Below are 142,018 nucleotides of genomic sequence, written 5' to 3' on the forward strand. Positions count from 1 at the left end.
ACACAGAAGCAAATCAAGATGCACCTTGACCTTAGACCAATGTCTGTGTCAGGGAACCTTTCCTTCACCCTAGATAATGCTTTTGATCACAAAAAATGTACACCATCAGGGATCTATACCTGGAAGGGACTTTGACTCTCGGTCAACCTCCCTAAAAATAACTCAAATGATTTGGGTTTGAATCTGACCTGCTACTTTTTCAGCAACACTCTCCTCTTTCACCACTTGGCTGTCTAATACATCATAAAATGCCAGAAAAAAACATTAACTATACAACTAATTTGGATATATGCGAATTCAGAACAATACCTGAAAATCTCTCCCTGAGTTTGAAAATTACTAGGAAAATGCCCTCTATGTTTGATGAGTATTGTCAAATCTCTGACATTTACTTTAACAACCAAGGTTACAGTTCAAGGCAGGGTCTTTGGCCACCAGAGAAAATGGTTTAAATCTGTTTAACTGGATGGCAAGTGTTTAATTGCTTGTTAAGACCCTATATAACAATGCAATGAATACAAATAGATTAATACAGTAAAATGTACTTAATGCAATTAAAACAATAAGAATCTCTTACGTGGTTCAAAAGGGAATAGATATCTACTCAGATCTCAACAACAAATGTCATGAGGAAATTGTAAATTTGGAAGACCCAAAATACTTTCTGCATCTGTTGAAAAGTACATGCCACTTGAGGGATAGAAGGAAATCAAGACATCTAGACCTCAACCTAATTTTTTCACTTGGATGGGAGAAAGAACAAAAGCAGCTTGCAAGTCAAAACAAGAGTTACCCGGACCGCCTTTAGGATTTTGTGATATATTATTTTTTTATAATTGAGGGGGCATATCTAATTCATTTACCATTTCCAGTGTTCATGGGGGGGGAAACCCGTTGGGATGGTTATGACAAATCCTGCAAAAGCCTTGGATAATTTACCACAGGATTACTTAAAAGAAAATGACTGCTGTTAAATAATGTTCACCTTTGGTTGAATGACGAGAGAAAGAGTGTTATCATCGATAGGGCTATTGATTCGTAAAATCTCGAGTGGATACAATCAGATGACGCAAGAAACGAGAGCCCGCGAGATCTCTTGGAAGGGGGGTTCCACACCACATGACCATACTTTCATTCCCTTCTGCGTAGCGACGCTAGAGTGTGTTCCGGAGCTAGCCTCGGCACACATTTTATTATCAAAAAAACAAAAAACTAAAAAAATAAACACAGGGAAGAATATTTTTGTAAGAAAAAAACTCGGTGAGGCAGGATTAACAAGTAACCCGTCGAAATTAGGACGAGAAACCGAAAAGAAGGCAATTTTAGTTCCCTTGATAGCATCATTGTTGAAGGCGTGGGTGATTTTCAGCTAGCTGGCTAGCAACCTTGATAGCTAACTGCTAATACGTTTTTGAGGACTTTTATATTTCGTCGTTTTTGTCTATCGCATCTGTTATTGTAACGTTAACAAAACTACTCCTACCTTAAGATATTGTAAGTAGTTGTTACCAACGTTTTCCGACATTTTTCCACCCAGAAGGTAAGGGTAGCTTGGTAGTCGCTAGGTAGCCGAATTAATTAGCCAGCCGCATTGCTTTTTTGGCCTTCTTGCGAGGTAACGTTTACCGAAAACCCTTTTCCCCCTCAAATAACGAGTACACGCTGCGAGTGGGGTATTTGACAATTTCGCACGCATTTGTCTTACAGCGTAAGGTTTTCATCCGGAATATATTTTAAATCGTCTGTGATCACGCGCCAGCAAACATGAATCCGAGCGCGCCCAGTTACCCGATGGCTTCCCTGTATGTCGGCGACCTGCACCAGGATATCACCGAGGCCATGCTTTACGAGAAGTTCAGCCCCGCCGGGCCCATCCTTTCGATTCGAGTCTGCAGGGATATGATCACTCGCCGATCCCTCGGATATGCCTACGTTAACTTCCAACAGCCAGCCGATGGTAAGTATTGATGAAGAGTGGTTATTATGGATGCACCAATGTAAACGTCATGTGGGTCGCACGTTGCACCAAAAATTGCATTACGTGGTGTGAATAACTTCAGGCCTATAGAATAGTAAATTATGAATTTGGATACTGTGCAGCTATGTAGGATTAGTTACTATTATGTATATTTATGTGGTGTGGGTATAATCAATAATTTATTTGTTTATCAGCGCATCGACACTGCCATATGGTTTCTCGCCAAAGATATTGTTAAGGCTGTTTCCTAATACGGAAGTAAAACTCTTGTTATTTATCTTCCTAGCTGAACGTGCACTGGACACCATGAACTTCGACGTCATCAAAGGGAGACCTCTTCGCATCATGTGGTCTCAGCGTGACCCATCCCTGAGGAAGAGTGGGGTGGGCAACATCTTTATCAAGAACTTGGACAAGTCCATCGACAACAAGGCCCTCTATGACACCTTTTCAGCCTTTGGAAACATTCTGTCCTGCAAGGTAGGCAGAGACTGTTTTGGATGTGTGGTTTTGGCTGCGTAATACTGTGTGGTTCTTTAGCATGTTAAGATCATGCAGCTGTGTTGGACTTATTTTTTTAAACGCATGATGTTTTCAAAAACATTGCCTGTGCTCTCTAATTTTCTTCTCCAAGGTGGTTTGTGATGAGAATGGGTCTAAGGGCTATGGCTTTGTACACTTTGAGACCCAGGAGGCTGCTGAAAGAGCCATTGAGAAAATGAACGGCATGTTACTCAATGACAGAAAAGTGTAAGTGTGATCCATCTACACTATGAACTTGACATTGTAAATAATAGATTGGCACATGTTTACCTGAAACTGTAAATCAAACTTACATTTGTTGGGAATGGATTTCGCAGTAAACTCCTGGTTTGAGACAAATGGAGATTGTTTTTTGTTTGAGTTCAAATTTTACCTGACTAACTCAGTTTGAACTAATATTTGACTCATTCTCTCTTGAAGCTTAGCTAAACCCGCTGCTCTATTAATTGCTTCACTGCGATTGTAACACTCCTAATGGCTGTCGCAGTGAAATAGTGGTTCATGTAGTACCTCATGTGGATTTAACCAACATTACAAGGTTTATTCCCTACTGTTGGATGTGTCTGGTTTTTCCTTACTCTTTTTCCCGTCAGAGAGAAAGTCTTTCTACATAATCAACGATACTGTGTTGTTCTCCCACCATAGATTTGTCGGCCGCTTCAAATCCCGCAAAGAGCGCGAGGCTGAGCTCGGCGCACGGGCAAGAGAGTTCACCAACGTGTACATCAAGAACTTTGGAGAGGACATGGACGACGAGAAGCTGCGTGAGCTGTTTGGGAAATATGGTAAGTGTCTGCCGCATGTTAGGTACATACCCCCCGGGGGTGGAGAAAAGCAGAAGCACACAATGAAACACCCAGGTGCCTGTCGGTATTTGGCTGATAGGAAACAACCTTTTTATTGCACAAGGGTTTTGCCGCTGTGTACCAGTGAATACATGCCAGCTGTGGGTTCTGCGTCTCTCCCGAACTTCGCCGTTGTTTTGTAGTTATGTGGAATCCAGAATTTAATGCCGTTTTTGGTTGGACTCTATGGTTCCAGGACCGGCTCTGAGCATCCGGGTGATGACCGACGACAGCGGCAAGTCCAGGGGATTTGGCTTTGTCAGTTTTGAGAGGCACGAGGACGCCCAAAGAGTGAGTCAAGCCATATGTTCTTACATTGACCCTCCAGGTAGAATAAGCGGGCCCTGTCCCTCTGGTATGCCCCCCCCGGTAAGGCAGATGAAGCCCGGTGTCTGATTTGTGTCCTCTTCGCAGGCGGTGGACGAGATGAATGGAAAGGAGTTTAACGGTCGCCAGGTGTACGTGGGCCGCGCCCAGAAGAAGGGCGAGCGCCAGACGGAGCTGAAACGCAAGTTTGAGCAGATGAAACAGGACCGTATGACACGCTACCAGGGTGTCAACCTGTACGTCAAGAACCTGGACGACGGCCTGGACGACGAGCGTCTGCGTAAGGAGTTCTCGCCCTTCGGAACCATCACCAGCGCCAAGGTACTTAAACGATCTCACAGCCCGCTGAAGCCGTTACCCAACCACGAGATTAGAGCCCAGAACCACATGGTTAACACACGGTTGTTTTGGCACAGTCTGAAAATGACCCCTGGTATTTGTTGTCAGGGGTAAGATAACTGTGCCTATAGTGATGCGGCGCATTAAGCTTATTGCCTGCTCCGTGTAGCAGTGTGATTAAACCCATGCGCCCACAGACAGACCACGCATTTAGCATCTGGACACCGTGACTGACCGGTTGAACGTGTTTCCCTGTACAGGTCATGATGGAGGGCGGCCGCAGCAAGGGCTTCGGCTTTGTGTGCTTCTCCTCCCCCGAGGAGGCCACAAAGGCCGTGACGGAGATGAACGGCCGCATCGTGGCCACCAAGCCGCTGTACGTGGCGCTGGCCCAGAGAAAGGAGGAGCGCCAGGCCCACCTCACCAACCAGTACATGCAGAGGATGGCCACCGTCAGGGCCGTGCCCAACCCAGTCCTCAACCCCTACCAGCCTGCCCCTCCCTCCGGGTACTTCATGGCCGCCATTCCCCAGGCTCAGAACCGCGCCGCCTACTACTCCACCAACCAGCTGGCTCAGCTGAGGCCCGGCCCCCGTTGGGCCACCCAGGGCGTCAGGCCACAACGTGAGTGTAGTTATCAGTGGATCCCAGATGTTTTCTGTTGGGGGGGGTCATAGGTCAGCAACACCGTTCACCAAAACTTAATTGCACCATCTGTTTTGTGTTTATTCCCACTGTCCAGACTTCCAGAACATGCCCAACGCCATGCGTCCGTCCGCCCCCAGACCCCAGACTTTCGGGCCCATGAGGCCCTCGTCCTCCCAGGTGCCGCGCATGATGACTGGCCAGAGAATGGGTGAGTTTGATGTTGATTGTCAGTATCATTTTAATAACATGTAGTTATGTCTTTTCCGTGTGTGAGACCTATAGAGCCCTTAGCCTACTTTAATTTTTTAATTCTCAATTTCCCTGAAAAAAATCCAGCGGTTTGTTCTTGGGTATACGTGAAGCATTGGTTTTTCGGTTCTTACCCTACGAGGTCCGAAGGCATGCTTCTTCTCTGTTTTAATTCAACCTTAATTCGACCGTCGGGGGTCCCAGGGTCTAAGTGCCCGATTAGAGGGTTGCAATGAAGAATTTGTGGAACTGGCCTTGGGGAGTCCATGGTATGTGCTCCCAGACTCCTGTGTGTTAAGGATTCTCCTCTGTTCCCAGCCACCCAGGCCTTGAGCCAACGTCCCGCCGGCGCCACTGCCGCCGCCTCCCCGGTGAGGATGCCCCAGTACAAGTACGCTGCTGGCGTGAGGAACCCCCAGCAACACATGGCCAGCCAGCCCCAGGTGCCCATGCAGCAGCCGGCCGTCCATGTCCAGGGACAGGAGCCGCTGACCGCCTCCATGCTGGCTGCGGCTCCTCCTCAGGAGCAGAAGCAGATGCTGGGTGAGTTAAAGCTTGGTCGGAGGTGTTTGAGCCGAAAGGCAGTCGATCTGCCCAGACCACAATATATTTCTGTCTGTGATGTTTTTAATACAAATGTCTGAACATATGAGTTCCTGTGATTCTCACTGTTTGACTGAGACAAGACGCCAATCTATGCTTTCGCCCTGGGTTTTGATCCTTGTCCGTGGTCCTCTTGGCTCTCTGCATCCATATTCACGGTGCTTTGTGTTCTCCCTCCGCGTCTAGGTGAGCGCTTGTTCCCCCTCATCCAGAACATGCACCCCAGCCTGGCCGGGAAGATCACCGGCATGCTCCTGGAGATCGACAACTCGGAGCTTCTCCACATGCTGGAGTCCCCGGAGTCTCTCCGCTCCAAGGTGGACGAGGCTGTGGCTGTGTTGCAGGCGCACCAGGCTAAGGAGGCCGCCCAAAAGCCCACCAATACAGCTGGTGTCCCCAGCTGAGAACCGGTGAGAAACCAAGATTTATTTATCAGTCATGTGACGTTTTGTTTACCGGTGGTTGTACTCTTGTCTGTACACAATGCTTTGAGTAATAAAAAAAAAATCATTTTCTTTTTTCCAGAGACGGGGAATCTTGAAACTTGCTTCACCGAAGAAAAATCTACAAAAAATTAAACATTGAAAAACAGAAAAATCTGAAAACATCGCAAAATTAATAAAGTATTTCTTTACAAAAATGAATACACGATCTGCCAGGTCTGGCAAAGATGAATCTAGACCTTGATGATAAAAGTTTAAAAAGCACCAAAAAAATAGCAAAACTTTACAATAATTGAAAATGTTTGAAAAATGTGAACATTCCATTGTTTTATTTCCTGTTACAGTGTCAGTGCTCAGAATATCAGCTGTTGTGTTCAGAGAAGAGATAGCTGAGTATTTTGAAAAGTAATTTGGATTGAAAACTGCTTGCTGTAATAAAGATATCAAACACCTAAAATGGCTTTTTCCTTCCGCTAGTGCAAGTTTTGATTTAGTATGTATGTAGTACACTAAGTGTTATTTGAAGTAGACAAGTAAATTTAGTGAAATGCAGAACAACTTGCAGTTATGAACGGCTGGTGTCAGAGTACTAATTTGGAACACATCGCTGTATGAGTATATTGTTGTGGACAAATGCATTGCCGCCAACTTGTAGTTTGTCAAGTCAAAACTATGACTCAGAAATGCGTGGTGAAGGTCTACTAACAGGGCGGGATATCTTGATCTTCCTTTAATGTGGCTTGGTCGTATAAGAGTGCATGTATTTTTTGGGGGTGGTGGGTCTTACTGAAGGCAGCGGATTAGGGAGGGTCTCTCAGAGACCTTCCCTAATGCCCGACAGCTCTGAGTGCTGGAGAGCAAGTCATGTGGTCACTGATAGGAGTCATCGGGCGTTAGTAGAAACTGAAACGGCTCAGCCTAATAAACTGCCATTTTACTCCCAATGTTATGTGTCATTGCTGGACACGGTAAATGTAATTCAGTGAAGCCTAGGAAATATTCTGTGTGGTGCCAATAATTACGGTGTAGCCGTTTGAGACCAGTATACATCTAATGAGTAGCGTTGGGCAGAGTCTGGTTGCTTTCAGAACCGGCAGTGAGCGACTGAGGAATGCAAGTGTTTTATTGATTTTTCCTCAGCCTGCTGAGGCTGTCCTGTTGAAGCATGGCAATGTTTTAGTATGATGGTCTATGTTCTGTAGTGTCCTTTGCCTCCCAGTGCGTGACTCCGGCAGAATAACTATGTCAGTTGAAGCACAGTGATTCTCATAACTCTCCTGGGGACCTCCAGCCATTCCATATATTCATAGTAGTCTATAACTAGCATGTGAATTGTCAACTAATTATCAAGCCTTTTACTGTGTGAATCCGGTTTAGGGGTACAACAACTTTGTGAGATGACTCTGGGTACCCTGGAGAGGTTTGAGCATTACTGTCACATGCCATGTTCCTATTATAAACCTGGTTGGAATCTGCTTCCTCATTTCATTGACTTGAGTGGCTGACAGCTGGGCTTGGCATTGTTTAGTTTACTGTAACCAACTGTTATTCCAACAGCCCTACCACGCATTGTTGTTTCAGCAGTTATACCAACAGCCCTACCACGCATTGTTGTTTCAGCAGTTATACCAACAGCCCTACCACGCATTGTTGTTTCAGCAGTTATACAAACAGCCCTACCACGCATTGTTGTTTCAGCAGTTATACCAACAGCCCTACCACGCATTGTTGTTTCAGCAGTTATACCAACAGCCCTACCACGCATTGTTGTTTCAGCAGTTATACCAACAGCCCTACCACGCATTGTTGTTTCAGCAGTTATTCCAACAGCCCTACCACGCATTGTTGTTTCAGCAGTTATTCCAACAGCCCTACCACGCATTGTTGTTTCAGCAGTTATTCCAACAGCCCTACCACGCATTGTTGTTTCAGCAGTTATTCCAACAGCCCTATCACGCATTGTTGTTTCAGCAGTTATTCCAACAGCCCTATCACGCATTGTTGTTTCAGCAGTTATTTCAACAGATATTCCAACAGCCCTACAATGTGTTTCAACAGCTATTCCAACAACCTTACCACGCTTCACTATTTCAAAGGTGATTCTAATTGCCCTGCCAAGCTTCACCGTTTCAACAGTTATTCCAACTGCCCTATCACATTTAACTACAGTTTACTCTTCCCAGCGTCAGTATCATGTTTCTTTTCAATTGTAGGAGTAAACCTTTTAAAGGAGTATAAAATGTTTACCATCTAACTCACAAAGTACTATATGTCCCATAGGAAACTAGTCCAGGGTTACATTTTATTTAAATAACCAATACGAACTTCAGGTAAAGTCAAGCATCACTTAAAATGCTGCCTGTTGCAAATGCTGTGTTCAAAATAACACAGTTGACTGGAATTTCTGCCCTTATACTGCAGTTTCAAAATGACTATTTTTTTGGTCAGTGATACTGACAAGCTTCTACACACCAGAGTGAATAGAACTATGGCTGTACAGGTATGTATACTTTTGCCCATATTTATCGTATATGCCAAAAAGTTGGTGGTGACTGGCTATGCTATGTTGCTACATGAATTCATGATATCACTGACCAACCACTTCGAACTTTACAGCAACTGTGTGTGTGGGAGATGCAAAGATTGAAACGTTTCCTCCGAAGCACATCTCACCAAGCTGCTTGTTAACACAGTGTACACCCATGAGATGATTGCTTTGCCTGGCCAACAGCCACTTTTGAGCTTGCAGTCTCCCCGCTTACCACAAGGAGTCACTAGAGGCCTGATACAACCAGACAGCTCCACCCCAGGCCGTGCCATTTGCTGGAACACCGGGTGAGGCCAGTATGTTTCAAATCAGGATTCAATGATGCAGCTATACAGCGAGGCAGTGATTGTTTATTTCATGCACTGACGGAACGTAGGCTGTCATCAAATAGAAGGGAGTTTCATGATTAGTGTTTCTGGGGGGTAGGTTGCCTTGTGAAGAGTTTTGTTTATATGGCTTGTGAGACTTCCATTCAACTGATTTCAGATGAAGAGGATCTCTGAAGTCCCTCTGCTTACGGTTTTAATTTATCAAACTGTTTCCAGCCTCAGTCCTTGATCGTGCTCCATGTCCATCCTCCTGCAACTTCTCCCGTGTTCTGCTTCCCCTCTCACCGGTCTGTGCCAGGACCATAAAGGCCAGAACCAATCCCCAGCCAGGCCTTTCACTAAAGCCAGAAATTCTCTATCTGGACCTGCTGTTTATTGGAACGATAATCTTTTCCAATGACTAGGCCGTTAACATAAATGAGACCTCAGTTTTCAGGAGAACCAGTGAAGCTTTAGGAAATATTTTCACCACTGGTCTTCGCTGCATTCCACTGACGGAGAGGGGGATATTTTATTAATCTACTGTATCTCACAAAGGTGAGTATACACCCCTCACATTTGTGCAAATATTTGATTATATCAGTTCATGTGTCAACACTGAAGAAATTACACTTTGCTACAATTGAAAGTAGTGAGAGTACAGCTTGTATAACAGTGTAAATTTGCTGTCCCCTCAAAATAACTCAACACGCATCCATTAATGTCTAAACCGCTGGCAACAAGAGTGAGTACACCCCTAAGTGAAAATGTCCAAATTGGACCCAAAGTGTCAATATTATTTTCCAGCACTACCTTAACCCTCTTGGGCATGGAGTTCACTAGAGCTTCACAGGTTGCCACTCGAGTCCTCTTCCACTCCTCCATGAAGACATCACAGAACTGGTGGATGTTAGAGACCTTGCGCTCCTCCACCTTCCGTTTGAGGATGCCCCACAGATGCTCAATAAGGTTTAGGTCTGGAGACATGCTTGGCTAGTCCATCACCTTTCCCCCTCAGCTTCTTTAGCAAGGCAGTGGTCGTCTTGGAGGTGTGTTTGGGGTCGTTATCATGTTGGAATACTGCCCTGCGGCCCAGTCTCCGAAGGGAGGGGATCATGCTCTGCTTCAGTATGTCACAGTACATGTTGGCATTCATGGTTCCCTCAATAAACTGTAGCTCCACAGTGCCGGCAGCACTCATGCAGCCCCAGACAATGACCCTCCCACCACCATGCTTGACTGTAGGCAAGACACACTTGTCTTTGTACTCCTCACCTGGTTGCCGCCACACACACTTGACACCATCTGAACCTAATATGTTAATCTTCGTCTCATCAGACCACAGGAAATGGTTCCAGTAATCCTTGTCCTTCAGCAAACTGTTTGCAGGCTTTCTTGTGCATCATCTTTAGAAGAGGCTTCCTTCTGGGACGACAGCCATGCAGACCAATTTGATGCAGTATGCGGCGTATGGTCTGAGCACTGACAGGCTGACCCCCCCACCCCTTCAACCTCTGCAGCAATGCTGGCAGCACTCATACGTCTATTTCCCGAAGACAACCTCTGGATATGACGCTGAGCATGTGCACTCAACGTCTTTGGTCGACCATGGCGAGGCTTGTTGTGAGTGGAACCTGTCCTGTTAAACCGCTGTATGGTCTTGGCTACCGTGCTGCAGCTCAGTTTCAGGGTCTTGGCAGTCTTCTTATAGCCTAGGCCATCTTTATGTAGATGGTTTGTTTTCAGATCCTCAGAGAGTTCTTTGCCATGAGGTGCCATGTTGAACTTCCAGTGACCAGTATGAGGGCGTGTGAGAGCGATGACACCAAATTTAACACACCTGCTCCCCATTCACACCTGAGACCTTGTAACACTAACGAGTCACATGACAGCGGGGAGGGAAAATGGCTAATTGGGTACAATTTGGATATTTTCACTTAGGGGTGTACTCACTCTTGTTGCCAGCGGTTTAGACATTAATGGCTGCGTGTTGAGTTATTTTGAGGGGACAGCAAATGTACACTGTTATATAAGCTGTACACTCACTACTTTCAATTGTAGCAAAGTGTCATTTCTTCAGTGTTGTCACATGAACTGATATAATCAAATATTTGCAAAAATGTGAGGGGTGTACTCACTTATGTGAGATACTGTATCTTGGTCCATAATTACCTTTTTTTTACCTGAGAATATTAAGCAAACATCTGTGAAATATAGTTCAGCGCTGGTAGAATAAAAAAGTGACCATCACACAAACAAGAATCTCTCTTGTTAAGTTATATTCTGTGATTTTACAACAAATATCCAATATATTCTAAATGTAGTCTCAGTTACATAAGGTCCCCTGCTTACAGGAAGGCAGAGGGAGATCAAAATATCCATAAGAAGCTTAGGACCGAGCTTGTCCTATCCTAGCTTGAACTTGTTTTAGATTTTTTAACCCCCTTTTTTAGCAGAGGTATTCAACCCTCCTCAGGGACCCTGCCTTTCGTGTGTCCAATCTATTTCATAGTTAGCTCACCTGATTAGACACGTCAGCTTATTATCAAGCTCTTGGTCAGGTGAATTTGATGCAGGAGAATCAGGTGTCTGTTCAACTATTTTTCCACACTATTCATTAAACCAGGACGTCACCTGAGAGGCAGTGTGAGGGCACAATCTCTCTCTTCATCTGATAACCTTAGTCAGCTTTGGAGGTGCATTGATTTCCCCCTGATCATTGTCTACAGCCGGCTATGATCTTAGCAGAGCAGGAAAAGTAGGACTTCAGTAGGACTATTGGGAGAGGATACATTTTTGTTTCATTATTGTTCTATCCAGTAAGCCTGTTCCTCTATAGTGGAATATCTAATGCAACTCTGGAACTGTATTTACTGTTTGCCATTTCTCTGAACGGATGGGTGATCAATCTTTCACCCGGAGACATGCAACGCTTGTTCGTTTAAAAGGGTGTGAGGTCTAAAAAGACTGATCTCCATCGCAGAGGAAAAATAAATGTGGAGTTGTAAAATCAGGCTGCTGCATGTCAATGTGTTATGCTCACTGTATAATGTTGCTGTTACTTATTCCCATGATAATTTTTCCCACTTTGTACCATATAAGTTAGCTTCAATACGCTCTGTATGATTGGTTTAAAGGTATTTTCATATGGAAGTAAAGAGCTTCTTGGAATGCCAGACTTTACTGTAACTGTTATCAAAGCTAAAGTTAGGTATGAGTCATTAAAATTTACAACTTGTGAAAATGTTTGCATAGTCGAGATCTCGCGAGAGGATTCGAACATTCTGTTTGGAGGAGAATGGAGAAGGCGACGTGATAATGGGAAGCTCGAAACAACGAAACGTTGACGAACGGATGAAGGTGGGACTGACGAACGAGCTAGGACCTGGAAAAGTAAATCAAGGCAAGAAGAACTTCTCGGCACCTTGTTAAGAAAAAAAAGAGATTACGTTGTTTTAAGGATACTGAAAACCTTCGCTACAGTTGGGGAACGGTAGGTTAAAAACACTTGTCTTTAAGTCGTTTTAAAGCAAGTTATCGCTTTTGAACATCTGAATCCAGTTGCTAGTGTCTCGCTTGATGCTACACGACTTACCAGTCACCGAACCAGCGTACTGTAGTTGCTAAGTAAACACTACTCAGGAAGGCAGTTTTGGCCCTAGGCTAGCTATTTATCGTACTCGCAGCTCCAATATTGACATTTTACTACTTTTTCAAAAAATTAAATCAATACCCATATTGGCATATTCTTTGGGTTTGCAGTCGCCAGAGAACAGTTGTTTGAAATTGTTGACAATGTCTTGTTTTGGTAACTTGGCTACCTACTGTCTTGCTAACGGCGCGTGAGCTAGCCGACCAACTATAATGTCTGGAGTCTTGCCTCTTCCCTCGAATATCAATACAGGTTCATTTTAGTTATATTTTCTGATAATAGGACTAGTTACCTGTATGAATACACGTAACCATTTGCTCAGTTGTGTTGTTAGGTATTCACAGTCAGTATGGCAGCAGTTGAAAAACTATCTTAGTAACTACCTAGCTAGTTGGCTAGAGGAATCTCGCTGGCGAAAGTTGGCATCTGTAACCGTTGTCACTGGAAGTGGGTTTGTAAAAATTTTGGCTAACTGAATCTGTTTCATATATTTTCTAAAGCATTTTCCTAACCCCTGTGGCGTTCAAGGTGTTCACAAAGTCTTTTAGGCTATGGGTTGAATGACGATCCTGTAATGTATCCAAAACCTCTGAAGATCAAGCAATACACAAATGGGAACCGAGGGGCGAGGGAAAAAAACTAAGGCCGGAACCTCGGAAGAAACCCTAGAGAAATGTTCGCTAGTTTTTTTCAAGGGGATCTACAGAAATTGCATAACTTTGTTCAATGGTTGGATGTCTTTGTCATGTAATTACAGTCAGTGATGTTAGTGTTTATAGAAGTCTTTGCTACATAATATAAAACGTATTTCTGCAACACTGAATCTAAACCCCGTGCCTTGATTTCTGATTAAAGGTGTCTGTAGACAATGCTAGCAGTTAAAATAAATCAGTGTAATTTCTGGATTTCAGCAATGGATGTCAGTCACACGGAAAAGGTACTTTTTCCAAAATGGCCAGAGTAGGTTGTGTTCAAAGAATGTGTATTAGGCAGGTGGGCAGGAGGATATAGCCTTGGGTCATTTATCACAGGGACTGTTATCTGGTCCTTGTGTGTGACAACCTTTATCTCTTCACTGTTTTTTTTCTTTCTCCAGGGCATGAGAGCGGGGGGATCGTATCTCACATTAGGAAATCCTTTCCTTGGTGCAAAGTACACAGGGTTTATATAAGAGCTTGTTAGCAGTACAGTTCAGCCTCATTGGCTGGTGTAGGTTTGCAACATAAAAATCTCTTATCAATGTGTTTGCTAGACAGGAGCCTATAATCAGGTTGACCGAGATTCTGTCATCCAGAAAGTTTTGTGGGACAGAAGTGACTCAGGAGGCAGATACAAAAGAACAACTCGCTTAAGGGGTAATGCTGTCTTAATGGAACTCCTTGTGTTTAATTTGGCTTATGAACTGCATTCCTGGTTATCAGTTTCTTTTCCGAAAGAGTATTTTATTACGCCTGACATTCGTTACAGAGGAAATGCAACTGTATGTGGCTTTTTGGACAAAATGTCCTGCTTTCCTACAAGTGAGCTTGTCCATCGGGTGACATCTGTGTAGAAGATGGTAGGGCAGCACCAAAATACTTTGAGAATGTCCTCTCCATGACGTGTTGTTACTCGTTATAGATTAAAAGGGGAGCATTACTCATGGCTTTTGAACCTGTGAAGCTCCTGCAGGTTTGCAAGCAGCTGTAAATGTGTGCAGAGCTGCGCTGCTGGCCTGGCTAGATGGCTGGTCCAGATGAACCATAGGAAGTGTCTCGGTCAGCTCTGCACAATGAGTCCTAATCCACGACTGAGCCCTGCACCATACAACAATGAGGCGGTATTCACTAGCAAGGCCCTGTCAGTTTTAAATGAACCGCAGTGCTTATTCTCTCTCTCTCCTGTTCATATGTACATGGAGTGCAGCACAGCGTTGCTAGTGTAGCCCACTTCTATAACCCGTCTTCCTGCCTGTTGTGTCGTTCAGTCCGTCTTCCCTGCCTGCTTCCCCTTGGCTACGGATGAAAACGCATCCACCGTTTGTTAGTTTGGCCGCTAAAAGGTTGTCTTGTTACTTTGAATGGGCCGCAACATGACTTGTGGCACTGCAGCTAAAATCGCAATCGAGCATTGTCTGGTGTTGCCAAAGGCAACCGTCGTTCACTCTTCTCTTGGGTTTCCTAGCTTTTAAAGAAGCAGAGCAATGTATCCTGTCAGAAGAACAAATGGAGTGGAGAAAATCTACCCAAATGGCGCTCTAAGTAAAGAGTGGGCTTGGCTACATTGGTTCTAGATGGGAGTGCCCAGGCTTTCACATAATTACCTTCATCATGTAAGAGTAGAGTAAGTAAAAGGCCACTCTCAATATGGCGGCGTCATGGCCTGGCTGAAAGATGTCCCCTCCCCCCCGGGCCTTGTCTTAGGGGGTGAGCTTCTCCTTGTCCTCCACCATGGTAAACACAGCTGTAGACCTGTGGTCCAGGGTGGGGGCCTGTTGATGCTCCGGCCCCCTTCTCCCCCAGCCATTTTTCAGAGGCTGATGCTTTGTTCCTCAAGTGGACAGAACAATAGATATATCCCTAATGTTGGCTTAAAATTGAACTTGCGAGTGGACCAACTTGGGAAAACATGCAATGTTGTTTTTTTCCCCTCTTCTCTTTTCTGGGGTAAAGTAAGCTAGGCTTGAGTATACTTACATGTTATAAATAGCTGTCATTCTTTCCAGGTTTTCATGAAATTTGTCCTTTTAATTTCTTTTGGTATGAGTGATTTTCTTTCCACGAAACTGTATTGAAATGAATGAGATGTCTTCAGTGCAGCTTGAAAGTTATAGAGTGAGTCTCAAATGTCGTATGGGTATATTTCCACTCTCTTACTTCATGTTGTTGGCCTGCTGTGCGCCATGGTGGTCCAAAGAAGAAATTCTACAACTACATTTAGGGCTGCATCAGGTTTTTTAAGCAACATCTTAATGTCACTAAAATATGGAGTTTTCCAAATTCTGTTTCAACTTGTGATCCACCAATATGTACGATATCGGCAGATTATAGTGCAAAATAATGGCAGTTTTAAAATGGCAGTTTTATTTTTGACTCATTTTGTTTTACTGACTCTGTGTCATTGTTTTACTATTGCTATTCTTGGTTTATTTTTTTCCCTCAATCTCTTTTTCTATTCACTGTGCTTATTTTTGTGGTAGCCTTTTTTTTAAATACAATTTTTGAGAGAACTTTAATGCTTGGATTTGCATTCAATCATACAGAAATTACAAAACATTAGTAACAGTATTGCCTGATTGTGTTGTATGAATATATGGATATGAGTATTGAACAAAAATTTGCGGTGCATCCCTAGAATCTACTCCATTGCTTACTATTTAGCTGCCTGCCCCACAGAACACAATGTCACGGGCTTCATCCATCTACTCTGTCCTCAATCCAGCTGAAATCCATTATATTTTAATCGAATAAAGGAAGCAATTTCAAATTGTATTGCCAGAACTTTTATTTACTGAAATATGAATGTCAGCCCTTGGCTTGCCTAACCTAACCCAGGCTGTAGACCTCACAGTGCTGTCTTTCCCAGTGCAATGGATCACCGATGGCAGATTCAGTGTTTGTGGAATTCAAGGTGGGTGTTCCACTAAACTGAGAGCACTAGCTGCTATCTGGGTGGTGGGTACAGCTGTGGCTGAGAGCAGAATGAGTGTTGTCTGTGTGGGGTAGTACTACTAAATAAAACTTGCCGTGTAGGCTGAACTGATTGAAAATTGTGTCACACTGGACCTCCTTGAAAATGTGATGGCTTTTTGTGTTGCCAGAGACTGGCACAGTGTTCTGAATAAGCTCAGTAATGGTGTGGGGAGACACTTGGTCATTGAGGACTGTAGTTGTTCTTGTGAACGACTGGTTACAATATGGAGGCATATGAACTGTGGCAGGTTAGCCTAGTGGTCGAGGGCGTTAGGGCAGTAAAGGAAAGGTCGCTGGTTTTAATCCCCCAGCTTTCAACATGAAAAATCCCTGTTCCTGAACAAGGCAGTTCATCAGAAATTGCTCATAAGTTGGTCCTCTAAATACCTGGTATTTTGGACTTCACTGTCAAAATAAGAAATAAACTAAATATTGTGCACTCAGCTGCTGCCTCCAGGGTACTTCTATAGCAAGGCTTGGAATACCATTTCATTATGAACTCTTTCCTTTTTTTTTTGTCCTTCCTCAGTCTCTATCAAATAAAAGCATACAATGGGATAAATATAACCCATTTAAAAACATCCAATACTTATCACCCAATAGCTTGTAAATGTTCCATTTCCCTGTGCAAAATGTTTTATATGGCCATAAACAGGTTTGAAGGTGTGGTTGGAGATTGAACCAGTGGCTGTGCCCCCTACCAAGCCCCACTACATTGCGATTCTAGGGGAAACACTGTTTGGCTGTTCATCAACAGGCATGGAAGAAACTGTGACTTAAGATGTTTCTAGCATGGTTTCGTTTCCCTTTTTCATGGAATTAGGCATACAGGCAAACAAAACCACATTACGGGAGATACTTTACTCTAGACCGATTTGTTTCCAAATGATAGTGCTGTTAAATTTGGAGAACTAATAGAGCCTGTTTTTTTTTCTTCTTTTTTTTTTCTTTCCCAGTCTTGAACCGTTATACAGCGTTTGCAGCTGCCTGACCTGAAGGGCCACTTCGTCAAGGTTGTGGTATTGAATTGTTCAGAAGGTTCCTTGTCTCTCCCTCTGTCAGTGGTATCTTTTAACCAGCCAAGTCCGTTAAGAACACATTCTTATTTCCAACCGTGGCTTGTCAGCCTGTCCCTCAGCTCACACGGGAATGCAAACCCCCTACTTGTGACGTCGCTACTGTTTTGGTCTGTTAGGTCAGTATGAATTTTATGAACTGATCGGTGTTTTTGGTGCTAGTCTTGACCTCATTGACTGAGATGATCTGTGTTCTTGCTCAAGGACAGGCTTGTGTTCACAGCTAGGTCGGTGTTGAGATGGGGGATTCCGTTTGACCTAGAAAAATATACATGGTTGAATTTATAGGAGCTACATATTTCTCTTGCTGCTCCAGCTGTCTCTGAGTCATTGTAAGGAGTGTTCCATTAGGAAATAAGGCAAGTTCATGTCTTCCCCTCTTTCCTGGCTCTTTCTTGTCCTAAGTCCTCAATTCCTCCCTCTCTCAGCAGAGCAGGTCCATGGATGCCTGGGTTCTTACCTCATTTCCTGTCCTCTTCTGTGGGATAGGGGGATAGGGAGAGGGAGAGAGAGAGACTGTACTGGCTTTGTTGGGATTGGAAACATTCCTCTTTCTCCCTTTGTCTTCGACCATTTTCTCATTGTTTCTTTAACAACAGTGTGACTGTTGGGGTTTTCGTTTGTTCGCCAGCCTTTGCAGTCACTATATTGCTTTTGTACAAGCAGTGCCGTACTTCTCTTTCGTACAGTTTGTCTTTCTAGAAATGTAATTGGGCAGTGTTTTGTCCCCTTTTTAAATGTTGTCCGTTTTGCTGTTTATACACCCAGTGTAGTTCCCCAGGATACTGGGTATAAATGGTAAATCTTCCTTGCGTCTTAATTTGCTGTGGCTAGTGAGGAGCGAACCTTGTGATTAAGTAATGAAAGAAAAAAATATTGGCCCAGCAGTCACTTGGATTGTGGTGACTAAAAGAAGCTGATATTACACTAAAGTGAAAATGCTGTCTACAGCTGGGTTCTCTTGCATGTTCGGTGTTGATTTGATTTGGAACCCGGGGATGCAGCGAAACGCATCCGCTTCCCAAGTGGCACAGTGTTCATGTAGTCACTTTTGAATCACCAGGCTGACCAAGCCTGTGTTCAAGCCTGTGCTGTGTCGCTGGTTTGACACTTGGCTAGGAAGCCCCACTGGTGACGGAGAATTGCCAACGTTAACCACTCCGACTCTCCCTGCTAAGCTAACTAAGGTCGGCAGATTAGAAAGTGTGCCTTCTCCCATGTCACCTCCTGCTCCTGGTTAGAAGAGCCATGTGGAAAATGGACGATGTTCTGCAGTCCCTAATACGTTTGGGAATTGTTGCAATGACAGTGCCATAGCTACAATTGGATTTGATTAAATTAGGAAAGGAAGTAAAGGCTATAATGAATGTTTTGGGACCCACTCGTTTGGGACCTGCAACGATTTTTGTTTTCCTGGACAACTGAGCCACACTTCGTGTTTCAGAACTGTTGACTATCTAGGGTTCTTCAGAGTTCCTGCCTTTTTCAGAGTTTGTCCTAACCCACTGTGCTTCAGTGACGTTTTGCTTGTTTATTTGCGGATGTTTTGGCTGGGTGTCTGTACAAGCATATTGTGACGAGTGCTGATGTGAAACAAAAAACTGCTTAATGGATGTGCAATAGATCATGGTCAATGTACCTGTTGCCCACTTAATGAAACCAATACTGGATACTTCTTCCAGGACCTCTTTTAGCCTTGTTGTATTTGATGGCATGTTATGGTGGTTTCAAACGTATACACCTTGCTTTTGATCTGATCTCTGGTTTGGTTCACTAAATCCCCTAAAGGATTTAAGGTGTGGTGAACATTTTGGGATGCACCAATGAAAATTATTTTATGATGCTGTTATTCATTTACCACTATTGGCAGATTACCAATTTTTGGATGTTTCTGTGCCCGTGTACCTTAGCACGATTCAAAACGTGTGTGTGTGTGTGTGTGTGTGTGTGTGTGTGTGTTCGTTCCCATAACTAAACACTCAAAAGATCTTGTCTCCACACTCAGCCTGTAACATCTGGATGTGAGAGCTGGAAGGGGCTGATACCACTTGGATGTCCAGCGTCTTCTTCCACCCACATCACTGTTAGCCTAATGTTCTCCCCACAATAGCCCAGGAATATGTAGGATATGATGCATTTTAAATGTCGGACATAGTAGGAATGTGCACAGTAGAATTAACCAGCAGGACCTGGTGAGAATATGGACAAAGAGTGAAATTACGTGGTAGGAATGTGCACACAATGAATTTAACCGGGGGTACGTGGTAGGAATGTGCACACAATGAATTTAACCGGCGGTACATGGTAGGAGTGTGCACAGTGAAATTAACCGGCGGGACGTGGCAGGAATGTGCACGGAGTGAATTTAACCGGCGGAGCGTGGTAGGAATGTGGCCTCTGCTCTCTAGCGTTGTGCCTCTACATTCTCAGATCTCTCTTTGTTCAGAGTAGCACTGAGGCCATTGATCCCCGTGGCCTGGATTCTGTCTGAGCTTAGTGGCTCATTTCAAGGTGCCAGCGTCTGTGATGCCCCTGGTCTTTCGCGTTTTGGAGTAATGTTGTTTAAGTCGTCAGCCTGCTAGCCTGTGGGGTGATCCTGCTGGATCTACTGTCATGGTGCCAGAGAATTTAGAGGGAAACGTGTTGGGCACACCACCACTCTGACCGCCCAGTAAGGCGCGCCTCTTGGCATGGCGGCAGTAACCCATATTCGTTGAGTTGATGCCAGCAGCAGTAGAATGAAAAATGTTAGGCCCGCCTGTTTGGCTAATCACCGCCTAAGGCCTTACTGGGAATGAGTGTGACAGCAAGGCAGGTGGGGTTTAGAAGAGATTGGCACAGTCTCCATCAGAAGCAAATCCTAATATTCTAATATTACTTTTTGCGTTTGGATATTTGTTTTATGAATCTAATATGAATTTTACATTCTTAGTCAGGATCCAGTACCCTTTAAATGTACTTTTGGAGGCGGTCCACATTTTTATTTATTTCTTTAACTACAAAATAAGATCTATGGTCACCGAGCGGGATCCAATTGGTTCTTGGTTAAACAGATCTGTGTATCCGTGGAGCTGTCTGTACGTGACATCGGCCAGAGCAGACTCCCTCTCTGCTTTGTTGAATCTGAGGGCGTATCCGTGAATGAGTCAGTGGAATATTACACTAGTGTAAACAGGTGGGAAATGTGGCCGTTCTTAACCACCACTGATGGTTTGTTCTCAGTGGGTTTCGAATGTCTTCCAGTGAGTAAGTGTTGGTGTCAAGTCAACAAATCGACATCTGCATGTCGGCTGCCTTGCTGCTTGTTGTTAAGTGTTGCTGTCGAGGCTTTCTGCTCTTTTTCTTTTCAACCCTTTCCGCATGCAAGTCACTTTTACTCCCGATATCAGCCAGCGGCGTCGCTGCTAAACAGCCATGTGTTTGAGATGGTTATCATCATCTGAGGCAGACACGGCTTTATTATTAGTTACGGTTCCTGCGTCACACATTTTGTGTTTTGGGAAACACATTTTCCTGTGTTTACGCAAGCCGCAGATTAAGAGTGTGTTCCTGTAACAGTACACGGCAGCGGGCCCAGAGGGCCGGGTCAGGCTGTACGCCCACAGCGAGACGTAGCCACAAGGTTTGCAGCAGCAAAGGAAAACAAGTTCAGCTCTGGTCACTGCCTGTTTGGTGCTGGGGCAACACTCTCCACTCCTCCTCTCTCCAGGAGGAGGAAGACCGGCCCCATTCCCCTCGTAGTGGAGGTCCTGTGGCAGGGCTGTCGCTCCAGGCTGAGGGGCCTTGTGTTTATTTAATGAGAGCATTTTTTTCTCCTGTCATTTTTTTTTTTGTCTTCCCGTAGCTCCACACTTTCCCTTGAAGTGCATGGTAGAGCAGTGTGGTTTGGACCGGAGCCAGTCTTTGAGAGTTTGTACAGAGAGCGTAAAAGCCTCCTCTTCTCACTGGCTAAAACCCCCCCCCCCCCCCCCCCCCCCCCCGTAGCTCCACACTTTCCCTTGAAGTGCATGGTAGAGCAGTGTGGTTTGGACCGGAGCCAGTCTTTGAGAGTTTGTACAGAGAGCGTAAAAGCCTCCTCTTCTCACTGGCTAAACCCCCCCCCCCCCCCCCCCCCCCTTCATGTTTCTTACCTGGGCACGGCTGCTTCTATTTTAGCATCTCACTAATGCAGTGGGAAGAATTTCAGTGGCTCCTCTGCTGGCTTGGATGTTTCATTCTGCCTGGCTACCTAAACTGTAATCTGACTGGCCAGTTCGACTGTCAACCCCCATAACAATATCACGTTACCCAGCTACATCTGGTCCTGCTGATGTCCCCAAGCGATCTCCGTGGTATCTGACAGACGAGCAACGCTGCCCTCCCTCCCTTCAGAAAGCACCTCCGGCCTCCTCACATCTCATTTAGAAGAAATCTCTGTACTATTCCACTGTAACGGTCACCGTTCAGAGCGGCCCACAGTGATTGGCTGAGCGTTGTTCTGAAGTGGGTCCTGGAAGAAAAGCGGAGGGTTTTCCTGTTGGTGCTCTTGTGGTGTGGTGTACTGTGTTCATTGTGCCTTCAACTCAGGGCTTGTTTAGAGGGAGAAGCAAATTTTATAGACTTTAGGGCTTTTTTTAAATTACGCTGCATTTTCTGATAGGTATTGAAGACTTGCAACGCTAGATTGATCCATTGTGTTAACTTAAGGATATCGATAGCTTGGTAGCTTGTGTGTGATTATTTTTCGATGGAGCATAAAAATACAATCTAGAATTAGAGATTTCTCTGGAAATGTATCGTAGTGTGAATAAGCCTACAGTCAGGTCCCTCGCTGTGGAGACACAAATCCTCTGGGCCGCGCTTAAACGTCAGTCTGCCAGCCGAGCCCACATTTGTTCTTCCGTGTGGGTCTTTGTGTAGTACCATAAGCTGTTTGGTGAGACACGTGGGTCTGTGGTTGGTTTGCCGCCAAAGCCTGAGCAGTTCAGAGAGCAGAGATTTGGTGTGCTTGTCTGGTGTGAGGGATGTGGTTCTGAAGTGACCGGTTTGGGAGATGTGCTAATGATGAGATGTGCAAGTTATTCTGATCATTTATTAGATCTGCTGTGGTGCTTTTTTTGAGGGTTGAGCCATTTTCCTCATGTGAATCATGATTTCAGAGTGATAAATCTATTTTCATTTGTGCTGGATATGTGGCCCTGGTAAAAGGCTTTTCCTTGACGTAGACCGGGCGGGCCTCCTCACAAGGAGGCTGTCCGGGCGGGCCTCCTCACAAGGAGGCTGTCCGGGCGGGCCTCCTCACAAGGAGGCTGTCCGGGCGGGCCTCCTCACAAGGAGGCTGTCCGGGCGGGCCTCCTCACAAGGAGGCTGTCCGGGCGGGCCTCCTCACAAGGAGGCTGTCCGGGCGGGCCTCCTCACAAGGAGGCTGTCCGGGCGGGCCTCCTCACAAGGAGGCTGTCCGGGCGGGCCTCCTCACAAGGAGGCTGTCTGGGCAGACTCTCCGTGGGAAATGGTGGAAACAGCATGTGTAGCTATATTGTTTTCCCACAGCTGTGTTATGTCTGCCTGGCGCAGTGCTGTTGCAACTGAGTGCATGTGGGCTGAATTTACTCTCCTAAATTGTTTGATTGACAGGCAACAGAGAACAGTCGGTGTGCTGATGTGAAATTCTCTAGCGGTTACAACAGATTTTTCACTGTGGTTTGAAGCAGGATTTTGGATATTCTAAAAAACTGCCCCAGGGCTTGAAGCAGAAGAGCAGGTCTATATGGCCAAAGGCTATTGTGTGTGTGTGTGTGTGTGTGTGTGTGTGTGTGTGTGTGTGTGTGTGTGTGTGTGTGTGTGTGTGTGTGTGTGTGTGTGTGTGTGTGTGTGTGTGTGTGTGTGTGTGTGTGTGTGTGTGTGTGTGTGTGTGTGTGTGTGTGTGTGTGTGTGTGTGTGTGTGTGTGTGTGTGTGTGTGTGTGTGTGTGTGTGTGTGTGTGTGTGTGTGTGTGTGTGTGTGTGTGTGTGTGTGTGTGTGTGTGTGTGTGTGTGTGTGTGTGTGTGTGTGTGTGTGTGTGTGTGTGTGTGTGTGTGTGTGTGTGTGTGTGTGTGTGTGTGTGTGTGTGTGTGTGTGTGTGTGTGTGTGTGTGTGTGTGTGTGTGTGTCCTAAATGAGTACATGTATGAATTGGGCCAGTATGCACTATCGATGTGAGAAAGACATTATCAATAATTTTCATTGTTTAATCTTCTGGGTCAGTGCTGCATGCTTCTCAACCCGCTGTTCAGTTTTCATCTGACTGACATCTTCAAGGGTAACGCAGCTCAAAGAGAAACAGCTTCTAGGAAACCGTAATAGTTGATTGTGTTACTGTGGAAGACTGACAGCTTCTAGTACATAGCAATAGTTGCGTGTGTATTTTTCTGAAAGACTCGCTGCTCTGGTATTTTAGCAGCAGTCAGTGTCTGACCAGTAACCGTAAGGTTACTAGATTGAATCCCCGATCGGATGAGTCAGACCGAAGACCTCCTGAGTCAGACAGATGGGATATGCAAAAAACACATTTCAACACTTTTCTCCAACACCATGTACAAATCTGAAATAAGACAAATATAATCACCCACCCACCTAACTGCTTGTATTATTTTCTTGGATTTTGCATCTACAACCACTATGAGGGCATATATCTGAACCTCCTCTCCTGCTAAACACCAGGGAGGGTGAGGAGGTGATGAGCCTACAGCTGTTAGTGGGTGGAGGAGCTGAGGATTCCAGTGGTTGTCTCTAATGAGTGATCATCAGACTATCCTAGCTGAGATATAAAGAGGGATGAAGTGGTCTGGCTTGAGACAAGTGTTAGTGTATTGTCTTCTACACTCTAAATGATTCCGCCACCTTTCGTTCAGATGTGGAATCTCCCCTTTGAAGAAACTGCCCACTTTCTCTCACAATCTTTCTTGTTCTCTGCAGATCTTCCTAAACCAGGAGTTGTCCTCTGAGCCCCAGGGAGGAGCTAGCTACTAGAAGAACAACCATTATGATGTAAACCTGTGTCCCCTACCTCGGACCCCCCTCCCCTTCCCCTGTCCACACCCCCATCCCTCACCCTGTCTCTCTTCCCCCCCTCTTCCTCTTCCCGGCGTAGCCAACTCTGCGCCTCCCCGGCCCCCTCTGGAGACATGATGAGCCTCCATAAGCACCGTGCCATGGGCTCCGACCGGGACCTCCAATCCTCCACATCCTCTGTCAGCCTCCCCTCAGTCAAGAAGGCCCCCAAGAAGAGACGACTGTCGCTGAGAAACCTCTTCAGACGCCGCCGGGAGCCCCGGAGTTTGGCGGAGCTCCACAGAGGAGCTGGGGTGGACGGCATCGCCAGCGTGGAGGGCATTCACTCGGACATCATGCTGAACGATAAGAACTCTGCCCTCTCGGTTGTGGGAGGTGCTTGCACCTCCTCCCTAGGGGCCTCCGGATCGGTCTTCTCCTCCCGGACCGGGGAGCTGCTCGAGTGTCCGCTGTGTCTCCTGCACCACCCCAGGGAGAGTTTCCCCGACATCATGACCTGCCATCACCGGTCTTGCGGAGACTGCCTGCGCCAGTATCTGCGGATAGAGATCAGCGAGTCCCGGGTCAACATCAGCTGTCCAGAGTGCTCGGAGCGCTTCAACCCACACGACATCCGCATCATCCTGGGAGACCCGCCCCTCATGGAGAAGTACGAGGAGTTCATGCTGAGGCGCTGGCTGGTGGCCGACCCAGACTGTCGCTGGTGTCCCGCGCCTGACTGTGGGTAAGAAGCAGAGGTCTGAAAGGCCATGTGTAGGTCGAAATGACTGATATTTTGACTAGTGCTTACAGATTTTGACTTGCAAATCGCTCCCAATGTCATCAGTGTGACCCCCTTTCCATTCCACTTGGCTCGCTTTTGGCATTTTCTCAACCAGCGAATCTATTTTTGGAGCTTGCTATTAATCCATCAAAAAAGCAAAGCTTAAGCCCAGTTTTTAATGAGTATTTATTCCAGCATGTTGTGTTCCTAAAACAAGGACACATTTCTCATCTCAGTTTCTAACATGAAAAGGCCACATTGAGATTCACTGGCTTTAGATACGCTGGCTGAAACTGAGTGGAGCTTCAGTGGCTGCTGAACTCTGGCGGTCCTCCGTTCCCCTAGACACAATCCATCAATCAATCAAATTATAAAGCCCTTTTTACATCAGCAGATGTCACAGTGCTTTTTCAGAACACCTGGCCTTAAACTCCAAGGAGCAAACATCAGCAGTGTTGAATTTCAGTGGCTAGGAAAACTCCCCATGAATGCCAAAACTATGGAAGAAACCTAGAGAGGACCCAGGCTCAGAGGGGTGACCAGTCCTCTTCTGGCTCTGCCAGAGACGTGTGTTGTGTGCTCCAGCCTGTAACCTCCAGCTGTGTGTATGTGCCCTTCTGTGTGGCTGGGTTGGTGGGTGGGGGCACTGTTTCAGATGAGAGTTTGCTGACCACAGCGTTAGCATTGAACCTCGGTATTGTGCAGTTAGTCAGAGATGGACACGTTCCAGAACCGGCACGCTCATTTGGCCTGGCTAGCACTGCCCGGAGAGAGATGGCGGCTTTACCACTGACATCACTGTGACAGGATTGGACGGCACAGACGGGTTAGTGGGTGCCTGGTCCTGCCCTGCCTTGGTCTCCGGACGTTTCTCAGTAGTGGGCGTCGGACATCCGGTCACGTCCAGTACCACCACGGACCCTGGAGGAAGACTCCTGTTGGTGTCGGCCTTCTTTTCCTCCTCACTCCACTGGCCATTCCAACCTCTGAGCCTCCATTCATCCTGGCCGAGTTCAATTGATCTCCACTTTAACTGACCGGCCAGTCTGTCACTACGGTTATCAATGACCTGTGGGTCTATGTCCGGCTTCATGGGCCGCTGAAAGGCCTTCACGAAACCGCCCAAATGTCTCAGCCTTCGAGTTCTCTGACATGTTGTCCTGTTCAGCAGTAGGTCCTGTTAGCCTGCTGTATTCTCTCTACGTTTCCAGCTTTTGGTCTGTCTGGCACTACGTCCTCACTTTTTGGACCAGTTCAGCTTGCTATTCTTAACAACTGCTGGCAGCCATTTTCTTTTCTTCCAGAAATTGAATTTGAGCTTTGCTTTCTCTTAGCAGACTAGACATTACGTCTCCTCAGTGTTGAAGCTGACCTGCTGTTTGTACGCAGTTCACAAAGCCAGTCAGTCTATGTGGCCTTGCTTTTAGCACCAACTCTAGGAGGTTCAGGATATGTGAAGATTGAGATGTTTCCTTCAAGCACATCTTGCCAAGTCATTCTGATTATCACCCTCAACAAGGATGTTTTCGCTGAGGAGAGCGCATCCCTCCAACCACTTCTGTGATTATACCCGCAGGTGCTTGACTTGCCAAAGGAGTCACTAAAGTGCATTGTGGCAATTATCTCACTAAGCCAAATGGCCCCAACCTATGCTGGGGCCCCTGGAATTGTCCGTATGCTTTGACTGGGATTCAAACTCTTGGCCGCAGTAGCATATGAAATTTCAGGAGTTTTCATTGACCACCACGTTAATGATCCAGCTGGAGTCTTTCTGATTGGCTGTTATTGTTCTGAAAGGACTAGTGACAGGAGCAGAGGAAGGCCGGCTTTCTGTAGATAGATTTTAGCAGACAGACAAACACGGTGGCTGTTCCGTGCGTCGACGTCTAGTCCCCGACGTGGGTCCCCACGTTCTGACCTGCCCCCCCCCCGCCCCCCCCCCCAGGTATGCGGTGATCGCCTTTGGCTGTGCCAGCTGTCCGAAAATCACGTGCGGCCGTGAGGGCTGCGCCACGGAGTTCTGCTACCACTGCAAGCAGCTGTGGCATCCCAACCAGACGTGTGATGCCGCGCGCCAGCAGAGGGCTTACAGCTTGAGGATACGCACCTTCCGCTCCTCCTCCCTCAGCTACAGCCAGGAGAGTGGAGCAGCAGGTAACCACACACACACACACACACACAGACACACACACACAGACATACACACTCTGAGATGCACACAATTGTTTTTTTTCCCGTTTAACAACTATCAGTGTGTTTTTATTTTTTTTCCCCCCATTCCAGATATTTTCAATTTTTTGACTAGTCCAATTTTCCCCACCTCAGCTGACGACATCAAGCCGTGTCCGCGCTGCGCTGCTTACATCATCAAGATGAACGACGGCAGCTGTAATCACATGACCTGTGCCGTGTGCGGCTGTGAATTCTGCTGGCTCTGTATGAAGGAGATCTCTGACCTTCACTACCTGAGGTGAGGCTGACTGACGGTGACTACCTGGGGTGAGGCTGACTGGACTGTGACTACCTGGGGTGAGGCTGACTGGACTGTGACTACCTGGGGTGAGGCTGACTGACGGTGACTACCTGAGGTGAGGCTGACTGACGGTGACTACCTGAGGTGAGGCTGACTGACGGTGACTACCTGGGGTGAGGCTAACTGACTGTGACTACCTGGGGTGAGGCTGACTGACTGTGGTGAGGCATGAGAAGGCTACTGGCTGTCAGCTTGTTATACTGCTAACACCTGCCCCCCCCCCCCCCCAGTCCCTCAGGCTGCACCTTCTGGGGTAAGAAGCCATGGAGCAGGAAGAAGAAGATCCTATGGCAGCTGGGCACGCTGGTGGGCGCTCCTGTTGGCATTGCTCTTATTGCAGGCATTGCCATCCCTGCCATGATCATTGGCATCCCAGTCTACGTTGGGCGGAAGGTGAGATCTTACTGCCAACACATCAGTCACTGTGGTAGTAGTTCTGATGGGTGGATGAATGCCATTGGTTATCCATTCAGGGTGGGATGCTGCTGAACCTGTTATGAAGGTCTGAGAGTCCCTAGTCCGCTGCATTTTAAGTTATCATAAAGATATCAGTAGGAATGGAGAATAGTTATTTTTTCACCATCCTTTGACAAGGTAAGCCGATTGAGAACCCAATTTTAATTTAACAATGACGAATTGGCCAAAGGTGTAACTATTAAAACACTGACAACACTCTGTTACACCTGAATAGAGCCTGAAGACCTATGTACAATGGAATAACAATAACAGTTACGGTCAGTCAGAAATGATGGCATGGTGACCTATCACCTAACCTACCAATGCTGCCCCCTTCTTTGGATTCATTACCATTAACCACTGACCTGTCTGTCTCTCTGACCACTAATCCTGTCTGTCCTCTCACCCTGTCCGTCTCTCTGACCACTAATCCCATGTCTTTCCTCAACCAGATTCACAACCGCTACGAAGGGAAGGACATGTCTCCTCACAGGAGGAACCTGGTGATAGCAGGAGGAGTCACTCTGTCAGTCATCATGTCCCCCGTGGTGGCAGCCGTCACCGTCGGTCAGTAGACATCACTGTCTGTCATTATCTCACCGTCGGTCAGTAGACATCACTGTCTGTCATTATCTCACCGTCGGTCAGTAGACATCACTGTCTGTCATTATCTCACCGTCGGTCAGTAGACATCACTGTCTGTCATTATCTCACCGTCGGTCAGCACACTTCACTGTCATTGTTACGGTCTAAATATATACTGTTGTATTTACTGTATCTAAATTTACACATCTCTGAAGTTTCCCCTAGGCCTGGACTGAGGGATGCCATATTAATGATGTCTGTCTGTTGTGATTTCTACATGTGAAGGTGCTTTAACATAGAACCATTTGTTCCTTAGTTTCCAGTAATGAGGGAGCTGCTTTCTCAGTGACTGAATGCTGGTCCTGTTCTATGGAGACACAGTGGCCTCTGCTGGCTGCCAGAGACACATGGTTGCTAACGTCTGTGTGTGTTTCCAGGAATTGGTGTGCCCATCATGCTGGCGTATGTCTACGGCGTGGTGCCCATCTCTTTGTGCCGCAGTGGGGGCTGTGGCGTCTACGCTGGTAACGGGAAAGGGGTTCGCATCGAGTTTGATGACGAGAATGATATGAACATTGGCAGCGGGGTGCAGGCCACAGGTTGGTTTCTCCTTGGATGAGCTTGTTTTTACTGACCTGCCGTTTATTTCACTTTCCATCGACTTGATGATAATGGCACAATGACCTAAAATCAACTCTCTAGATTTTGTTAAAAATATAAACCCTTTTAGCTGACTTGATATCAGCTTTCGCTGGTTAAAAAGAAACCCTGCTAGCTGACCAGATGCTAGCTGACGTAGCCCACACGCTGCCACTGTACCCACACTTGGCTGGCAACTGCGACTCGTCTCTGCACCAGCAGGTTATTGAACGACAGCCTCAAGAAGCTCCCCTGTACCGAAGATCACAGGGCGATTCCTTTCTGTTCTTGAGATAATTTTGTCTGTAACATCAAAATACTTGATTTGAGTGCAGATTTGATTGGAAAACAGGGCTCCAACTTGCCTGAGTGCGTCAGCTTCTCGAGTTCTGCACGATAATTGGTCCCAAGGCACTTAGGTCAATTAGCGGTTTCTATGCTTCACCTGAGGCCAGGTCTGATGGTCTCCTCCCGTCTCCCCAGACACCACCTCCGTGGCCGACACCAGGAACAACCCAAGCATCGGGGAGAGCAGCGTGGGCGGGCTGACGGGCAGCCTGAGTGCCAGCGGGAGCCACATGGAGCGCCTGGGCACCATGAGGGACAGCCTGAGTGAGAATGCCTCCACCATGGCCCTGGCCGGGGCCAGCATCACCGGCTCTCTCTCCGGGAGCGCCACGGTCAGCTACCTGCACAGGTCAGCACTTTATCCAACCTCCTTTTGACCCGGTTGGTTTTCCCAGTGTGTAAGTACAGCGTGAGACCGATGCGGAGGTCCGTGTCATTCCGAAGTGACAGTCGGTTAATTCTAAGCGCTTGGTTGCAATTGACTGTGCCGCTGCCGAGTTGTCCCCTGTGAAGAACGGTGCAGTGAAATGTTAAGCCTCGTCGGGCCTGGATGAGAGCACAGCCTTTACCAATTTAGTCCCGGTAAACAACACACTGATCATTTGAATTGGGTGACATCTAGAAACAAATCTCTACAAGCTATTAATTTTGTGCTTTGAACACCTTTAGGGACACCAGGTCCTGGCGTTTTAGGTTTGCTTGGAGGGACATCCAAGACCAGGGCAACTACATGAACAGGTTAGTATTAGGGTTAGATAATGAACAGGTTAGTATTAGGGTTAGATAATGAACAGGTTAGTATTAGGGTTAGATAATGAACAGGTTAGTATTAGGGTTAGATAATGAACAGGTTAGTATTAGGGTTAGATAATGAACAGGTTAGTATTAGGGTTAGATAATGAACAGGTTAGTATTGGGGTTAAATAACGAGCAGGTTAGTATTGGGGTTAAATAACGAGCAGGTTAGTATTACATTTGAAATGCAAGCTCTGCCCTTTGCTTACCAATCGTCTTCATTTTGACTTTTAGTGCAGATCTTCCCCAAGACCCCTGGCATGCATCTTTTAAGGCTTTCCTCCCCTCTTTCCTGCTCCAGGCTGGAGGGCCAGACTGATGTCCAGAAGGAGAGGTGTAGTCTGAGTGGAGAGTCGGCCACGGTCAGCTTGGGGACGATCAGTGACAACGCCAGCACCAAAGCAATGGCTGGGTCCATTCTGAACTATATACCTTTGGACCGGTCAGTCCCATGTAAACATGACTGCTCTAATCGGTGTCCTGTTCCTTACCTTTACTGTAATCCATATCATCCAGCTGACTGATTGTGTTCGCTCCTCAGAGACGGCACCAGTATCGAGGTGCAGGTGGACATTGAGCCTGGTAAACCAGGCGGTAAACTACGGCACCGCAGTGGCAGCCTAGATGACGGGCGGTCCTGCACACCTGGCTGCCCCTCCGAGGGCAAGGGAGGCACCGCCAAGTCCTCTTCCTCAGGGAAGAAGAGTAAAGGCAAGCTGAGGAAGAGAGGAGGAGTAGGCACTAAGATCCAGGAGGCCAGGGAGGATATGGATGCCCAGCTCCTGGAGCAGCGGAGCACCACCTCCTCAGAGTTCGACTGCCCATCCCTCAGCGGCTCCCTGCCCTCCGTAGCGGATTCCCACTCCTCCCACTTCTCGGAGTTCAGCGGCGGCTCCGACCTGGAGAGCGTGAAGACGTCGTGCAGCTGCAGTCACGGGTCCTCGTCTGACTACCACACCCGCTTGGCCGCCGTCAGCCCCCTGCCGGAGGTGGAGGGGGACCGGCTGGAGAGATGCCCTTCTCCGCAGGCCGTCGTCTTCCAGCCTCACTCTCCCACTTCCCCCTGCTCCTCCCCCGGGCCCTGCTCCTGTCCGGAGGTGTCGGTGTCTTCTCTCTGCCTGATAGCAGAGGAGCACATCAGCCTGGTGGGTCCTGCTCAGGCAGAGTTGGACTATACTGCTGGAGGAGGGGCAGCCGTTGGACAGCTGCTGAAGGAGAACAATAACAACCTGCAGGCCCTGCCCCCCAGCCATTTAGCTCCTCCCACCAGCCTGCTCCAGAACTCCTGTATTCAGACGGAGATATGACCTAACACCACAAGTGCTGCAGACTAACCTGTGCACTTCATATAGCTAGCTAGGCTTACCATCAGTACACTTACTAACCACCAGATCCTAACAAGGTTACAAGGTTAACTTAATTGTTTATTTCCTTTTAAAGGGGAGACTGTATTTTTGGTTTTACAGTATATTTTTCCAGAAGACAATGCTTATAAATGGATGTCTTTCCTCAAGTGTTTAAAATTAAATAAAGCAGAGGGATTGAAAGAGCAGAGCTGACTATGCTAAGTTAGTCAGTTTTTAGACTGCCCTCTCCACTTTCCCTTGCTGGAATCCCCATTTTAAACTGGATGCAGTTTGCCAATTGCCCTTAAGTGCTGGTGTAATTCACGAAAGCTGGCCCTAGTATCAGCCTGACGGTTGAACAACTTTTCACTTGCAGAGTTGATGTAAACCATTATTTAATGCAAACTGCAGTCACGTGTTTAACTCTGGTGGCCACAAAGTGTTAAATTTTAATGAGTACCACTACATTGTTGTGGCATATTAACTTCATTGGACAGGATCCTTATGAGGTGCGTAGCTAATTGGCTCTCAGATCATCACTTCCTTGATCGGGCGAGTACTCTTTACAATCACTCTCGAGCGGGATGCTAAATCTCTTTCCATGATTGTGGGTGTAGGGCAGAGGGGCTTTCTACTTTGCGTTTCGTAGTTCAGCCCAAGGAGTGAGTTTCCCTGTGTCACGTGACCCTATTGTGGCATTCTGACTGGCTGCAGTCCCTCGCTACAGCATACCTCACGTCAAGTTGGTTTTCACACTTTGGCACGGTTCATGTCTAACGGCTATACCCACAGACCAGTTAGAAATCCGTGAGGTGTTGGGTGGAGGAATGCTGTCCGCGTGGCCGCACCTTAAAATATGTCACTCATTGTTTGAGCCACACCCGCCAAACAGGAGTAAACATACCTCGACGTCCGTTCAAGAACGTAGGGGAATGTTTTTGGGTACAAACCGCTCCGCAAAGGTGGACCGAATAGAACTTGGTTGTAAAGATCCCCAGCTTGTCGTTGATCTACGTTAACTAGCCAATTAGCAGCAGTTGTCTGTAGGTTAAACCACTGTGCCACTGACTGACAGGAAAACGGTAAACTGAGTATGATTCAAACACTGTGCAGGAACCTGTATGCTCTCAAAGTCATGCAGGGGGCCAGGCAATATCATAATCACCATTCTTTTTTTATTTCAAAATCAAATTTATAAATGGGCCATTTCAGTGTTCAGCGATGAGCATATTATTTAATTTATTATTCTGAACTAGAGAACCTGCTGAAAGACTACTACGTAGTAGTCTCCGGCACGCGAGGAGGGCCAAAGTACTGGCACAGAGTTCTGTTGCTGGGTAGAAGTATAGCCGGGTCTCTGGAAGGCCACGGTTTTAAAGACCTAAAGATGGACGAGTCACACTAGTTATAACCACAACCATTGATGTTCTTCATTTTTTATTTTTTTTATTCTGTTAATTGGTGATTTTATTCAGACAGGCTGAAGAAGCATTCACCTTTTCATAGAGCAGAACCTCTATGCATGTTATTATTCATTGTGCCTTTAACAAAAAATGCTGTTTTTCCTCTTTCATTTTGCTTTTCCATCCAGTCTTGTTGACTAAAAACAAAAGGAACACTTTCAGATGTCCTGCCCGACTATGTCAGGATGCATGATTGACAAGTCGGACATCATAAAACTGGCACACATGATGCACGTGAAGGACAGTTTCAGTTGCCTGCCAAAGACCGCACTCAGGCTCTTGATAACTCTTCCCCCCCCCCCCCCCCCCCCCCCCGGTAACCTTTGATGTCTGTTCGCCAACACCACACTGTAAAAACAAAACGGTGGAGCATTCACACCATAATGGTGTTCAAATAAATCCCGTCAAATCAAGACGCAGTAGTTCAGAAACCGCTGTTTGGTAGAGTACTATACCAGTGCTAAGCAAATAACGGCGGCCAGATTCTGCCTGGCCCCACACACGTTCACTTTTAACTTACGTTAATGTATGGCAATGCACGCCATCGGTTGGTTTACCTCCCTCTATTCCGGTCTGCCTTGCTTCTCAACTTGCCCCTAGTCCCTACACGGTGCACTACTTTTGACCAGAGCAGTATTGACCCTATTGATTTGAAAAGTAGTGCACAAGAGGGTTAGAGTGCCCGTTGGAACGAAGCCTGTGTGTGTCAGAAGCCATTTAGTGGTGCTGATTGATGATCGCTGTGGACTGATCGCTCTGACGCTCCAGCCCCAGGCCAACACGCGACTGTGGTATTTTGTTTTACGGTGGAGTCCGCGACCGGACGTAAATCAAGTAAACTGCAAAGCGGGTCTTGCATTTTGCCCGTCGCAATATTGGCGGTGCTGCTCGGGGCAACGTCGTTTCGCTGAGTTGACTGTTTTTTATTTGACCAGTCTTTGCTTTTCCTTTCTAGTGCCAACATATCCTTTTTCATCTGTGAAGAATGTCGCTAGGCTGGTCCCAGATATATGATTGGCACCTCACTGACTAAATAATTTGTCAAGACGGCACAAAAATGTCTGGGACCAGGCTGGAATTACATTTTTTAGGTATCTGTGTATTTGTTTGCTAATTTGCTCCATAATATGCGTGTAAAATGCATATAAAAAAATAAACATATGAACTAGTCATGTCGTGGTAGAGTATTGTTGTTGACACGGAATGAATGTTTGGACACAGGTGTAGTTTGAGTGTCTTACTGCTGGAAACTAAGCTCAGTAATAGTGAAATGGAACTTGGAATAGTGTAATGAGTCGCAGCCGGTCACCGCAGGCCCGAATCATGACAACAATTGAAAAAGGAAACTACAGCAACCACTGCATTTCTCTCATGCCTTGATGGCAGTTATTCAGATGTGAGTCTCAAGTCCACTTATAGTCATCTGTTTTATTCAACTGCAGTTTTCCACAACATATTTACAATCGTAATTTATATTGTATAGTATTATAGAGAAATAAGCCTTTATAAAGTATATTTATCCCTGTTTATTGTTAAATAACAACTTAAATCTTAACTTATTTAAAACACATTTGTACATCTCTTTGCAAAGCTACTGGAATAGAATAGTAAAATCAAGCGCCCACCCCCGAGCTGTTAGGCTGCTGACCACACAGCTATTGCTTTGGGCTGGAACAGATTCCTGTCCATTCCACTTGTCTCCCTGAATTCAACATGGTACATTCATTCTTATGTTAAGAGGTTGAAGAAGAACAAAGTACATTTTTGACCGTAACCAATTCAAATGTCTTAAATATACTCTTTCCTTACGAACTGAACATACGTCGGAAATAATGTGAACTCGCAAAACAAATAGTCTAGATCCAAATGCTGAACTCCAAAGGCACACCTCACCAATATACTGGTGTCTTTCTCACTGTGAGTCTGGCTGCATGTCAGATTACTCACTGACTGGGATGTATTTGGTATTCAAATGAAGGGGCATTTTCATAACTTCTGGTTAAGGACGTTTTTAAACGGTACAGTATTTAGGCAATACAATTAGCCAGTGTTTCTCTATATTGTTTTTGAAAGATACATTATAATTGGCAGAATACCATCTATATAAGACCAGAATTAAGTTATTTGAATTATTAACTTTAGCATTTTCATACTACATGGTTATTTATGAAAGACAACCGCCAAACTACTGCCATATGTAGTGTTTCTCAATAAAGAAAATCTACCCTGAACCCCAAATTAAATAGTCCTTATGGAATGTTTCACGTTTGGTTAATATCTTGAAATGCAGCATGCATACATTTCTTTTCAATTTCAGGATAAAAAGCAGTAGTAACATTTCACTGTAGTGGTACTGAAACTGAATAACCCCAGAACCAATGCTGACTGTGTCAATTCAAGTCCTCCAGCTAGAATTTCTTTACCATTTCTTTAGAGCCCAGTGCAAGTAATGTTTTTTGTGCCCCTCCAAGCAGCCTGTAAGTGGTTATACACTGATTGGTTTCCTGTGATTAGAATGGTTTTCCTGGTCATAGAACAGGAACCAACCAGATGGGAATGGTTGCTGACCTCTGGTACATTGGCCCATGTGTGCCGATGTACTGAAAGTTAAATAGTCCAGAACATTTCATACACACTGCCGATCAATCAAGTAATGCTAAAAACAGTTAAAGATACAAAAATATTCTCAGCAAAAAAAAGGTATTTGGAGAGAGAAAATACATACTGGTGGCAGATATAAACGTGAAATTATATCAAGAGAACACAAGATAAAGAAAATGTTCGCCAGGTTCCATAATATTGCTCTGGGCACATTCTGCAGCTTCCCGACTGTGTTCTTGCGCCACGTTGCATAGATCCGATGGTTCTGATGGAGCTACATGCAGGACAAGGAAGGGCAGCCAGGACGGACTCCCAAACGGCACCCCAAACCCTGCATAGTGCCCTACTGTTCACCGAAGCTCTGCGTGGACCCTGATCAACAGTGGTGAACTACAAAGTGGGCAGGGTGCCATTGGGGAAGTGCGCGGACAGGCCGGACCAGCTCCAGGTTAGATGTATTTGTTGGCCAGGTTCTGAACATCGTTCCGACTGAACGCGCCACTGTCCACCGTGGACAGGCGCTCAAACAGCCGGGTCATCTGGGCTCGCTGCTCCTCCCCAAGCAGCATCAGTACAACCTGCAACAGAGAGACACAGCTTCAGAAACGTCTTCGGCAGCACCAAACAGAACCACACAGCGTGGTCCAGCTTGGGAGACGTCACCGGTTATGAATGCAATTACTAGGGATCTCGACTAGCCACGTTTTGTCTTGAGTATCACCACAGTGGGAACGTGAATGGAAGCATCAGGTTTAAGACACACATAAAGGCCTTACTGAGAATCTGTCAGTGGTGTGGAGGTGGTTGAGGTGCTGGTAGACCAGATGGGGTTCTTCCTCCAGAAGCTGTGTGTCCAGAACCTGAATGATGAAGCTGAGCGTGTGTCCGTCCAGTTGGTTACCCACGTACACGGGCACGGTCTCTGGGGGCACGTGGCGCAGCAGCTGGGCGCCGGCCAGGAGGTCGGGTCGCAGCCGCGCCGCGCTCAGCGACTGGTTGAACTGACAGGCGTTGGTGGGCTGTAGATTGGTGGTCAGTGCGTCCTCTCCTCTGCAGTGGTTCTCCGCGGCGGCTAATGATGGTTCTGCCCCTCCTTTCTCAGCTTTGGACCTGGCGGCCTCTGCTCCATCATCAGGTCCCTCAACCTGATGGAGGAACACCGTTCGTTAAGATCATTCCCACTTTCCATTTCCATTTCTTTACAAAGCTCTATTTTGTTTATTTTTAACGCACGGTGTCCTATTGAAGTTCAGACGACATGCGAGTAAAAACGTCACCTCGTTTTGTCACAGTCATGAATATTTTCTCTGGGTTGCGATATAACTGTTGTTTTGAAATCTCAAGAAGACTCTGTGTGATGAAGTGGACTTAATAATGATTGACTGGGAGTGGGGTAAGGAGGCTGAGTGCATGGGGTACATGGCTTAAATACAGTCCATAATATTTAGTCATTAAACTCCTCCCGACTCATATAAATATTTTTCACGACAAAAAATAAGTATTTCTTGGTGTATGTAGTGTCATGATTTAATAAGTGAATTGTAAGATCCCCAGGCAGTTAACCAAAGTTTACCATAGTTACATGCCATCCTTTCCAAGGCTTCAGTATCCAATCCACTTTGCCAAATTCCCTATCATAGTTACGAGAGGCAAAGCTTTTGTTGTGTGTCTACCAAGGACATCCACTTCACCAACAGCACATTTGACATGAAGACCACATAGCGGTTTAAAGCTTTTTCCTTTTAATGATAATAATATAATATATAGTCCATGTTGTATAGTTCCCTTATCATAACTGGGTTTTAGTTCAGAGAGATTGGAAAAGTTGTCTCGATTTTCAGTGAAACAGCACTGTGATTCTATTTTTAGACTTGAGAAAATGTGAGTCATCTGCATACAGAGAGACCATTGTTTTCAGCCCCTGGATTTCCAGCTAAATCTCTGATTGCATTTGTCCTTATTTTAATAGCTTGAATTTCAATATGAAATATAATTGTGGACAATGGACATCCTTGTTTTACTGCTCTTGATAGTTTAAAACTGTCTGGGAAATGGTCTTATTTATAATTCTACATCTGGGATTAATATACCACACCTTCACCCACTGTATGACAGAGGCATTAACATTTAAAAGTTTCAGACATTTATATATAAAATCTATTTGAACTTGAAAGGCCTTTTTAAAAACCGCTATGAAGTTCAGGACAGATATATGTAGTGTATTCTACCTCAGTAATCGGTGCTATTGTAGTTTGCTGTGTATTCTACCTCAGTAATCGGTACTATTGTAGTTTGTGTATTCTACCTCAGTAATAGGAACAGTCCTCCTGTGTTTGTTGCTAGGTGATGCCTGGGCCAGGCTTTGTCTGAGCAACAGAGTGACCTCCTCCAGCTCCTTCTCAGCCTCTGCTACGTTGGGGTCCTGCTGGAGTACCTCCTGCAGGTCAGAGCTGCACGCCATGTAGTCCTAGGGACAGACAGATGTGCACAAACCAAAGGCCACATTTAGGCACTGTTTAAATACCTGTCCAAAAAGTGGTCAACAAAGATGGGCAGCAGGATTCACAAAACAATCCCTGAAGTCTCTCCCTTACCTTGAGCCCTTTATTGGCCAAGGCCCGTCTATAGAAGGCCTTTTTATTGGTTGGCTCCAGCTTCAGGGCAGAGTCACAGTCCTGCTTGGCTTCAGCAAACCGTTCCAGCTTTAGGAAGCACAGGGCTCTGGAAACAATGTAATAACATTATTATAGTCTCTATATATTAATAGAAAACTGAATAATAAAGTATTATGTATATATCTACTATATATAGACACCAGACTACTACAGTATTTTGTATATATTTAGACAGGAAACCGAATACTGCAGTGTAAAAATGTATCTACAATGTCTTCGGAAAGTATTCACATCCCTTTGCTTTCTCCACATTTTGTTGATAAAGATTTTATAATTGATTAAATTGATTGTATTTTGCCATCTAAACACAATAACCCTTAATGACAAATACGATAAAGGCCTGGAGTTCTTTGTTATTTTGGTTTCATGGCTTGGTGAAGGAACCTTCTATAGACAGGTGGGTGTGCCTTTGTAAATCAGGTCCAATCAATTTAATGTGCCACAGGTGGACTCATAGATCCTTCTTAAAGGAGACAATATAATATGTATATATGTATATAGGACACAATACTACAGTATTATATTGTATATATCTACAGCTCCAGAAAACATTAGGAGACCACTGCACATTCTTTTTTCCTTCCAAATAAGTGGAAAAGGAAGGTTTTGAGTGAGGAACAGAAGCATTCAATTTGCAGTGGTATCTTTTGTTCCTTTCTGTTCCTCACTCAAAAGGTGCAGTGGTCTCTTAATTTTCCCGGAGCTGTATATAAGAAACAGAATACTACAGTTTTATGGTGTGTGTGTGTCTATATATATAATATATGAGATGATACTACAGCATTAAATTGTATATATCTATATAAGAAACAGAATATGAGTGTATATAGGGAACAGAATACTACAGTATTATGATGTATATATCTATATAGGAGACAATACTAAAGTATTGCAATGGATTCACTTAGGCCACAGAATACTACAGAATGATAATGTGTGTGTGTATATATATATATATATATATATATATATATATATATATATATATACTTCTATATAGAGACATCAAACACCTCCTGTCCACCTACACACCACTGGCTTTCTCAACAGGGTTAATCAGTACCCTTCCGTCACCACAGAAATCCCCTCACAAAGAAAATTGCAGTTCGCCAACTGCTAAGCGTGTAATTTCATGTGATTATCAGCCCTCTGTGTGTCGTGTGATGAAGGCCTGGCCACTACGTGTCTACTGGCTGTGTGGTGAACGGGACGTGAAGACAGGCGGCGAGCAGCGAGTCAGGCTGGGTGGCCCCGGCTCCGATACTCTGTCAACACGGCCACAACAACTCAACCCGGAGTTGAGGGGAAGACTATAGAAGAGGAAACAGCAGAGTGTGTTACTGCTAGCCGGACAAAGTGCTAAAACAATGTTTTCTGACTGAACTATCTTTTCTAATCTCTTTCTCAGTCCTTTTCTTCCTTTCGGTGCCTAATGAACAGGACCCGGGCTTCCAGGGACCTGGCTAAATATATTCTAGGATATTAAATGCTGCCGTGTTAAACACAGGGGGTCTATAATTAGTGCTCTTGTGTTACAAGCGAAAACGGAGACCAAGCGACCGTAGCAGCTGTTTCCTGTGGGAGACAGAGCCCGCTGTTTCTGTTTCCACCACAGCGACAATACGGCTGATTAGTCCAACTGGGACGTCAGTTCTCTACAGCTGGAGCAGATAGGAGCAGTGCTTCTGAATCCTCTCATTAGCACCTTGTTGTAATCCTGAACCTGTTCACCTGATTCACCTTGTCAAGGGCTCTGGAGTTGGACTACTGGAATCATGAAACCAGAGGAGACTGGAGCAGTCAGTCTACAAGGCAGGCTGGGAGGAGAGCAGTCAGTCTACAAGGCAGGCTGGGAGGAGAGCAGTCAGTCTACAAGGCAGGCTGGGAGGAGAGCAGTCAGTCTACAAGGCAGGCTGGGAGGAGAGCAGTCAGTCTACAAGGCAGGCTGGGAGGAGAGCAGTCAGTCTACAAGGCAGGCTGGGAGGAGAGCAGTCAGTCTACAAGGCAGGCTGGGAGGAGAGCAGTCAGTCTACAAGGCAGGCTGGGAGGAGAGCAGTCAGTCCATGCTATGCATGTGGTGGTGGTGCACGACAGATTTGGTCCTGTCAGTGGCCCCATGTATTCCTGGTTCTAACCTGCAGCCGTTGTTTTGACATTCAGATTGTGAACACATTTTAGACGGGTGTATGCATTTCAAAACGGGTATAAACATTTGAAGATGGGTGTAAACATTTTAAAACGAGTGTAAACATTTAGACGGATGGAAACATTTCAAAACAGGTGTACTACATTTAAAATGGGTAAAACATTTCAAAACGGGTGTAAACAATGGCACCAAGGTGATTTCTTTTGATATGTGGACAGATGTTAAGGGTAAACAGACAAGATCAGGACAAGAACAGGCTGGCTTCTCACCTGTTTGTATAGATGGGACATTCCTCTGGTTTCAGCTTAAGGCATTCACTGTACTTCTCCAGTGCCTCCTGGAACTGGGCTTTCTTCACAAACTCATTTCCTTCTTGTTTCAGTGAATTGAAACGCATTTCAGCTTTTCTAGCTGTGGAGCAAGTAGAAGGGAGTGTTAGTAGTAGTGTTACACTGATAACTAGGAAGTGAAAATCAAGTCAGCAGTCACGCGATGACAGACAGCTAACCAATATGCAGACTGAGATGTTCAGTGGAGAAGTTGCCCGCTCTGTTCTTCCATTAATGACAGTTATAAATAACTGCTGTTTGATTGCAGCATGGCCCCGAGGCTGGGACTGGGTTAGGGTATAGAACTAAAAAGTGCTGGTACGGGGCTAGACGGGGCCCGGGGTACGGGGCTTAATATGGCTGATGTATGGAGCTTAACAGTACTGGGTTGTAGGGCTGAACTGGGCTCGCATACAGGGCTGGGTTTGATGACGGGGATATTGTGTAGAAGTGGAATACAGGGTTGATGATGCTGACAGCACTTAGTCAATAGAAGATCACACCCTCCTGCGTATTGCACAAGGTTTAAACCCGGGCTCCGCTGTTAAGTAGCTCTCTTGTTAGAAAATAATAAAGACCCCTGGATTATAGTAATAATGACAACACCTGCATCCTGCTTGGCCTTCTCTGCCCTGGCCTGTAGAGCCTCGGCGCTGGGCGGTTCCTCTCGGCGGTGTTGCTGAGCTGACAGAGGAACCAGGGGGATCTCAGGCAGCTTCTCTCTCCACTGCTCTCCATCCTGATCTATCAGCAACCGCGTTATCCTGGAGGAACAATACACTGTTAGATATAGACAAACTCACCTTGTTAACCTTCGATGTATCCTCTGTGTAGAAGTCCAGGTGTGTGTGTGTGTGTGTATATATATAAATACTGCATAGCTGAACACCTAGAGTTCATTCTGTCCTGGTTCTGATCAGACTTGGCTACATAGAGTCCATAGTACAATGGGCTGGGTCATGTCCTCAGATGGTCTGGATTAATTCTGACTGTATACTTCACATACAGAGGATGTGAGGGCCAGAGGGGCTGGTTGAGTGTAGAGGAGAGGCTGTGAGGGCCAGAGGGGCTGGTTGAGTGTAGAGGAGAGGCTGTGAGGCCCAGAGGGGCTGGTTGTGTGTAGAGGAGAGGCTGTGAGGGCCAGAGGGGCTGGTTGTGTGTAGAGGAGAGGCTGTGAGGGCCAGAGGGGCTGGTTGTGTGTAGAGGAGAGGCTGTGAGGGCCAGAGGGGCTGGTTGTGTGTAGAGGAGAGGCTGTGAGGGCCAGAGGGGCTGGTTGTGTGTAGAGGAGAGGCTGTGAGGGTCAGAGGGGCTGGTTGTGTGTAGAGGAGAGGCTGTGAGGGCCAGAGGGGCTGGTTGTGTGTAGAGGAGAGGCTGTGAGGGCCAGAACTGCTGTACCTGTTGACACTATCATGGGCTGCCTGCACCCCGATGTCAACCTGCAGCACGGTCTTGTAATCCACGTAGGCCTGCCGGTAGCGCTCCATGGTCTCATAAGCCATGGCCCTGCGGAGGAGGGGCTTCAGGGAGAAAGGATGCAGCTCCAAAGCTCTGAGAATATAAATAGATGGGGACTCAGGATGGGATCAAACCTGGTCCCGCCTACATACTGCATCCAGCCAACTACAGGAGCCAGACACCACAGGTCGAGACAGAAACATCTCAGCCACACCGTTCTCAATCCATCAACCGAGAGTGGAGTGGATCCTAGGAATGGTCCTTCAAAAACGTTTTGATAATAAGAAAGGGTTTATGATTGAGACATTGTGGCATGCACGTTTTCATGATGTCAATTGGTCCACAAGGCACCCTGGGTATGATATGATCCAAACAGGCTGGACGGTTCTGAGTTGTGGCAAAAGATCTTTCAAATCCATATTCAAGTTCTGTCATTACCTTTGACAATGTGAGTGTATCCCCATATTAGTTAAAATGTAAACATCATCCTAAAAAACTGCAGTTAATCTTAGTCATTAGTTAAAAAGTGGAGTTCAAACATTTTTAAATGTGGTCTTATGTTAGTTCTTGGTTGTTTTAGGTGACCCCCCCCCCAAAAAAATAGTTTTTTGATACTGTGAAATGTTTCAGATAAGCAATGTTCCTGCAATTGACAAATACAGTATATTATACAAATGTCTATGCATGTTATTTAACACGGTTAAATACTCCAAACTGTCATATTACGTTTGATAACGTGTATGCATTCAACATTTTATGGATTTTCTTTTCCCTGGGGCATTATAAATTCAACAACAAAAGATTCAAAATTGATTCATGAGACAATAGGATTTGTTTCTCCCAAATAGGGATTCTGACGCAGTAGGAGTTGCTTCAGAGTGTTTTACAACAGGTTTAGACACATTTCTATATTGCATTGGAGTCAATGGCATGTAATGACTCAGCAAAATGTTCCAAAACATTTTCTCTGTAGAAAAACAACACGACACAAAGATGTAAGAGATCAACTACCCATACCAAAGCAGTGGAAAAGCGTTGAAATTCTCCTTTCAATGACTCTAAAAAGCTCAGAACAAACCAGTCAAACACAAGCTAAGTCGTCCTGTGACAGAGTCATTCAAGTGTTAGCAAATCAAATGTAGGCTGAATTTCTGTCAAATGACGATCACTCTCTTCTGTACAACCTGGCTTCCACTAAGACAAAGATGTTCTCTGATGTCTAAGGTGTGCAGAGCCAAACACATTTGGCCTACTGAAACCAATACATCTAAATGTATTCATACCAGGAACAAACATATATGTGTGGTATTGGCATAGTGCATTACTACAACCACTCCCTGTTCCACTCAGTTCCAACAACTGTTTAAGCAGCAATGAGGAAGGTACACTTTGAGCCCATTTACACAACATTAATAGTTGTGAAAACAATTTTATTGAAGTTACATCTACATAATATGTTCCATTCACACTAGCACTGACAACCTCTCACCTGACCAGGATAACATAAAAACTCTCAGACTTCGGCTGTTTACAGCATAAAGAGTCTGACACAAATATGGCAACTAGTCTTATTAATCTAAATAAAACTATTGTATTGTAAAAACTCTACAAGCTATGGAGTTATATCTATGAGACAGAGCTGACGATTGGCTAGATCTACTGGATATAGATGGATACGAGTGCTGATGATTGACTGGTTTCACTGGATGCAGATTGAAATGACAGCTGATGATTGGCTAGATCTGCTGGATCCTCATGGAAATGACAGCTGATGATTGGCTAGGATCCAGATGGATCAGGGAGGGTATTTAGTGTCATGACTCTCTTTCACTGTTCTTTCCCACTACAGAGCCCGGATGACACCCACTTCTAACAGTAACCGGAGAAACTACCAAGGGAATAGGGCGTGATTTGTGACCAAGCATAAGAAGCTCTGTTGTGGAACCTGTTGGTTGTGCTTTACTTTGTTACTTTACACTGTAGCTTAGCACTAGTTTGGCTTAGGTAGAGTTAAGGGGAGGTTCTCACCTGGTGCAGTCCTGTATACAGTCAGAGCTGTTTCCATCCTTCAGGTAGCAGGCGGCTCTGTTAGAGTACAGGATACACAGGTCCTCAGGACTGTCCACCCCTACCGGACACAGAGAAATAACCATTACTACACAGCTCCTCAGTACAGATGACCCCTGTTCTGGTTCTGAGAGTGTGACTGGTGTTTTAGTGCGTTCTAGTTCTGAGAGTGTGACTGGTGTTTTAGTGCGTTCTGGTTCTGGGAGTGTGACTGGTGTTTTAGTGCGTTCTGGTTCTGGGAGTGTGACTGGTGTTTTAGTGCGTTCTGGTTCTGGGAGTGTGACTGGTGTTTTAGTGCGTTCTGGTTCTGGGAGTGTGACTGGTGTTTTAGTGCGTTCTGGTTCTGGGAGTGTGACTGGTGTTTTAGTGCGTTCTGGTTCTGGGAGTGTGACTGGTGTTTTAGTGTGTTCTGGTTCTGGGAGTGTGACTGGTGTTTTAGTGTGTTCTGGTTCTGAGAGTGTGATTGGTATTTTAATGTGTTCTGGTTCTGGGAGTGTGACTGGTGTTTCATTGTGTTCTGGGTCCGGCAGTGTGACCGACAGCCCAGGGATTGAATGTAATGTCACATCAAGGCTGGGTTACTATGGGGATCAGTACACTATGTTATTGTTCAGTTTGAATTTGAGGACTGATGTTCAGAGGCAGTACTGAATTAAAGGGAACAGTTAGCGTTAGCAATCTCTGTCTTGAAGTACGTCTACTCAGTTGAAACACAGCCTAAATAGCTACTCTGTTTAAACATTAGCTTCAGTTATTCTGTTGAAAAATAGTCTACATATTTATTCTGGAGTAACATTTTCTCCAAATTGGTTCTGTTCTAACACAGCCTTCATCTGTAAGAACAGGACAACAACAGAGGACTTACATGACTTGTTAGTAGTATACATTTCCTCTTGGGGATAATAAAGTTCTTAAAAAATGTACACACATACCCTTAAATAAATGCTCAGAATGTTTGATTGAAAATCCTATGTTTTATTTTTCTCTCATCTGGCATGACAGGAGAAATTAGGGTTAACCGTCTTGCTTAAAGACAGAACAACAGATTTTTCCCTTTTCCAGCTCGGGGATCCAATCTAACAACCTTTTGGTTCTCACTACGTCTTTTAAGCAGACTCTATTATCCAGAGCTGCTAACAGTAGTGACGGCCTACGTTTTCATACCTTTCCATAGTAGCATGGGAACTGACACCACCCTGTAAGAGCCACACTATACCAACTGAGCCACACTGACCTAGATGCTTTAACCACTATGTGTAGCCTTCTCACTGTTGAAGCATAGCATATATAGCTACTCTGTTGAAACACTCCCCAGATGGATGTTCTGTATTTCAACAATCTCTATGAACACAAATCTGACCCAACATCATTCTTCAACCTCACCTGGTTGGACCAGATGCTATAATGACAGGGGAATTTTATAGCTATTCAACTCAGTCACAATTATCCATCTCTCCAAGCATCCACATAAACCGTTGCTAACTCCCTGTGGTCTGTCACAAAACCTGATAATAGGAAGTGGAAAAGTCAGTCTTGCCAAATCTGAAACATTTCAGTTTCACTGTCTTTGAGCATTTCTCAACAACTACAGAGTATTTCACTGTGAGACACACATTCCCACAAAAGCATTTCAGACTACCCCCTAGAAGGAGGCTGTCTTAGTGTGTTGCTGGTTAAAAACGTGAAACTCCCAGACGACATCACTCTGATTCATGTAGTCAGCGTCACTAGAGTCGGCTGGATGCGACACAGGACATATCAGGACTTGGCAGGCATGGCGCCTCTTAATATGAAACAGGATTAATATCGTTGGAGAAGGTCTTGAGTATCTATGGAGCAGGTCTTAACTGTAAATGCAGACCTTAGAGTATCATTATGTTCTGTCACTTTCACAGTTGGCTAGTGGAACCCTGGATTTAAAATGACTAATGTCCTGTGCTGCAGTGGCAAGATTTCAGGTCCATTTCTGGTCTTTTAGTGGGAGTTTTCTCCTGTCTTTCACCACTTTCCTGTCCAACAAAGCTTAAAATGCCTGAAAAATATATCTTTAAATGACTAGGCAACTCTGGGTTTAAAATGACTAGTGGAACTAGGGGTGTAAAATGACTAGATGAATGAACGGTTTAAAATGACTAGCAATCTACTGGGGCGCTGGGTTTAAAATGACTAGCGGAGCTTTGGTTTAAAGTGGCTAGCTGAGCGCAATGTTTAAAGCGGCTAGCTGAGCGCTAGATTTAAAATGGCTAGCTAAGCACCGGGTTAAAAATGACTAGTGGAGCGATGGGTTTAAAATCACTAGCAGACTAACAGTTCTGGTTTCAAAATGACCAGTGGAGCTTTGTTTAATATTAATAGCAGAGCTCTGGGTTTAAAATGACTAGAGGACGTTCAAAATGGCTAGCAAAGCGCTGGATTTAAAATTATTAGCAGAGCGCTGGGTTTAAAATGGCTAGCACACTGGCGAAGTGCTGTTTAAAATGACTAGACGACGTGGCTAGCGGAGCTCTGGGTTTAAAACGACTACTGGAGCTTTGTTTTAAATTGGTTAATGGAGCACTGGGTTTAAAATGGCTTCCGGAGCGCTGTGTTTAAAATGGCTAGCACAGCGCTGTGTTTAAAATGGCTTGCTGGGTTTAAAAGGGATAGCGGAGCGCTGGGTTTAAAAGGGCTAGGGGAGCGCTGGGTTCAAAAGGGCTAGCGGAGCGCTGGGTTTAAAATGGCTAGCAGACTAGTGGAGCACAGGGTTAAAATTACTAGCAGACTAGTGGAGCACAGGGTTAAAATTACTAGCAGACTAGTGGAGCACAGGGTTAAAATTACTAGCAGACTAGTGGAGCACAGGGTTAAAATTACTAGCAGACTAGTGGAGCGGAGGGTTTAAAATGGCTAGTGGAGTGATGAGTTTAAAATCACTAGCAGACTAACAGAGCGCTGGTTTCAAAATGACCAGTGGAGCTTTGTTTCAAAATGACTAGCGGAGCGCTGGGTTCAAAATGGCTAGTGGAACGCTGGGGTTAAAATGGGTAGTGGAACGCTGGGTTTAAAATGGCTAGTGGAGCGCTGGGTTTAAAATGGCTAGCGGAGCACTGGGTTTAAAATGGCTAGCAGAACGCTGGGTTTTAAAATGACTACTGGAGCGATGGGTTTAAAATCATTAGCAGACTAACACAGGGCTGGTTTCAAAATGACTAGTGGAGCGCTGGGTTCAAAATGACTAGCAGACTAGCGGAGTGCTGGGTTTAAAATGACCAGAGGACATGGCTAGCAAAGCTCTGGGTTTAAAATGGCTAGCGGAGCACTAGGTTTAAAATTGTTAGCAGACTAGTGGCGCACTGTATTTAAAATGACTAGAGGAGCACTGGGTTTATGTCAGAGGGATGAGGAGAAGAGGAATGAGAAAGGAAAAAGAGACAGTGGGCAGTTCATGCAGCAGTTTCTTTAGTCAGTAAAAACTGATTTACTACTGCAGATAGTCAGTCAGCAGATCGCTCCTCCTCCGCATCAGACTCAATTTCACAGTGAGTGGTCAGAAGTCACGTGAGGCGAGGACCTGAGCCGGCCCGCCTGCCAGGGACAGAAGGGCTTAACCTAAGGCATAAGCTAAACCAGACCGACCAATCGGCAAATAAATAACCACTATTGTGTTGCAACTATATGCCTGCTTGTTCATGGTGTGTGGGTGGGAACATACCGACATTCTTTCACATTGTATAGCTAAATGTTACGGTAACGTGACACTGTCCATCTGATTTGATACAGAATAGAATAACATACAATAGCTGCATGTTTCATAACAACTATACGTGCTGACCTTTGATTTTCTGAATGCTCCGCCTGCCAGAAGTGGAATGCCATAAAATAATGCTCTAACAATGCAGTGATTTAAAACCGCACACGAAGCGCTTAATCTATTCCATTAGTCACTGAATCAGAACACGGGCGCCTTCGGTTTTCCATGGAAATGTGGGCGGGTGAACGACACGATTCACAATGGCTTGTCCTATTGCCGGTAGGCACTACACAACCACATCACAACAACAGCAGATGAACATGTGAGCTAATGCCATGGAGCTGTCTCACAAGCCCGGGCACAACACCCAAGTCCAAATGTCCTACCTGAGTCCGTGAGGCCGGTAATGGCCTGCGAGTATTTCCCCAGTGCGTCGGCAAACTGTCCGTTCTTAAAGAGCAGGTTTCCCTCGTTCTTCATCCGAGCCAGCGGTGGGGGCAGGGCCCCACAAGGGGCGTCAAGATTACTTCCGTCTTTACCAGCCGGTTCCGCTCCCATGGACCCACTCCTGCCAGAGCCCTGAGCTCCGTTCGACAGAACCTTGTCCGAGGCCGTTGACTCCTGCTGGTTCACCTTGTACTTGTCCGCGTTGCATCCCCGGCCTCTCCTGGGTCCTCCGTGTGAGTCGTGGTCGGCGTGCGGGCTAGGGCCCCCGTTGCCCGCTCTGCCGTGGGGTTTCTTCTGAGTGTTCCCCATGACTCCCCTCTCGGTAGGAGCAACGGCAGCGCTCTCCCCTCCGACAGCTTGGCTGGGCTCGACCGGACGAGCTGCGAAACACACGACACACCCACAGGACGCAGTCAGTGGTTACATCACGGGTGGGGGGAGGGGTCGGTAGACGCCAAGCCAATTGAAAGGGAGTTCCAGGAAGCCTCTCTCTCTCTCTATCTCCCTACAGCAGGCGGCCCAGCGAGGCGTGATGCAGTCAAAGAGGGGGAGGGGAAGGAAAAAGAAACACTCTTTTACAGAGAATGTAATGTTAGTGGGACTAAGACCGGAGGTGATTCCCTGCGCTGCTGTGAGCGTGAAGGTTAGTCAGGACGTGTGCGGGTCGCGGCTGATCCCGCTGTAGCATGCAGCTCACAGAGGCTTTATAACTGAATGATCTACACACCAACTATTAGCATGAGCCATCTGACCACCGGATTAGAGGACAAATCCCCAGTCAGGCGCTTACAGTGGGGGTTGAGTTACCGACTACAGCCTACAGCCAAACACTCCGGCAGCCCTTTGGTGTAGAGACGAGACTAATCTGGTTTTGGAGAATGCAGCAGGCTTTCATTCCGGTGTTATTCCTAAGGATACATTCGGATCACTTATACTCCGAGGGTTAGTTTCACAGACACGGATTGAGCCTAGTCTAGGACTGGAAAAATGAAGTTCAATAGAAAACTCCATTGAGCTTGTATTTTTAGTCCTAGACTAGGCTGAATCCGTGTCTGTGAAACCGGTCCCACATGATAAACTGGGTGTAACTGCATGTTGTTACCAAACAGCCAGAAACCGGCCTTGTTGGTTGAGCTGGACTAGAGGAAGTTAGTCTTCAGAGGCGGACTAGAAGCCTAGAGTCTCCAGGGCTGGGCTTGCAGCCAACAGTCAAACACTATCAGATCAGTACTGGCTCTCTTACAGATGAGAGATATAACGTTCCCATCTCACTAAGCAGGGAAGGGATCACTTAATCACCGCCCTGCTTTTCCTCTTCCTCACCATCATCATCCTCGTTATTAACCTCATCCTCCAATTCCTGAATGAGGATCTTCTTGCTTTTTTGTTCCTTTTCTGGCTGACACTCGTTCAGTTTCTTGTCCACTTCAACCAGGAGTCCCTGGAGGTCAGTTTGGGGGAAATAAAAAGCGGGCGTAGATAATGAATGATGCTGTTTCATTAGAGTAGTCACACACCATCTGATGCAGATTGAAATCTGTCATATTAACACCCAGTGAGTCTATGTTTGCTGTGAAATGTGACACGTGACTGAGGATAAGTGCAATAGGAAACAACCTGGGTTATTCTAGTAACAATGTCGTGTTTGTGTTGCAAAGAAGGCTGATAGGCTTATCAGATATGTGTGTGTGTGTATGTGTGTGGGTGTGTCTGTCTGAGTGCATGACACGTACAGTGGCTGTGGCATTCTGGGGTTCAGCCTGCAGCACATTTCTCAGGTCTTCAGCAGCCTTCTGATAGTTTCCCTGCTGTTTCAGCACCGTGGCCCTGCGTAGCAGAGCTGAAACGCACACAACTACTGAGGAACATGAGATGGGCCTGGGTGAGACGTCAGGTCAACCACTATTCTTTAGGCACCGGGTTTCTGTGGAAATGACTGTACCATTTAGGGACTAAAGTGCTATGCCTCTACTCTAAAGTAGTACACTATAAAGGAAATAAGGTGCTAGGGCCTCCGGTGTGAGATAGGGTGTCATTTAAAAAAAACCTTGGTGAAAGGTATTCACGACGGACTGTGTACATTAAACAGACAAGAGGGGTGTCTCCAACAGTTTCGACGGGTGCAGAGTCCATCGTCTCTAACCTTTCATATTGCCGGACTCCATCTCCAGTACAGCCTGGCAGTCGCTGAGAGCATTGTGCCAACGCTGCAGTCGGATCTCTGCCTGGGCTCGGTTGTTGTGGGCCGCCACCGTCGGCACGACGGACAGGCTCCTGGTGAGGAAGTGGGGGGGGTGGGGGGACGGGGCATTGAGAAAGGTACCTCCTTTAGCAGCATTAAGATACACACCGATGGATTAGGCCTGGTCTCTTAAGACATTCCTCAGAGTAAATGCTAAAGCAGGGACGTCATCTTTGAATTTCAATGGCCCTGTAGTGCTGAACGTAGGCCATGTGGACTGAATCCAGCCATTAGGGATCCACTACGATGCAGTCACCTTATTGCCACGTTTGATAAAGAAGCAAAACATATATTTCATGTAATATTTTCTTTTTTATATTTGGGGAGATATAATTTTGTACATATTCAATTGCTTGAAGAGAAAATAATATATTAATATTTTTTTCCCCTCAAAAAGAGAGGTTTAAAAAGTAGGATTCTCATTATTATAGAAAGGCACTGTCACCTTCTATCCATGGCTTCTGCCTTCACTGGGAAATCAAAATGAGGTTGACAGGCATACAAAATGAATTTATAATTTAGGGTAAGACAAAGAACCCACAAAAGGAGAGAGAAGACTGCCTGTTGACGTTCATAAATCAAGTAACAATTAAATTAAGGCAATAATGAAGTTCAAATCCACTGGAACATTGGTAGAGCTGCCCAGTAAGGGAAGCAAGAGCATCTCGCCCCAATGAACAGTAAGGTAAATGATTCAGAGAGTTTCTGAGAGTTGGGGTAAGTGAACTGTAGCGGGACTCGTCGCCACTGAGATGCCCTCCCTCCAATGCCATTTGGGGGCGGAGTCACTGGCTTGTTGTTGTCTCTCTGTTGCGCACTTGTGCAATTGGGCTGTACTCTGCTGGCAATACTCGGCCCTCATTCAGTGTGGTTGCGGTTGGTGGGTGTCCCTTTGGTTGATGCCTGGCAATGTGGGTGGATTGATTTCCTGCCTGTTGGGCCCTGTCCGGGGCCTCCCCCGGGAAGGGCCACAGGGACCCCCCCGTCTCAGTCCCAAGGTCTTATGCTGCTATACTGTTGTGCTGGGGGATTGGGTCAGTTCTCCTTCCCCACTAAGTTCTCCTTCTCCACTATAAATCGTTGTTGATATGAGGAATGAATTTTCGGAATTTTCCCAGTCTCCTCCCGTTTTAAACTTTAGGAGGACATGAGGTCCTGTTCCACACCTGCAAAGTATCTGGTTTGGGGGGCCTGTTGCTGTCCCTGTCCTTGTCCATCTGGTCATGCTTCTGACCTAGTCTAAATTTAAATAGACTCTGGATTTAGCCCACATGCATTTATTAATTATTCCAATTGGACTTAATATCTCACCCGGCACAGCCAAAAGAGGACTGGTCACCCCTCTGAGCCTGGGTCCTCTCTAGGTTTCTTCCTACATTTCGGCCTTCTTAGGGAGTTTTTCCTAGCCACTGAAATCCAACACTACTGTTGTTTGCTCCTTGGGGTTTAAGGCCGGGTGTCTCTGTAAAAGCACTTTGTGACAACTGCTGTTGTAAAAAGGGCTTTATAAATACATTTGATTGATTGATTGATTGGTATGGGGAATTGGGACACGCCCTCCAGGCTGCCCTTCGCAAGTTACAGCTCGTGTGGCGTGCACCCTCCTGGTTCGAGAGTGTTGCAGCGCTCTTCTGGGTCCTGAAACTCTGGGGCACTGTTTCTTCCACCTTCTGCCCCTGAGAGGGAGATGGGGTCTGAGGTCCAGCAGGTGTTGGGCATTGCGTCCACTGGGCGGTGCGGCTGTGAACATGGAAGGCACGGTGGGCTAACCAGGCTGGTTGATGCCAGGCGGCTCGCTGGGTCGATGGGCATGGGCCCGTTCTCGGGTACTGGTTCCATTGGTTGGCGGTCCCGTCTCTGGGAAACAGTGAGCCAGCGGTTGGCTCCTCTCCAAGGGCCAGGGCGGCCTCAACGTGCTCCATGAGATCAACCATCCCCATGGATGCATGTCGGGGCCCCCCTGCCTCACCGCTCGCCTCTCCCTGAATAGGAATGAAACTGAGTGAGATAGCTGTTATGGTGAAGTTCAAAGGTCAGACCTTGTATAATACGCCACTGCCTCTTCATAGTCGTTGGCCTTAAAAGCCTCATTGCCTTTGTCCTTCTCTCGGCTGGCGACAATGACTTTCTCCTGCTGGCTCAGAGCTGGAATAACATACAGACAACGTCAAGCTAAGGGAGTAAGAAAAGCAACATAGACATTTACTGAAGGTCTTCCTGATTTCTAACTATTAAACAACACGATTCCAACTCTGAGACAATGTAATAACATTCAGTCATTAATTGGTATTGAAGTATTTGGCCCCTTCAACTTTCTCCAGATTATTTTGTGTTATAGACTTAATGTCTTCTTTTTATTTCATAATTTTGCCTACTTCAGGGTCGAAATACTTATGTATTGGAAATATTTGATACATTTTTATTTCAATAAATTGGCACCATAAATATGTAGTCGACACTCACAGGCCAAAGTCTATGACAACTAACTGTGGGGAATGTGAAGGTGTCTGAATACTTTCTGAAGGCATACACACAAAAGTGGGGACATACCTGTTGTATCCATTTTGCTCCTGATTTTTGGATGTCCAGAATTGATGACGGTTGGGGCATCCTTTTTTGTTTCATTGCCATCAATTTTATCACACTCCTTGTCCACATCAAACCTGCAGTACAGAATAATAACATTAATCCCACTGTCTTGGCATGTTTCCAGGACACCATAGATTATAAAGCCAATGAAACCAACCACTAACATGTCCCACTCCTTATAATCCCTAGGAACAATCTTCCTGGCAGTTGTCTTCTCTCTACGTGAAGCTGCATTCTGTAATATAGTAGAGAATTGAATTATGTTCATTAGTATCTTGTCAAACATATGAAATAAAAATAATTGTAAAATTTTTCTCGACTGAAACATTTTACCTGACTGGAAGGAATAGAACAACCTGAGCCACGAACTGGGGGAACATTCTCATTTTCAGTATCATGAAATAGTGACTGCTGTTTCAGCTCCTTTTCACTCATTTTGACATTTTTCTCCCACTTCTGTAAAAATGGAAAAACAATGTGGATAATAGTAAAGAAGAACTGCTGTTAGAATGTGGGTATCAGTCGCATCATGACAGTACAGTACTATACTACTATAAAAATCTAGAAAACTTCTGAAACGCTACATTTTTTAACGTTTATCTACAGGAATTAGTAATACTAATTACTGTTCCAATAATTACCGAGGGCACTATATGTATGTTTAGAATAACTGACTGACTAATGAAGTACCAAACCAACCCTTGCCTTAGATGAGCTGACACTGACATCATCTGGCAGAGAATAAAACCTATGTTCCAATGAGAGCCGACAACCCCAAAACCCTTGGCAATTATGAAAACGTCCCAAACATTTTGAGAGCAATTGCTCAAAAGTAAACCAAATGAGAATAATCGACGTGACTGTATTCTGACAAAGTATAATAAGCGTTCTGAACAAGCAAAAGCAAAACGGAGAAAGCACCGGCAACGCTCTGTGCCCACTTCTTCCAGCAACATCCTTCGGTGGTCTACAGGCGTGGCCCCAACACCAGGACATGGTGGAGAGACTGGATCTGACGGCGGAGCCCACTCCGACACTACGCAGCAGCACTACCAAAGCACGCTGCTTCAGACACCCACGGGCCAAAATAAAACGCTCTGAGGCGTGCAATCCATTGTAAGTCAAAGGATTGTGTCTATCCGTCACATATCCTTGAGAAGGCAGGACAGACTGAAGACAACTCTAAAAAACAGATGAACGAGGCAGCTCGACTACACGCTAGACTGCTGAGTATCCAGTAGCAGCGGCCCGTAGAAGCTAACTATCTTGTCTCCTCCCTCGAACACACAGGAATCAACCAAGTTCCTCTACCCGCTGGTAGTACCCAGATGAAGAAGCAACACGAGATATTATTCCTACAGAGGAAGGTCGTCTGGCTCTCCTATCTGAAAACACTAATCCCCAGCAGTTGACATCTGGACTTCGACCTAAGGCCATTCTTGCAACTGGGCTACCAAAAACGTTCTATGGCTAATGATTCTGTATATATGATTTTCTTGTTGATAATGTCCATTTTGCATTACCCCAAAAAACTAAAAGATTGCATGCAATGGAGATGAAAAGATACTCTAATAATGTAAATAGTATTTAATTACGCTAAAATATTATTGTGCAATATGTTCCATACATTGTTTTAGTTTTACATGTTATCCACCTCTTAGAGTTGTCATTGGCTGCACTGATTGCACTTTGTGTCTATGTAAAATAGTTGATTTTGATGCCAGAACGTTGGTTTTCTAACCAAAGAATCGCTTGGACATCAAATACAGGGTACTTCTACACCTAAGCACCTCCAGCGGGTTTTCATGTGTGCCAGCTTACGCATTTTACTACACTAAAAACATGCATGATTTGATCAAATGCTTGATGTCAACGCACTCTTTCCCGGGCAGATTACTAAGACAAATTGGCATAATATGGGACATAGCACTGGGTAGGGGTTGTGTTTCCTGGGATAATAGGCTACCTCGAGTTCATCAGTGATCTCCAGCCATTCATCTCTAGAGAAGCTAAAGGCAGTGGCTGGAGGATTCTCCTTTCTGAGGGCCCGGCTCTTAGGGTCCAGTTTCTCCAGGTGACTCTCACAGAATTCAATAAGATGGGGATATATTCCCTCCTCACCAGACCTGTAGGAAAAGGGTTGTTGTCAGTGTCATTTATGTCATCTGCCAAACACAAAAGATTTCTTGCATTGAGGGACATTCCTATGATTGCTGAGTAAAACACTGGTCTCGTATTCCAGTGTAGCTCATCTGACTGAGCATCACCAGTTGATAAAGCATGACGCTTGGCCAGGACTGCAAGTTTGTTTCTCAGTATAAAGAGAAAAGTATTACTGAATTAAGAGCACCTGCTAGATTACTTAGATTTAAATGGAAAAAAGTCAGTACAGAACTGGTCTGCACAGTCTTTGAACCTATGTCATGATGTCCAGACCTAACTTTGAGTTAGACTATTTTGTTGACAAAAAGATGATGTAGGCTCACTCTGAATAACTTACCGGAGCACTGTCAGAATCTTCCCCAGGTACTTGGCGTCTGTGCATTTCTCAATGTACCCATAGTCCAGATGGTCCACTGGAACTGCCCCCCGACCAGTGGACCCAGTAGAACTGTCCACAGGCTCCTGATTTAGGAGTGAGGAAACCATCTCTGTACTCATTGCTGTCCTACTGAGAAAATAGTAATATGCATCACAATAAAGTTAAATGCTGAGTAATCTGCCTAATAACATTTTAAAGGTTGAGGCCAGCCTATCTATCGCCCGGGACCTCCGACATCATTCTTATTTGCAACATGTTGGCTAGATTTAGCTAGCTATCAGTTGTATTGACCTCACGTTAACTTCAGCAGCTAATGTTAACTATTGTATTAGCAAGTGCAATCTAGCTAAATAACTAGAGTATATACGAAATAGCTAGCTGGCTAACAGACTTCAGGGCAACCTGCGTTAATAATGTCACTGAAGAGAAGTAGTTGAAAGCATTGTGCAAAGTAATTTCCCTACTCACCAGGCAAGGTTTGATTAATAGAATAAGGAGCTTTATTAATTTACTGAAAGGAGATTTCACTATTGTGTAAATTATGGTTATGGGCGTCTGCGGAACGACTTAAATGTACTGTAGCTAAGTTGCCTAACGAAGTGTCGCATCAAAAAAGACCATGTCCACGCGTTTCGTTACTATAGTAACCAATGTACCCCATGTATTTGCCGTTAGAGGGCGCTGTTATTTTGGGTTAACAAGTAGCAAGCAAGAAAAATGAATTTGATGCTGCAGATATCCATTTATTTCAGTAGATGGCGACGTCAAGTCAAACATACGGTAGCTGATTTTTTTTTTTAACAACAACCCGACAGTAGCAACAGTGTAACCACCCGTAACCACCCACAAAATGCAAACACTTAGTAGGTTAGTATGAATAAGAAATCATGTTTGAGTGTTTGTACAGGAAAGGCAGGCACTGGTTAGCCATTTATTGTTGTTGACACTCCATTAACATTTGAATGAACTAGTTGTACGTTTTCTTATTAATATAATAAAAAAAATGCATCTAGTACTGTATTCATTTTACTTGAACTATATTAAAGGGGCCACTACATCATGTTCAGAGCGCTTCTGAAAGAGAAGAGAGGGGGCGGGGTTTGGACATCAATGATTCTGCCCAGAACCCTGAAGTAAAGAGAGAGCGGTGTTGAAGCTTTTCATTTTATCCGAACAGTGCCTTGCATGTGGTTAGGGTGTACAACAGTTTTTTGTGTAGGACACGAGCTCGATGGTCCATGCATAAACAAAGAGGGCAGACGGACAACCGGAGATAATGGTCCCCAGCCAGAACCACTTATAGACAACCGTTGCGCTGTTCTGTTCATGTTTTACCCAGCCAGAAGCGGTCTGAGTTGACAGGGCAGCCACCGCGCTTTCGGTTACAGACTCAGTCTTCTTTCCATAGCTTTCCATCGATATTTTCACCTTGTCTCTTCCTCGCCATGGGGTGTTCTTCGTCCAGCACACAGACGGTCGATCAGGAGAAGAGACCCGGGACGAAGCCCGAAGAGGCCAATGGAGACACATTTGGTAAGTTGGTTTTTTGTCAGGATTAGTTGATAATGACACATCTTCAGAGTGTTGGCAATTAGGAGTAAAAGTAACCTTTACCCTCCCCTTTCATTGTAATAAATTATTACACCGTAAAAGGTTTGGTTACGTGCGTCGGTTTTGAGTTACACCTACACTATTTGACCACATGATGGATGTTGATAGAAAACGTTTTCTTTATGAGTTACACCTACACTATTTGACCACATGATGGATGTTGATAGAAAACGTTTTCTTTATGAAAGGGGCGGGGATTCTGGAAGGAGACAAAATGTTCCAACACCTCAGCTGTAAAATTCTTCACCTTTTCTGACATCTTTTGGACGGTGGCAGTAGTTGTTTATTAGAGCGTGATTAAGGATTCAAGTTGATCAACAAATACAGCAGTGTTCAATGATCGCTTATTGATCAACTGTGGACTAACCGTAATGTTAATGACTAACGTTTTTTATATTAGTTAATTTATGTAAAAAAAAACAATACTGACATAAACTTTCTCACCATCTAGTGTAAAATCCCAGTGCCCTCATGTGTAGGATACTGTACAACGTACTTTGGCCATTTTCCGTAGAGTTGGAGCCCATGCAGATCAGCCTATGGAACTTTGGAACATCATTTGACCCTTGAGGCTATACCTTTTTATACAAGCAGTTGTGATTTTGCTGTGGCAGCAAAATGAACCGACAGTATTAAACACCTACCATCTACCACTTATCTTTGGATTATATTGTTCATTACAGTACAAACATGTGAAGTCACACTCAGTATATAAGAAACATTTAACCTTTAATTGAGGTAAAATTATGTATAAAATCAAAATGCCATGATTGATTCGCGATGGGACCTTTTGTCTATATCGCCTGGCTTTGAACGTCCTGTATCCTTCTACAGCTGGTTCTCTCAATGGAAGTGATTATTAATAGTGATATTTTACAGTATACCCCTTTAATGTTGACCCTTTCAGAAGATTTATTAAATGACAGAATTTTTTCAGTTTCGGAGGGGAGGGGGGGCGGGGGTTAGTGTTAGAATGATGCCCCCCCCCCCCCACACACACACACACACACTTCCGGAGCCAAACAAACCACCAGCATTCCGTTGATCGCTATTCACAACCAAGCCTACCCTGCACAACCTCCCTTTTGGAAATCAGGGTGGCAACATGTAAATGCAGCATGGACCATTCGTTTCACTTTGCATGTCATTCGGGCCCGTCCACAACCCTTTCTACAGACATCAGGACACGGCACAGCTCGAGCTATGTCATCCCTGCACGATGCACCGTGGTCACCTTCGGAGCCTCTGTGTGTCCTCAAACACGCCGTTTGGCCTTGAGATGTACATTCAAATGCAAAACCTTCCCATGCTGTACCTCATTTGGGGACAACAGTAGGGCACTGAATGGGACGTTGCAGTGCCATCTCAGCCGAAATGGGAGTAATTATTATAAATATATAATTATTAATATATTAATGAAATCAATTATATATAGAAATATAGACCGCCCACAACAGGTCATTTCTGGAGATTTATAATGTATCTAATTAATCAATTCACTGCGCTCCACTGGAGATTTTGTATTTTATTCTGAGGAAACACTAGTTCTAACCAGTAACAGTGCAGTATTGTAAACAGCCGATATCCTAATGCTATACTGGGGGGCTGTCTGAAACAAATCTCTGGTCAAAAGTATAGATAACTTTCTATTTGAGTGGATGTGGTAGGAAGCTGCAAGGCTGGATTCCTGCCACTTGTTTTGGAGGGCACTTCCCAATCTTTGACTCTCCCAAACCCATATATTCAGGGTATTGTGGGTCCGGCTAGCGAACAAGTTCACCTGGAGAGGCTCTGTCTATGTTCCAGAGGCTGACGTTGTTCTGTTCATGTGGCACTGCTTGGTAGTGACCAGACCAATCTAACAGCACTGTCTCAACAGCTGTATCCCAGCCAACATCTCACTGGTCCCACTGGGTCCTTTCCCCCCCCGCTTGCTCTCTTACTTTCTCTCTCTTTCTATCCCTCTCTGTTTTTCCATCCCTCTCTACCTTTCTATCCCCACTCTATTTCTATCCCTCTCTACTTCTATTCCTGTCTATTGTTCTCTTTCTATCCTCTCTTTTGCTATTCCTGTCTGTCTCCCTCTCTGTCCCTCTCTCTCTCTCGCTTTTGTTCTCGCTGGCTCTCTCTCTCTCCATCTGTCCAGAGGCTGAAGGGCTGTTTTGACTGGGATCTCTGTCATCTTTGGATGTTAATCATGTTGACACACGAATCATCCATGCCAAGAGGGGCTCTGTCTGTGTCTCTGTCTCGTCATGCCAGCCAGCCAGCCAGCCAGCCAGCCAACCAGCCACAGACAACAGCATTCTATCCCTGAGAGCTGGCTGCACAAGATTTAAAGACTGACTGAACCGCAAAAACAGGCTAGTGTTTGACAAAACATTCTCGTAAAGACAGCATCTGTTTAGACAGAAATCGCAAAAAGAAAATTGGTGATGAAAGACTTGTGACAGGACGAGCAGCCTGACGTAAATTTATGATTTTCACAGTTGTCATTGGCTACTGCCTCAAGCGGCAGCTTCTGTTGCTGAGGTCGACATTAAAACATGACATTATACAAAACATGAATAGATGGGAAGCAGTGCAAAGACAGAAGTAATGATGGTACATTTTAAAAACATTGCTACCCGTTGCTCTTCAAGGTAGAGCGCTCCACTACATTGTATTGTACACCACTGCCAGTCTGCAGCATTTTCTCCCAGGCTTTGTTATTCACCTCTGGACTTGCCTGTGAGTCACATGAGAGAGATGTGTAATTTAACCCAGATGTGCCTGAATGACCCCCTCCACTCTGACGATAACCAAGCAATTTTCTATTTCTTTCTCCATGTGCATATATTATATTACTTACAGGTAAGAATTTCCCTGCAACAACATGAAACATTAGAATTATATTTCCTAATCTCAGGATTTTGTTCCCTTCTGCTAAGAAAAACGTACAACTCTCTCTCCAACCATGTGTATATCTCTCCTTCTTTCCCTCTGCTCCACTTCCATTGGCCCAGTTAGTGTGCTGTTTTTTGCTAGCCCATCACATTCCTTTCCAGTAAATGCCCTCTGGTCTTTGGAGGCTTCGCCAGTCAAATCAAACAAGGAAGTTGGTGCGTCCAACTGAAGAATTGTGGTCAGTGTTTGCATCAGAGGACTTTAACAGAGACATGGTTTAAACAGTATGATTTGATCAGGTCTAAGGACTGATTTCCTGGAATGTTTTGATGACTAGTTGACTGGCAGCAAGGCAGCTAATGACCATGGACAACCCAACCGTGCTAGCAGAATAGAGCTGAAGAAGAAACCTGGTGAACAGGTCTGTCATCATGTCTGAACAGGTCTGTCATCATGTCTGAACAGGTCTTCATCATGTCTGTCATCATGCACCATTACCTGTGCAGTTACAGTGAATCTACACCTGAAGACAACGTGTACTGCGTATGTTGTCACCGACTGTGTGAGAATCAGAAGTTGAACAGCCTCAGGTGTACAGTCCCACAGCCAGAGCGGTACCTAGTCTTTATGTCTGCATAGACAAAACCACAGATGGCTTTCAATAAATTGCATTCTTCAGCCAGAGAAATGAAGAAGGATGAGCTTTTCATCTCCTGAGTTCTGCAGGTCTTATTGTTTTGGAGTCAAACCAACATTCTTACCCAGGGCCACTTCAGTTCAGTGCTGAGTCAAAGTAGATGTGGCTGAGGGCCACTTCAGTTCAGTGCTGAGTCAAAGTAAATGTTGCTGAGGGGTCCCTTCAGTTTGTGCATATTGTTTCAGTAGTTATATATATACGTATTTGTATTTACATTCAGTCCGCTCCAAAATTATTGGCTCCCATTGTGAAGAAGAATGAAGGATGTGTTGTCTTAACCTAACATTGTAAAACACTTAGTGCTATCATTGTTCGGGGGGGGTTATACATAATTTTACCTCAATTAAAGGTTGAATGTTTCTTATATACTGAGTGTGAGTTCGAAAAACAATGATCAATACAATTCTTTGCTTAGGGTGCCAATAATTCTGCTTCATTGGATAGACCCAGTCAGGAAAATTGAAGAGGTGTTGCTGAAAGCCGGATTCGAACTCCTGCTGCAGTGCTACTTCTGGCCACAGATTAGTTACAATAATTTGGCCTGTTATTTTTCTTGTAAAAACCTGCAGTTATTTGACATATATGAAGGAGGCTCTGTAACTGATTGTGCACTCTGGTTCAATACCAGCATGTCTTGAATTTATCTTAATTTTCCTGTTAATCAGCAGCAGGGTCTTTGTATTGATATTTTGGTGCATCAGACTTGATTTCAGGTCCTTGGCAACTAACCTACCCCCCATGATTCAAACAGGGACACGGACGCCCATAAGGTTTGTTCTAGCTTGTTTCAGGTACATATTAACCATGTTCATCTGGCGTCTCTTATAAGAGCATGTCTGGTATTTCCCTGACCTGGCAGGGTTAGGGCGAGTGGCATTAGCAGATGTTGTCACACCGTGTTTTATGTGTTGCTATGACAGTGTTGCGGGTGTCTGATGATGGTTAACTAAGACACTTAGCAACCAGATTGTCTCCAAACATGAGCACCCTTGGGACGACGATGACCAGTGATCACTGCTTTGATTTCAGCTTAGTTCACCAGTGTTTGCAATTCTGTAGATTCATAATAAAGGTTTTGTTGCGTATTGATAATTTCTAAGAAATGTCACAGGTGGATTCAGGATTCAGACGCCTGGTGTAACTAGTGCATATACCTTTCTCATCAACTTCCTGTCGTTCTTTGTTTATAACAGTCGGAAATGGTCACATCTCAGAGGACACGGAGACCATCGCAGACCAGATGCAGCTTCCTGTCCAGAGTGCCTTGCCAGATGACTTCCTGCCAGGGAGTGGGGATGACTCAGAAGAGCCCGTCACCATGGGCACCGAAGCTCTGGAAACCACAGGCTCCGGAGAGGAGGATGACCAGGTCCCGACGGTGCTGCCTACAGCTGGGCCTCAGGTTTCCCTGGAAGTTGAAGGCATGGAGGCGACTGTCCCCCCAGAGGATGTGGCCCCTCTGGAGAAAGTCACAGACGAGGCTGTCCCCGACGCAGAGGCAGAGGCTCCAGCCACCGTTGTGTCCGGGGAGGCTGGGCCGCTCACGGATGACCCTGCTGCCCCCGCGGATGACCCTGCCGCCCCCGCTGATGACACTGCCGCCCCGGTCGATGCGGCCCCGGTTGAGCTAGCGCTGGTATCTGAAACTGTCCCAGAGCCAGCACCCAGCGTGGTAGAGACTCCAGCCCTAACGGAGACACCTACAGCTGTCGAAGAGACCAAAGAAGCCCCTGTTACCGCTGCCCCTGAGCCAGTCGCCCCCGCGGCGGACACTGCTGTTGCTGCCGTCGCCCTGGCAGCCCCTGCCGCCGAGGCAGCCGCGCCCTGTGCTGACTTAACCGGACCTGTTGCTGCTACTGAGCCCGCCAAAGAGCCAGCAACCACAGATGTGGCGGTAGAGGCCCCTGTGGCTGTAGAGGCCCCTGTGGCTGTAGAGGCCCCTGTGGCTGTAGAGGCTCCAGTGGCTGTAGAGGCTCCAGTGGCTGTAGAGGCTCCAGTGGCTGTAGAGGCTCCAGTGGCTGTAGAGGCCCCGGCACAAGTAGAGACCCCAGTGGCTGTAGAGACCCCAGTGGCTGTAGAGGCTCCAGTACCAGTAGAGGCTCCAGTACCAGTAGAGGCCCCAGCTCCAGCACCGGTAGAGGCCCCAGTACCAGTAGAGGCTCCAGTACCAGTAGAGGCCCCAGCTCCAGCACCGGTAGAGGCCCCAGCTCCAGCACCGGTAGAGGCCCCAGTACCAGTAGAGGCTCCAGTACCAGTAGAGTCCCCGGCACCAGTAGAGGCCCCAGTACCAGTAGAGGCCCCAGGTGAAGTACCAGACCCAGATCCTGCCGTAATAACTCCTCCCCCAGAGCTGACACAAGCCCCTTCCCCTGCACTGCTCCTCCTCCTGAACCCCACCCCGTTCCCTCATCCCCCGCCTGCTCCGTCATCCCCCACCTGCTCCCTCACGCTCCTGTTGCTCCTATCCCAAATTCTGGAGGCTGAGGGCATGTACTGTACCGACGTGACATCCCATAGCGACCGTCGCTGTGCCAGCCCACACTGAGTTCTCCGTTAGCTCGTTGTCACATTTTACCTCGAGACACACAGAACAAACCTAGTATGCCAGGTTGTCAAGTTAAAATCAGAACAGAGCCACTTACAGTCCAATGTAAGCCGGTAATTACTCTGTTCTTCCACCTCATAGATTCACTAAATGGACCCGTTACCTAAGGGAAATAAGGAGATCCGGGTGGAACCTGTCTAAACATGGGTGACTGGTCGTGCCCAGCCACACGTAGCTGTGGACACTTTTCTGCGCGCGGGCATGAGGCCTGTACAGACAGGCTAAAGGAACATTTAGCGTTCTATACCTGCAAAACAAACCAAGGCAGACCAGCGTAGCCATACATTTATCCACAGGCAGTAAGACAGAACACTGTCTCCTGCTGTTTATTCAGACACAGGGGGGACGTTCATGGACAGTGATGTAGCACCTATGGACAGGTGAAGCTATTTTCACAAGCCTCTCTTGGGTCTCTGTGGCCTTGTTAATTGACTGGTTACCAGGAGCAGGGTATCCAACACAGTAACTCCTCATCCGTGTCGTCATCATGTTCTAGCCCAGCCTGGTTTTAGGGTAACACCTATGTTAGTAAGGCTTTGACGGACGAACTAGTAAGATAAGGTATGTTATGTGATGTTAGGGTACCGGTCGGCTGCTAGGAGCTGTGAGTTAAATTGATTTCAAAAGTAATAAAAAAACAAAGGTTTTCCAACTTTAACCCTAACCTTAACCCCAGTACTGTGAAGCATAACCTTTTCCCTTACCCCTAAATTGAATTTGTATTATATCACACATTTTTGTATGTTCGTAAGATATCATACATTTTAGCAGCATTAGTAAGAGATCATTGTAATGTACTCTGGTGTAACGAATTCAGTGGTCAGATATTTAAGATTCTGTCCGGGACTTCTCCGAAAAATGAATAAAATGTCTGTGTTTTATTGGTCCAGCACAGCGGATATACAGGATGGATTGTGTTTTGTCAAAGAGCATTATGACAGCTAATGTGTTCTGAGACAGACTGCTGTGTTCTGTGAGACAGACTGCTGTGTTCTGTGAGACAGACTGCTGTGTTCTGTGAGACATACTGCTGTGTTCTGTGAGACATACTGCTGTGTTCTGTGAGACAGACTGCTGTGTTCTGTGAGACAGACTGCTGTGTTCTGTGAGACAGACTGCTGTGTTCTGTGAGACAGACTGCTGTGTTCTGTGAGACAGCGCTTCTATAGGGCAACATTTAAGAGCTGCTCTAGAGTGTCTAACCTCTTCCTAAAGCCCTGTCTTACCCGGTCTCACACAACAGTTCCACTTATTCGGTCTGAGACATCTCTCTCTGTCTCTCTATTGTGCTCTGTGAACTACCCAGATAAGACTTCTGCACTGTTGTCTGAGATGACATAAGAGGTGCCAACATTTCCACTCTTCCATGGAGTGGGGTGGGAGGCAGAGGAGAATGGACTCTTTTGTCTTCCCACTGGCCCACAGTATGTTTAGTTATGTCATGTATAGACTATATGTTTACCAACACGCCCATTATCACTGAATATTTCAGATAATCTTATTTCGCTGCTGCCAAGGCAAGCCAAGGCCCCATACTGCTATACCAAATATTTCAGTGGCAGTGTGAATTTCTATTTCCCTGAGTTGCCAAGTGAGGTCATGCCCTGGTTCCGGGCTACGTTTAGCTATAGATCCAGAGTCTACACAGGAATTTTATGTAAGTCCAAATAGCTGTTTTCTTATGTTTACCACCAGGAAAAACAACTGCACGGTAGAGCACAGCATGAAGGCATGCACATAAAATCTGTGGTAAAGGACACAACGCCCAGATTTAGCTCTACATACCAAGAAGGCTGTTGCCCAGAGTGATGTGTCTTATTTATTTGATTTTAAATGCAAACAGTGAATCGATTACATTTCTAATATCCCAATTACTGACGCTACTCACACACCGTTGGTGGAATGAGTGAACCACTTGGTTCCCTCTTGGACAACACAGAAAGAACATGCTGTCCTTTTTAAGGAGAAATGGGAGGGATGGGAGGAGAGGAGAGGGAGAAAGAGAGAGAGAAAGGGAGAAAGAGTGAGCCTTGGGCTTTGCGTTCCCTAGGGAGGGGTTCTGTGTTTCTGGTGAATTGCTATTTGCAGGGCGGCTCCCTGCAGCCAACCGACATGTGCATTCAGAGAGCACTTAACGTCATTCAGCTGTGCTGAACCATACCTTCCGGGACCAGAGAGAGGAACGTTTTGAGTTCTCATCTTTATGCCAGTGTTCAGTCTCACCACATTGTTACCTTAATAGTTCTACCTTCTCCAACAGACATCCCCTGTTGGAACATCACGTTAATGTCACACACACGACTGCCAGACACTGACTGTGTGTGTGTGTGTGTTTTTTCAGGTGTTCCCGTGGTCCTGACTGAGGTGGCTCAGCAAGCGGCAGCATTAGTGTTGGCTGAGGTTGCGCAGGAAACGGAGAATGCCAAAAAACTGGATTAAGAGAACCCCTGGTGAGACCTAATATGATAACAATGCAATAATGATATACTGTGATATAATGTTGTATAATGTGACGTGATCTATGCCATTTAGCGGACGCGTTTATGCAAAGTGGCTAAGTCATACCAAGTCGTGTATGAATTAATGATACATGTGTGCAGAGGACAGGCAGACACTCTCATCACAAACACTGAAAACAGACCTCATCTGATGTCAGCTTGACTCCCTGCACAAATTAAGTTAAATAAATGTTACGTAGTAAATTTGTTTTTAAAACCCCAAAACATTTCTCAGTTACTTGGGATTTAGACACATGGATTTACCAGCCTACTGTCCATGAACAAGGAATCAAAATAACTTATTGAGTAATGGAATTATGTTACAATAGAAGATGCATAACCATTCAATATGCCAGAGATGTAACCACATACCAACTTCCTTCCCTTTCAGTTGCCATGGAAACAGAATATACTCGACAAAACTTGTTTCATTCTCAATGAAGAGCCTTGGGAATGACCACAAACCCAAATACCATTTACTTAAAAACGCCCACTGGAATACAAACACACCTTTACTACTGTACCCATCTCACGCACACACACACCAAAAATAGAAGTACTTCTAAACGACAACCAACTTTCAGAATATACTTCTGGGGGAACAGGGAACCATTGGAAACGTGCCGTTGTTCTTTTAACTCCATTGTGCCTTTTCTACCATCCTGTAAATCTCGATGGATCCCTTTCCCTAATCCATTGTAAATATAGTCCTTTTCCCTCAGTAGGAATTGTAAAAGGGATCCACCATGTGCCTGAAGTCACCTGTGCTTCCAAAGGAACGCTATCCGGTAGACAGGTGTGGTGAAGCTACAAAAATATGAATGCACTAGTTTAGCAACCACTGTGAACCCCAGGTTCAGATGCAGTCAGACCACGTTGTCACTTTAACACAGATTTCAGATTTCTGAAACAAGGCCCCCCGAGGTTTGGGGTGCTCAGACACTGTAGGATGTGTAGAACAGTAGGAAATCAGCTTTAAAACATGTTCATTTAGCCTTTTAGTACAATGTGACATTTATTTTCTTTGCACCATAGCAAAAAAAAAAAAATGAAAACCAGGAGGAGGTTTGTCGTTTTCCATTAATTAGCACTGGAACCCCAAATGCGACGGTCCGGCCCTGCTTGAAGTCCTCAATGTTGAGTCACCATTGTTTTTAACACATTCCCGGGAGTTCCATAATATTAAATCCATACTACTTCTTTACTTTCACTAGCAGCTCAGAAAGGAGGAACACAAGCCAAACTATGTAACAGCTGTGAACAAAACTGCTGCTCTTCTAAACAAGACTAGCACTTAACCATGAGGTGGGAGGAAGGAACCCTTGACAGTGCCTTATTAAACCCTGCTAATGTGGAACTATTGAATGAATGATTATTTCAGAAAGGTTATTTAACCAGTAGGTGTGTGGTGAACTAGTTAAGGTTTAACAGTAGACCAGTAGTGTACAGTTTAATATTAGTACGAAAAATACACTGTTACATGCATGTTAGTCTTTGTTACCTTGTTTCTATACTTCATTACATGAGAAATAATGAGGCATAATTCGTATGTATGTTTGCTGGGAATTGTGTCCCTGTGTACTCCAATACCTGTTTGCCAATTAATGTGCCAAAGCTTGTGCAAAGACAAGGAGTGGCAAGGACTGGAATGTTAGCTAGAGACCAGTGGTTATCGTGACCTATGCAGGAGAAATTTATGTATTTACCAAATGTAGCTTCAGAATGGCAAACCATATGACAGACCGTTGAAAGGTTTAGATCTCTACGTTTGTTTTTTCACAACATTTTAGGGGGAACCATCAGTTGTAGGTTTTCCGCATTGAGCGCCTGAATAATCTGTCAGCTTCATTCGTAGAACACACTCTGGAGCGATTGCTGCCACACCCCACCAGCTGTCCAACCTTATACCACCACCTCAGGCTAGAATTCACAGAATACCAAGTGTTCTGGACATTCTAGAACAACCACCGAGCAGCTTCATACCTGGCTAACATTTTCGGAGGGCTCAGTCAGCAAACCTCCTGCTGACCTTAACAACGGCTCTGAATACACGCGACGGGAGACGCTTGACTGTGGCCTGGACTTAAAGTGGTGAACGCCTTTGATTTTGGTTTGTTAGTGTGTGACGAGCATTGGCACCCAAGTGTTTCGATGTACTTATTTAATGTCCTATGCAAGACCCTGCGACAGGGGTTGTCGTTCTTCTGTAATATATTCATTCCGACGTGAGCTTTGTGTATTCTGCTCTAATGGTCTGTTCTGTGTACAGTTTGAATAAAGATCTGCTTACTAACACTTGGACCGGGTTTGATGTGAAGTGTGGACAGAGGAGGGTTTAAATGTGGGGAGGGTGGCAGAACTCTGAGCAAAAAGTGGGTAACATGAAAATACATGCTGTAGTTTTCAGGAACTCTGTTAATTTTGCACAAATACTGAAATGGAGTCCAACACATGGTTCCTTCATTAAATATTTATTGTGCTCAGAATTACATAGAAAAGGAGGGAGATAAGACAGGGCTTTAGGAAGAGGTTATTCACCAGTACCGGATGGAAGCGGGGCGAAATCTGATCCAGAAAACCTTCATAGGTACTTTTCAGTCATATCCTGCATGTCGATGGACTTAAACGTGACTGGAGTGAATATAAAGCCGTTGTCTGGAGAAAGACTGGCTCTAAAAACTCCTCATTCGTAGTAACGTTGGATCACAACAGCGACAAATTTGGCCATCCTTCTCTGTGACAACAGTAGAAGCAAATGCCAATGCCGTGGCCAGCTCACCACCAGGAAGTGTTTGTGTGGTGTTGGTAAGCAACAGGACGTGCTACCAGTAGTAACACGGAAAGCAGTACCAAATGGCTCATTTGCAACGCGGGACTGGCAAAGGGCCAGGGTTTGATTCCCACGGCGGACCAGTAAAAAATACACAACTGTGTATGCAGCCCTCGCAACACACCGGGAAGTCGCTTTGCATAAGAGCTTGTACGGAATGACTAAATAGTCAAATGTGAAGGACAGGTTGTTGAAGGTTCTATCACCACATCATCTAGGTGGAGTTCTGCCCCACTATATTGGAAATGCCTGATGAGTATTTAACCTTTCAGCTAACCAGCCACACGGACGACTAACCAGCCACATCATATCTAGTTACCCGTTGTTTAACACGATAGCCATCTGACTTAGGACAGTTTATGACGTGGCATAAAACCATGGTGAGTCAGCAACATTGTCAGGTAGGAACTCATCACATAAGCCCAATGAATTGATTCCTTCAGGGGCCATTATCATCACAGTGAGGTGTAGATCCTGCACTGATTTATCTGACATAGTTAAATTTATTTTACAATTACCTTGTAAGTCAAACTGTTGTGAGTATCTGGGAAAAAAAAAAAAACAGCATACATGACCCAATCAATTCTTTTGACTACTTGTTAAAATATTAGGTCAACAGGTGATATTTTTCATTATACGTTGTTGTCGTGGTGACATCATGTTAGGGGTTGTGGGATTTTATCGATTTGTCCCCTACTGTCTGCCCATTCACGGACGAATGGGCCACATCAAGAAGCATCGGTCAAAGGGCCCAGGACCGCGACACCTTCAATCTCCACTAGCCCACCCTGTAAGGCAGGGGAGAGACAGATCAATCAATTAATCTAATTTATTTAGAAAGCCCTTTTTACTACAGCAGTAGTCACAAAGTGCTTTTACAGAGATGCCACGCACTTCTCAACATTGGTTTCAGTAACATGACAAAGCGCTGACATTTGGCGAACAGATACGCACCCTTGGTAGGGCAGCAACCTGGTAGGCGGCCCTGGCTGGGAAGTTACTGGTGAAAACTAGAGGGACAAAAGTGTGATTGGTTTTAAAGATCTAGGTTTCATAGATCTAGGTTTCACATATGGTTTGACCCAGGATTCATAGTTTTTCCAGAAAATGCTAGTCATACAGAAGAGTGAGGCTGAGTGTCTGTGAAGGTCCGACAATAGGAACAACCTATACAGTGGATAAAAAAAAGTCTACACACCCCTGTTAAAGGGCCAGGTTCTTGTGATGTAAAAGAATGAGACGAAGATAAATCATGTCAGAACCTTTTCCACTTTTAATCTGACCTACAATGTGAACAATTTAATTGAAATCTGAAATCTTATGGCCGGGGGTCGAATGATCATACACCTTGCCTACATACCATTCTCAGTCTCCTAGGCAACACAGACACCTTACGGGCAGATATAACCTACATAAAGGTTGATTACCTTAACAACCATATCAATAATATACATTTGTATATTGCACTTACATGTTTTGTAGACATCGTTAACACTGACGAAGTCATTCATGTCAGCCAGGAGAACAGTGGTTTTCACAACTGTAAAGAGAAGGAAACCTGGAAATGAATGGTTCTGCTACTGGGGGAAGGGAGGGGCAGTAAATTCATGGGCTTGATATGGTTTCCAAACATCAAATACACGTTCTTATACCATTGTCATATCCACAGCCAGCTTCTTTAAGGATCTCCCCCATGTTCACTAGGGCCTGTACGGAACAGAATCAGGGAGGAGATGGGTTAGGGCACAGTAGCACACTTTCCCTAATTGAAAACACAGGGAGTTAATTGCCTTTGTGTGCAAAGGGCATGGTGCTGAGACCAAGGGGTTTGGACCAAGGGGAATCTAAAAAAACTCTCTGTCTGGGCCGCCATTTTTTGGGAAGCTTGTGTCACATGAGAGGAGGTTGAAGCACTACCTGCCTGGTCTGGGCCTGCACCCCTCCCTCCACCAGCTGACCAGAGGCGGGGTCCATCCCCAGCTGCCCAGACACGTACATGGTCCTGTCCACCACCACGGCCTGGCTGAAAGGGAGATGACAGGAGACGGATGCGGGACGGATTATACAGTACGAACATAAAGGAACAAGAAAAAGGGTGTGTCCACAGTGTGATCATGCTGCAGGCATGTTTAACCGTCTTATGGCTTGGGGGTAGAGGCTGAACAGGGTCCTGTTGGTTTTGACATTATGCACTGGTGCCACTTGTTGTGCCACCATTCAATATAATGTGATAGGGTGGCTGAACCATATTTGACAGGCCTTATGACACTGCCTGGTGTAGATTTCTTTGATGTCAAGGAACTTGGCCTCAGTGATGAACCTGGGACCTTTGCACCACGCTCTGAAGAGCCTTGCCATATAAGGCTCTCAACTGGCCAAAACGAATATGTTCTATTTTTTTGTTCCCATTGGTCGCAGAGAGTGAGAGAGCACAGAGTTGCCAGGAACAGGCGCTCTCATTAACGTTTATTCGCAACATGCGTCAAAGCAAGTTTAGAAGGTATTTAGCTCAGTTGGGCAGCTTGGTTTCCCTTATAGTCCGCTTTGGTAGTTTTCAGGAACATTAATAATTACTAAAATGTTGTGCACATAGGCCCGATTTAATTAAATTAAGTTGAAACCTGATCACATCTTATCCATCTCATTCTGAACATTAGACTTTGCGGAAACCAGAATTTATCTCCTACTGCCACCTTCTGGTGAAACGGAGCAAAGACAATGGAGCGTTTGCGAAATTCTACTTACAGTGTGCTTTTGTAATTTTAAGAAGATTATATAAAGAGACTCCTTGGTTGGGTCAAATACGGAAGTTTGACAATATAACCCAGTATAAGAACGTAACTCATTTAATCCTTCAAACATTTTCAGTGGCCAGAGCTCCACCTCTAACGTTTATTGGGTAAAAGTGTGACACCCCCTATTACGCTAACAGACCACAGTTGTCAGACAGACAAAATCAAATAAAATATGATGTATTGTGACGTACCTAAATAACTCAATGGAAGTCACACGAACGGACAGTTTAAAAAAAAATGCGTTAATGAGTGAATTGATTATACAATCAAGGGACTAGGAGAACCCAGCAATTGAACACGTGCTGAACGACAGGGCGATACATTCTGCACAGATCACCTACCTATACGGCCCGATAGCTCCAGGGGCTTTGGTTGTGTTGATTATCTTCCTGATAATCGCAGACATGACTGGATTTCTCATAAAATCACTTACTATTATGAAACAACTGTAGCGTGTAGAAGTTAGTCTGAAATGACAGGTCAGATCATCTGGTAAGAGCTAGCCAACGCCAACTACCGTAAACTGTCATCTAAACTGACCCATTCTTTTTTGAGACCCACTTTTTCTAGTGTATTATAATCGTTATTGGAATTTGTCAGATAACAATATATTTTTCACCCGAACTGAAATTACGAGGTATTTTGATATTTTATTATGACTGCCTTATTTTCTTGACATATGCAATTGTTTAAAGTTATACTGCATCCCCCATGAACACCATTTAACCGGAACAAGTGAAACGTCATATGCTGGGAAAGGATGTAGACAGAAATGTGAGCACTCGGCGTGGTTTGGAAATATAGCACTACACTGTTCCTATTGCTGTTTGTAAGGTGAATATATTTTCTATGGTCTTAACATATACTCTGGTGTGATGAAAGTGAATAACCATACTTCTTTTTTTTGGTTTGCAAATTATTCGTTAGAACTTAAACGTGTAGCAAGCTTGCTAACTAGCTCGTTTCCTAAAGTGAATGGATTTCTAAGCTTTAACATGTAATTGATTAATGCTGGCATACTTGTGGCCATAATGGGAACATTTTGCCAGTGAGCACGACACCAAGCTATTAGTGAGATTATGTTTTGGTATTTTCTGCAGAGCTATCAAACATGTCTACCGCAAAGCACAGGATGCGCAATAAGAAGATGAGGAACCAGCCCAGCAACATCACCTTCTCCACACCGGGACAGGGCAGCTCACATTGGAGGAATGGAGGAGACACCCCTATAGGTCGAGGTCACGATCCCTCTACGCATCCAAGGGGCCAGGGGTCTTCTCACTCAGGCCATGCCCAAGAAGGGGGCTGGGTCCGGGGTCACCAGCGAGGGCAGGCAGGCTACTCGCAGGAGCTGCCCCAGCATATTACTGGTGAAGAACGCTACATAACACTTATCTTGACCGTTTTTCAATTCCGACTGATCACCTTTGCATTGTGTTGAAAACACTGCAAACCAACAAGACATGTTTTTAACCAAAACTAAGGAATTCATTGGTAGACTTACAGCAGTGTTTCAGTTATGAAATAAGGCTTACAACTTAAATAAATATAGGTATTGATAAATAAATACATATTGATAGACCAATATTAAATGTTAAATATTTTAAACACATCTTTTCATAATCTTCCAATGTCACCTGAAGAGGGTTTGGAATTCCATGCTCCCAGGAAATAGCTGGTAGCCTAGCAGTTAAAGCACCTGACTAATAAGTATTTTTAACAGATACATTTAAAACCTAGTCATTTAGCAGATTCTACATTTAAAATGTATAATTTAAATATGTCTGAGACAAAAATACTTGTGAAGGCTTTTAACAGGATGAACTGCGGTCAGCAGTTGACCCATTTGAGCCCTGGGCTTTTGTTTCCTAATAGAGGGGTAGGCCTTGATTAAATGTTTTAGGATTTAAAATAAAAAGGTCCATTATTATCCAGTTTTAAGACTGGTGGATTTGTTGGGATTTTTATGGCGAGAAGAGAGGGGGGGGGGAGGAGGATTATCTATACTTTTACGAAAAAAGGTGCATGTTCTTATAAAATGTTCCTAACGTGTACATTGTGCAAAAAGTTTTGGAGATAAATGTTGCGTTATGTGACATGGATCTCCACTCTGTCTTCAGCTTCAACGTTCGCCAAGGCCCGGGCCGCAGAGGTGATGGCCATGCTGAAAGCTGTCACCAAGACGACGGGCAGCACCCATGTATTTGGCGCCCTTCCCAAACACATGAGAAGGAGGGCCATGAGTCATAACACCAAGAGGCTACCCTGCCGGCTGCGAGAGACAGCCAACAAGATGGTAGGTTTGTGTAGCACACACTAACAGTGACTTCACAGCATGAATCTGTAACCAGTTCAGCAATGCTCTGTTTCCATACATGAAGCGCATTGACTCATCTGATCTAGGAACTGCCTACTCGCATGGCACATTCCTTGTAGTGTTGTGTAAATATTATGGGATGTTTTGGTCTCTGTCAAGTTGATGAGAAGCCAGAAAAGTGGCCAGAAGGAGAAGAAGGAACAGTCCAAGAGCAAGAGCCGGAAAGCCCGTCGGCGCCACGGCAACATGCTTCTGGAGTTCAACAGGCGCCAGCGGAAGAACTTGTGGCTGGAGACGCACATTTGGCACGCCAAGCGCTTCCACATGGTCAAGAAGTGGGGCTACTGCCTGGGGGACAGGCCCACGTACAAATGTTACCGAGCCTGCTACAGGGCCATGAGCAGCCATTGTTTGCTGCAGGTTAGTGTTCCACCCAGAGGACTGGTAAATAACGGTTATGACTTGACGCTGGACTGGTAAATAACGGTTATGACTTGACGCTGGACTGGTAAATAACGGTTATGACTTGACGCTGGACTGGTAAATAACGGTTATGACTTGACGCTGGACTGGTAAATAACGGTTATGACTTGACGCTGGACTGGTAAATAACGGTTATGACTTGACGCTGGACTGGTAAATAACGGTTATGACTTGACGCTGGACTGGTAAATAACGGTTATGACTTGACTCTGGACTGGTAAATAACGGTTATGACTTGACGCTGGACTGGTAAATAACGGTTATGACTTGACGCTGGACTGGTATGTAAAGTTTACATTATAAATGAACAAGTCACAACAATTTTGAGTTTTTGCTGCATTATCAAATGTTGATAGAATGTCATTTTGATCAAATTGTCTTTTTAGTTGCTAATGGTAAACATGAATAATTAACTGTTCTTTGAAACTGAAGTCTCTATCACCCCCACTTCCCACAGGACCTGTCCTATTACTGTTGTGTGGAACTACAGGGACCAGAGGAACAGCTTCTAACAGCCCTGTCTAACATGACCAGTAAGGAAGCTGGTATGGTGCTCCTCTGTTACCTCCTCCACCAAATCAGACATACACATGCACATTATTCTAACAAGGCAAAAAATAGATTATTCCGGTTTAAAGTGTAGACAGTTAAACCTGCATTATAGAAGGCTGAGGGATTGGTGCAGATGGCTGTATAAACCTCTGGTGATGTAACTTCCATTTCCAGGACATACTTTTGCTGCTGCTATATGCCTGTCTGGCAGGAAACAGGGCAGTGTGGTGTTGTACAGGGCAGGACAGTACCCTCTCCAGCCACTCGGGCCAGTCTCCTTCCTCTGGAGACCAAGAACAACGGGCCAGAACCAGGAGGGCCAGGGTGCAACACACCGACAGCTGTGGATCTGGACACATCCCACCATGAAACAGGTCTGAGAACATTCAGGAGAATCAAACAGAATAAAATGACAAATCCTCATCCAGCACTGATATACTGTTAACATGTGAATACTTTTTATTACCTATTTTTTATATTTGACTATGTTTAACACATTGCTGGGATTTCTAATTTGATCAAAAACTTGAGCCTCTGCGGGTCCTTGAAATGCTCAGTCTGATCATGTGGTCATTGAGTCTCTAACACAGGCTGAGCAATCTACCACGATTTGATAGTGTCAAGACAAATATTATTTCACAAAGAGACGATATGTTTTATTGTTGGATATTTAGCAATACATTATCCCAGGTATTTAGAATTAAATGTGGACTGGAGCTTATAGTTATGTGATCACATTATCTGCCCTGCATTTTGCCTACAAAGTTATTCAAAAAAACTCTTCGGTCTTCTTGCAAACTTAGTCAAAGCGTGTGTTATCGCCGACGTTGTTGGGGTGTGTTGTCACTGTGTCAAAATGGCTTCAGGACCTCATCCCAGAGCTGCAGGCTGTCTGCCAGTGTTCAGAGGCTGTGGCTCCACCTGCTCCGGTGGAGCTCCCCGCACCCCAGCCGGCCCCCCAGCCGGCCCCCCAGCCTCCCCTGGTTCCTGGTTCGAAGAGGAAGCAGCCATCGGGGGAGGACGTTGCTGCTGGCCCACCAGCGAAGAAGATCCTGGGGTTCAGCACCAGGCACCCGTCCACACCCCTCACCTGGAGGTCCGGTACCACCGGAATAGTCATCAGGTTGGGTTGCCCCTCAGTGTCTGTCGGGCGTCTACATAGCGTTACGGTTCTAATGATAACGGGGTTTTGAACTTTGTCTTCTGTACGTGGTCTTCTTGTGACTTGGTTACTTGCTTGTGTTTTGAGTTCATCCCATGATTTGGGTTTCTGAATATTAACATTTGAGGAATTTTACTTGGTCGGGTATTTTTCTGTTGCTTATGTGGACTCTCTTCTCCTCAGTCACGTGTGCTTTAATTTATGTTGTTGTCATTTTCTGTTGTTTACCAGTGCTTCTTGTTTTTGCAGTGACCTCACCATGGAGATGGTGCGCTATCGTCTGATTGGACCGTCATCACATTCCGTTCTGACTGAAGCCCTGGTGCCAGCCACTCTCTATGCTGTAAGGACCTGGTGTTCTTGGATGTCTTAAATGGACGATTAACCAAGAAACCGGTTCTTGTCCTGGGCAGCGATCACTGGATTGACACAGTACCTTGTCGGCAGTGATCGTTATGGAATAATTTTTTCTTCTTTTGTACTAGGCTCCTAGTGAAGCGGGACCTTCTTCCTTATGGTGGCCGGAGCACTGCAAAGACCACAGCAACACGTCTCTACTCCAACAGCAAGCTGGGGTCTTCAACCTGCTCAGAGGTGGGTTACACTTCTCATTACCCAAGTCGATGTCAAACTCTGTCTGCCGCGCTGTGTGAGTAATGTGTGGGTGTGTGTGTGTGTGCGCGACATCTCCATTCTTTAGGTGTGTACTCCACAGCAGAGGTCCCTGCTGGGTCTGTCCTGGGCTTGGTGGTGGATGACCCCAGGTTGACCTTACCCGACAAGCGGAGCAAGGCCGTGCCCGATGTCAGGAAGCAACCAGGTAACCTCTGCGCCATTAGTCATGGTAACTGCTGACCGTGTAACCATGGTAACCTCTGGGGGGTGGGTGAAACGAAGTAGTCCACATTAGTTTACTACCTGTGACTACATTTTGGTCCTACTGAACACACCCGTGAGTTTGTGACAGTCCTCAGCCCGGTGGGTCGATCTGGTTCTGGTACTTCTCTGGTCTTGTGCTCCTGGGGAGCCTCTGCTCGTCCGTGCAGATGTCCCAGGTTCGAATCCTGGCAGGTCCCTGTACTCAGACCCCGGCCCACCTGAGGCAAGGCGTCAACCCGCTCCCTGTTAGCTGGGGTTACACGGCTGGCGGTTGCCTCTGACATGTCTGCTTTGTTATGCACAGAACTGAGGTTAAGACATTCGTGTGGCCACAGGCCCATACCCAAATGTGTCCCTGCACCCAAGATGACATCCCTGTGTACACTACGCCCAGCGCTCTAATGGGTGGAAGTTTCACGATATTGCCAGTTTAATATCCCCTCAGATCTCAACAAGGATCAAGGGCAGTGTTTCCCCTATGTGGCGTCGACTGATTTGAAAATGGGGTCGGGAGAGAAACTGGGGACAAGTGGGACATGCAAAGAAACATTAGGATTCTGTTCCTCATAAAATTGTTTGGAACAGGTTCTCAAAACCTCTTAGAACATAGTGGACAGGACCTGGTAGTATAACAAACTGGGGGAGAATTTATTTTTACATAGAATAGTATACACAGATATTGCCAGATTTTCCTTGATACATGTCAAACCTTACTTCCTTTCAGATATAAATATTTTTTTTTGTAAAAGGGTAATTCGCTAGTAGCTGCAGTTTATTAAACTTAAATGAGCATTGAAAATCATGAAGCATGTTAACAGAAATGTTAATACCTGAGGAACACTCACTCCAGGAGTGTCTCGCCCTGAGAACTAATGTTTCGATCCTCCACTCTGGTTGGCAATGGTACAGGCTGCACGTTGCTGCTGCCTGTGGTTAATACCACTGATAATGGGAGATGTTTCTTGTGCTATAAGTCACAACTTGCTTCTTGACGTCTGTGTATTTTTAAAAAACTAGTGAAACATTTCTCTGTATAGAGCATCGCGTGAACACCTGCAGCATGGCTGGTGAAAATGTTTTACACCAATGCCCAAATCTACCAATATTTGTCAGTTAGGCATTAATTATTATAAACATTTATTATTTTTTTTGTCTCATGAATAAAGTCTTGATGCTATATGGATATTTTCCCCCCAAACCTTAATATGTTGTAGACAAACATGTGGGCAATCTAGAGTGCAGGTAATTGTTTTAAAAGCATTATGAGATATGATGGCGTTATCTCCATTCACCAGAATATTAAGGTATATCACCTTTATACACTTATTTTATTTATTTCACGGACTGATCAATTCTTGTTAAACCTATTAATAGAAATGTCTTTCACAAAAATCATAGGTTTCATGGTTTCCTTTCTAGTGAGGTTTTATCCCTTTTTAAGGTCAAATCTCCAATTAAGGAAGTATTAAGACTTAACGTCTCCTGATGTATTTCTATGGGGGATCCATGATCTAGGATTTGGGGATCTATTTGGGATTGGGCCATAGTTAAGTTCCTACCTCTGAGTAGCTGGTCATGTGGAAGTATGTCCTCTGTCACACGGTGTTTCAGAGAAGGACGAGGAGAGGAGGGAACTGATGTTGAAGGGGATCCCTGAACACCTCAGCCAGAGTTCTCTATGGGACCGTTCGGTCCGCGACACCGTCACCTTCAACAAGATGACGGATCAGGTAGAGAACCGTGGGAACCCGTCCACCACTACTCACCACAGGAGACGTCTCAGGAACACAACTCTCTTTTTCTCAGAGTCAATAATCCAATTCCAGTTTGACTAAGTCAGTCGCCATACTGTGTCTTTCATATGTCTGTCTGTCTTAGGAAATAAACAAACTGCGTAATGAATTGCTGGTGCCAGGCTCCAGGCTACCCACCCCACTGCAGGGCCGAGTACCCATCCTCCTGGTGCAGCAGCCTGGGAAAAGCAGGGGTACAGAGATGGGTTCCTGGGGGACAGGATGGGACCTGCTGCTGCCCAAGGCCTGGGGAATGGCCTTCTGGGTGCCCCTTGTACGTGGCACCCTATTCCCTATTTAACAGGCTGTGGGATATGTGTATATGCTGCCCGACCTTATGGCAACGAGTTGCTCAAATCCGTAAATAAATGCCTTGGCTTCATTGCTAACAGTTAACTCCCTTTGAATACCACAAACGGTTCACCCCCCCACCCCCAGGTTTATAGGGGAGTGTGTATTGGAGGGCTGAGGATGAGTCTGAAACACGCCCAGAATAAAGGAGAGCCTCACTTCCCCGACGACTACCCAGACTGCCCTGCAGGAGCACGATTCCAGGAGGAGCAGGAAGCTGAGCTGCTGGCCAAGTTTAGACGGTGAGGTGACAGTTTTATTTTTTTTCATCCAACAACCAAAGATTAGTATTTTTCACGGTTATTACAAATTATTACAGGTGTATTGAAGAAAGTCAAGATTACAAACGGCTTGATGTCCTATTTTAAGTGTTGTATATTATTACCGTAATGTTACGGCTGGGTTGCCTGTCTGGCCCTGAAACCGTTTGACCTCTGCTTCACGTCTGATCTTTGTGTAGACGCCCACCCGCCAAACGGACCAATTACATCAAACATGGCTGCCTGGCTCCCTTTCGTTGTCCTTGGCAACAGCTGGCCGAGGAGTGGGAGATGATTGTAAGGGAGGGAGAAGAGACCACCCCCATGGCGAGTGCACCAATGGAACAGGACATCTCTCATCTGGGTGACACCAAGCCACCACAGAGCTTCACAGTCTTGAGGTCTTTTGGATGATAGTGGATTTGTCATGTTTTTGGTCTTATAATGTATTATATGTACATGTCTTCAGATTACAAAATTTAACTGAGCTTGTATTGGTTCTGCAGCAACAATATCTCTTTGTGAGACGTCCCATAGATGTTTTACTTCCATTGTAGTGATTCAGCAGATTCCTTTATCCAGAGTTACTTAGAAAAGCAATAAGCATTTCTGAAGGATGCAACAACAGATTTAAGACCTTTTTAGCTCTGGGATTCAAACCAGTAACCTCTTGGTTACTTGCCTGAGATTCTGACCGCTAGGTCCAATGTCCTTCTAACAGCACTGTTAATGACATTGTCATTAGTGGTCCTCAGAACATGTAATGTTCGCTTCATCCTCTCTGCACCACACACATTATGTATCCATAATGCTTTAATATTGGCACTTCGCCTTTAAAGGGCCCCTATTTTAGTTTTAATTGTCACGTTTCCTTTTTTTCCAAAAGTGTAGCAAAGTGTTTTACTTTTCTGGCGTATGACTCTTCCCCATGATGAGAACATCACTTCAATAAATCTAAGTGATTAGTGGAGTCTTAAACGCTGTCTATCCTCGTAAAATCAGGACAATCGCTTAGTGCAATGGCCAACTTTGAGCTCATTTGAATTGATTATAATGTGTTTTGGCTGTATCCATTTTCTGGCACAGGGAAGCGATGAGCAGTTTAAAGCATTTCATATCTCAGACCACTCTGTCAGTTCACTATGACTACAAAGTGCCTTTCCTAGAAGTAGGTGGTGGAAAATATCTGTGATTGATTGTTTGTGTTCTGCAGTTTTAACACTGATCCCTCGTGGGTTGTCTCTGTTCTGCAGGAACAGGAAGTATCTGAGGCAGCTTTCTGGTTGGTGTCGACCCACTTCCACAAAAGGTCAGAGGGCAAGAAAACTGGGATCAACCCCACCTCTAGATGGTGTTGCCGCCGCGTCCCTCCTCGCGGCCGCTGGTGGCTGCGCTCTTGTGTGGACCCGTTTGTCTCTCCTCACCAAGGGCCAACCAGAGCAGCACGGCCTGGTGTGCGTCCCCACTGCGGAGGACCTCCAGCTGGTACTCAAGGAGCCGGGCTGCACTGGCCCCCAGGAGCCCCTCCACACTGACCACTTCAAGGCCCGTGTCAAACAGCCACGCAAGAAAGACAAGCTTAGAGCCACCGCTTCCAAGCCGGACAGCAAGCAGTCTGAACCTACTGCAACTGCCAGCGTCCTCCCTGGTCCTAGCTCCTCCCCTTCCACCCTGGGTCTGTGGCCAGAACCGCTCCCCAGTGTGACCTCCCACTGTTCCAGGGTGACCCTGGGCTGGGTGACCCAGGGGGACTTCTCCCTCACGGCCGGTTGCGGCGAGGCCCTGGGCTTCCTGAGCCTCTCAGGGCTGCTCCACACGTTCCTCAGGCAACCTGCCGGTCAAAGAGGCCTGGTCCTGCTCCGAAACCCTGGGTCGCTGCAGTACCGCTTCGCCAAGATCGACATCGAGACCTGAAACCTCACCTGCTGCGGAAACGGCTTCTACGCACAGCCGGACGCTGAGTGTTGTGTGAGGGAGCAGGCATTATGCTTATGATGATGCATCTGACATTTGCGTTCCTTTGCTGAAGCATTGTGCCTTGTGCTAATCCTTTCATTTCAGGGTATTAGAGATGTGCAGATGTATACAGAATGCACTGCACACAGTTGGAGAAAACTGTTCGCTTGACATTGACTGGAGGTGTGTTCTATAAGTTCTTTAGAGAGACATTTTTGGTTCTAAATGGGTTCCACCTAAGACAGGTTTTAGTGGTGCCTGTTCTGAATATGTACTCACTCTCTGGATTGAGGGTTGGGTTTTATTTCAGGTTTATCCCTTGATTTCCCTGTTTGTAAAAGGGATGATCTGTGTGGGATTTAAGAGCGCTTGTTTAAATGAATGGCAATAAAATCCATCTCCCCTCCATCCTAATGTTGTCTGAAGCCTGTTCCACCAGACACGGCACAAGTTCACTACCGGTTCTGCCTCAGAACCCAAATTAGAACCAGGTTGTCTCAGTCATGGCCCTATATTTTCATTGTAGCTTTTTTATTACAATAATATGTATTTGTTGTACTGAGAGTATACAAATTAACAATTTCAGTAATTGCTTTGATGAATTACCTGGTAGACACCTGTCGAACATAATTTATGTATGAGTTGTTTAGATTCAGACCAAAGTACCCCTATTAATAATGAAAAAGACTTTTAAAAACCTAGATTTGGGTTGAGACCCACCAGTAACACCTCATTAACTCAGTGGTTTGTTTTAACAGCGAAACTGCTCAGTTGAAATCAATACTGCGCCAATGAGTCGTCCTGCCTGAAGCTGCTTCTGCCACGATTCCACCGTGTGGGTGTTATCAGAGTCCTGTTGCTTGGCAACTCTACAGAATTAAGCACCTCTGGAGAAAATCTGTTCATTCATGGATTGTGTGTGTGGATGACCTGAGGTGAATACAGGTGTAGGACCATTAATAGCAGTCAGTTTGGCAAATAAACATCAATTACATGTGATTTAAAAAGTTGCAATGTGAAAAAAAATAAAAATAATTCCAACTATGTTGTAGTTGTCGTGCGAGGCCATCCTCTGGAATCTTTCGTTGTTAACCGATGACCGACTAGATGTTTATTTCCGTCAAGTTCAAAGCACTCATGAGCGATCCACGGGTCCTTCAGTCCTCGTGTCGATGGAGTATTTATTTATTCCAGTGAAGGGCACTGTTGCTCCAGCTTTGTAGCTCAGATTGACTGGGCCCCTTGACACATTTTACTAACAAATCAGCAAAACAAACCATATTAAATTTCTGCAGTACTAATTATATTTAATAACTTTTGCTTTAGTATTTACAGAAAGTACAGTCGCTTGTTGACATGGGTTCCCAGAGACCTACACCCTTGAGGACTGACAAGGTGATGTATTTGGTGTGTGAAATGCATTTGGCTCAGATCCTGAGATGGCTCTTCAGTATCAACAGTTGTAGCACCATTTCATTCGCCCGACCAGCACTAGTCAGACCTGCTGGAAACTGCACACTAGGGACGGACTGGCCTTTTGGCAGTCTCTTGTCAGCTGAGAGGCGTGTCGTGTTGACCCAGCCAGACAGGCGTTTGTATGCACCCTCAGGTGTTCCGGGAGTTAAAGCTGGTCCTGTGGGCTCGGTCTGATACACATGAGTTTAGCTGCCAGAGAGCCGTACTTGTTACTGGTAGGATCCGGCTGAACTTTGTCCTTAGTGGTCTTCCCTGTAGACAGCAGAGATGTGACAACACGGTCATTAAACGTTCACCATGTTAGAGTTAGCCTTCCCTCATTTAACTAATTGACTTTGGAGGGTTGTAATCTTGTAATCAGAAACTGATTGAGACACTGGACAAATGTATATTCCCTTCTCCTTCTGCTATAATATAGGAAGGTCTGAGGTAGCAGACTACAGGATCATTACAGAGGTGGTAAGCTGGAGCCAAACCTCTTTTGCTTTCCGTTAATATTTCAAATACTTTTTTTCTACAAATTGTTCAGAGTGACTGAAATATTCCTGGTCTGTCGATCAGTTGACATTAAACAATAGCAGCACAGTCCCGCCCTCCCAGCCTAGAAAATAATATTCAGGCCTTGTTCAGGGGACACATTTTGCCATTGTTTAAAATTCTAGTCTTGCAGACGATAGAGGCAGAATTTGACAAGGTGCACCTTCAAATGTGCTGGCAGAACAATTAATTAGTTGACTCAATCGTGAAGATGGAATTTCAAAACACGTTACATGATCTGAGAGGACCTTTGTCCAGGGTTAGTGCTTGTCTGTGCCCTAAAGCCTAACCTGAAGGGCTGGTTTCACGGACAAATCTTTGATTTGTATCAGTGAAACCGTCATGAAATGTTTAAAAGGTAAACTTCAAATGATTGTCTACAGAGTTAGGCAAACCAATCATTAGTTTCTTCCTTCAGGGCAGATTAGTCCACAAATGTTTGAGTAAGTAAAACTCCCAAACTCCTCGCAGAACAGTTTCATACAGTAACACCTTGTTAAAACACTGTTTACACTAGTGCCAGGTTAATGTGTAATGGTGCTCTCAATAAGACTTGTTCCTGACAAGCAGCATGTACTTTATATGGGATCCCCACAGACATGGGACTGGTGGCTAAAAGCTGATTAAAACAACAAACCACCATCAGATTTGAATAAATCCCAGTCTTAGGCCAAACACAACAAATATATTGTTCAAATCCCATTTGAAATGTAGTCATTCTGGATTGTTTCTGGGTAGACACGGACTGATATTAAAGGAGTTTCTTTCTGGTGCAATTTCAAGTGGTCTCATTCACTCAATCATTCAGAGACGTGTGTAGTTACCAGGGATCTTTCCCATGGCTATGAAGGTCTGGTCCGGAGTCTGGATCTTGGGTCTATCTCTGGCTATCAGGAAGACTCCGAGACAGGAGAGCAGACAGCTGGAAAGAGTTCATACAGAGTTACACTCACACAGCACTCCTCTGGCCAGGATTAAAGTGTCCTAGATGTCCAAGAAATACTGAATACCTACTCACCCTAACAGAAACATGAATATATTGAGCAAAGCCAACCCACTGAATTCCTGGTAAAATACTATTCCTGCAAAACACCAAGAACATGTTTTAAAAACAAAAACAAACCTCAGATCTCATACAGAAGTCTTACAGAAGCTCTTCATAACACAGGGTCAACCATCCAGTAGACCCCCCCCCCCACACACACACACACACACACACACACAACGACCATAAAGCATGGTGAACCATTACAGACGGTCGGCAAAGCGGTGGCTGAACATACCCGCCACGACGGCACTTGCCGTGAAGAACACAAAGTGGATCGGAACCACCTCCGTGGCGGAAAACATCTTCATGGCCTGATTGAGGAATCTGTGGGGAGGAGACGGCAAGCGACAGGTCAGTCCCCCCCCCCCCGAGGGCCAAGGACAAGACACCGTGACCCTGGGACGACCCGGTGGAGTCATCCAACATTAACCATGGTGCTAGAAGCAACCCAGTTGTCATGCAGACGTTCACTCCACCCCCCCCCATGTGGGGGGGCCACATGAACTCCACTTGAGAAGAAACACAAATCCGAGTGGAGGAGGAGAAACGCAGGCCTTACTTGATCTGGAAGGCACAGGAGGCCCCCATCACCACCACCATGACGTAGAAGATGGGATACGTGAGCTGCAGCCGACCCTGGATGGACTCGGTGATCATCCCGGACACGGCCTTCACCGAGATCACCGTGAGGGACGCTGGAGACACAGTGACACACACGGACGCTGACATCACAACCTTGTCGTGCTCAGAGACACGCCTAGTCCCTTTCACCATGGGATGACCGGGGTTCTGCTCCCCGCTCCGACCCCGCGACCTCTCTCCCACCTCTCTGCATCTGGTACTCCTGCATCATTTCAGAACTGTGTCAACCCCACCCCCAACCAAAATATACCAGATGAATGCTACACTTTTCCAAAGAAGTTAATATAAGCTCAGGACTCCTCCCATACCCTTCTGTTACTGACCCCCCCCGCCCCAAACCCTTCTGTTACTGACCCCCCCCCGCCCCAAACCCTTCTGTTACTGACCCCCCCCCCCCCCCCGCCCCAAACCCTTCTGTTACTGACCCCCCCCGCCCCAAACCCTTCTGTTACTGACCCCCCCCCCCCGCCCCAAACCCTTCTGTTACTGACCCCCCCCGCCCCAAACCCTTCTGTTACTGACCCCCCCCGCCCCAAACCCTTCTGTTACAGACCCCCCCCGCCCCAAACCCTTCTGTTACTGACCCCCCCCCCCCGCCCCAAACCCTTCTGTTACAGACCCCCCCCGCCCCAAACCCTTCTGTTACTGACCCCCCCCGCCCCAAACCCTTCTGTTACAGACCCCCCCCGCCCCAAACCCTTCTGTTACAGACCCCCCCCCCGACCCAAACCCTTCTGTTACTGACCCCCCCCCCCCACCTCAAACCCTTCTGTTACTGACCCCCCCCCCACCTCAAACCCTTCTGTTACTGACCCCCCCCCCCACCTCAAACCCTTCTGTTACTGACCCCCCCCCACCTCAAACCCTTCTGTTACTGACCCCCCAAGTTCTTACCGAGTAGAGAAACAAGGACCATTACTATGACGATGTTTTTCATATTTCTTCTCTTGTACAGATAGAGCAGAACAGAAAACACTATGATCTCTATAACCTAGGGAGAGAGGGTAATAAAAAAACAGACAAACCATTAATAACACAGAGACCATTTCCATCAACTGTCCCTCTCCAACCATATCACAAAGTCAAAGTGATAATTTCTCCCCAGACCACCTGACCCATTCATATTACACTGCTATCTTGCTATCTGCTCCAGAAAGAAGCAGTCAAAAACACTAAAGCGGGGAATGAAATTCTCCTCTGTTCTCCAGGCGAGCGTATCTTATCAGAGGACCAGAATCCTCAATGAGTGGAGCACAGGGGAAAAACAGACCTTTAATAGAAACAAATGAGAAAAAATATGAAAACATACTACAATAAAATGATTCATTGTTCTCTCCTTTAATCAGAAAGTTCCACTGCAGAGCCGTCCTTGTGAGTTTACAAGTGCTTTGAGAAAAAGAAATCTCAGCTACACAGACGTGCACGCAGACAGACGTGCACGCAGACAGCTGTCAGTAACTGCCTCACAGAGAGGTTTGGAGGCTGAGGAGGATCCTTTTGGTTTTTTGGTTCCTCCTCAGCCTCCATAAAGAAGATAGGGGACGGTTTGGAATGTCACGGGCCAGGACACCGTCGTCACGGGCCAGGACACCGTCGTCACGGGCCAGGACACCGTCGTCACGGGCCAGGACACCGTCGTCACGGGCCAGGACACCGTCGTCACGCGCCAGGACACCGTCGTCACGCGCCAGGACACCGTCGTCACGCGCCAGGACACCGTCGTCACGCGCCAGGACACCGTCGTCACGCGCCAGGACAAAGTCGTCACGGGCCAGGACAAATCAACTGTAAGTTGATACCGTCTCATGTATTTCACAAGCTTTAGTCAGTTGAAACAAAACATGTTTTTCTCCATCCATCCCAAGATTCTGTCTGAAAGATGTACCAGGTGATATGGGTTAGGGTTAGAATATGTACCAGGTGATATGGGCTAGAAGACATAACCTAACCCATACCAGGTGATATGGGTCAGAGTTAGAATAGGTACCAGGTAAACCAGGAACTGCCAGCTGACAGTGTACTTCTGGACCAGGTGGGCGGTGATGTGAGTGGAGGTGTGTGGGGCAAAGGTCACCAGAAGATAGGTCCCTGTCACCGCTAGGGTGCCACCTGCAGGTCAGGAAGACAATCACAACTCATGGGCAACGGTCCCCTTTACCTGAAGTACCTGTTTAATCAGAACTAAGTTCTAGAGTAAATGTCTGCTTTACATCTCTATTACAAGCAATATTTACACAGAGTCGCTAGGCTGACCCTCTTCAAGACAACATGTGTTGAAGTCAACCAGTCACAAAGGGTTAGTTTTGTAAAAACCTAACTCAAAAACAATTATGTTTGGATTATCAGAGAGGTGTGTTTGTGTGAGACTAAACTTACCGACAATGTCAGAGGCTCGTAATGTCTCTTTCAGGAACAACACGGAGATGATGGCACTAGCTGAAAGCAAACGGCAGCCATTTTACCATTTATTATACACCCCACATACCCACCAAGCAGACCCCAGTCCAAGGTCAACACGGTCCCGAATAAAGGAGCAGAAATGTGGGCTCAAACTCCTATATGAACACACATTAAACATACAGTATCAATGTGTCTAATTAAAGAAACATTTGCACGAACAATACTTTCTCTCTGCCAAAAAAGGGCGTGGTGAGTCTGTGCCATGTTCACATTCCAAATGGAACTGGGAATCATTTTCAAATTTCCAACTGGCTCAAGCAAATCACATAAATCAACCAACAAGTTTGAAAATTCTAAGTTTCCTAGTTTTCAAAAAGCATGTAAACACAGAATAAAACGGATTGAGGTCCCTTGGGTTGCAGGTTGGGTGTTTCCTACTATGCTGACGAATGACAATATCCATCGAATCTTTGGCTGACTGGACATTCTCGAATATGACATATTAACATGTCAATCTATCTGACAAGGTTCAGAAACCTATGATCAAACCAGTAACCCTGTCACATATTCCAAGAGAAAGGCAGCCATTTCATATCTACATCTTACGGAATGAAAAACGTCAAATTGTTTTTGTCATCCGAAAAACAACTTGACCAGCCGTGCAGAAATATGACAATGTGAACCACGGTAAACAAAGCCAGTCTCACAGTAACCCTGTCACTCAGTCTAACTCACACAAGAATTCAGTGAAAGGTCAAAGGTGAACATCATGCTGCCAGTCACCATTCACGCGGTTCTATTGGCTGACACTGAAGACACGTACATGTCCTTGTCACATAATGAAAATTCATAACAAATGAAATGCTTTCTGCTTCCACCCATCTCCTCGGAAATTGACTTATTGACACCAAACGTCTGTTTGTGACAAGACATTGTGATTCAATATTGACATGCCGCTGATAAAACCGTTTCAAGCGTTTCCTCGTCACCAGTCAGTTGGTAATACCGCTATGCAGAGAGCTCATCTCACACTCTGGGTTCTCCTGCCTTGGGGACAGACCCGATATTACAGGTAACCATAGCGACTCCACATTAAGGCAGATTATGTATTGTATTGGCCAATATCAGAGACACGGAGAGGGTCTCCAGGGTAAAGAACCGCCGTCACAAATTCCAAAGCAGAATTCTTGTGTGTGTGTGTGTGTGTGTGTGCGCGTTCGCACGTGTCCTCTAGATGAGGTAGCGGGACCCATGAGACCACAACACAGCTCCGCTGCATCATCCACTAACGTAGCTGTAGAAGACGGAACCAACATAACGAGAATCCTCCACCCAACTCGTTCCCTTTAAGAAACACACAGCCTGGTCAACTCCAGCCGAGCTGTACAACGCCAGACCAGTCCATTCGGTCTATAACAACACACCGTCGGTCCATGACGGCGGTCTACAAAAACCACAAGTCGTTAAGGGTCTCTCTTGCGGTAAAACTGGCTGCTAGCTTTCGGCAATAATCTGAATGTGTTTTGTTCCCCTCTGGCATTTGAATACACAGCACTCAAGGTATTCTCAGAACCCCGCTTATGTGAATCCCCTTAGTTCCCCCCATCAGAGGAACATTTGCACAACTTGATGGTCGGAATATCAAGCTGAAGCTGACGAGATTCCATACGTTCATTACCCAACAGGCTGGATTTCTGCTCTCCTGTCTCAGATCATACGGAGGAACGCACAACAAAGTCTCGGCCTCGGCTGCCTGGAGGTTTTAGAATGGAATTTGTAATTTTTTGTGTAACAACAGTGACATTACATTACAGACTTGCTTTTATGATAAGTACCCAGGAGGTCCTCTAGGCTTTTTAACCCAAAGCCTCAGACTTTAACATTCATGTCCCCTCTTCCTCCACCCCAACTCTCACTAATTCTTCCAACCACACACATCCCTCTGGGTAACTCCGGTTTACCAAGTCATTTTCTGAGGTGGACGTTAAGCATACGAGACCAGATCTAAGGTCACCTGAAATACCTCAACAGTGACCCAGGGCGTTCCAAAACGTTCTCAATACTCCGGTTAAAATACAGTATACGTATGATTTGGAGTCGTTTCTGCTTGGTGTGAGATCACCATGACAACAGTCCTCCTGAGTTTAGATGGTGAGTCAGCAGTCTGTTGCTTGTAGCCTGGACTCCTAGCCCGGTCCTGGCTCTGTTCGGGCGGTCCCCTTGACTCCCTTTGCGACAGACAGACGAAACCAGGCTAGAGAACCTGGGGAGGACCTGACCCAGAAGGTCAATATTTAACCTGCCATTGGAATGTTTACACTGAACAGGTGACAGTTGCACCAGCCAGCGCCTGAGCCTCATTCAAGTGTTCCCAGGTCCGATCAGGTTCACTCGTTTTTTAAAACACAAAGACATTACACTTCAAATGAATCAGCCAATCACTACGCCTGAGGGTTGTCCTTACCTATGACTGACACACAGCCTAGCGGTGCAATGAGGGAGGCAGGAGCAAAGCCGTAGGCTGCAAAGTTCCCCAGCTCTCCGAGCCCCATGAGGACAACACCGCACCACCACAACCAGGAGGTGTAGTAGGGCTTGGAGCTGCTGTGTCTGGACTGACGCATGTGGGCATATTTCTGATGGAGGGCAGAGAGTCAGGAGTCGTGTTCAGAGAAGGTTGCATGAACAAAAGGTCCCCAAATCAGTAATTAGCGTAAAACCAAATAAACAAGGCAACAGTAAACGTGTTGATATCATGTGGGAATTAGAGAGGCACATGTCCCTGAGCATGTGTGCCAAATGTCAGTGTGATTAAAACAGATCCAGAGATCAACGTCTGTCTAATAGCACCACAGTGTGATTAAAACAGATCCAGAGATCAACATGTCTGTCTAATGGCACCACAGTGTGATTAAAACAGATCCAGAGATCAACATGTCTGTCTAATAGCAACACAGTGGTTGAAAAAGGTAAATGAACATATCCGGAGAAGGATGCTTTGTTTCCCAGACCAGACTCACACCCAAACATCTACCTACCTGTATATTCAATGAAATGCTGATCAGAAAGTTCCCTGATATTGAAATGATGATTCCCAGGAGATAGGTCTATGAAAAAATACAAAAATTTAAATGAAATCAGAGCAAAAAACAACAACAGAACTATCGTAAGAATCATCCCACTAAGAACCCCACTAGTACCATCATCCCCACTGAGAACCGCACTAGTACCATCATCCCCACTCAGAACCCAACTCAGAAATAAACAGTTTCTCAACACAGGTCATCCAGTTGGCACCTACTGCCCTGTCTGAGTCTGTGTCCCCAGATGGCAGCCTATTCCTAATGTAGTGCACAACCTTTGAGCAGGGCTCTGGGCCAAATCAGTGCATTAATGTGAATGGGGTCCCACTAAGGACCCAGGCGTCTGTCTTCACCACTACTGGCGGGGAGGGAGGGAGGGGGAGAGAGAGAGAAAAACAATGTGTGCATGCAAAACATAGTCAATGGGAGATCGCCCCAATTTGGGTTTCATCCCATGGGCCCAGCATCTTACAAACACCCCTACACACCAGAGTCACTCTGACAGGCTTTCCTTTCAAGGCAATCATTTAACACAATAAAACACGGAAATATGATAATTCACATATTTTAAAAAAACCGCACACAGAACACAAACTGTATTGTTCATTACATGAAGAAGCCTGGGTGAATAATCCCCACCCTGGCCAGACAGTTGGTACACACAGACACATGCATGTTCACACGCATAGCAGGATGGGGTGACTCATTCCAGCAGGATGAATGACATTGTAACAACTACAAACAACAACTGTAAAACAGCTTTTAAATGGATGTAGAGCCAGGGAATGTTGAGCCGGGCAATGTAGAGAAGGTCCTGGGACCTTCCCAGAGATTCCTGGGAACACACCTTGTCATTCAACATTGTGAGATATGTGCTGGCTAAACCCAGGGAAGCCAAGTATCCAGGCAGTTCACCGGTTACAGGCAGTTATAATTTTTGTTGGACTTTTGTTCCAGAGGCAGGGCTCTCCCAAAGGCAGAAAAGCTCTTGATAACATGGTAACTTAAGCTTAAAATACATGGTAACTTAAGTTCCCAAAAACGCATTGAAAGACAGCAAAAGGAGTTTTGTTATTTCTAACAATTCAAGGATGCTAGTTAGAGATTGAGACGTTGATTACATTGGAAGCAGGTGACATGCTCTGGGACGACATTTGACTAGGCCTGGCGCTTGTCCCGCCCTCATCTGAACACATTTCCAGCCGAACGTTCACGCCAGCCTGAAACAGTGGCCCAATCATCACTCCAACATCTGCAAAATCACTGGCCTTAGGTCCAAATAACTGACAAACCAATTGGGGCAAGTTAGATTGCGGTCGAAACAGAAATCCAAGCGTTGTAGTAACTGAAATATCAATATGGATTATTTCCTCACTCAGGTGTCAGGAGCCCATTTACACTCACTTTCCTGTTGCAGGAAGGGAAACTACACAAAGGCTGGCAAACTGGGGTCCGAGTTGGCCAGGCAGGTCACTTCTGGTAACAGTCCTCCCTTGGTTTTGGAACATGGTTAAAGTAATGATTTGATAAGTTAACATTTTCATAATTTTGTAGATGCTCTTATGCAGAGTGACTTGCAGGAGCAGTTAACACTCATGCTCAAGGACAAAACGACAAGTTGGTTTGGGGAATGTAGTAGCCTTTCAATTTCTGGTCAGATAACCATTTAAAAGTACTACTCCTACATCAGCCACTCCAGTGATCCCACAGATTGAAGGAGGTACCAGTTCATTGTTTAACCACTCCAGTACCTCTATAGATTGAATAAGGTACTGGCCTCTACTGACCCATATACTTGCATTCATGTATTTTTTATTTTACATAGCATTTCCCGTATTATTAAAATATTAGTGTTATTTCTTTAATTACTGTGCAGAATGAGTCAGCATTTTCACTGGTACCTGTTTAAACGCGTTGTGCCCTGTGCATGTGGCCAGGATCTGGGAGTAATAGATTACATTAAATGCGTTTAAAATAACTGTCAGTTACTCTACCCGCAAAGGTACTGCAATAAGAATAAAGATTAATTTCTGCACCCCCTCCTTTTCCCTTTTTCTAATGCATAATTTCACACTCAATCACACAAACTCACACAAAAAAAGACACAAAATACAGACAGACAAACACAATACTATGTAAGTGGTGCGTCGTCCCTTGCTTTTATATCCGGGAGATGTGAGGGCCCACACTCGAAAATCCACAGAAAATAACAATGGGCACAATGTGTTGCTGCACCAGTCTCCAGTGAGACTGTGACAATGTGTGCAGTGGGGAATCCAGTGCATTTGTCTGACTGACACTTGACAAACTCCCAGGACCTGGAAAGCACCACGTTCTTGGTCTAGAAATTGTGCCATTTGTTCAGCACAGATGCTGTTTCTGGGCTACGTACACATGTACCTAGGGTATGTATATTGTGGATTGTGACCAGATGCACGACTGTGCCTGTCTTAGGTTGTCCCGATATCACGGTTGGGATGTTATCCATCATTGGCTAACCAGCCCTCTTCACTGGCCACACTTCAGGCCACGGGGAGCAGACCTTTTTGTTCTTTAATGACATTCAGTTACACCTTTTTCAGTGTAAGTTTGAATGACAATTTTGAGCGAAACCCTTCTACGGATTCCAGATTCTGTGAAAATGACAGATGCAAATACTTCGAGACAGACTGCCAGCAGATCTATGCTCCCTCTAACACTCAGTATCTAAACAGGCCCTAATGGCCCTTAAGGGGAAAGTAAAATTAAGTCACTGTAAGTAATTCGTTTACATTATTGAGTTATGTCCCTTGGTACAATTTTGGACAAGCAACTAGTAGCTGCAACCAAAAGTAACCAAACAAACACTTCACATGGCAAGTAAACAGTGAAACTAGTAGTACTCGTTACTCCATATCCTGTGTGGGAGACAACAGCAGAAGGTAATTTGATACAGAGGTAAATATCTACGCAGAAGATTACACGCATGTGACCCAGGACAAAAAGGGTGCCGTTGTTGTCTTAACACACTCCTCCCGTGCGCAGTTCTATTTCCCCAAGCTCCATCTCCGTTCCTGGCTAAGTCGTAAAAACAGTCTCTAACCCTAACTTACGCTGCTTTATATAAGCCAATGATAGTGCAGCTTACTGCGTGTGCCATCTCTGGGCCTGACCAGATAGGACAGATGAGGCGACAGCACTGTCTTCCTGTCCCAGTGTATCCGCGTTCGAGACGACAGACAGCGCGCGTCTTTGTCCCTAGAGGACAATGAAGAACTGTGGCAGACCAGGGATGGATCTGGGAGGAGGGAAGTGAAGGAGCGGAGGAGGCTGGGTGTTGAGTTATCTCCGAGCTGAGAGCCATTCAGGGCCATGGTACAGTAGTCCTATTCTCTAACAGAAACGGCATCTTCTCTAATTTCTACAGTGTGCATCCATGCCTCCTTCACTCCCCAACTGCTTTGCCAGCGAGACCTACGTGTAGCTGACAGAATACATGGCCTTGGATGGACAGGTTAAAGGTACGCTATACATGGTGGGCTATACTGTAGGTCTCCCAAGAGGTTTGACAAGCCAGGAAGCCACTGATGAAAAGATTGCCCCATTAAGATTTTATTATGATTAATCCTTGGTGGACAGGTTATGAATAAAACGGGTTATGAATCCCCTCTGCTTACAGTCGTGGTCAAAAGTATTGGCACCCTTGCGCTTTTTTCAAATAACTGACATTGTCTCTAAACACAAGTTGAAATTGACAAGTATTTGGCCCTCATAATTCTTTATTTTACTGTTTTCACTACAGAACCTTTGGTCAATTTGATTTAAAACCAAAACAACTGCAATCAAGTGCTTCCTAAAGGCATGGATGACTGCATCCCTGTCCTGCCAGTTTGGTCCACTCTGCTCTAGTTCTCCCCCATTTTGAAGAGAGCCCAACTACTGTTTTAAGATCTCTCCCCAGGTTTCCAATTGGATTTAGATCCACAGTCATTGCTAGACACTGAGATTAAACATTCCTGGGTGCTTTTGGAAAGTTATTTTGAGGTCATTGCCTTGCTTGAATATCCATGATCTTTGATGTAGACAGCTTTCTGACACAGTTTGACACTCCAAACTGCCTTGGACTTCTCCTCGCACACATTCATGCAACCAGCATCAGAGTGTAGTAAAGCAACCCCAAAACATCACTGATCCACTCCATGTTTGACTGACACAATCCCCTTTCACTGACTTGGCAACGAATGGTATAATTATTAATATCTTATTCTAGAAAGTGGCAATAGTACTGTCCGGACATTTTAGGATTTCTTTGAGGAATGCTAAGATCAAGTATTTCTGATGTTAAGAACTGCAAACCAAATAAATACATTTTTGAAGAAATGCTTAATTATTTGAATGAAATGCAAGGGTGATAATTTTCGCCACAGCTGTACTGTAGCCTATAACTTCCATGTCCTCCAGTCATTTCGAATTTGCGGCATTCACACCGATCACTCAAACTTCCAGGAACTGCAGTATATGTCCACTTTCTCAATGGCCGTAAACATTTGGAAGTAGAAAGGGAAGGCAGGAGAGTTTCTGTGGAGTCACTTTCTCTGGCCCGAAGTACGGCGCCAATAAACTACACAACAACACGGTACTGTACGAGTTAAAAAAAAAAAGTTAATACGATTTCGAATTTACGAAATTCGAATTTACATTACTACAAACGACACAATTAATTTATCACTAAACAGCCAGCAACTCATATTTGTGTGTGAATTATTGTATTTCTCTATTAATATGATACATAAACAAAGGCCTGAGGGGGATGATGCCTACCTTCAACGGATTTTCTCTAAAGTCAGAGAATGGAGATGGTTCAGATGAATTCTGGCCAGTTCTCTGGGAAAACAAGACATCTAAAGTTGAGCTGTTCGCCATGTTTTTCTCCTCTCCTTCAATATTAGTACTTAATCGAAAATCAATGTTCACATTATTAAAAAAATTCTCGATTGCTGCGGTAAACTGGCATCCCAGTTCGAGTCTCTCATGTCTGTCACGCCTGAAGTGGGTACTGAATAGTTGAACTTGAAATTTGCTACGCTTTGCGTCCGTGTTGGTCTTAAGGCGGATCCGCAACAGGTGGGAAACATGCAACGAAGGCTCCCGGGATAGGATCAATCGAGTGGCGAACTGGTCACCAAAAATAATAATCACTTGTGGCCAGAGAAAAAGTATATCGTTACTAAACGCAGTTTCGTTAGATTTTTCTTGCATTTAATGAAGATTTGATTAAAGCATCTATCTATTATCTTAATCTGCCCGTAATTACTCTTTCAAGATGTTTAACGTTGCAATTAATAGACATGATTTGTCACCTATTATCACTTCGGATAGACAGGGATAGACTCATGTTCTGATTAGCAAATGTGTTTTAAAGGGTTGCATCTTTTGAATGCGCGTCCTGGTCACCAGACACACTGCTATCCAAGGCTATAGCGACATCACGGTAGAAATATAACAAAAAATGCTATATAGCCTGTGCCTTATTATTCGTCTCACCTGTCCAGCTATCAAGATATCCTGTAACTACAGTATTATGCCATTGATTAACATCATACAGCAGTCGCCCTCTCGTGGACAGTCATAAAAATGTGAAGTGAAATGATTGACAGAAATTGTACAGTTTCTAGTCTGTGGACTAGAAATAAAGAACAAAGCTGTTTCAAGTGTCCTTTGGCGACCACACAGAATACAGGACGAGCTGTTGCCTCCAACTGGAGCAGCCTTCAATGTACTCTTTTAATGATTGAATAAATCAAACCAAACACTCAACTCACGCTCGCTGTTGGAGAGCTGTTCAGTGGCTGCCGAAGACCGGAGAACACATCCTGATATTCTGGAGACAGACCAACACTATCTCCATGATTCTAGCACACCTGTGTGTGTGTAAGAGAGAGACAGTCCTGACTAGAGTCTATACCCCAGGCTACATCGGGCTACACACACCTGTCTCTCGTTTGTCTGCGCAGCATTTGGCAGATGAGGGCCCCTTTGTTCTACTAGGCTCAGATAAGCAGAGAATCATTGTGTACAGATGGATTGCCACCTCCGTTCAAATGCAAACGCCTACATTTCAGACACACTGGTTTAACTCGAGAACCGTGATGTCGTTTCATCATACACAATGAATAAGGGAATAACGACTAATGATGATCCTTTCATTTGTTACTTGCCTTATTTAGTCAGGAATGGAAATGTTTTCTCTTGCAACCTATGGAACTGTGGTAAACCGCCCAGGACTGGGCCACAATGACATATTCAACCTTATGTCATTATAATTTGGGTTGAATTTTTTGACAAAGCATCTTGCAACACTGCATTAGAACTATCAGTTGATCTGAAGAACAGTTTGAGCACGTACTCTCTACTGCACACAACCAAGAAATGTTATATAGTATGAATCCAAGGAATTGCTGACAGAGACAAGAAAAAGCCTGACTGAATTTCCCAAAACACAGTGTAAACAAGCCAGCAGAAAATCCTTATGGGAAAATGTCCTGTGCACCAAAGGTTCTGTTATCTTAACATTACAACATTAGCTGTACTGTTCAGATCGCTAGGTTGGACAAAAACAGCTCAGGGGCAGTAATGTGGATATACTTTACTCAACTTAGTTGCCCTCAAAGCAAAGTCTGTGCCAGAAGTGAAAAAAAAAAAAATTGCAAGCATTAGTTTTAAAAAAGCAATGCTGGGGGTTGGTGTGGAGAGCTGTAGATATGCAATAGAAAATGCAATAGAAAACGTAATCATACTAGTTCTGGACATTCTGGACAGTGCAGGTATTGACACAGCTAGATTCTACCTTCTACATTTTCATATTTTTGTAATTTAGTTGGCTCTCTCCAGATTCTTACATTCTTAAATGAGCTATTTGGAAGCTAGACATGATAATGTGGCCACAATGCTATGAGGGCCTGACTGGAAATATAGCCAGGACACTTTTTTAGAATTCTCAGATTTCTGTAGTTAAAGCAGGATATAAAATGTTAAATAAACACACAAGATAGACAGTTAATAGTGATGAATGAGTGTATTTTGAACACTGTACTTCTAAAGGGTCCTCGTTTTGCATGTGTGTGTACATGTTCCATGTGTGGGATCAATTCCTTTCCAATTCAGTCAAATCAACTGAAATTCAATGTTCTCTTTTGGTAGAATGTCCTGTACCCATAACAAATGGTTATCTATTTATTAGCCTTTCGTGTGCCTAAAGTAATTAACACAGTAGGACACAATATTATATTTCTATTGTACAGATTTGTTCAATCTGATGCACTTCATCAGTTTTCTTAAATTGTTGATACCATTATCCAGAGAAACTTACATACATTAAGCACTTACAGTTTTTATGTTACAGCTTATTTTAAGAAAAATAATAATTGTACACATGCTTATATATACATATGCACATATATATGTATATATATATATATTTGCATATACATGTGTACATACAGTACCAGTCAAAAGTTTGGACACACCCTCTTATTCAAGGGTATTTCTTTATTTTTACTATTGTACATATAGAATCATAGTAAAGACATCAACACTATGAAATAACATGTATGGAATCATGTAGTAAAACTACAGAAATACCCTTGAGTGAGTAGGTGTGTCCAAACATTTGACTGGTACAGTATGAATCACATACAGGGCCATATCTGCTTCACTGCCCTGGGGCCTTGGGGTGTCATATTAAGAGCAGAGGGAAGAGTGCCCTCTACTGGCACACATCATTTCCAGCAGCATCTGGTTTTATATCCAGAGATCAACAGGACCAACCCAGAGGAAGGCTGGGATAATGTAACACTAATTGTGTTTAACAGGATAATGTAAATATAATGATGTGATGGAGAGGAGAGGAAGCCATAGCCGAATGTTATTAGAAAAGACATTTAAATTGCATGCATTTAATTTATTTCTCTTAATATCTGGTCTACAGCTCCCTATACAGCCCTAGCTGCTGCCCCCACCCCATCTCCAGCCCCCACCCCATCTCCAGCCCCCACCCCATCTCTAGCCACCAGCATGTAGATCCTTCAGCTTTGTTTAAAGCCATTGGCAATTGTTCAGAATGCAACATATGGTCAACTTTATTGACAACATTCATCATCAACAGGCCCCATAAGAGCCTAATCTCACAGCAGTAAAAATTCCCCACAGAATCCCGTAGGGGGTTATATCTGAACCAGCCCTGAAAAGTGAGTCCCCTGGAATGACACTTGTCATAGAAGAGGTCAGAGCACTGCGACCTTCTGCAATTGATTTGTCTGAGAGGGAGAGGGTGGGGACAAAAGGGGATTGGGAGAGCAGGAGGGAGGGACGGAAGGAGAGAAGGAGGGAGGGACAAGGAGAGAGAGATTCAAAGGGAGGGAGAAATATCCAGCCAAACTAAAGATGGAGAACCTCAGTCACCAGATGAGAGAAACCTTCCATACCTCTACTCTGTCTCCAAATTTTCTCCCCTCTCTCTCTCTCTCCCTCTCTCTCTCTCTCTCTCACTCTCTCCCTCTCTCTCTCTCTCCCTCTCTCTCTCTCCCTCTCTCTCTCTCACTCTCGATATGTCTGCTCTTTCTCCATATCTCTCCTCTCTCTCCCTCAATCTATTACCGTATTTGGTTAATCAACAAAGTATCTTTGTCACGTCAACTCAAATACTACCAGATATACCAAATTATCCAGGTTTGGGTGTCCAGCATGTTCATAAGGAAGCTAGGGCTCAATAACAAATAAAAAGGTTATTGACAAAACAATGTACACATCAAATTAGGTGGTTTAATGGCACACTGGTCAGGTAAACAGTTTAAAGCCTTCATTTTTTGGTTTTGGCCCAAAGTCAGGCGTTAAACCTCTCCCAACAGGGAACAGGGTAGTTATCCTTCTCTCAGGCAGGATGATATGATTATAGGATATAACGGTCCGACTTAAGGAGGGGGACTTCAGATGATGGAATGACACTTAAGACAAAAAGTATGATTCATGGAGCACTGCACTGAGCCAAGAGGATATGTCCCAAGATCCTCTGTTCCATTCCAGGTCTCCACCATCTACCTCCAACTAAATCATCTTAACTGGGCTTCTGGAGATTTACTTAAGAGGAAAAGACTGGCACCGATACCTCAGTCTAAATCTTAATGTCACACATTATTCATTCCAAAGCCACATGGTTGGATGTTAGGAGAAATGTGGCATTATATTTAGCTGTCAGAGGATCATAACAAAAGCATCGGTATACAAAGTTTATTAATAATGATTTAGGGCAGGGCTAACATTCTGCTTATTGATCATTTCAATGCACCGTACATTTATAACCCCCTTTTTCTTTGTTCGAAAGTCATGCCTGGAGAAAATAATAAAAATGTCATTCCTTTCACGGCTGAATTTACTATGTCAACTTCCCACCACTTCAGACATGAGCTTTACGACAGACTAAAATATTCAGTATAGTTATTTCCCAAATGTCACCCTGTTCTCAATATAGTGCACTACATTTGACTTTGGCCACTAGTGAAATAGGTGGACTTTCACTTGAAATAGGGCCTGGTCAGAAGTAGTGCACACTATTCCCTATAGACTCTGTTCAAAAGTAGTGCACACAATTGCTTACAGGCCCTGATTAGTGCACTGTGTAGACAATAGTGTGCCATTCAGGACTCAAACAGAAGAACCCAGCCAAGTATGCCAACATCTAAATGAGGATGATTGAAAACACAGAAGTCTTCTAACCACACAGGTCCTCCAGGAGGAACAAGGATTAAATTCTCTGTCATGATTTTCCTCTTTATAAACCACCAAACACAAGCTTTGTGGTGGTGTGATCTTGAAGCGTTCAGTTCTACTGCAGCATTTATCACTACATTATCACAGTGTTCCCATTCAAGTGGTTCTCAAATCTCTTCTCTGGGAACCCTGCCAACTGTTTCATGTATTTTGATTATTCCACAGCTAGAATACCTGACTCAACTAGTTTAACCATCAAGCCATTTATTAGGTAAATCAGGCTTGTTTAGTGAAAGGTCTGAAAATATATTAAGAAGTCTAAAGCAATGAGCGCAACGTTTTGTGGTTTGAAGCATGATTGCCATTTGAAATGGGGAAAGTTCAGGCATTTTTACTGGCACTAACAGTAATAAGATCCTAAATTCCACAAACTGCTTGATTTATTTTTTTCCCAATTTCAACAGACAGTTTCATTTCTGGTATTCAAAGTTCAGCTGACTTAAGTCTGTTATTCTGAGAGGAATGAGCAAATGAGAAAACTGGTTCAATATAAAACTGTTTTTTTATCCACCTTCTCAATCATAAAGCGAGGAAAGACATAAAAATGCGTATTTTAATATACAATCCTGTAACGTATATCAGTATTGAAACATGTGCACCCTAAAATTATACTCCCTATATATTCCCTAATCTTTTCTAATGATGCATTTTACCCCTTTATTCCCATTTTTATTTTTTTACATACAATTCATGACTATGGCTTTACATCATGGACAAACTCCACAAAGATATATATCTCGCCAAGCTGTTCTGCTTCTAATCACTCTGCTGGCTCAACATATATTCAAACAGTACATGCTGGAGGTGAACGTGTTCCTTGGCCAACAACCATGATTGAGCTTGCTGGTGCCCTACCTACTACAAGGAGTCCCCAGATCAATATCTAACAGTCCACCCCAAGCAGCACTGAGACAATTGGTTATGGATTTAAATAACTTAGGAATTCTCTCTCTACTAACCTGCGTGTCTTGTCATACAGAAACTTCACTAACTACCAAATAGTGGAGCTATAACAAGTGATTAAAAATGCATACTTGGCAAGTTTAACCTAAAATCAAAAAATGTGATAAATATTTTTCTTTTAATGACAGCCACACATGATCGATGTCCTGCCACGCAATATTAAATCCCTACAACTAAATGGCCACTTTTAACAAAAACACTCTCAACATGCGAGAATGTTCATATCGACCACATGGTGACGCTATAATATGCAAAAATGTATATCTCTTGATAAATTGGCCTCAAAGTCAACCCCACCTGACCCCACCATTGACTCTGTGGTTTAAATGGTTTAAAGGGATTTGTTTTTCTCATCATTCTATCACTGACTTTGCTGATAGCTACTTCACTGACCAAGTTGTACTTAGTTGCTTGGTAGACCCACTTTGCAATGTATGCATTTTAAGTTACTCTGCCAAAAGCTGACTAAAATATAAATTAAATTTGGCCCCTAAACACACAAGTCTCACTAATGTATACAATATTTTTAACACCCCTGAAAACAGTTTTGGAAACAAATTTGTGAATTATGTATGTTGTCATAGATTTGACACTGATGGCTCCAGGGAGGTGATGCATCATTCAAGTTGGACATGTTTGCTGTTACCTTGTCTATTTATTTAAAAAATAGCCCCGTCGGAATTGCAACAACTAATACTAGTAGAAAATGAACAGACATAAATGCTGATTTAAGTACACTTCACTTCTCAGACATGTCTTTTCTTCAATCACAATATTTTAATTACCTAGCGACCACTTGCGTCAGTTCAGCTAAACCGACTGTAAAATGTTATTTGTGGAACAGCAAAACAAGCTAAATTTACTCTAGCAAATATCGCCTTAGTTCAGTGGTTTCTGCACCTGAGGCCCCCAATCATAAACTGCCCATTGTCCTCCCCTACTCTATAAACACATGCTGAAATCGGTCAGCTAAATCATTTGGACAAAATAAAACTGTGCAGTAAATTTAACATAGTATATAAAAATTTATTACGATATTCATAAGCACGAAAAAAAAAATCTTATTAAAAAAACTGATTATATGGTTATATTGTGCGTTCTCACTGCACACTAAACCCTACAGGCTGAGCCCTGGGCTTAGAGCAATTCGGTTGGAAAAAGCCTATAGAAGACTCGGTTTTGATAGATAAAAAACGTGGTCATATGGTAAACTGTATTGAGTTTCTAGTAGGTTCTAGAATTGGAGAAGGTAAGTTTATTGCAACACAGGCAGTAGCCTCAAGCAAGCCAGTTTCTCTCCCCTGTCATGGAATCCAGCCTGTTTTAATATGATAAAAGGGAGTTGGTGGAAAGGGTTTGGTAACACCTAAGGTATGTGATGCTGAGTTCAAACACATAACACATAAGCTGTTATGTCCTACAGCTCAGAAACCGGGATGAAAAACTCTAGTTAAGTCTAACTGAAGTAGCCTGTAGTCCGTCAAGTGTCCAGCTCTGTAGTCAGCACGGTTTTGGAAAAATAATTGCCTTAGCCAGTCTGAATGGCTGTCACCAATGCCAAGCCTGCTCTGATTTCAACACATTTATTTTGCATTTTAACCATGGTTCGAGTGCTCGTTTATGGCATAACCATTTTACATCCCTCAGAGCCACGTAGGCCTAAGCTATGTGTACTATTTAGCCGATTGTGTTATTGCAAACGTGAGTTGGCCAACAATCTTCATCAAGAAAATTTGAAATTGATGACAACGTAAAAGTTAGGAATGTTTTTCTCTAATAGCCTATAATAAAATAACGTACTTTATTACATAACACAATACAGCTTACATATATGTGGTATGACTATGGACTTGAGTCAGCCCGGTTAAATTTGTCAAAAACAGTTGAAAAAGTACCACTGCTGTAATGATCCACACACGTCCCCATGGAGATACCACTATATATATTTTTTTAATGTAGCCTAGTATAGATTTCATATAATCGAATTTAGAAATATAACAGTGATTCATCATCTGGCCACACTGACACCCTTACCAGAGTAGATTATATCTAATATGCATTGGTTTCATTTGACAACAGATCAGATAAAGAAGCCCACGGTTCCCGCATCACGAATCAATAATAACCTTTACACCGCTCATCGGTCTTCGGGCTCGCGCGGCATCCAGAACCCTCTACGGTTAACGCTTACCTCATTTGAAGATGACGACCTCTGTAATAGTGATCGGGCTCGCGCACGCTTTGAAGTGTTCGTGACTTGTCTTCTCTCGCGCGCGAAGAGCAGGACAGAGGAGCGCTGTCCCTTTCAGCACCACGCGCGGTGCTACGAGGTGTTGAAACCACTCTGAGTCGAGGGTGGAACGGCAGCCTACAGAACGTGTTGCTACACAGCAACAGCGCCGGGTCTATCTGTGAACTACCACAGAATGGAGATTCAGCCGAGGAATTCCCTCACAACAGAACAGAAGCATCTGGAACGTATTATTTACTACGCTAGGTGAAGATCTGGATGTATTGCGTGTGCTCATGATTTATTTATGTAAATAGTCTGAGGGACTGTCTGGAGGCGGACACAGCTTTTATTTCAAAGAAGACCACCTCGCTCAGCACTGACGGTTCCGTGGGAAACCCCTCTTATCTAATCCGGGTGGTAACGCATGACAGACAGAAATATAGACTGAGAGTCAGAGGAAGAAGCTTTATTTTTCTTCCATACTAGCTATAGGAGTCACAAAGAGGAGACACATCTATCTACGTCTCTCTCCAAGTTGCTCAGCAGCTCCGCGAAGCACAATGCCCTCGATGGAGCTAACATGCAGACGCGTTGTGTAGAAGGAGACTCGGAAAAGGTCGTTGAATAAAGTAAGGTTTATGATGTTTTATACGGACCGTCGTGTAACATTTATTTATAGAGTAGCTGATTAAATGTACTATTTAGCCATTGGTTTAAAGCATGGAGGTAGCCAAGATTGTTTTGTTTATTGTACCAAGTGCGCACAAGCGTGGCGTGAGACTTGAGGGAAATCCAAAGTGATGTTGCGATATGAAAGACAATGAAGACACGTTACTAGGCTACCTGGCCGGAGTGTGTGATGTCAGTGGAGATGAACACGTTACTAGGCTACCTCAAAAGTCTGTGATCTTATTAAGAGACAATGTAAGCCTATCTAGATTATGTCGTATGATAAAGCAACCCCCTTCCCCCCTATAAAAACAGGGCAAATCCTCATAAAGGAGTGTTCCTATATTTTTTGTGCTGAAAGAAATTGATTCTAGGGATGTGACAGCATCAGTGACAAAAACCCTTTGCACCGACAAAAAAGCAATGAATTTGTCAACCGCCTGCATAAATTAATAGTTCCTTTGTCAATGTCATCGACGGCATCCACTTCTCACAGCAATGTGCCTCCTGTCGTTGTTTTTTCACAGTTTCTGCAACTCCCTGCTTCTCCCAGTCCCCAGTCCCCTCAGCAGACATGACAGGCCAGAGCCTGGACGAGCTGACGGCAGCCTATGAGGACCACGCCATCCGCATCAATGTGGGCGGGTTCAAGAGAAGCCTCCTCTCAAACACCCTGTCCCGCTTCCCGGAGACGAGGCTGGCTCGGTTGCTACAGTGCCAATCAAAGGAGTCGATTCTAGAGCTGTGTGACGACTACGACGACACGGAAAACGAGTTCTATTTCGACCGGAACCCGGCACTCTTTCCTTACGTGTTGAATTTCTACAACACCGGCAGGCTCCATGTGATGGCGGAGCTGTGCATCTTCTCCTTCAGCCAGGAGATTGAGTACTGGGGCATCAACGAGTTCTTCATAGACTCCTGCTGCAGCAATGCATACCACTGTCGGAAGATCGACTCTGACCGCAGGGAGGACTGGGATGACCGCAGGGAGGACTGGGATGACCGCAGGGAGGACTGGGATGACCGCAGGGAGGACTGGGATGACTGCAGGAGTGACGAAGGCAGCACCGCGTCGTCATTCGATGAGATCCTGGAGTTCTACAACGATGCCACCAGGTTCGACAAGCAGCCGCTGGGGAGTGTCCGTCGGCGGATCTGGCTCATGCTGGATAACCCGGGTTACTCCGTCGCCAGCCGCGTCCTCAGCATCCTGTCCATCTTGGTGGTGTTGGGGTCTATAGCCACCATGTGCATGAACAGCATGTCAGAGTTCAGCCTGGTGGACAGGGAGGGAGTGCCCCACGAGGACCCCAGGTTTGAGACAGTGGAACACTTTGGCATCGGCTGGTTCACCTTCGAGCTGGTGGCCAGGTTTGCCGTAGCCCCAGACCTTTTCCGGTTCTTCAGGCACCCATTGAACTTGATCGATCTGGTGTCGATATTGCCGTTCTACCTGACGCTTGTCATCAACCTGGTGGCAGAGAGCGGCCTGGCACTGGTGAATCTGGGACGTGTGGCGCAAGTCCTGCGGCTCATGAGGATTTTCCGAATCCTGAAGCTGGCACGCCACTCCACCGGGCTGCGCTCCCTGGGCGCCACGCTGAGAAACAGCTACAAGGAGGTGGGGCTGCTGCTTCTCTACCTGGCGGTTGGGGTGTCCTTCTTTTCCGTCATGGCCTACACTGTGGAGAAGGAGGACAGCGAGGATTTCTCCACCATCCCGGCATGCTGGTGGTGGGCTACGGTGAGCATGACCACGGTTGGCTATGGAGACGTGGTCCCGGTGTCGATAGCAGGCAAACTGACCGCCTCTGCCTGTATCCTCGCCGGGATCCTTGTGGTAGTGCTTCCCATCACGCTAATTTTCAATAAGTTCTCCCTCTTCTACAAGCGACAGAAGCAGTTAGAGATCGCCATGCGCAGCTGCGACTTCGATGAGGAGATTAAAGAGAATCTGCCTTCTTTGAATCTCAGGAACTATTATGCACACAAGGTTAAATCCCTCATGGCGAGTCTGTCTAATATAAACCGTAGCTTGCCAAGTGAGCATAGTCTTAATGAGATGTCAATACATTAAGTAGGCGTCTCTATGGGAAAGAAGCAAAACAACTTGGTGTGGTACATTTCGGATGAGGCATGTCTGGATGTTGGACTCTCCCGGGCCGGTTTGGAGTTGGAATACATTTTCAGATTTCCAACTGGCTTCACGAGGAACAGTGTGACCAAACACAAGAGAAAACTATAGTGAAAGTGTTAGTGTTGTTTCTGTGTAAACCAAGGCATGAACTCACTTTGACTGGCAGGCAAGGCACGGCCGTGCCATGGCAACCATAACCGTCCCACTGACATAGCTACGCCTTCCTTTTTTAGGTTGAAGACATCCAGCGCTTGACTTGGGATTAAATAAGTGCAGGAACTGACTAAATGCACATTAGACTATGTTCATCAAAATGTATGTGTTAATGAGGCTTGTTCCATTAAAGTAGCCTATCCCAGGTCTCTTTTGCCTGAAAAAGGAACTGGAATGCTGTTTGCCTAAAATTTGAAATACCGGAACTGTGTTCCGGACCGTTCCAGCCCAAGTCAAGCACTGAAGACACCTAGGTCCTTCTCACCTCAGTGGTCAAGTGTTTATCTGTGTGGGTGATCGTCATCTGAGGGCAACCGAGGGTCTGAAAACGATAAAACTGTGCTGTGTGTTTGTGGCTGTTCACGTACAGTGGTCTTTAAATGGTCTTCAGTGACGGAGACAATATAGGGGTCACTAGTGTTTGATTCAAAGCTCTAAGCGTCATCACTAGTTGTTTTCACGAAAAGCATCCTCTAAAGTGTGCTTGTTGTAAAATGTACAAGTTATAGCTTTTATCGTGGTCTCTTCTTATGAAAGAGCTTTGATGTATAACTGTTATACGCTGTTCACTGCAACTAAGCACCTTCAGCTGTGTAGCTCGAAAAAAAAAAACTCATTAAAGACGTTGTAAATGGTTTTGTTTTGAAGTATTGTGAGTGCCAACACAAACTGGTTTACATCCATGTTAGTAGTTCTCCTTTGCCAAGATAATCCCTCCAGCAGACAAAATGTGTTGCATATATATATTTTTTTATATCCTTAAAGGTTGTCCTCACTAATTCTTATATTTTCAGTCACCCTACTCTCATTATAGTGCACTACATATATTATACTTAAATGTAATGTCAATTTTGCAGGATAAAAATTATTGAGATGCAGCCTCTTGTTTAATAAAATAACAACACTTGTTTAAAAAATTATGAGCAGAAATAGTTATAAAAACAAACAATAATTATAATAATAGCTATAACAAATAAAAAATAAAAACTGCTACTCCTACTACCATTTCAAGGAACTAATAGACTGACCTATTATAAGTCCTGTCCATATGACATGTACACAGTAATCCACGGCCATGGTCAACAGTTAAGTACCATCAGAGAGCTGAAATAACATTTGCAGTAGCGTTTTTATATGTGGTGGGGCACAAACCATTTCAAAATGTAGGATACATACCAGTAAAGCTACAAAACTCCCTCTTGCTACTGATGTGTTTATTTAACACAACAAACAGTGTGGCTCCACAAAACACTTTTAACGACAGAGCGGCTTGTTTCTACCAGGTGTTGTAGTACACATACTGGAGAGAGAGAGAGAGAGACCTTCTTGTGTAATTGCTCTCCTCTCTCACGCACATATAAAATTACCACTGTCACATTTACAAACCTAAATTAGGAATGCAACCAAGCTCAGAACCAATGTGCCTACAGGGCCATAAGCGAACAACAATGAGCTCAACACCACTGAAGGCCACAACGAAGCGGAAAGACAACTTTTTAGGGATACAGATCCATTCTATGAAAACAACCTTAGATAAGCATGGACACAATGACATCGATCCAGCACAAAAATATGACCAATGCACGGACCAGCACCACAAAGGAAGGATGATAAAATATGCTTTAACTCACCAAGGGCTCACTTGAAGAGAAAGGTGGCACGGCTGTTCTTCCTCTGGGCAAACTTTTCGATGACTTTGGGAATGAAGTCATGTAGCTGCTGAATCAGCTGGCTTTCGATGGACAACATGGCCAATGCGTTGAGTCACGGCTGTCCCATGGTATTGCGAGTGAAGGTTTTTACCCTCTTCAAGGTGGAAAAAGTCCTCTGTGACCCAAATGTTGTCATAGGTGTTATGATCATTTTCAGCAGAGTGACAGTCTCAGCTAAAGCCTCCTCTAGGTTGTTCTCATGGATGGATCTTAACAGAGACATGGCCGTCTTACCAGTGTGAAGCTCACAGTGACCAGTCAAGCTCAGATGTAGGGAATGACAGGACAAATTGTGGGAAGAGCGAGCTGTCAACCAGCTTGCCAGCAATCAGGTGGTCACTTTGTGAAAACCTCTGCTCCACCTGGGAGATGAATGTGTCGCATGCCTCCTTCGGCGCTGTGTTGGTTACTTGTCGGCCTGGCTCCTCTGTTCCATCGTGAACAGTGGCAGCCCATTCATCAGTTTACTTCAGCATATTCTGGACATTCTCCTTGAAATGGGTGAGTGCCCTGCTTATCCCAGATGCATTGATGCTCCGTTTGTCCAGTGTTGTATAAAACATCAACTTCTGGCATAAGGAAGAAAAAAATTCCATCAGCTGCAGAAAGGCTCGGTCACTGAGTTTTTTTGACAGGCCGTATGCCTCACTTATGGTGGCCTCATCCCATCCTGGTTGTGTGCGTATGTCCTCCATACACAGGAGCAGCGCAGCGTGGTTTTCCCAAACTGCATTGACAGTTCTACTTTTAAAGTTCCATCGTACAGCGGGTGGCCTTGGAATGCGTCTCTTTGTTGCCTCACCAAGTGCCGCAACACATTTTGGAGGGCCAGAGAAAAAGGTGGCAAAAGCAGTTCAGTCTGCAAAAAACACCTTCAGGATGCTCATTCTTGCTGAACAAAGTTGCTGAAAGGTCAGGTTCAGCTGGTGAGCATAGCAGTGAACAAACTGGGCATGTAGGTTTCTTTCATTAGCGTCTGTACCCCTCGGATGTTTCCACTCATTACAGCCGCACCATCATAAGTTTGAGTGATCAGCTTTTCTCCCAGCTTCAGTGGATCCAGCACACCCTTGATGCTATTAGAGAGGCCGAGTCCAGTTTTATCTTTGACTTCCACAAACTCCAAAAACCTCTCTGTCACTGTATTGTCAGGCAACATGTATCGCAACACAACCACGATTTGTGATTTACAGGAGACATCAGTTGTCTCATCTGCCTGTATGGCAACAAATTATGTCTCGTCCACTTGCTTGGCTATCTCCTCCTTGTACACTTCATACATACAGTCTAACAGTTCGTTTTGTACAATGCTAGATGTCCCTTTGAAGATGGGCCGAGTGTCATAGTGCCTCTGAAGTCTCGAATCGTCCTCGAAAATGCATCTGAATATTCCAGGATTCAGGGAGTCCACCGACACATCGTGCCTGCAGTGTGGTTTCACATTTTCCACACAGTTCAATACATTTAATGATCCGACTGAGAACGAACCTGTTTTCCTCCACCTGTTTGTTATGCTGCTCAATGGAGCGCCTGTATGCACTGTCAACTTGGGCTGCGACATTTACCCTTCCAAGTAAGCCCAATTTCACAGCATTGTCCAGATCTCCCGCTGCTCTCATGTTTTGCAATCCTCTCAGAAAGATGTTTCAAATATTTGTAACCCGTCCTTGACAAAGTAACATCTCCACCAAATAGCAGATATGGAAAACAGAAGAGTGCCTTCTTTTGTATGCTAACCGTTAGCCACTTTTTCTTCAAAAACCACTCCACGTTAAACTCGCAGTTGCTTTTTCCAGCAGTTTGAGAGATAGCAATATCCCGTGGCAGATGGGCACCAAGTCGCTTTACTTCAAGTTTCTCCTCCACATTAAGGGTTTCAAACCAGTGCTCGAATATGAAATCCACATTATTCATTTACTCAAGTTATCTGGCGTTTGTGATGCTAACAAGCTAGCTAAGACAATCTACCCTCCTTGCTTTTCTTGCCGACTAATGTTGGCTCCAGTCAGACAGACAGCCAATCAGGTCTGAAATGCGACATTATGCTGTAGTGGGGCTACCGGCTGTCAGCCCCACTTGGCATCAAATTTGTGTGATCTACATTGATCACACTAACATTCTGAGCATGTGTATTCATATTTGCACACGTACAATGTACATTGCATTGTGAGTGAGGGGCTAGCCACATTCACACTTAGCCTATGGCCTACTACTGTGAACTCGACTCAGCAGCAAGGCTGGGACCAATGAACATGAAATAAAGACATGATCCCCTGCAATCATAATCCATTCAGTTTCACTGCACACGTCAAGGATGTTATTCGCTGCTGTGTTTCAGTCGCTACCGAATGGTCCACAGCCACAGTGACCTCAGCCATCAGGCCAATCTGGCCCCATGGATCTGGGGTCACTTGACTGATGCTCAGTGCTGACAGAAGAAACCAGTCATCGCCGAGTAGACAAAGGTTAGAGTGTAGGTTGCGTCGCAGACCGTTTCTGAAGATAATTAATTGTTACAGTGTTGATTTCTTCCACTCAAAAAGCGTTTTTGCGGTGGACACAGCTGGACAGCACCTGGGAGTATTGCCTCTGGGGGTTTTCTTGTAATGTGTCTCTTAAAACACATTAAATCAATTACCAACCAGGTTATGAGGAAGGACCAGACAGTCGAGGTTGAAGCCCAACTCTGTTGATTACGTTAAAATGATGCCTTCCATGGTGATGTCCCTGCCGGAACATGTTTTCCTCCCAATCGCGTCCTCCAGGCATCTCAATAGGAAAGAAGCAGAACAACTTGGCAATATGTCTCAGAAAATGCATATCTGGATCTTCAACTATCCCAGGCCAGATTTGGAGTTGCTGCGATAAGACATGGTTGTAACTAATAGTTGGTCATTGCAAAACAAGGAGAAAATGAATGCAAAATGCCAAAAAATAACATATCATCATCTTGTGCTTACATCTGTTAGGACTTGCTCATGTTCTGATGTCCTATACAATTAAACCACTACAGTTAACTTGACATTAGATTTGTCTAATCAGAAATATCAAGCATCATACTACATGTATTTGATTACAGAAAACACAAACATGGTAAACAATATCCCCTGAATACTACTGAAATGGATACTCATCTCAAGTATTTCTCCTTATTTATCTACAGTGGCCAACATCAAATCACTCAAAAATATTTTCTAAATGCTTTGCAGAAAAGATTTACACACAAGTCCAGAAGATTATCTAAATGCCTTGCAGAGAAGATTTGGTGAGAGCATGTACAGAAGGAACATTCTTTCCTTTCACAGAGGCATAAAGCTTGTTATTATTCCTCACAGCCATTTCGTGGAAGTTCCTGGAAGATAACGATAAATCCCTGTATTCAAATGCAAATGAAACATGTTTATTTATTTGAGTAGCATCTCTACAGGGAAGGATTTAAAAAAAATACCTCTGAAAATCACATGTGATGGATGGAACAGCTGGTGTCTTTTTATTTACCAGTATCATGTAAACAACTATAAAAGATCAAAACCATAATTCAAGAATGTCCAGAGAAAAAAACAAAAATAATGATAGCTCTCCTTCAATGGTCCTTGAAGATCATGTATACGAAGTGTCTAATTCAGATTTTGAACACGACAGAGAAAGACATTAGACAGCCACACACACTTTATATCTTTCATTCCAACATTCAATATACCTTAAAACAAATATACAGTATTCAAACCTACACAATATAAAAAGTAAAATTTTTCTGCACTAATTTCTGTAAGATGATCTAGATACAAGCATCCGCTAAATTATGTAAATTATTTAAAACACATACTGTCGCATAGTTTACATCGCAGAACAGTGGTCTAAATCTCTGCATTGCAAAACAGTGGTCTAAATCACTGCATCGCAAAACAGTGGTCTAAATCACTGCATCGCAAAACAGTGGTCTAAATCACTGCATCGCAAAACAGTGGTCTAAATCACTGCATCGCAAAACAGTGGTCTAAGTCACTGCATCGCAAAACAGTGGTCTAAGTCACTGCATTGCAGTAAAGTGGCGAAACTCACAGCATCACAGTACAGCGCTCTAAGTCACTGCATCGCAGTACAAGAGTGCCATTGTGGGCAGGTGTTCAAATCCTGGTTAAGGCACACCAACACTTCCTGGGTGCCCAGTAGACGGAGCATGCCTGGGGTGACCAATGGATGTTGACAGGGCTGCTTCTGTCCCATTGCGCTCTACGTCCTCCTTACGGATAGGCCAGGCGCCTACGAACTCAGTGGTGGTTGTTGCCTCTGTATTGTGTTCACCTCTGGCGCCTGTATGCTGGTGGAACATAACGGATTGATTAAGCAGTGTGGTAAGAGGTGGAATTGCTTGCCATGATGTCCTTTGGAGGACACGTGTCACAAGTGTATTCAACTCTTTTAATCCTGCTGTGCAGGTGTTGCGACAAGGCAATAATATTGAATTGGACATTTAGAAACTGATAATATTTATATTTCTTTAATTTAATAAAACACCATAAATATTATACAATAACATCTGTATAATTAGCCAACAAGACACCAGGGGTTATGATATATGGCCAATGGCACAAATCCCCAAGATGCCTTACTGCTGTTAAAACATTTATACACCAGATTTTAACCAATCAGCATTCATAGTTCTAACCCAGTCATTTAACAATAGCATGCATACATTTTCCACTAGGCTTCACCCTGTGGGCAAGGAAAGGGGACCTTCTTTTTAATCCATGTGGTTTAGCGTGAGAATCCAAAAGATTAACCTGGACTTATATGTGTTTTCAAGCCAGGCTAAGCCACTTTACATCTGTCGGTCAGAAGTTCTGCTGTCAGCCTGCTGTTGTCATCGTTTCTTGGTGTTTGTGGTGTTCTGGGCGGATTGCCTCTCATTTGTGGAGTGCCAACATGACTCTCCCTCTCTGTCTGAGAAATAATTTAACTACAACATGTCGTCTATCTGAGCAGGATAAGTTACTCACAGGAGCCCTGGAGTGTCTGGATGGGAGGACAAATCAGTCTGCCCCTCCCCCCATTACTCCCACTATCGGTCCCTGCCTCCCCCACAACATCACCCCCCACTCCCCTTCTGTCTCCGCCCCTGCACCTGTAATGCTGTGATCTGATGGAAGGGATGGATGACAGGCGGCTCTTTCACTCTGGTGTGCAGCATGGCTCCACAGATGGTTAGAAGTCATTAGGAGAGAGACAGCAGCCACGATAAATGACTATTTCTTTCTCTGGAACAACAACCGTGTCTTAGGAAGATACGAAACAGACGAGGAGATTTGTCGTAATTAATGTTGTCTTACTCACACTGCCTGAAGGGGAAATAATTGCTTTGTCTGCACTTGACATCACCACAGCCAGGCACTAAGGCGGACTGACATTGCAGCTTATCGCCATAGTCAGTGAGCGGGCCAACACACAATGCACCTAATGTTTGTCAGGCTTGTTCCACAAAACTACATGACAGTGTAGCTAACCAGGAAATTATTCCAGCTTTGCACCATCATCATCACTGTAGCGTCTTCAGGCGGTTTTGTGTGTCTCTGTGTGTGTGTGTGTGTGTGTTCAGCAGTAAAACGTCTGTTACTAAAGAGAAGTTGCTTGTATTTGAAAGTCACCATCTGTTAGCTACAACCAGTCTGTTTAAACAAAGTGGGAGGAATGAAGCCTGGGTCTCTGGGCCGATTGTGCTTTCTTGGCTACTAACAAAGGATGGAAATACATCTGGAGCCGGGCTAAGCAGAATGCCGTTTGTCTTGTGACAGGTGTTCATCCCTCTGATTCTTCTAAAAGTGACTAGGCTGTGAACACCGTATTATATAAAATACACGTTCCATTTACGTGTGAGACAACCAATTATCACTATTAATATGTTCATGTATACTTATATTTAAGTGTGATCAAACATGGAGTTGAGTATTTCTGTCTTTAATGGGTCAATTAAAAACGCTGTGAAGTTGTATTCTCACTTTCTCTGTCTTTGTTTTTTCCCTCTCTGAATCATTTTGCTTTGACCACATTTATATTATCAACCTTCCTTCTACTAATTTCTCTCTCCCTATTTCATGAAAAAAAAGAAAGAAAATGAACTAAAATATGAAATTGCTTTTGTGTGATAAGGCAGACTTCACTTCATTGTTTTCATTACTGTTTAAATTCACAGAACAGAAACCAAATGCATATATGCAGGAGGAAGACAAAGGGGCTCCATATTGGACCGGTGCACCCTATCAGTTAGAGGCATCCTGGCTGTCGACCACTGATGTGGTTTGTGCCTGGAGCCGGTCCTGACCACTGCCATTGGTTCTCAATGAGACTCACTACAAATGGTCCTTGAATCAATCAAATTAATTTTATAAAGCCCTTTGAAATCAACAGTGCCTATACAGATACCTAGCCTAGAAACCCCCGAAGAGTAAGTTAAAACAACAAATTGACACACAGTGGCGAGGAAAACCAATTGACACACAGTCCAATCAAGTTCGGAAACTTAGTAAGAAACCTAGAGAGGAGCTGGACTCGGAGGGGCGGCCTCTTCTGGCTGCGCCGGGTGAAGATTATGCATGACCTTTTTGGGACCACATCAATATGTTTGTGTGTTCAGATGACCAGTGGATCAAGAAATACCGGTTGGCAGTACTTAGCACCTAGTGCAGAGAGGCTTCTATTGAGGTAATATGATAAAATGCTTTCATTCTATTTAAGATTTGTCACTAACTGATTGATTGAATAATGACACAGACTTTAAATTGCCCTTGAACAATGAGACTAACCTTCATAATGGTCGGCAGCTGCATCCCACTTTGCCTAAAGGGAAATGTACCCCTTGGCTCATCCTCTTAATGTACTAATTAGTAATGTTAGCAATAATACTTTTTGTGTGATAAAAATACTACGTCTGAACACAATTAAACAACAAGTTAATTTGAATTTCCCTGTAGAATCTCCCTTTTGAATTCCTCTGTTCATAAAATACCACAAGTTCCAGCATTCCTTTAAGCGACCACCTCCCTGACAAAACAGTGATTGAGTTTTTGAAGTTTTAAACATTAGTTATTTTTGTGACACTAACAGGTATTGTTCCCATAAGGGGTCCTGTGCCTGGCTGAACTAATTACAAGCATACACAGAAAAGTGCTATTTCGCGTTTCTTTTGCCTGGTGCCGGTGCTATGTGCTCGTGAGTTAAGTACAACAGATGTCACGGGTAAAACAGCACATTGGCGTTCATCCCGCTTATACTACACCAACAAACAAAAACATTAACAGTTTTTCCGATGATAATATCCTTTTCACAAGCAAATTCATGCTCTTTCAGCATTTGCTTAGATGATTACACATAGGCAACTGTACTAGAAGCCCTGATGTTTAATGCATGCCAAGTAGGCTATACCTTCATGGTTATCCCTCAACAGTTGAAAATATCACAAACATTAACACGTTTACCAGTAGAATTTACATTTTTAATTATAATTTCATTTTGACATACAAACAGATCTCATCAATTCTTGTAGCTTCAAAATGTACACTACCCAAAATAATCTGAACGTCCATTCCACATAGCCACTATTTGTTTAGCAAGAAGCAAGGCACAAATCAAATGATTTAATTACATTTTTTATTTTTTTTACTAATTTGCCATCCATATAAATCTGTTCTGGTTCAAAAGTGACTAGTTAATACATTATTCAATCTGTATTTGAATGTTGCACTAGGATATTGTCAGGAGAAATCAAACATATATGGTTCAATATGACCATGTAAGATCATTTCCAAAACTGCATGAGTCTGATGATGATGACAAGCCAATGGAACAGTAGGCCTGCACAGCAGGGTTAAAAGAGTTGACAGTACACTGGAAATAGATGGTTAAAAATGCCTGGATGGTTTATTATTTCTGTATGCAGCCGTGAAAGATATTCTGGGTAATATACCCATAACCCCTTGCAACGGAAGACCAGGGGTTTGCGACAATTCTCCCGACTTTTAACTGTCTTTACAATACTTGGACAGTTAATCCTAATTGAACTGATTAAAACTGTAATACATTAATCAAGAATATGAATAATCATGTGACAATAATAAAGGTTTATTCACTGTTCTTGTTGTCATATTTCGTCTGCAAAACACAGTGGAGTCCACACTTTAGCCAAGGATTCTGAGCAGGCAGATGTGATGCAATAAATTCTTACAGGTTTAGCTAGCTTACACTACATACATCAGTCGATATCTCCACTCTACAGACCCGCGACTGACAGCTCTTCCACAAAGTAGCTTATCGCCAGGATGGTAGGCATTTGAGGTTAGTCAGTTCATTGCAAAGCTTGGCTACTGTAGTTAAATACTCAAACTTGGCAAGGATTTAATTAGTACGAGACAAAACAATCTAATTTAATTTTTAGTGAGTCCTAACACTGGCATAAGTCTACTACTAAACATGACTTCACTATCACCCACAAAGTACATACTTGGAGGACCTGAACTGAGACCTGAATTGAGAAGTCTTTCAGCAGGAGGAAAGATTCGGACACCTTGTACATTTATCAAGATGTCTGCTGATAGGAACATTGCTGAAAGACCTCTGAGGGCTCTATCAATCGAGGACAGCCGTGGCTACACAAAACACTGACGTGTAGCGTGATCAGTGTAACACGGAGGCTTTGCGAAATGACACGACTAGATTAATTTTTCAGATCTCACTAGTCCTTCAATACACTTTCTGATGTAACACGGTGTGTTGTTTAAATCCCATTCCCCCCCGCTCCTTCTGGCCAATTATGTGTGAAACAAATCTCACTGACTCTCCCTGAGAGGCTTACCGGGAGTCTCTTCCTCCCTCCCTCCACTCTCTCCTCCCCATCCATTCTGCCCTCTCCTTTCCTTGCCTCACCTCTCCTCCCCCTCCCACCCTTTTCTCCTCTTCTGTCCTCTCCTCTCCGTTTAGATGTCTGTCTTTATAATGTGACTGTGAAGCTGGAAGCCACTCTTTGGACCGATTGAATCAGTTTAACTCTATCGGTAATGCTACGAGGCTGACAGACTGTTAATATGAGAGCTCATTCACTCAGAGGCATTCGGCAGCCAAGCAAACCTTCACAGAGCCCGTTGAGGATAATTGGTATAAATATAGATTTCTTGAAAGCGACTGAGCCGGTTATGAACTGCTGTTACAATAAACACTTCTAATAAACACAGGCTGGGGGGTGTCATTCACATCTGGGGGTTCAGACCGGAAAAAAACGGCTTACAAAACGTTTCCCACTGGGGCCAGGAGGTGCCAGAGGAGCCAGTGTGACAATCCAGGCTCCAGAGGAATGAGTGAATGCCAAAATACAGCAGCACCCGTTTCTTTGCGGTTATATCTCCCCAGTTACCCCTGGAGACTCATCTGACTGCAGCGGCGCCGATCTGCAGCCGGAGCCACTGTCTGATCTGAGGGCAGAAACAGAAATGCACCTCCGTTTTGCGTTGTCATTCCACCTGCTACGGTCTGAGTGGGGCACAGTGAGTCCAGCATCACTGTGTCTCAAATGTCACTCTATTACCTATGTAGTTCAATACATTTGAACGGGGCCCATGGGGAATAGGGGGTCCCTCAGGACACACACAACGGGTGGTTGAGTGGGTGGATGGACGGGTGGGTGGATGGGTGGTTGAGTGGGAGGGTGGTTGAGTGGGTGGGTGGATGGGTGGATGAGTGGGAGGGTGGATGAGTGGGAGGGTGGATGAGTGGGTGGGTGGATGAGTGGGTGGGTGGATGGGTGGATGAGTGGGAGGGTGGATGAGTGGGTGGGTGGATGGGTGGATGGGTGGATGGGTGGGTGGTTGAGTGGGTGGGTGGGTGGATGGGTGGGTGGGTGGGTGGATGAGTGGGAGGGTGGATGAGTGGGTGGGTGGATGGGTGGATGGGTGGGTGGTTGAGTGGGTGGATGGGTGGGTGGGTGGATGGGTGGGTGGGTGGTTGAGTGGGTGGATGGGTGGGTGGGTGGTTGAGTGGGTGGATGGGTGGGTGGGTGGATGGGTGGGTGGATGGGTGGATGGTTGAGTGGGTGGGTGGGTGGATGGGTGGGTGGATGGGTGGGTGGGTGGGTGGTTGAGTGGGTGGATGGGTGGGTGGGTGGGTGGGTGGTTGAGTGGGTGGGTGGGTGGGTGGATGGGTGGATGGGTGGGTGGGTGGGTGGGTGGATGACAGGGCAGTTGTGCAGTGTTCAAGTCTTTCATATATCCAAACATAACAGTAGATTTGATTGCCAGTAGTGGTTCCCCAAAATATTCTGTGTTTACACATATATGTGTGTGTGTATGTGTTTACATATATGTGTGTGTGTATGTGTTTACATATATGTGTGTGTGTGTATGTGTTTACATATATGTGTGTGTGTGTATGTGTTTACATATATGTGTGGGTGAGTGGGTGTGTGTTTACATATATGTGTGGGTGTGTGTGGGTGAGTGTTTACATATATGTGTGGGTGTGGGTGTGTGTGGGTGTGTGTGGGTTTACATATATGTGTGTGTGTGTGTGGGTGTGGGTTTACATATATGTGTGTGTGTCATTATGAAGATTAACCTCAGCCTAATGACACACTAATTATGATGACAAACATCTGCCTAATGACACAGTCATTATGAAGAATAACCTCAGCCTAGTGAAACAGTCATTATAAAGACTAACTTCAGCCTTATGAAACAGTCATTATGAAGACAAACCATCAGCCTAATGAAACAGTCATTGTGAAGATTAACTTCAGCCTCATGAAACAGTCATTATGAAGGATATAATATTTGCCACACAGCTTTGGTTGTGTTTACACTGGAGCTCTGAGGTTGCCAATCTAATATCTATCTGTAGATAGATTTACACCACAGCTGTGCCTGGGCCTTCCACTACGTTTTCTGTCTTCAACCTGACAAGTTGCTTCACATTTCCTCATGACATTTAGTCTAGTCATCTCATATCTCATGCTATTATCTATTCTAATGTCATGTAGTGCTATTACAAGTGAATAAACACTTATACATCGTAATACCAGCCTATCTATGAATGCACTGTATAAGCAGCAAATCAGTGGGTGAGAGAGATATGAAGAGATAAAGCGAGGGTCCTAGAGAAGAGATTAGAATGTGAGCGAAAGCGAAGGATGCAGAGAAAGAAAGAGGGAGAGAAAGAGAGAGGGAGAGAAAGAGAGAGGGAGAGAAAGAGAGAGGAAGGAAGGATGCAGAAGGTGTAAATGGAGATGTTGAATTAACAGGATGTAGTTTGTCAAGGAGCTCATGCTGTGTGTTAGCCAAGTCATTCCACATGCTGATTACTGTAGAGGGGCTGAGTGACTCAGCACGTGAAAGAGAGGAGAGCTGTCTGCTGCCTCGGGCGGAGGCACAAATTGAACCGTATTCCTTAATCCCCAGGTAGTGCACTTCTTTTGACCAGGGCCAAGAGGCACTCTATTCCCTAGGTAGTGCACTTATTTTGACCAGGGTCCAGTGGCACTCTATTCCCTAGGTAGTGCACTTCTTTTGACCAGGGCGCACTGGCACCCCATTCCCATTGTCCTGGGCAAAAGTGGTTATCCACATTTAAAGAGGAACAAAGACAAATTTCAGATATAATTGCTGGACCATCTCTCAAGATGTTCAGCTCTCTCACCCAGGGAGAACGAGGTCGAGCAACACAGACTGAGGTCATACAGTTCCCTCATACAGGTAGAACCAGGTAGAACCAGGTAGAACCAGGTAGAACTTTGTGGAATAATGGAAATGGAGAAAGAAAGTGGGACACAATGTCACATGTAAATTGTCACATGTCAATCTCTCTCAATGTCTGCCTGGATCATAACTTTAAGTGTCTTTTTTATAATCTGCCCAGAGATAATGGGGGACAATTTACCACCTGGATAGAACCAGCGCTTTTACTGAAAATGTCTGATTTTGTTTTGTACGACAATGCAAAAATAAACCCTCATCAACCCTCCTCACTGAGCCCTGATCCGTTCCTCACCTCTTCCTCTCATGCATGACATTCACTCAGAGAAAACAGATGGGCAGATTGCTTTCAGGTAAAATGTCACAGCAATTTGAACTGCAAAAAAAACGATTGGATTACCGTTTCTCTCCCCGTCTCTCTCCTGGGATGGACGACAGACACAGCACACAGACCTTCATTAGTGCTTCATTAGTCCCGGTCTTATGGCGCCCAATTCCCTTCCCTGTGCCACACGGATGCAATGGGGATCTACTGAGGACAAGGTCTCTACAGTAAATTCATGCTCTCATATCACCTCTGAGACACATCTATTCCCCTGACAAGCACTACTGCATAAAACACTGCGAGATAGGTCGGGTCAGGTTTAATTAAACATTAAGAGCCCATCCACTCTGTTTGAAAGTGAGCTACTGCACAGTTAGACTGGACTCAGATCACTTTATCATCTTTGACGGAGGGGAGTGATTCAGTTTCTCACCCCACAGGTTCATGTACAGAGAGAGAAGCCATCGACAGGAACAAAGAGCCGGAAAAGATTGTGCATCCGTGCGTGCGCTTTCGGATGTGTGTGTGTGTGTGTTTGTTTCTGTGCGTGCACCTGTGTGTGTGTGTGTAAGGGGTTAGTTAATCATATTCAGTCACTGTACATAAGGTGCAGACTCATCTTACTCTGTGCTGGCTGATAGAGAGGAAGGGACATGTGTGGAGGGAAGGAGAGTGGTGGTTGAAAAGGGAGATGGAGGGGAGGGAGGGAGACAACGAGGGAGAAAGGGAGAGAGAGAGAAAGGGAACGGGGGAGAGAAAGGGAGCGGAGAGAGAGTGGGCCGAGAGGAGATAGGGAGAGATGGAGAAAGGGGAGAAAGACGGGGCGATAGAGAAGGAGATGAGGAGGAGAGACCGAGAAGAGAGAGGAGAGAGAAGGAGAGAGAGGAGAAAGAGGGAGGGAGAGAAGGAGAGAGGGAGACAAGGAGAGCGGGAAGTCCCCATTGAGAGACTCCTTTTTCCTATCATTACTCGCTTCTCCTCAGGACAAAAACATTAGCACTCCAGCCACAGACAAAAAGAGAGAACGGAAGAGCGAGCGAGTGGTAGAACAAAAGACAGAGTGAGAGACAGAAGAGAAAAAAACATCGGGGCGTACGTGTGTAGAATGATTCATTCAAAACCGCCATTGCAATGTCAACGCTGCGTCTTATTTGTGATATTAATCCTGTAGCTGCACACTTGGAACGTGAATACACAGCTGGTACTCCTTTCTGAGCTGAGTGAAGATTGCAATGCGGGTTTGATTGCATTCAGCACTAACTGTTGAACGGCGCTCATCAAGATCAAAACATTGTTTTTATTGTTCTGTTATCTACATCATTCACAGCCACAGGGACCGAAGAGGTCCACTGACCCAATAGTCTTGTTGATTTGGGGACAAACTTGAAACAAGGAAGTCGGACAGGACAGCCTTGTCATGTTGCGCTCTAGCGACTCCTTGTGTTAAGGATGGGCACCTGCAAACTCAATGGTGGTTGTACGGGTGTACCAGCCAAACGCTTCGGGGTTGAGAGAGCAGACTGGATGAAATCTGACCAGCTTTGCGAGGTGTGCTTGGGGGAAGAATGTTTTAATCTTTGACTGTCTCTCACCTGCCATGGAGTAATCAGTGTGAGGGGAGCACAAATTGGGGTGAAATCAAACACCACAAAAACAAAAGACGAATCAGGCTTCAATTAAAAGAGTTAAATCATTACATGCTTCTACAGAAAACTCTTTACATGCTTGCTAAATCTTTACATGCTCCTATCAAATCTTTCCATTCAAAAAACAAAAATGATGCTCCAATCAAAACATTCAAATCTTATCATGAGAAAAAACCCAAACGATGTACATGTACATGTCCAAACAGAGCTGGATCACACAGACACACACGCACAGACTCAAACAGTAGTCCTGCTGCAATAGAAAGAGGCCCGCACAGAGAGAAAGAGGCAGTATTTCTTTCACCAAGACAGTAGACCCATTCTGTGGCGAGAGCAATCGGCATCCATCAATCAAATGTATTTTTTAAACCCCTTAAACCCCTTATGACGATCGTGTCAAGATCATTGGAATAAACCAAGACATATTTGAAAGGGCTTCTTACACAAGGCAATGTCCCAAATCACTGCCATGGGGCTCTGGGATCACCTTAGACCAGGTGACAGAGTGCCCCCTACTGGCCCTACCGATATAGCTCCTTGAGGAATATTGAGCTGAGGAACTTGTCTAATTGGAGCCCCACAACCCCTCCCACTCTTGGCGTGTATGTAATGCTTTGATAACAGAAGGTTCATTCCTAATGGCTTCTGCTGAGACATCGTTACAGGGGGTGTGTGATAGTTTAATTACTCTGTCAGTTGGAAGCCACAGTTTGCTCCACCAGACAGACACTGGAAAGGCTGCCTACTCCCCTCCCCAACACCCTCCTCTCACTATCTCTCCCCCCCGCCTTCATCGTCCATCCCTCCCCCATTCTCTAATCTCTCCTTCCCTAACTCCATTACTTGATCGTCCACTGGGTGCTGTCACACTGTATTATTTTACACATTACTCCCAGCACAACTAGACACCTGGGCCAATATTTAGTTGTGGATCATATCACGCTAACTAGCTATCTAGTCTAACATTTGTTCATAGATTCAGAGAATAAACTCTTCTACCTGGTACTCAATGAGGTCTGGAATACTGGTTGTAGTTTTTTGTTCAACTTAATGATTATTGCACCCAGCTAGTATCCCAAGTCTAAATCAGTCCCTGATTACAGAGAAGTGTCTTCCAGTTTCAGGTTTTAATCATATCAACTGGTGGCCAACACTGAAATTCTACCTCCTGGTAGTTTTTCTAACTTTGCAGAGTTATGAACAAAGTCTGAAAAGAGATGGGACTACAAAATATAAATTTATTTCTATACTTTTGGTGCCATAAAATAGATGCACTGTGGATAAAAAGGATTGTTTGTTCTAAATGGTGAAACCAATATCAAAACTAATTCTCTCAACTGAAAGCAGAAAATCTATACTTTAACTTCCTAGTAATGGTTTGATTTGACATCAGGTCCCAGAGATGATGGAGGACAGCTGGAACCTGGGATTTCTCTCATGGATCTCCATTAGTCTGGATTGATCTGCTGTGAAACCCTCAGTTGTTTCCTAAAGACTCATCTCTTCAGTTAGGGCCTGTAATTAAATGTAGATCTGTTCATTGGTCTTGCCAATGTGGACTACAGACGGTTTTCTCTGACCTCCCTGTCGGCAGTCTAATTGTCATCTGTGTTGTTGTTGCCTACCCTCACCACCAGGGGGCGGCCTGACTGGGAATCGAGAACCCAATTGCGGAGGGGTTTAGCCCCAGGCACTGATCTTAGTGATGAGCTGCTGAATGCTGACGTTGTCGATGAACAGGCATTCGCAAGGGGGTTTCTCGTGTCCAGGTGGGGGAGGGTGGTGTGTAGTACAGGAGAGACTGCGTCATCTGTTGGAGGCGATATGCAAATTGGAGTACATCCAGAGTGTCCAGAGTTCGAATGTAGTCTGGAAGCTGAATATCCTTTACAAGCCAAACAGAGGACCACGGATCCCATCAGCCCCTTTAATTAGATTATTCATTCATCACTCCAAGATCCACTATTCCAATTAGACTGAGAGCTCCAAGAAGGAAGGTTTCAGAAGGATTAAGGTTATCCCAGGGTTACGTGAAAAGTTTATGCTTCAGAACTACAGAGACAGAGAGAATGCAGGACATTGGGAAGATTGAGAGAGTAGAGAAGAACAGATTAAAAGATGGCTGCTACGAACTCTTTGGCTCTAGCATTCTAGGGTGGATGGTACAGGGACCCGTAACATAAAACTCATGCAAAGTGGTGTAGTGTACATGAACAGTGGGAACAAACGACACAGACAACCAAAGCCACCGTCAAACATAAAACGTTTTTTACAAACACACTGTAAAGGGGTTAGGGAAAAGGGGCTGAGCTGGACCCAAGAAATGAAATAATATAGTCCAAACACCCCTAAACTGAACTTGCCTGCCTCAAGAACCGCTTAGCTATCTACTAACCAATAAAAAAATACAGTGGGTGGTCCGCTCAGTTCTAACTATCGTTTTTAGACAAAAGTTTTCCTACAGAAGAAAAGACGCAGTGTGAATCTATAGTGTTCAAATTACTCCTTAGCCACAGTCTAACTCAATACCTAGCCCTGGGTCTAATTTAGTCCTTAGCCCAGGGTCTAACCCATTATTTAGCTCAAGGTATAAATTGGGGGTCTGTTACTACGTTACAATTGCTTTGTCTGTCTGTATGTATGTATGTTACTATGGTAACTATCACTATGTCTGTTACTACGGCTACTACCACCGTCTGTCTGTTTGTTACTACGATTTCTATCACTCAGTCTGCCTGTCTGTCTGTCTGTTTGTCTGTTACTATGGTAACAATCACTCTGGCTGGCCCATATTTTTAAGGAGCAGGAGGCCCTTTAAGAGCCATTGATTTACATCTCACACAGACAGTCAATGTTGTCAGGGTGAGTTGTGTTAATAGGACAACCCAAGTAGGTGTCTTTCTCTCTCACTCTCTTTCTGTCTGTCTCTAAATTCACCTTAAATCAAATTACTTTCTTGGCATGACGTAACAATGCACATATTGCCAAGGCATATCAGAGGTAACAGTAATGCACAATACAACATCAATAAAGCAACAATAATAATCAGCAGAAGAACAGCCAAGAAAAAAAGCCAAACATAAAATAATCATAAAAACACTAAATTATCTGTGTTGTAGCCTCTCAGACATTGTCCATCATCTTGTGGCAGGCTGCAATATGGTGTGCTTCCAACACACAGCTGTCTATGTCCTCCCCCAGAAGGTTCGGTATCTGATTGTATTTACAGAGGCCTTTAATGAGACCTATTTTGGGAAACGCATTTGTCTAATTGTTTTATATTCTTAAAATTTTGTCAGGAAATAGAGCTCTGTTTCAGGTTCTTCCATGGTGCAGTGGTTGCCCAACCTTTCCTCTACAGGGAGCCAGGTTTCCCTGTGTCTACCTTTTTTAGTGGGAAGGCTGTGCTCACTGAGCCTGTACTTCATCAATATTTTTTTTATCAGACAATAACCATGGTCAGATTGTACTGTCGGCTCAGGGCCAGATAGAATTGAATAGGGCTTTATGTTTGTGTTCACCAATACGTAATGTAGTATTGTAACTGTTTTGTTATTTGGTCACTTCTGATTGATTGGATGTTCTGGTCCTGAAGTGTTTGTCAGTACATGTTTGTGAACTCAGCCCCCGGACCAGTAGGATGTAAAGACTGTCATCTTGTCTCTCTCGCCTCTCTGTGGGGAAAGCCCACCTGAGCATTGGCATTATGGTGATGGCAATCTGTTTCCTAGGGAACAAAGGCGCAGTATAACAACAATGACAAACACAGACCTCCCTCTCAGAACACACTAACCCAGACACAGAACTCCTTCTCAGAACACACTAACCCAGATACAGACCTCCCTCTTGGAACAAACTGACCCAGACACAGACCTCCCGCTCTGAACAAACTAACCCAGACACAGACCTCCCTCTCAGAACCCACTAACCCAGACCTCCCTCAAGAACACACTAACCCAGACACAGACCTCCCTCAAGAACACACTAACCCAGACCTCCCTCTCAGAACCCACTAACCCAGATACAGACCTCCCACTCAGAACACACTAACCCAGATACAGACCTCCCACTCAGAACACACTAACCCAGATACAGGCCTCCCTCTCAGAACACACTATCCCAGACACAGACCACCAACTCAGAACACACTAACCCAGATACAGACCTCCCACTCAGAACACACTAACCCAGATACAGGCCTCCCTCTCAGAACACACTAACCCAGACACAGACCACCCACTCAGAACCCACTAACCCAGACACAGACCACCAACTCAGAACACACTAACCCAGATACAGACCTCCCACTCAGAACACACTAACCCAGATACAGGCCTCCCTCTCAGAACACACTAACCCAGATACAGACCTCCCTCTCAGAACCCAGATGGAACTACAGTACCTCCCAGACTCTAGCATTGCATAGTCTTTTCTCTCGCATTCATTCCTCGCTGACTTTTCTTGAATTTAATTGAAATGTCCTTACCATTACTTCCTAGAAGGGTTTGCCTTGGACTAGCAAAGGCATCAAAGGAGTGGGCTCTTCATTTGGGCTGTACTTACAGGGATGTATCCTCAGGTTTTACATCACTTTTCTGCTGAGTCTTTTGTTTTGGGTTTGTATTGGTTTTAGTTACTGCTCTTTCAAACACTCTGATACACTCACATCAATATAAGCTAAGGTCAGATCACAGATAATGTGGAATAAGCATTAGGTCTTGAATATGGTGAGACAGGCTGACATTAGGTCTTGAATATGGAGTAAGACAGGCTGATATTAGGTCTTAAATATGATATGAGACAGGCTGACATTAGGTCTTGAATATGGTGTAAAACAGGCTGACATTAGGTCTAGAATATGGTGTGAGACAGGCAGATAGTGTGTGTGTGCTGTGGGCAGTCTTTATGTGTGTGTGCTGTGGGCAGTCTGTATGTGTGTGTGCTGTGGGCAATCTGTATGTGTGTGTGCTGTGGGGGGATGGGGAGTGGGTATATGTCAGTTAGGTGGACTGTATTTGTGTATAGGAGGCATGCTAGTGAAGAGATAGCAGGACATCTGTATGAAGCCGATAGGATGGTGAGTGTTGAAGTCTGAGCCCCGTCTGTGAATCCGGGTCCCACCAATGTTGAGAAAGCCAACAACTGTTGTGTAGAGAAAGAAAATATGCTGATATAATTAATCTGATATAATGGATATACCATAATGTATGAAGGAAAGGGAAAACGGGAATAATGGCTAGTATAGGATAAAAGCACAAGATGTCAATAGAAGAAAAACACGGGGCTGTAAAGACTAGAGGTTTACTGTATATTGAGTCAGTCTTATCTCCAGCCTGTCAAGAATGTGAAGCTTCAGCCATGTGGAAAACTGAAACATTTGTTTTCTAAAGGTACTGGTAGGAATTCAGGTGCAGTACATCCCAAAATAGGAAAGTGGTAGGCATCTCTGAAATATTGCTGTCACGGTAATCGGCAAGTGAAGCTACAGTGGATATAAAAAGTCTACGCACCCCTGTTAAAATGCCAGGTCAGAACCTTTTCCACCTTTAATGTGACCTATAACGTGAACAATTCAATTGAAAAATAGACTGAAATCTTTGAGGAAAAAATTTATAAATTAAAAAAATCACAATAACCTGGTTGCATAAGTGTGTACACCCTTAAACTAATACTTTGTTGAAGCACCTTTTAAATTTTATTACAGCACTCAGTCTTTTTGGGTAGGAGTCTATTAGCATGGCACATCTTGACGTGGCAATATTTGCCAATTTTTCTTTGCAAAAGCGCTCCAAATTTGTCAAATTGTGCACAGGCCTCTTCAGATCACCCCACATATGTTCAATTGGATTCAGGTCTGGGCTCTGGCTGGGTCATTCCAAAACGTTAATCATCTTCTGGTGAAGCCCTGCTTTTGTAGATTTGGATGTGTGCTTTGGGTCGTTGTCGTGCTGAAAGGTGAACTTCCTCTATCTTCAGCTTTCTAACAGACACCTGAAGGTTTTGTGCCAAAATTGCCTGGTATTTGGAACTGTTCATAATTGTGAACTCAGCCCCCGGGATCAGTAGGATGTAAAGACTGTCATCTTGTCTCTCTCGCCTCTCTGTGGGGAAAGCCCACCTGAGCATTGGCATTATGGTGATGGCAATCTGTTTCCTAGGGAACAAACACACAGTACAACAACAATGACAAAGCCAGACCTCCCTCTCAGAACACACTAACCCAGACACAGACCTCCCTCTTAGAACACACTAACCCAGACACAGACCTCCCTCTTAGAACACAGTTCTCAGTTCTGAGATGATTTATCTTTGTCTCATTCTTTTACATCACAAGAACCTGGCATTTTAACTGGTGTGCAGACTTTTTATAAGCACTGTAGTTATGATTCCAATGGTGTGGTTGACAATAGAACAATATGTGCAGTGTGAACACGGCTAAAAGACGCAGATTATTATTGTTAACAGGAAACCCATTCAACAGCGTCAGACGAGGTGGCCTGGAAAAAGATGTTGGGTGGTAAATTCTATCGGTATGCCCTGATTAAAGAATTTGAGAGGAAAATTTGAGAGGAAAATGAACAAGATGCAGGGGTAAAACCAGTTGAACTGGGCCCTCGTGGAAGATGGAGACCACTGAATATAATAATGGAAGATCAACAGAAACAACTAATGAGTCTATCAGGATCAAATAATGATGATCCATCCTTAGAAAACCTCCTGCAGTCAACCGCCACCACAGGTGTGTCTGTGTGTTACGTATGATTAACACAGACCACACAAATACAAGTTAATTCTGGAGCTGGACTGATGCCTGTAGATAACTCATAGCAACACTCTTGGTTGAAGAGGTGAAGGCGGATGGGTTTCAACTCATACTTGACCTATAACCTCATACCTGAACTCTAAACTTTTGTCGTAGAAATGTACTGAGCTGTTGTATTGATTAAATATACCATTGTATAGGAGAGTGAGAAATCACTAGCTAAGTACTGTGTTGATAGTAAAGTACTGAGTCCATGTATTCAAACAGTAGAAGCATGCAAGATGTGCTGATACAGACCTAAAATAATCAAAGGAACAAGACTAGGCTGATGAAGACCAGAAAAAGAAAAACTATTTGCGCTACATTTCGCATTCCAGTATAGATATTTCCCATTATTTGAATATACCTGGACGAACATAAAACCTATTAATATCAGTACTTTTGCTGATACGGAAAACTTTTGAAATATATGTTAAAGGGGTACGTTGTAGAATCCTCCCTCTAACATTTACAAGACTGAATTTGAAGAATAATGCAACTTATTATTCCCCCTCGTCTTCCCTTACTGGACTAGCTCATCCAGGCTGGTTTTGGGAGGGGGAATAGTATTATCTAGTACAGGGTTGTTTAGGGCAGGGGAATAGTACCATCTAGTCCAGGGTGGTATAGGGTGGGGTAAATGTACTATCTAGTCCAAGGGTGGTTTAGGGTGGGGGAATAGTACTATCTAGTACTGGGTGGTGTAGGGTGGGGGTACTCCAAACATAAGACAGACACATGCTAAGTACTAAAGACATTAGACAGACACATGCTAAGTACTTCAGACACTGGATAGACAAATGCTAAGTACTCCAGACAAATGCTAAGTACTCCAGACATGTGCTAAGTTCTCTAGACATGTGCTAAGTACTCCAGACACCAGACACATGTTAAGTACTCCAGACACCAGACACATGTTAAGTACTCCAGACACCAGACAAATGCTAAGTACTCCAGACATGTGCTAAGTACTCCAGACATGTGCTAAGTACTCCAGACATGTGCTAAGTACTCCAGACACCAGACACATGTTAAGTACTCCAGACACCAGACACATGTTAAGTACTCCAGACACCAGACACATACTAAGGTGCTTTTCTGGTGTGCCGTGTCCCCTGGCCTCCCACAACAACAACACCAGGCATGGTCAATACACCAGGGAACACATTATCGACTCCCAATAAACTCCCTCTCACAAAAGGATATTTATATATGTGTTCTATTGTTGAGACTATCTGTCTCACCTCACTGCCTACCAGATTAATAGTTAGGTCACGTCTAGATATGTACAGATGAATGTAAGGGGCAACCATTCACAACATGGACAACAGAATCCATCACATTGAACAGTAAAGATGAGAATGTCCTCGGCAATAGTAGCATTCAGACACATGGAATGACAGACGGAGTGGTCAGCAGAGTCCGGAGAAATGAGTTTCCCCTGCAGTCTGAGGCCCGACCAGCACTGCTTCAGCCCTGATACTGAGGAGACTTGTCCTTGATGTAGGAAGAGACGCTCCGTCATGCGTGACAGAAGCCCCCGCAACCTCACAGGACACTGACACAACAGAGTCAGAAGCAGTCACTATCTCAGTCTGCGTGTCTGCCAAGAGCTCCACTCCAGTCGCACTGATCACTGATGTCAGTCACACACACACACGCCTGCTCTGAGTGTAATATGTTCTTAATATGTTCTGTTTAACAAACACACACTAACCCTCTCCACTCCGTTACAGATGGTTATGGCAACCAAATCTTTTGCAAGCTAATGGGTGACAGAGGGTGATAAATCATCTCTTTGTCACCTCATATTTATACCCCAGTGAAACAGATTGTCATGCATGACTACTTTAGAGTTCACAAATTGTTAAAGTTAGTCAAAAATGTAAAATCTGAAAAAGTATACATTTGATTTTGTTTGTAAGATTTTCTAGAGGTGCCAATGATTGTGGCACTGGTGTTTTTGAATAAAATTGTTAGTTGAAGACATTTTTTTTTGTGTGAGATCAAGCTGATCATTTTTTCACTGCCTTTTTTTGTTTATAGTTACCTAGAGTGCCAATAATTCTCAAGGGCACTGTATATTACTAAAATGCTCTCTGAGTGTTGCCAAGGAAACGCAAGGATGAAGAGCGAATGTGTCCCCATTGCAGCAGATTAGATTATATTTGAGTCACAGGTTTAAAAAAAATATGTTAATTATTCTGTTGAACATAAAGTATATTTTGAGCCAGATCAAGATATGATTATATAGGTTGCTATAAATATTAAACAGGTGGGGAGAAATCTGAAATCTAACACGTAACGTATAGTAGTGTCTAAGGCTGAAGAGTTGCTTTTCATAATCTACAGCTATTGGCTTCCGCTGTGTAAATGGGACCAGTCAAAAACATTTACGGGGTTGATGACCGATAATCTGTTAGATCAAAATGATGTTTGTTACGAATCCTAGATTGCCCCTTTAATTACAGACGGCAAGCTTCGAAAGCTATTGATGTAAAGAACATCTTAATGCATACACCCACATACTAAATATTTAGTACATACCTAGTGTACTAGTATGGATTGTGCTCTTACGATTTGTTATGAATTTTACCTTGCAAAAAGTTAGACTTCTGATATAACTACAGTCTGAATTATTGCACAGCCAATAAACCTCACTGTTAAATCAAAGACATTTCATAAGATTAGAGTGTAAACTAACAGAAGCCTCTGGATCTATCTGTGGACAATATTATGTATCTACTGGAACTATCCTACTGGAATGTCACATTTTGGTTTTGGCCCCAAAGACAGAAGTGATTGGAGAGCTGAGTTTTCTGGTCCATTCCCACACTTAAACACAGAAAGCCACTGAGAAAGCTATTTAAACACCAGCTACAAAACATTTGCTAATAAGCTGGAGTTAAGCCTGTAAGCTTGAAATTATTAGCAAGCTAGCAAAAGTGAATAAGCTTTATCTTAACAATCTAGCTAAAGTGAATAAGCTTTATCTTAACAATCTAGTTAACTACAGTGAATATGCTTTATCATAACAATCTATCAAGCTAAAGTTAATTTGCTTTATCACAATCTATCTAGCTAAAGTGAATTTGCTTCATCACAATCTATCTAGCTAAAGTGAATTTGCTCCATCACAATCTAGTTAACCACAGTGAATATGCTTTATCATAACAATCTATCTAGCTAAAGCCTATACATTAGTTATAATGACATATCTAAACAGCCCAAATATCATGTACTTTAAATTCGCTGAACTCGACTTTTAAACAGCAGTACTCTAGTGTGAACTGTAAAATATCCATCTTTATTTAAGGATTAATGATGAACAGAGATGAAGATCAGGTTATTCCCTACCACTTCTCTGAGAATGATTACGACTACATAACCTACTTATACCTCGTCAACAACTCGTTTATATCTTTCAAAGGGCACCAGACTCTTAAAGACACGGAATGGGTGTGAATGAATAGAGCCAATTATCCAATCACTAAGTAGAACAGTTAAAGGAATGTTCTGCATAATTAACCCGCCATCACGGGTGAACGCTCGGTCTTCTTGGAGTAAATTGTTCATAACTTTACACACAATTATCATGTCCGCTTTTCCCTCCCGATAAATAATTGCATCATTACAACGTTTGTCTTGTGGATTTACCAGACGATTTCTGCCACATTCCATCTGGGTTGTATAATTATCTGGGATTAACTGAGTGAACTCTGCAAAGCGTGATGAGAGATAACTATGGAGAGGAGGAGCGAGGAGGAGAGGAGAAAGTTTTTTTTTCCTCAGACGGATCATCGCGCTATCTGACGTAAGACAATGTCCTCACCATGAATCCAATCTGCAACTCCTTCCCACACTACAGCCCACTCACCTACGGAGCAGTAAAAAGAAAACAATGGTTTGGTCTCAGAGGCTCACGGCGTGACAACTGCCATAATGACCGCTGGCAGCCGCTCAGACCGTAGCTAAACCAAGGGACCAGACAATCGCAGCATCCCTCCCTTGGCTCAGTGGCACAGCGGTTTGTGGCTGGTTGTGTCTATGTGTCGGCGATAACTCGCTAAATAAAGGCGAATAAAGATGTGTTTGTGCGCGTGGCTTGCGTGTGTGTTTGAGTGTGAGTGAGTATCTAATTCTCCTTTTGACGTGATTGACAGGTAAAGGGAGAAACCCGGGGCAGCTCCATGTGTCCCTCCATCCAGGCGCTTGACCTGATTTTTCTTATATCGGTGTGTCTTCCAAAATGGCACCCCATTCCCTATGTAGTACACTACTTTTAACCAGGGCCGATTAGACTAGTGCACTTTATAGGGAAAAGGTTGCCATTTTGGACAAATTGTAGATTTTCAGCACTCTGATTAGTGTGAAATATCCAACAGGAAAGAAATCTGTTCATCTGAGTTTGAGTGTCTATTGGCTGATTGGCTGATTAGATTTCTTTATTATTATGTAGAAAATTGTGACAATAAATAAAAATAAAAAAACGTCAATCAGTAGATGTGTCTAAACATTAACTGGTATTGTACATACCCCTTATATGACCAATGACCAGACTGGAAAATATTTCATTTTCAGACCAGTCTGTAATCTGCTCTCCTCTGTTCTGTTCTCTCCAATGGGGAGAGCCTGTTCTCCTCATAACTGTAATACATTTGGACAGGTCACAACAACTGTCTGAGGAGAGAGACGGTGTCATCTCTCGGGAATCCATTGCATCATAAACCCACTTCAACAAATCAGTTCTCATCAATCTCGTGGCGTTCTCCCTTTCTCAATTCAATTTAAAGGCTTTATTGGCTTGGTAAACATTTTTTGTTTACGTCGCCAAAGTGGAAATCTATTATTAGCTATGTACAGTGTACAAATATTGCAAATAAACTCTCTCCATCACTCTCTATAGTCTCTCTCTTCCTCTCCCTCCTGTCTCTTCATCCCCCTCTCTTTCCTTCTCTTTCTTCCTATCCTCCTCCTGTCTCTATCTTCCTTTCTGTTTCCCTTCTCTCCCACCCTCTGTAAAAACCTCTTGAGGGAAGAAAACACAATGCTATCCCCTCTGATTCCAAGATCTGACCTTGGTTTTATATCGCAGCTGTGTGTTCCAGAGATCTGACCAGGTTTATTTCAGAGCAGTGTGTAACTTGTAAACCTCTCCCCGGTTCTCCCAACACATCTGGTCCATTTTGTTGACATAATTCAACCCTGTGCTAGAAATGTTCATAAAGAAAATATTCTACAATTTTTGGTCTCTCCCGTGTAATAAAGCTAACTACTTACTGCTGTTCAGTCGGACACTATTATCATTGCTGCCTGTGTGGATATAAAATCTTACACCCTGTTAATATTCTGCAAAAAAATTCAGTTATTGAAAAAGGTATATCTTTTTTATCTTTCCAAGTAACTACAAATGAAAAGCTTTTAATGTTAATTTTTTTTTTAGGTTTTTAAATTGGAAGATAGATAATGGTCTGGTTAAGCCTCCCAGTCTTTTGGATGATCTGGACTTCGCCCTTTTAGTTGTATTGCTATTACAGCCAATGTACTTCACATTCTACAACTACTACTGCTTCTTCTACTAAAACTACTACTCTAACTCCAACTACTACTACTACTAATATGACACAAATACTACTACTAAACGTACTACTACTACTATTCTTACTACTAATACTGCAAGTAATGATACTATTACAAGTATTGTAACTACCACTTATCTAATAAAACGATTATTAGTTCTATAAATATTACTGCCCCTACTCTTGGTATTAATATGTTTACAACTACTACTTTACTACTACTAATATTACTACTACCAATCCTACTTTTACTACTGTTACTATTACTAATAATGAAATCACTACTACCGCTCCAACCTTGTCTTGGTGCACTAGAAACAACTGGTAATGAGTACAGGGCCGGACATTATAAGAGTACTGTAGGTATAAAGGGATGGGAAATGTGCATTGTGATATATTTATTTATTTTTTCCTATTGTAAAGAGGATATTGTTAAGTTAAGGTTAATACTTGGATTAGAAAACCAGGTTGACCAGGTGGTTTGTTGCCCTGCTTCTCCGTTTTTATTTGTACTCACATAATAAAAACAACTAAAATTATTTTTTTTTAAAGAGTACAGGGCCGGACGTCAACTGGAAAGATGTTCTACTTCTCTGATCCTTTCTGCTACACAGCTCCATTTCCTCTGCTTAGCTGTTTGCTTGGCATCTATTCCTCTGAGATTTAGAGAGAAATATTTACAACTGGGCTGGTACTGCCCACACATACACAAACGTCAGTTTTCTCCTTCCGGGGACCTCAGACCGAAACTTGACCCAGATATCTATGTTCCCACATTTTCCCCATTGGGGACCTGCCCAAAGGAGATTTCTTTCAAGTTTTACTATCAATGTGTGTATAAAAAGATGTGGATAAAACATAGACAAACAGATAGACACACATTCACACAGGCATGTAATCGCGCGCGCACACACACACAAACACGAACACGTTACCACTAGCTGACCTATAAAAACAGACATGGGGCGAAAGGTTTTGATTCCAACCCAGTAACAATACCGCGAGGATCCTCTGGATGGCGCTGTCCATAAGACTCACTGCAGCTCGGACAGCAGATTCTCCGCCCCGTCACTCAACCGTGTACTGAACAGACCAGCAATCTATTCTATACCGTCGCCGCATGCATCGTCAACCTGCGGAACAGAACGAACGTGGTCAGCAGTTGTGTGTAAAGTTCACCACGACGGTCTGGTAATTCAGTCAACGGTCTGCCAATTTGTTGGTATGGCACCATGGCGAAGTGCCGCGCTGGGCTGTTTTACAGTTGGACAGGTTTAACAGGCCCTGGGATGCTCATGAAGGACTCGGCAAGCTACCTCACCTGGCAACCGTGACGCCCCCGTCCCGCACAACCTTCCCAGGGGCACCTCCCAACACTCCTGTCAAATAACCTACTCTGCATCTCAGTGACGGATGCCAAAAATACAATCGCTAACAGGTTGGATTAATAATGGATTATGTGGTTTGTGTATGTAAATCTGACTAAAACTGGGTTTAGGTGTGACGCAAGAGTACACGACACAAAGGCTGGTTTTAGAGGCAGAAGAAAATGACACTAAACAGATTTTACGTGTTGGGGAACATGACATAAAGACAAGGTTAGATGTTGGGGAACATGACATAAGGCATGGTTACAGATGTAGGAGCTATAGCTCTGATATCTACCTATCCCAGCGGAAAGCTATCCTTCACCTACAGCCAACCTGTCTGACAAGGTGTCTCTCAGGCATACATAAACACAGAGATGGATACTGTCTTTTCTTCTTTCCAAAAATCCGAAAATTAAGGTAAGGCTGACCCTCATTAGTCTTAAACACCTCTTCGATATTCGTGTATCACTAAACCTCTTCCTACATCTCTCCCCATATTTCCCCTTTGCCGTCCCTCCCTCTCTTTCCTCCTCATTCCCTCTCTCTCCTTCCCAGCCCCTCTTTCCCTATCCCCCACTCTATTGCCCCTTTCTCTTCCCAGTCCTTCGATGCCTGCCTATTTCCTCTTTTGAAATCTCTCAACACTTCAGTCTTTAGAACAATGCGCGGCTGTTGCGTACCATTCCGTTTATTTCCTTGTAGATTACCAGCCGCGGTCAGACAGAAGGCTGGTGGAGGAACTCGTGATAAATGAAAATGCGTCAAAGTTTAGACCTGCTTTCGCTGTCTGAAATTAAAACATTCGTAATACGTTACCATGCCAGAAGTTTAGCCAACGAGGATCAATAACCTCTTTAAAAAAATCCTAATTGTAAATTGTGTGCAGCCTACAAATGGCTACTGCCAAAAATAAGTACATATTCTGTCTGCCAGCAATATGTTGTCAAATTATAAATAGGTCTAAGTGAGATTCTTTTTTAGTTTAAATAGATTGGCTAGCCGAAAAAGGCTTGTATATGTCCATTATTATTTCTACCTGTTTGGTGTTTGTTTTAGACGTTTAGAATAGGGCTAGAGTGTTGTTTTTGTCCAACCCTGCTCTAATCCAATCTGTTATTTACATAGTTGTGCTGTATTGTAGGCCCAGGTTTGTCCAACCCTGCTCTAATCCAATCTGTTATTTACATAGTTGTGCTGTATTGATAAGATTTTGCTTTATTACAATGTGCTTGTTTTGTTTTTGTGTTCCAATACTAACAGCCCCACAGGTGACACCCCTTTCCCACTCAATTATGGTTACAGGTTAAACACACCTCTTTCACTCACTGTCTCTCTTTGACTCTCTCTCTTTCTCACTTTCCCTCTCCACCTCCATCTCGTTGTCTCTAACGCTCTCACTGCCCTTCCCTCTACATCTTTCCCCCACTCAGTTCAATAAAAGATGTGCTCTACATTGCCATGGGAAACATTTGTTGACATTGCCAAGGCAACCGAAAAGTAAAATGGTTTGAATAGAAAAAATACGGAAAGTTGTCTCCCTCCCTGTCATTCCACCAATAATCGCTCTCCCGCTACACCTCAAGTATGAAGAACACCTTTCCTTCCGAACAAAGATGAAACCCAGGCTAGATGAACAATGCCATTCTGTGGGCTGGTTGGCATGTTCTAAGTGGTATGTGGGTGGCATTTTCTGAAACCAAAGTAAGTTGTGCTACTTGGAAAATTGGTTTTCTTAAATTAATGAACACGTCTTTTATCCGTCCGGTATTTTGGTTATGTAATGGAAGCACTAATTGGTGGAGTGGGCTGTTGGAGATGCGTGACAACCACACAATGTTGTCATCAGTCATTATACTGTTGTAACACCCATCTCTGTGTCTGTCCAGGAACACCCAAGCCATGGTCACGACTGCTGGAGTTGTGTCTGTGGTTGTGTGTGTGTGTGTGTGTTTTGGCTTAACAGATCAAATTAGGACCAGAAGTCCTCATAAGGATGGTAGGACATGAACTGCCCTTATTAGGGCATTCTGCCAGATCCGGTGAGGATGAGGTCTGTTTGTGGCTCAGGGGTTAGGTGTAGGGTGACATTTAAAATTGGAGTTAGAGTTTAGGTTACTTTAATATTTACTTTAATGTTTGAGATTTAGGTTTAGGCATTAGGGTTAGGTTAGGGTAATGGTTAGAGAACATGGATTTTTTCTGTTTTCTGGTCCACACATGGACAGAAATACACAACTTTGTGTGTGTGTGTGTGTGTGTGCACGGCCACAAAGGAAACATGTTCCTTTCCGTGTTTTATGTCAGCTGCACATGATTTAATCACTTTCTTCCTCCTCCAAATCCATCTTAAGACGCTGGCCGCCATGGCAGAACCTGCAGTTGACCAATCCAAATAGATTAGCAGAGTGATATGCTGGCTCGTTGTCTGGGTGGATGGAAATTATTTGGGGGAGACAACTGAGTAACGTTGGTGCAGCACTACCACCTTGTGGTGAGTTTGTGAACTGCGGTTTGTCAACCACTCTGCAGAGTTAGAAATCACCACTTGCTGTCTTCTTGTTTTGGAGGTTCAACTCCCAGCTGGACTTTTTGTCCAGCTGGGGGTTAAGCAGAAAAGTATAAAGTCGAAAAAGGAGAGAGCACGGCAAGCAAAGATGCCGAACTGTACATTACAGCATGAACAGGCTGTGCACAATCTGGCCAGTTTGAATTGCAGAGCTTAACCGCAACCCAATCTGAAAGATAACGCTATAGACCTCACACTTTATCTGTTTATTAAGCCATCAACAACCACTTATGGCTTTATTGCTTTTGTAAGAAGACCACTCTACTCTAAGTAAATCCACAGGAATAGCCATCTTTCAGGAATCGCTTCGTCTCCATCGCCGACACTGAAGGTCTGTGGAAACATGGCCTCCTTACGTTTCCGTGCCGCTGCCTGTCTTCCGCGGTGTGTTTGTTTTGAGCCTGGCCCTCCAGACCTGGCAGTCAGTATGGGGACTCTCTGCAACGACACGGTAACAGGGTAAACCCCGTCTCTGTGTCCAGTGTCAATGTCCACGTCTTCGTCCCCCGTCAGCTGAGATGTCCCCTGGTTCCCCCCCCGCCCCCGACCGCCCCCGCCTGGTGAATTCCACTGGCTCCTCCCCTCAGCCATGTGGACAGGTTGGGAACACTGACATCCTGTCTCATTGTTATGTTTCCTTTCCATTTAGAGAGGATTTAAAGCTCATTTCTCCCAGGCCCGAGTGCCAAACGGCACCCTAGTCCCCACGCCAGGGCCCTGGGTTAGTTCTAGCGCACAGTCCAAGGACTAGGGATCCAGTTAGGACACGCCGAGCGGCTGTCTGGGAGTTCCCTATCTGTCTTCCACCTCATAATGTGCATCATTTACTCTTTCTTTTCCTTTCTCTTTCTCTTCCTTCTCTCTTTGTTCCGCTCGGTGTCTCTTTTCCTTCATTTGGACAGTACTCCTCAACTCTGCCCAAAACTCTGGCGGAAGGGTGATCGCCGACCGCTGCTTTCGCTCTCTCACTCTCTCACTCTCTCACTCTCTCACTCTCTCACTCTCTTTAAAACTTGTAATCTATCTATAATCTGTCTCCTACCTAATAATGTGCATCATTTACTCTTTCTTTTCCATTCTCTTTATCTATTTCCTTCTCCCTCTCCCCTCACCCTCCCTTTGCTCCATCGCTCGCCCCCTCTCGCTCCCCTCACCCGCCTTCTCCCCCCTCTCAACCGCCCTCTCTCCTCCTTACCCTTCCCCTGACCTCACCGTCCTCCTCTTCTCGCTCCCCTCATGTTCCTCCCTTTCCCCTTGCCCTCCCTTTGCCTCCCTTTCTGTCCCCTCCCTCTCTCCCTTTCTTTCTCTCCACACCAAGTATTTTTCAGTGTAGTTGTGCCAACACGGCAGTCCTGGTGCAGCAAGAAACTGTCATCACCCTCCCCCCTCCCCCCCCTCCCCCCTCCTCCAACCTGGCTAGCTAAACTAGATCTGAAAGCCCCCAGCCTACATTAACAAACACCACTCTAATTCACCCACCCCGCAGCCCAATCAAAATGTCCTCTCAGGGAACCAAGCTTATTAGTCTCTGGCCGTGTGCAAAATGCCACCCCGCTCACTACGCAGCGCACTACTTTTGACCCGGGCCCATAGGCCCACAGGGCCCCCCTGTTTTGGGACCCAGACCCAGGCTACGTGCAGCACCTTACATACGCCAGGCTGAGAACGGCTGTGTTTGGGATAGACATTTAAAGGACGTTAGGCGGCTCGGATCCCACTCCTGAAAGTCAATGAAGGCGTGAAAAGACCTTGGCTGAGAGGGAGGCGGAGAGACCGGAGGCGGAGGGACCAGAGGGGTCTGGTCGTTTCGTGAGTGAATGACGCGGCTGGGCACCGTGACAATCACGTTTAGAGACACACGAGATGTGGCGTGGCTGGTAAGTTGGGGGGGGGGGGGGGGTTGAGGCTGTCAGTTAGCTATGCCTGTTGCTCGCTCTGATGATATTTACAAATGGAGTGTCTTTGGGGAAAACGCCATGGAAACAGTGTTTTCTACCCCAGCGACGTTCTATTCCCCGGGGCCGCGGTCCGCCGTGGGGCTCCGTATATGGTTCCATTTGGTACGCCGGCATCCTGTCAGGGATGAAACACCAGGCGGTGTAATGGGGAGGGTGATGTCATGGCAACATGTGGGGTGTGGTGTCACTCGGGGCCGTGATTTCAAACGGATTCGGTTACAGGAAGCACCACGTTGGTGATCCATCACAATTCAACGTTCTGAATGAATCATCGGAGGGTGTTTAAATTCCACACGTCCCACCCCCCCAGTATAAAACATACCTCCGCAGTTTTCTGAAGGAGGGGCGGAGATTCGGCTCATTGGCTTCGCCACCAGGCTGGATCTCTGAGTGTTGTGTGGATCTGTCCTGGGATCTGGGTCTAGTTGTGTGTGTGCGTCTGGTCGTGTGTGTGTTGTGTGGTCACCCTCTCACCCGTCACTATGGAGGTGTCATGCAGGGAGGGCCTGCATGGACTCAGAGCTCCATGTAGACTTTACCAGAGTAAACCAGAGATAACCAACCAGAGTTAACTTAAGATAACCAACCATAGGTAACTAGATTTAACCAACCTGAGATAACCAGAGTTAACTAACCACCAACCAGAGTTAACTAGAGATAACCAACCAGAGTTAACCAGATTTAACACCGGCAATTAGTCCCTCAGTGCTCCCTCACTCAGACATTACACATCTCAGAACACAGCCTCACCTCAATTTGTAGAGAAAATATTGTATTCCAGCCAGAGTGAGAGAAAAGAGAAGGGAAGAGAGATTGAAAGAGGGGGAAAAAGAAGAGAAAGAGTAGGAGGAAGAGAGAGAGGGAGAGAGGGGGAGAGAGAGTGACTAAGCTTACTGCTGTTTTCCTTCAGCCCCTAAAGGCCCAGTTCTTATTAGAACAGAATGTGTACAACTGTCAGTGACTAGACAGACTTATACAGACAGACCTATACAGACATACCTATAGACCAACCTACAGACAGACCTATACAGACAGACCTATAGACCAACCTACAGACAGACACACAGACAGACCTATACAGACATACCTATAGACCAACCTACAGACAGACCTATACAGACAGACCTATAGACCAACCTACAGACAGACACACAGACAGACCTATACAGACATACCTATAGACCAACCTACAGACAGACCTATACAGACAGACCTATAGACCAACCTACAGACAGACACACAGACAGACCTATACAGACATACCTATAGACCAACCTACAGACAGACCTATACAGACAGACCTATAGACCAACCTACAGACAGACACACAGACAGACCTATACAGACATACCTATAGACCAACCTACAGACAGACCTATACAGACAGACCTATAGACCAACCTACAGACAGACACACAGACAGACCTATATAGGCATACC

At 44.7% G+C, this 142,018-nt stretch overlaps 8 protein-coding genes and 2 non-coding genes across 22 annotated transcripts; 7 read left to right on the top strand and 3 right to left on the bottom strand.

The window, feature by feature from the left end:
- The first annotated feature begins 1,128 nt into the window (after positions 1–1,128).
- pabpc1a (poly(A) binding protein, cytoplasmic 1a) lies at positions 1,129–6,432 on the top strand. 3 transcript variants are annotated; one of them, XM_010880347.5, is made up of 12 exons: positions 1,129–1,615; positions 1,708–1,957; positions 2,265–2,458; positions 2,613–2,728; positions 3,167–3,306; positions 3,557–3,657; positions 3,781–4,014; positions 4,293–4,656; positions 4,775–4,888; positions 5,248–5,472; positions 5,719–5,942; positions 6,058–6,432. In XM_010880347.5, exons 2-11 carry the CDS (start codon positions 1,765–1,767, stop codon positions 5,934–5,936), a joined length of 1,899 nt encoding a protein of 632 aa, XP_010878649.2. In that variant the 5' UTR covers positions 1,129–1,615; positions 1,708–1,764; the 3' UTR covers positions 5,937–5,942; positions 6,058–6,432. The 3 variants fall into 3 exon arrangements, with proteins under 3 accessions (XP_010878649.2, XP_010878650.2, XP_010878648.2); XM_010880348.5 differs by having other exon boundaries at positions 1,129–1,540; XM_010880346.5 differs by having other exon boundaries at positions 1,129–1,957.
- LOC114828839 lies at positions 4,106–4,231 on the top strand. The gene has a single exon (XR_003777222.1). It is a non-coding gene; the product is annotated as a small nucleolar RNA ACA64 (small nucleolar RNA).
- LOC114828836 lies at positions 5,539–5,617 on the top strand. The gene has a single exon (XR_003777219.1). It is a non-coding gene; the product is annotated as a small nucleolar RNA SNORD72 (small nucleolar RNA).
- Positions 6,433–12,128: 5,696 nt separating the features above from the next.
- LOC105016472 (E3 ubiquitin-protein ligase RNF19A) lies at positions 12,129–34,355 on the top strand. 5 transcript variants are annotated; one of them, XM_034286709.1, is made up of 11 exons: positions 12,129–12,324; positions 24,162–24,981; positions 26,966–27,174; positions 27,304–27,490; positions 27,784–27,946; positions 28,462–28,576; positions 29,032–29,193; positions 29,717–29,930; positions 30,251–30,319; positions 30,678–30,818; positions 30,918–34,355. In XM_034286709.1, exons 2-11 carry the CDS (start codon positions 24,371–24,373, stop codon positions 31,681–31,683), a joined length of 2,637 nt encoding a protein of 878 aa, XP_034142600.1. In that variant the 5' UTR covers positions 12,129–12,324; positions 24,162–24,370; the 3' UTR covers positions 31,684–34,355. The 5 variants fall into 5 exon arrangements, with proteins under 5 accessions (XP_034142600.1, XP_034142602.1, XP_034142601.1 ...); XM_034286711.1 differs by having other exon boundaries at positions 27,346–27,490; XM_034286710.1 differs by having other exon boundaries at positions 24,337–24,981.
- Positions 34,356–34,593: 238 nt separating this feature from the next.
- On the bottom strand, positions 34,594–56,599 carry spag1b (sperm associated antigen 1b). Of its 3 annotated transcripts, none has more exons than XM_020054740.3 (19): positions 56,477–56,599; positions 55,967–56,134; positions 55,433–55,592; positions 53,800–53,922; positions 53,631–53,701; positions 53,428–53,540; positions 52,917–53,022; positions 50,779–50,909; positions 50,369–50,493; positions 49,959–50,076; positions 48,575–49,015; positions 44,420–44,519; positions 42,332–42,484; positions 41,543–41,700; positions 40,877–41,018; positions 38,381–38,507; positions 38,092–38,253; positions 36,563–36,931; positions 34,594–36,364 (listed from the first exon to the last, which is right to left on the bottom strand). In XM_020054740.3, the coding sequence occupies exons 2-19, from the start codon at positions 56,125–56,127 to the stop codon at positions 36,236–36,238; spliced, it is 2,889 nt and encodes a 962-aa protein (XP_019910299.2). In that variant the 5' UTR covers positions 56,128–56,134; positions 56,477–56,599; the 3' UTR covers positions 34,594–36,235. The 3 variants fall into 3 exon arrangements, with proteins under 3 accessions (XP_019910299.2, XP_012993316.2, XP_012993315.2); XM_013137862.4 differs by having other exon boundaries at positions 50,369–50,475; positions 55,967–56,137; XM_013137861.4 differs by having other exon boundaries at positions 55,967–56,137.
- A 472-nt stretch (positions 56,600–57,071) lies between these two features.
- LOC105016471 (calphotin) lies at positions 57,072–68,603 on the top strand. 4 transcript variants are annotated; one of them, XM_034286714.1, is made up of 5 exons: positions 57,072–57,541; positions 62,396–63,402; positions 63,445–63,505; positions 66,149–66,257; positions 66,697–68,603. In XM_034286714.1, exons 1-4 carry the CDS (start codon positions 57,454–57,456, stop codon positions 66,244–66,246), a joined length of 1,254 nt encoding a protein of 417 aa, XP_034142605.1. In that variant the 5' UTR covers positions 57,072–57,453; the 3' UTR covers positions 66,247–66,257; positions 66,697–68,603. The 4 variants fall into 4 exon arrangements, with proteins under 4 accessions (XP_034142605.1, XP_034142606.1, XP_034142607.1 ...); XM_034286715.1 differs by having other exon boundaries at positions 63,481–63,505; XM_034286716.1 differs by having other exon boundaries at positions 62,396–63,378; positions 63,463–63,505.
- A 152-nt stretch (positions 68,604–68,755) lies between these two features.
- LOC105016469 (2-iminobutanoate/2-iminopropanoate deaminase) lies at positions 68,756–72,467 on the bottom strand. The gene is made up of 6 exons (XM_010880339.5): positions 72,272–72,467; positions 71,053–71,158; positions 70,788–70,842; positions 70,607–70,675; positions 70,090–70,145; positions 68,756–69,923 (listed from the first exon to the last, which is right to left on the bottom strand). The coding sequence occupies exons 1-6, from the start codon at positions 72,349–72,351 to the stop codon at positions 69,864–69,866; spliced, it is 426 nt and encodes a 141-aa protein (XP_010878641.1). The 5' UTR covers positions 72,352–72,467; the 3' UTR covers positions 68,756–69,863.
- A 199-nt stretch (positions 72,468–72,666) lies between these two features.
- Positions 72,667–82,738, top strand: pop1 (POP1 homolog, ribonuclease P/MRP subunit). Of its 2 annotated transcripts, XR_002197977.3 has the most exons (16): positions 72,667–72,764; positions 73,031–73,300; positions 74,051–74,226; positions 74,407–74,667; positions 75,188–75,275; positions 75,457–75,656; positions 76,149–76,405; positions 76,694–76,787; positions 76,930–77,038; positions 77,145–77,264; positions 78,935–79,053; positions 79,202–79,390; positions 79,555–79,709; positions 79,928–80,128; positions 80,981–81,866; positions 82,442–82,738. XR_002197977.3 is itself a non-coding variant. In XM_020054741.2 (15 exons), the coding sequence occupies exons 2-15, from the start codon at positions 73,042–73,044 to the stop codon at positions 81,639–81,641; spliced, it is 2,889 nt and encodes a 962-aa protein (XP_019910300.2). In that variant the 5' UTR covers positions 72,667–72,764; positions 73,031–73,041; the 3' UTR covers positions 81,642–82,091. The 2 variants fall into 2 exon arrangements, 1 of the variants encoding a protein (XP_019910300.2); XM_020054741.2 differs by lacking the exon at positions 82,442–82,738 and having other exon boundaries at positions 80,981–82,091.
- A 226-nt stretch (positions 82,739–82,964) lies between these two features.
- On the bottom strand, positions 82,965–96,128 carry LOC105016509 (NIPA-like protein 2). The gene is made up of 11 exons (XM_020054742.2): positions 95,670–96,128; positions 90,825–90,893; positions 90,251–90,422; positions 87,763–87,822; positions 87,374–87,495; positions 86,281–86,377; positions 85,304–85,439; positions 84,980–85,068; positions 84,715–84,778; positions 84,521–84,618; positions 82,965–83,411 (listed from the first exon to the last, which is right to left on the bottom strand). The coding sequence occupies exons 1-11, from the start codon at positions 96,105–96,107 to the stop codon at positions 83,305–83,307; spliced, it is 1,452 nt and encodes a 483-aa protein (XP_019910301.2). The 5' UTR covers positions 96,108–96,128; the 3' UTR covers positions 82,965–83,304.
- A 7,788-nt stretch (positions 96,129–103,916) lies between these two features.
- LOC105029931 (potassium voltage-gated channel subfamily S member 2) lies at positions 103,917–107,526 on the top strand. The gene is made up of 2 exons (XM_010903506.3): positions 103,917–104,498; positions 105,066–107,526. Exon 2 carries the CDS (start codon positions 105,113–105,115, stop codon positions 106,616–106,618), a length of 1,506 nt encoding a protein of 501 aa, XP_010901808.2. The 5' UTR covers positions 103,917–104,498; positions 105,066–105,112; the 3' UTR covers positions 106,619–107,526.
- Positions 107,527–142,018: the final 34,492 nt, after the last annotated feature.

Source organism: Esox lucius, chromosome 16 (assembly GCF_011004845.1).
Source record: "Esox lucius isolate fEsoLuc1 chromosome 16, fEsoLuc1.pri, whole genome shotgun sequence".
Lineage (NCBI taxonomy): Eukaryota > Metazoa > Chordata > Actinopteri > Esociformes > Esocidae > Esox > Esox lucius.

Coding starts and splice junctions, on each gene's coding strand:
- LOC105016472 (XM_034286709.1), top strand. CDS start 24,371: ATGATGAGCCTCCATAAGCACCGTGCCATGGGCTCCGACCGGGACCTC. Junction 28,577..29,031: donor GGTGGCAGCCGTCACCGTCG/GTCAGTAGACAT, acceptor GTGTGTTTCCAG/GAATTGGTGTGCCCATCATG. Junction 29,194..29,716: donor CAGCGGGGTGCAGGCCACAG/GTTGGTTTCTCC, acceptor CCGTCTCCCCAG/ACACCACCTCCGTGGCCGAC.
- pabpc1a (XM_010880346.5), top strand. CDS start 1,765: ATGAATCCGAGCGCGCCCAGTTACCCGATGGCTTCCCTGTATGTCGGC. Junction 2,729..3,166: donor TTACTCAATGACAGAAAAGT/GTAAGTGTGATC, acceptor CTCCCACCATAG/ATTTGTCGGCCGCTTCAAAT. Junction 4,889..5,247: donor GATGACTGGCCAGAGAATGG/GTGAGTTTGATG, acceptor CTCTGTTCCCAG/CCACCCAGGCCTTGAGCCAA.
- pop1 (XM_020054741.2), top strand. CDS start 73,042: ATGTCTACCGCAAAGCACAGGATGCGCAATAAGAAGATGAGGAACCAG. Junction 77,265..78,934: donor CGATGTCAGGAAGCAACCAG/GTAACCTCTGCG, acceptor ACGGTGTTTCAG/AGAAGGACGAGGAGAGGAGG. Junction 80,129..80,980: donor CAGAGCTTCACAGTCTTGAG/GTCTTTTGGATG, acceptor TCTGTTCTGCAG/GAACAGGAAGTATCTGAGGC.
- LOC105016509 (XM_020054742.2), bottom strand. CDS start 96,107: ATGCAAGAAAAATCTAACGAAACTGCGTTTAGTAACGATATACTTTTT. Junction 90,894..95,669: donor TTAGAGAAAATCCGTTGAAG/GTAGGCATCATC, acceptor ATTTTTTCATAG/ACCTATCTCCTGGGAATCAT. Junction 85,440..86,280: donor GGTCCTTGTTTCTCTACTCG/GTAAGAACTTGG, acceptor CTGTGTCTCCAG/CGTCCCTCACGGTGATCTCG.
- LOC105016469 (XM_010880339.5), bottom strand. CDS start 72,351: ATGAGAAATCCAGTCATGTCTGCGATTATCAGGAAGATAATCAACACA. Junction 70,843..71,052: donor TGCAGGCCCAGACCAGGCAG/GTAGTGCTTCAA, acceptor TGTTCCGTACAG/GCCCTAGTGAACATGGGGGA. Junction 70,676..70,787: donor TGGCTGTGGATATGACAATG/GTATAAGAACGT, acceptor TTCTCTTTACAG/TTGTGAAAACCACTGTTCTC.
- spag1b (XM_020054740.3), bottom strand. CDS start 56,127: ATGAGTACAGAGATGGTTTCCTCACTCCTAAATCAGGAGCCTGTGGAC. Junction 53,702..53,799: donor GTTCTATTCCTTCCAGTCAG/GTAAAATGTTTC, acceptor ACTATATTACAG/AATGCAGCTTCACGTAGAGA. Junction 44,520..48,574: donor TACCGGCCTCACGGACTCAG/GTAGGACATTTG, acceptor TGTGTCCGGTAG/GGGTGGACAGTCCTGAGGAC.
- LOC105016471 (XM_010880342.4), top strand. CDS start 57,454: ATGGGGTGTTCTTCGTCCAGCACACAGACGGTCGATCAGGAGAAGAGA. Junction 57,542..62,395: donor GGCCAATGGAGACACATTTG/GTAAGTTGGTTT, acceptor TGTTTATAACAG/TCGGAAATGGTCACATCTCA. Junction 63,506..66,148: donor AGTACCAGTAGAGGCCCCAG/GTGAAGTACCAG, acceptor GTGTTTTTTCAG/GTGTTCCCGTGGTCCTGACT.
- LOC105029931 (XM_010903506.3), top strand. CDS start 105,113: ATGACAGGCCAGAGCCTGGACGAGCTGACGGCAGCCTATGAGGACCAC.